Genomic DNA, 121,896 nt, shown 5'->3' with positions numbered 1-121,896 from the left:
TCAGTGTCACAAGCATCTCTGTTGATTTTCTTCAATTAAACATGCAGTAGTCTAGTGTTTTATGTCCACCTCTGAGTTTTTAAAGTCTTATCAAGAATGGTGCAGACAGCACGACGCCTGGCTTGCCAGCAGCTGTCTGTTCACTGAGCCAGAAATCAAGCGGTGCCCCCGGACACCAACTGCAGAGCTCCCCAAAGAGTGGAGCCACAACTGGCCCGCTGAGCTGGGGATGTGACTCAACAGCTCATAGGCGCATTTGCAATAAGCTCCAGGAAGTGCACTCATCCAAGCTAATATCTATAAGACCGTGTCATGTGATTGATTTCTACAAAGCAGCGCTGAGGACTTCTGCCACCAAGAACAATTACTCAGAGCGTAGAATACCTGACCCTGACACCGGCCGTCATCAGTGACGAGCTGCAGCCAAGACAAAGTGATGACTGCAGCTCAAGGTCACGTCCAGCAGGGATAATTGTAGCCAAATTGTCTGCTGCAGAGGCCTGGTGCGGTCCAACCTCTGGGGCTTCTTGTTTTAATAAATAAATCTGATAACAAGTTCTCAAGGTCAGAGCAGGAAGGCTGGACTGGAATTTTAATCTCATGCCCACGCAGAAAGAAAACTTCCATTCCTTCACTTAAGGGTGAAAATATGCTTTTTAGAAACAGTGATATACAGTACTAATGTGCCTCCACAGCGGAAGCAGGTTGTTTAATTACCCTGAATATGGCCCAGTCTGCTGGAACTCAGTCTTGAAACCCAGTCGTTGAAGTGTGCTGCCATCTGCTGACAGATCTACAACACACAGAAGAAAGGTAACCTGAAAACTTTCTGCTTTTTCTGCAGTCATAACTGGGCTGTTGTGTTTTTAGAATGTATTGTAATGCAGATGGTGGCTTGTATTTATCTGTCATACATTTGGTATTTCTTAAAATATATTTACATGTTGATCTCAGGCTCAGCCTTGCTGTCTAAACAGCTGTGGTGTTTTTTATGGAGGCCCTACGCGGACAAACATCTTAACATTGTATTTTACCCTATTTCTCCACATTTATAGGAAATTTCCAGGTGTTTCACTGAGCTCATTACTCAGGCCTTATCCTCAAGTGAACAAGTATTTTTGAAGACAAAAGGGTCAACACTGGAAACACAACCCTTGTAGCCCATTTCAAAGACCTGTCTGTTAGGCCTTTCAGACCGGCAGAGCACCGTGCTGGCACCCAAGCCTAACTTTGAACCAGCTGGATGGTTTCCCTGAAAGCATTAAGGTCCTGAGAGTCAGAACAGAACAGAGCCAGAACAGTGTCTGTCTGAAAGCACTATGTGTGGAAGGCTCTTGATTTACTGACTCCAGTCTCAGTCCACTCATTGAAGCTTCCCCAGGTTCTTGAATCTGCTTTGTTTGACGATCCTCTGAACTGAGCTCATCCTTGTTGCTTGTGGACCTTTTCCCTTCCAGTCAACTTTCCATGAATATATGTTGATACAGCACTGTGAGAACACCCTGCCCTTTCAGCAATGACCTCATGAGTCTTACCCTTCTTGTGAAAGGTGCCCATGATTGCCCTCTGGATATTTAAGTCAGCAGTCTTCCCCATGATTGCAGTTGTGTACTGAACCAAAGTGAGAGAATAAAGGCTTGGAAACCTTTGCAAATTGGTCTTTACCCACAATATTCTAAGTTAAATGTTTTAGAAAGTGGATTTTTGTAAGTTCTAAGCTGAAATCAAGATTAAATCAACAAAAGTCTTAAATATATAAGTTTTTATGTAATCTAGAATAAATGAAAGTTTAACTTTCTGAAGTAAATCACACAAAATAAAAAGCAACTTTTCCATGATATTCACTTTTTTTTCACTGCACCTGTAGACAGTTACTCTCCCACTAGGTTGATGAACAGAAATGCCTGAATGGTCTACACAGGTCACTGAAAAATATCTTTACAGGGCATACAGTGCACTTTAACACATTCATTTCATGTCAACAAAGATGTTTGAGAGTGTAATGTACAGTATTTTTTGTTCAACACTGGAGGTAAAACCAGTTTTCAAAAATACTAATCCATGCGTATACTAGATCTTATGTAATTATCTTGAAATAAACACAGATTCTCCGGCAATGAGTTAATTTATGAACAAAAATTAAAATTGACGAGAACAAAACTCAAAAAAGTTGAGGAAAGAAAATCCCATAAATGTACTTATTGTGGGAAAAAAACGAGTAAACTTAAGTTTGAATGCATGTCCTCTTTGGGCTTCCAGTTTTTCTCACATAAAGTGATAAAGTGTAATTTTCCTACCTATTCAAATCAACTTTAGATGTTGTTGTGACCCCAACATTGATCAAAACGGTTTCTGTATTAACCAAACATCAAATATATATATATAAAAGTGTTCAAGTTTATTTCAGTTACTTTCAGAGAGTAGTACATATATACAAGGACAGATTGAGATTACATAAAAAGTCACCATTAAAATGCTGTCTTAGTTTTATCTCATGTGAGGCAGACATATTTGTTCCAATAAACTCCCGATCCCTCCATCAGTCTTTATGTTGAGCAGCTGCAGCAAATAACTTCATCATATCTTCCACTGTAGCTGTGGGGAAGAGAAAGTATTACAGTTATTTAATAATATGAGGAAGATGAGGAAGACTTAAGCGTGAACTTTTTGTGGTTGCTTCATTGTTTATGAAGACAACAAAGAGAAGTCCAAACTGTTTCCTGCTCTGGTGACACTGATGACCACAAAACAGTGGAGTTTGATTCAGACTAGGCATACACTGAAACATTTCAAGGCCGATCCTCTCTAAGAAATGAGTGGATTAAGGTAAAGAGTTTAATGACTCAAAACAAATAAATGTACCAAATAATAAAATTTTAGACATGCAGAGCTTTAAAATATAATTTCTATTGTAAAGGTAACATTGTTGTAACCCAGAAGGAGTACCAGAATACCACAAACATGCACCATATAGCAGAACTCCAACCTTGACTTGTATGAGTGGCAGGTCAATATATCAGACTACAGCTAAACTTACTCTATAGTCGTGCAGACTGAGCAGCAGGGGTTGAAGCAGCTAGAGCACTGTCGTGTGCAAGAGGAGCATGTTAGACGTTCACACTGAGAACATGCTGTCCTGGAGCCCTGGTTCTTCTGACACACACAGCAGCCTGCAGGAGTCACTGCTGCACCTACAGAGCAAACAACACACTGGATGAGCTTCATCAGAGCAGCTGAGATAAAGGAACAAGTGACAAGAACCATGGCAACCCTGACATCTGCTGGTAGGAAGCATGAACTGAACTCATCTTCAGCTTTTGGCCTTTGAGTGAACAGACTTCTATTGCTTTGATAAATTCTTTTATATCAAAATAACAAGGGTGTACCAGATAAAGAATCAGACTTCATAGTATTTAGCATGTTTTGGGGTTTTGGTCATAACTAAAAATGACAAGTTAACACATAATAGGCTCACGTCTTTGTGAAAATACTGTTAAAGGTAGGCACTTGCACTCCCACCTGCCAAGAACATTTCCTGTCTCGCTTGTTCACACTGAGTTTGCTCAGGTGTTATGATGCATATTATCCTTGTCTAATCATTGCCTGTTAGTTAAACCTTTTATTTTTATGGTAGACTACTTTATGAGTTTAAATTTCATCTGAAAATTCAGCTTACACCTTTTTTTTTTGGATGTCACAGATTCTCCATAAAGAACTGACTGCCCAGAATATGGACAAATCCACTTTCATTATTTATGCATTTAATTCTGGAGTCCCCAGCTTCAGGTACTTCACTGGGGGCTGAAGCTACCTGGGTCACAGTATCAGCATAATCGCTACTCCTTGTCTATCAGCAGAAGTCATTGTAGTCACATATTTGGATTCCATTGACTGCAAGTATCCACCATGAAGAGGTTTCAGTCTGTATGCTTACCGTTATAGTGCTTCCCTGAATAAAGCTGACATTCTGGGGGAAAAATGGCTGGTTTTATTTTCTCTGTCTCTCATGTTTGCTGTAGATTGGTGTTCCTCTTGTTGTAACATGTGTAGTCTTGGTCATCTTAGTCTTAAGCTTAACAAGTAGCTAAACTTTACTGCATGTGTTAAAATTTACTCTGTCTAATCAGTGGAACATTGTATGCAGACTTTATCAAAATATCCTCAGGGGTTCAGTGAACTTTTGCACAATAGGACACATCCAAGAAGTTAGGTAGTTATTTGGAACAGATACTACCTTACTGAAGATTGAAAAACAAACACATGGTATCTGATTTTTTACATTTCTTTTCTGTTATTTGACTCAGTTGAAAATACTATTCCCTGACCAAACTCACCTTGTGCAGCGTTTACTCTCGTCAGTCTCCCATCGTGTCCAATCAGTGTCTGTCCTCTCAGCAACGCCTGGCTGTAAACAGGCGTCTCCGTGGGCCGCGGGTCGACGCATCTCTCTTCCCCAGTCCAGATTTTTCCCATCACCGCTTTGGCCCCGTTAAACAGCAAGTTTTTGGTCTTTTCTGTAGAATTATAAGGGGCCTTCTCATGAATGAAGTTACACTTTATCAACCAAGCAAAACAACCAGGCTGTGAGGTCAGTGTTTACGGTCTTCAGGAGCTAGCCTGTTGTTGTTTCTCTGGTCTATCCCTGCGATAGCAGACACAGGAACCTATCTGCTACTGCTGCTCTCCTCCGTGAAGTCCAACAAATGTAATTAGACAGTCATGAAATATAGGTAAAACCGTTCTGTATACATATGTCACACCAAAAGTGAACATTTCACGTCAAAGTAAAACAATTTCTACCAACGACGGCTAGGTGCACTCGTAAGTGTGCTAAACGAGGATGCTAACATTAGCTAACACTTCAGCGAAGGGGAAAAAACTAGGAGCAGGAACTCACCGTGGATTTCTTGTCTGTATTTATCACCAAACACGCCGTAATTGTTCAGCTCATTCTGTCCTATATGTATTTTGTACTGAGAGGAGAAGGTTTGCGCAAAAGGACAAGATCGTTTCGGCATTTTTGATCATACAAAGTCTAGCAGATATCCAACAGTCCGCCACACTTGTTTGTTGCGGGAAAACTGCACGAAAGAAAGTTAGGAGCCAATGACACACATCCTTTATTGTCACGTGAAGTCTTAGAACCAATCCGAAACTGATCGAGTGTGACGTAGCCTGGGCGGCCTTCACGGAACTTCGGATTTTTCAAATTTACGAAACAGCTTGGGCTATACCATAGACATTATATACTTAAATATACGTATATTATGTCTATGGGATATACACCGTGAGAACATGTTTTTCTGGTTTCAAAAATGTAAACTAATACTGACCTTTCATTGTTATTATCAAGCTGACGACTAAAATGAATGGGAATATTTCCCCCCTTTGAAAAGTCAATCTTAAAGTTTATGGAGAATCTTACAGTTTTAAGTTTTCATATTTACCTTGACCCACAGACTGCTGTGAATGAGCACAGGGCTGCCTCAGTGAATTATACAACCATGAACTGAAAATTATCTTGCTGTGAAATTAAAGAGTTGTAAAGATGAAAGAGAAGAATGTTCTGTTGCACAAAGCAGACACGACTTGTAGGTCACATAGATGTCTTGTTTATTCAATAAAGAGGTGGAAGAAGGTAGTTTTAGGTGATGAGTAAATGCCAAATAGAGCCGTATGCTTGCGCTTCCATCCAGAGGTGAAGAAGACCTTCTAGAACATCTGGATCATGCACTCCCTGGACTTTCCAACACCAACCCACTTGACTAAAGAGAGAAAAAACAAGGAGAGAAATGTTATAGAAATATTATTAAAAATACAAAAATTAATGTTGGCTTTAGGAGTATGCCTGTCTAAAGGATATTGCGATATTCTTTACATCACTAGGATAGCTACTTTTTTTCAACATAGAGTGCACGTAAATATTGGCATAGCAATAATCAGCTAGGCCTGAAGCATGTGGACTGGCTGTAGCGTAGCTCATAAAACCTCCATGTAACCAGATGGGACATGGCTCAAACTATCAAGTTAAAATGCAAGCCAAATAAATTGTTCTGAAAACTGGATTCTGTCATTATTCGGTCAGTTAATACCATGCTGATCTGTGTCCAAGTGTTAATCTTTTCAAGTAGTTTTGTTTAAAATTGATGTAAAAACTGATGTAATGTCACAATTGACATTTGCTCCTTAAGCACGATTTATGCTTCTGCTTTGAAGCCCTGCTGTAGCCTAAGCCAGTGGTTCTCGGCTGGTCAGGCCTCAGGACCCAACATCAACTCCACAAAGAGAAACGGGGACCCAATTTCTGATATTTTTCAACCATTCTCATTTATATAATGAGAAATAGCATTGATTGGACCTCTAGCAGTACAAACATGTGAATAACTAAAGTGACTGGACAAAGCAAGTCTATTTTAAAAGAATTTCATGGATTTTTCCGGCACAAATCTTGTTTCCAGGAACACATTTGGGACGCACTGAAAAGGGCTCTGCGACCCAGTTTTGGGTACTGACCCACCAGTTGAGAACCAACGCCACAAGTCTGAATAGCCTGTCGACAGTCGACATTTAGCTCCGAAAAAATATATCTATGTGTTGAAATGACACAGAAAGCAAGCTCTGTGATTGGTCCACTGGGTAGCAATGGTGACTTGCAGTCTCTAAGCAATGATAGTGGGAGATAAACAGCTGAAGATGGCAATACAATCTGTCAAATCTACTTGCCGGCATCTGAAAATATAATTTTCCTTCTTCATGTGTCTTAGTAACTGAAGATGTGAAAAACATTTACCTGCCATCTGCCTCAGCTGACAGTGGCCATACTTTCCATCTCTGATGCCTTCTCTCTTTTCTTCTTTGCAATGATTGCAATGTAACCAACAGCTTTTCCAGATTCATCACTCCCAAACTCAACAAAATATACTTGGTTTCAGTTGCTATGTTTTCCTGTGCACTAGAAATGTGGCAACAGGACCAAGAACTGACATAAAAATCACTATTTTGAGTAGCGTTTGGATGCAGTACCACAGAGTAATGTGGACACACTAATGCATGTGTTGTTAGCAACAGCGTAGGCTGCAGACTTGATGCAGAAGCATAAACCAGGCTTAACGGTGATCGTGTTTCCTCTGTACTGTACTGACCTGAGGGACCTTTGATGTTTTATTAAATTAAATGTGTGCTGTGGTTAGCAGAAGGAGAGGCCTCAATTTTGCAATTCTACCAGTCAGATCCCCACTATGCATGTCTTAGCCTTATATTACATCATCCACTTTAATGTCTGTTCTTTTTACTCAGAGCCATTCAGGGATCGCAGTGACTGTTCAGCTCGGTAGGTCAAGATTTATAAAAGAAAGATTATAATTTTCTTTGTATAACATACTGGGGACTCCAATGTGGTTCTCTATGAAACGGATGTAGTTCTGGGCCTTGGCTGGGAGGTCGTTCCACTTCCTGGCTGCAGACGTGTCCGTTTTCCAACCAGGGAAGGTCTCATACTCAACCTCCACTTTGTGCAAAACATCCATGTTGGCTATGGTTGAAAGAAACCCATTGTTAAAAATGAGTGCTACCTTTTATCAGACAAAGAAGTTTGTTTGGGTCTTTGTCCACCCTACCTGGGAAGTGTGGAATCCTTTTTCCATTGAGTTTGTAGGCGACTCCAACTTTTATTTCATCAAGCACATCCAGGATGTCAAGTTTTGTCAAAGCAATGCTGTTGGATGATGACACGTCACACTGTTGTTTAATAGTTGTGGCTAATCATAATTCATGTAGTAGTTGTGTTTAAAATAAATGTAATCGTGTAGGATTTTATCCAAACATGAAAACCACAAAACACCCGATGATAGCCTCGAACTTCCATATTTACTCACGCGGTGAAACCATTGATCATATGAGCATATCTGACGATGACGAGATCCAACCATCCACAGCGTCTCTTCCTTCCTGTGGTCACACCAACCTCGTGACCTCTTGTCTGCAGCAGCTCTCCCACTGCCTGAAGCAGACAAGGTAGAACAGTGCTATATGTTACTCGCTTATTCTTGAACTTAATGATGTCAGGCTTCCCCAATTAAACCTAAATATATGCCCTGAGTGCCCCAGCAGAGTACAATAACACATCACATGGGCGTGAAGTGTTAACATCTTGACCTATGTCCCTATGGTCAGTTCCCGTGACAAGTAACATAACCCCAGCTCACACAGTAAATATATCCTGAACCCGCACTCTGGCCCTAAATTTATCCCTGTGAACATGTGATCTGCGTAAGAGGTAAAGAGTGTTTGAACCCGTCTCTCACAAAATTTGACAGCTGCACTCTGCATGAGAACAACCCCACCCCTCCCTCCATTCCCCTCTCCTCCATCAGGCCTTGCGTGTGTTGGCCACATGATCGCAAACAAACTACATGTAGAGCTTGATATCTCTGAGTTATGTAATATGCTGTCTGTCTAATCTTATACACTACAAAGGTCAGTAAAGCATGTGAAATCGAAGCAAGGTATTCCAAATCTTACATTGAGCTGTTCTGTAGGGAAAGCCCCGATTCCAACTCTGGTTGTGTAGGCCTTTGATACTCCAAACACATCACCGATATTCAGAGGAGGGATGCCAAGGCCAGTGCATGCTCCGCCCACAGTGCAGTTTGAAGACGTCACAAAGGGATACGTGCCTGGAAAGAATAATTTTACGTTACTTTGACGTCAACTCCTTCCCAGATCCTAAAAATAAAGAATCGGATTTCAAGTATGACATGTCACTGTTACAAATCCTACCGAAGTCAATGTCCAGGAGAGCAGCATTGGCCCCTTCAACCAGAATTTTCTTTGGAGGTCCATGAAGTGCTTCATACATGTAATAGACCCCATCTCTAACCATTGGCCGCAATCTCTCAGCATAATCCTGCATGAAACAAAGACACATAAAAATCATCCACCACTGTTTATTCATTGATAAGGGAGGGAATATTTCACCATGCAGAACAATGTGATATGTCTTGACATTATACAATATGCAAGAATAAAATATAATACAGTACTATATGACACGATGTGAAACAATACAACACCATATCATACCTTACTTACCATTAAGACACCATACAACACGATATGATACATATAATATGCCACATCAAGTCATTTTTGTGCGACATGCTACAATATTTTAAGATCAATAAATTCAATACAATAAGATACAATAGGATACAATGGAAAGTGACCTGTTATGCTCTAACAGGATGCAACAATCTCACAGGATATAAGATTCAATATAAACGACTCTCCTTGATACGACTCAACTTGATATAATGTGATTTGATAAGATACAAAGCAATAAACAGTGCTTAACAAATTTATTAGACCACCCTAACCCTAACCAAAGTAAGGTTTATGCCACAGCTGCCCTGATTTTTTTTAGATCAATACACTAAGATACAAAAGATCCAAAGAATACATTTTAATGGAACACAATTCGATATGCTGTGAATTTTATTCTATGTCATGTCCCGCCCTGCCTGCCCCACCACTCCATGATATGATTTTATAATACAATGTATTATGATACAAGACAATATAGGACCATCACATCACGTCATGTCAAGCCAAGCCACGCCACGCCACGCCACTTGGTACGATCCAATATAGTATGATACAGAACAATGTAATACCATTGTGCTGTGTCACGTCATGTCACATCATGCACGCATCATGAAAGTCACGTCACGTCATGCAGGCATCATGCAAGTCATGTCATGTCAAACCACGTCACAACACGCCACGTCACACCACGCCACGCCACGTCACGTCACGTCACGCCACATCATGCATGTTCTGTCACATAACATCATGCACGTTTCGTCACGTCAAATCATGTACATCAAATCAAGTCACGCCACATCATGCACGCATTATGTCAGTTACGTCACGTCATGCACGTCACATCGTGTCACGTCACAGCACGCTATGTCATGCCACGCCAGGTCATGTCACATCGTGCACATTTTGTCACATCAAATCAAGTCCCGCCACGTCATGTCACGTCACATCACATCACGTCATGTCATGTCATGCACGTTACGTCAAGTCATGCCATGTCACATCATGTACATCCCATCAAGTCATGCCAAGTCATGTCACGTCATATCATGCACGTCATGTCATGTAACGTCACATCACATCATGCACGTCATGTCATGTCATGTTACGTAGTGTCACTCTATGATTGGATACAATACAATGTAGTATGATACAGGAAAATGTTATATACCATTAACTGTGGTGTAAGGTATATTGCATGATAAGTACAGTTTGATTAAACTTGTGGCAAGTATTCTGATGTGATGCAATACAATATGATAGCATATGATATAAGACAGAACACAATATGAAAGGACAAGATAAAACAAGACCTGATACAATACTTCACAATCAGTACAGTATGATTTAGAGTGATGCACTGTAATATAATACCTGATACATGGTCCTCAATCTGTCAGAATTTTAAACAAACTTCAAGACTATCATCAGCCACCTAGCCATCAATGTTTACCTTGAGCTTTTTCAGTTGGTCCTCAACGTCAACTGTCAAGGATGGGTACATGGACTGATACTGGCGGACGAGGTTCTTGAATCTGAAAAAAGAAGCCTTCATGAATCATGTAACGACTGGACATCGCTGTGTGCGATTGTTTGATTCCTACCTCATAGAGAAGTCCTTAAAGTCACCAAGGAGGTCACAGACGCGTAGGCCGGTGCGGGAGGCTTTGCTGGAGTACGCCGGTCCGATGCCTTTTTTGGTTGTTCCGATGCTTTAAAGAAAGGATGGGACTTTAAAAATTCAGGTTTGTTACTTTTTGAACTTTTTTCATTTAGTTCAAACCTATCTTCTGCCCTCACTGTCTTCCCTTCCCCTTACTTCTTTCCTTCCTGTGCTTGTCTTTCAGTTTCCTGTAGGCCATCGACGACTTGGTGGAAATCAAAGACTGTGGAGAGATTCCAAACAAACCTTTAAAGGTAACATGCACACACTTTTGTGAGAAATTATTAATGATTACATGTACTGTACATACCAAGGTGAGCTCTGTCTGAGACAATTAGCCTCTTCTCCCAGCCTTTCAGACCTGAAATAAAACCCAAGTCATCCCATTTTTCCTTGATTTACACTGATGCATAATGTAAGAAGGATTTTTCTCTTTTAATGACCTTTTTTCTCATTTTTATCGCCTTCCTCAAACAAGCCAGGTAGATGTATGACCACACCATTACCTGAAGCAGAGGGAGATAAATATAAGGACACACAATCACAGATATTCTTAATGATATTGTTAACAAAGCTGCAAATAAAAGAAATTACCAATAAGTGATATGCTTTTAGGGTTGATAATTCCACTAGGGAGAAGGTGAAAGTCGTACTCCTTGCCATCCACCACCACTGTGTGTCCTGCATTGTTGCCCCCCTGGAAATCAAGCCAGGACACATTGGATGATGTTTATACCGATGATTCAAATACAGTATGATGTTAACAAACAAAATCTCCTCAGAAAATCAAGCCAAATTCTTAAGTCTAATTCTATTTGCTCCAGACAGCGATAAGCCACCACCTTCCCTATCTGCCGAGCTTCTCCAGCACCTATTTTAACAGTCTTGGCTGGTGCTGATGGATCCTCCGCTCTGTTCCCTCCTGGCTAAGACCTGGCCTTCTCACATATCAAGCCACCCTGAGAATGTGACCTCTCTCCCTCCCGGTGGGTGGGGCTCTCAAGCCTCCAGAACACAGGGTGCTACTCCTGTCAGAGGTGGAAAGTAGACACGGCAACAGTTGGCAGCTTTCAGAGTGTGTTCCACGGCTGGATTGACCTCTGATTTCTGACCAGACACTTGTGTGTTTGTGAGGCTGTTATGCAAGGGGTCATTACTGAACTGTCTGGAGTTTACTATGAATCCAAAACATTTAAAGTCATCTGAATAAGTCAGTCACAGCAACTTTAAACTAGGTTAGGAGGAAGGTACTGGATCCAACAGAGAGATAATAGTTAACATTTTGATTTACTACAACTAGAATGATAAACAGTGGCGTCACGTGCTGTTTCTGCAAAATCTTTCAATAACCGGGTTACATTCCCTTGATTCTCATGTTAGCGTTGGAAATCCGTGTCAATACACACTCAGCATTGTAACTGCACTCATCAGAAAGGTTTCCAATCATTTTCATGCAGCGTTCTGTTAAATATTCACTGGTCACAGAGGTGTAAGTGTTTTCCTCTGAACACCTGTTGCGCTCTACCAAGCTGCCACTTGTGAAGTGGGAAAATAAAGAGGGAAAAGGGCATTCAGTTATAAAACAAGGACACGCCCATCTCAATAGCCATCTGAAATCACGAATCACAACACTAACCTGACATCTGCACACGTAGTCCGCTTCGGTGGCCAGCAAATCGACGACTTTCCCTTTGCCTTCGTCTCCCCATTGCGCACCGAGCACCACCGTCACTTTGTTCCCCGCGTCATTACGCGATCGTTTCTGGCCTGTCGCGGCGGTCTGACTCATGTTTTTGTGGTCTTTGGCCGACCAGGTAAGGGACATGATGGCGGTGGCTTTAGTCCGTCCGTCTCAAGACGACTAAACTGCACCGCAAGAGCGGCATTGCCATATCTGTCACCTCAGAGCGGATGATGTCAGAGCCAGACGCGCGTAAGAGCGACGCTGCGCTCAGGCGAAGAGTCTCCAAGGCTGAGAAAATAGACTTTCTACACATCAGTCACATGATGTATAATGGCTTAGCTAACATTCAAACACATTTTAAATATACAGTACCCGTCAGCAGGGGCGTCACGAGAATTTCTGGGACCCAATGGGACAACAGATTGTGCCCTTCCAATAGCCTTCCTGTGATTTGTTACAGTGCCTGTAAAAATATTCACCTCCTTGGGTATTTTACGACACTGAAACCAGATTTGCTTCCACTGCTGCATCAGTTGTGTGAAAAACTAAAACTAAATTACATATTTATCTACTGGCCCCTTGATGATCAAACCCACAGACACACACTGCAACACCACAATAATGGGACTTTTGTTTGCTTCATAGTGCCTTTTCATGACTGTGATATCAAACACAAGAGTTGAACAGTAAAATCACTTTTATTAAAATATATTAAACATTAAAAGTTACAATCCATTAAATGCTTTTCTGATATTTCTCATTAGAGATCATCTTGTTAATATATATGTATATAAAGTTTAAATTAAGACATGTATTTAAAGCATTTTTTTTATGAATTAAACATCTTGCACCAAACACTGCATCTTTTCTTTCTGCACAAGTTAATAGAGCTCATAGCAAAAACACATTTACTGCATTTAACTGTACAAAACATAGAAAGCATATTCCACTTCTTTTTGTCTGAATCCAAAGCAATCATTATACACAAAAGCTGCAACTCATTTACATAAAGTGACATGTTAACATTCTTTCGTTGACAGTTCCAGCTTCAGATGAGTTTCCTCTTCTTGTCTTGAAAACAAATCACTGCAAAAGGAAGACTTCTGCATCCACCCCAGAGTCAAATCTTGTGTTTTCTCAATAAATAAAATAAACTTCAGTCCATCCAGTTCGGTAGCATTAACATTTTCTTTTCCCTCTTGATTTTCTTTTTCTGGAGTCACCTAGGGAGAAAAAGACTTTAATGAATGAATGGATTCGACATTTTTAAATTAAAGTCTTTAATTATTTTTTATAGGCCAGCATATTTACAGCAAGATAAATATGTTAACTTGGATTAGAATTTATTTCCATTGTGGATTCTAATGACTTGACTAAATCGGCTTTATGGTGTTACGGTTTTCTTTTCTGGTGGTAAACACGTTTTAATTAACACAGAATGAAGTTAGATCAGCAGTTTAAACAAAGGAAGCACACGAGACTGTTAGTAGGTTAACCAGTCTCATTGCAGAATGGACAGGAAAATATGGAGAGTAGAGACACAAAAGTGACAACTTTTATGAAATAACTCAGTCCACAATGACTACACAATGACTCCACAAACTGCAAGGCTGTGTAAGATCAGAACACTGTGGTGTTAGATTTTTCAAAGTGCTGATTAAATAAGATTAACTTCTTAACATCAGAGTACCTTTAGGGTTAGTTCTCTCCTCATCTGATGCACATTAGAAACACCTCAACATACATTTGGCTGAATGCTGTTAGGATTTTGGGCCTGACCACAACTGACTTGCACAAGCATTGAAGAGAGAGCAAGTGCTAAAGCTGGACAACAGAGACAAATGAAATCCAGTTAATCCAGTTAGACCAACAAATGATGTGTTATTCAGGACAAAGCTTTGACGGTGACTGAACTCATTAGGATGATGTTCCTGCTTACAGTTTTGCCATCCCACCGTTTTGACCTACCTCACTGCAACACACAGCCTTTTTTATGTCTAGTGTGTCCTTTCCCACTGTTACCTTGTGTTTCAGAATGGAGAACAGAGAATTCAAACACACTGGCCATATTGACATCCATTCAATATTCAATCAAGGGCTTCACACTGCATCCAAACTCTTTAATAAAATGCATGTCACATGCTAAATACTTAATATACACTAAAACAGCCTAAGCATAAAATATAAAATGTTAAAAGGAATAAAAACAACACAAATAAGGAGTTCCCTTTAAGACACATCAAACGACTAACATTCCCAACATTTTCTTTATTGGTGGATATGGATGGCATACCTGAATTACTCTTCTTTTTGCTTCGTCTAAAGATGCTCCCTTGTTTCTTTGGTTCAGGTCTAACTGATGGGGATATTGATTCAGAGACTGATGGCAGATCTTGGATATCTGATTCCTGCCCATCTGGGACGTCAAACCCCTCGATACCCTCACCGAGTTTGGCCACATTCCCTTTGGGGTCTGATTGTTTATGGCTGATGATGTCATCTTGCTTGCACGTTTTTACGATAATGTGTTCCTGCTTTTCTTGTCCTGCAGTCTCTGCTGAATGGCTTTTATTAATTTCACCTTTCTCTTCTTCTCTTATATTGCTTTTACTTACTTGTGTCACATTGTCTGTATTAACTGAAGGACTTTCCTTAAGTTGAACATTAACACTAATGTCTGCAGGCTCCTCAGGTATAGCCCTCTCTGGTACTGAGCTGGGCGTGCTGTCTAAGACAGCCTCTAGTAGGTCTAAATCTGAGAGGGAAGACGGGCTGATGGCGCTGGTCTCAGTTGAACCCAATGAAAAGCCGTTTGTTGTAGGATGACATGTCTGATATTCCTCTTCAGCCTGAGGCTGTGTCATATCCAGCAGTAAAATTGAAGGTTCCTGTGGGTGTTGCTTCTCCTGCAGTGATGTTGGCCTTTCCAGGGGTGCCTGTGTTGTCATGGCTGGTTTTATTGGGGGTGTGCTGGGAGGTGCAGCTGGCCCGTCTTGCACTGCACTCTCCAGCGCCAGAGGAGCCTCTTCTGAAGGGCTGATGAAGCCGTTCACTTCGCCTGCGGTGACTGGGTGACCCTCTGTCTGAGGTTTGGTGGGCGCGGAAATGGTGGCTGTTTCTGCGGCTTCTTCTTCGACAGGCTTCACACTTGATCCTGAGGGGGAGAAGGAGGTGGTAGTGATGGGGAGTTAGACATTATGTATTTAACATGGGGTGATGATTCCAATGGAGAAGCATGAATATAAAATGCTAGTGTAGCTTGCTAAAGCGAAAAGCAGTGGAATTAGCGAACAATGGAAGTGGGGTTATACTGCAACAAAGAAAAAGCCAATATGAAGTGGCAGGGCTGCGTTGTGGCTCGCAGTAAATGGCTCAGAGGCGGAGCAAATCTGCAAATGTAGGCCACAATCTCTTGTCCTTACCAGACGGGGTATCCCTATGCTTTTCACTAGAAGGGAGGCTTTCCGAATCGCACCTTGGCCTGGTCTTTCTTAAGCTGAAACCTTTCCTGATATCCGCCAGGAGGTGATCGATGATGCAGCCGTCATTCTGTGGCACAAAGCCTTTCTTGACTAGTAAAGAGGAGTAAAAAGAAGGCTTTAAATGCATGCAGTTCAACTGACATATCTTCAAGGAATTTCCAGTGTTGAAAAGAGGGCTGTTCACAGCTTACTTATTTTTCCGTTCTCTCCCTTCTGTCTCTTGGATTCTTCCTCTGCCAGCTGCTTCTTTCTCTTCTCTGCCTTGGCCGCCTGCTCTCTTCTCGTTTTGTTTTCCTGTTATCAAAGTTAGGATGTCACTCACTGCCAAGTACAAAATGTACTTAGCAATTTGTGTCTGTATCATTTGGGCTGACATCTCCAGGCTTTCCCACAGTATTATGCTTTTATGTTACAAAGATATTACTGCACTCATAACCCTACAGCTGACTTTAAAAAAACACACGGTGTCTAAAACAGCTCAACATGATAGTTTTAAACATCTAGTGTACAAAAAGCTGCAAACATTTTCAGATAGTTTTGGATCTCCCTGACCTTCAGCGCTTTAATGAAAAGTCCTCGAAAAGTCTTGATGGTTCCAAAGAGTTCCTCGAGTGACAGCTTATTTGAGTCTTCGCATAAATACACAGCTAGATCGCTCTTTTTCTTCTCAATGGCAGTGAACCTTTCAGTCAGAGCCTGACACGCCTCCACGCTTTCCTGCAGTAGACAAAAAAGGGAGAAATTTTGGGCTTTGGATCAAGCTTTCAAACAGCTCTGAGTCATAAAGCGTTGGCTTGGTTTGAAGGCAAGACAGAGTGTATCATCAGCTTACTTCAATAACTTTGGCATACTGCTCTTTAACCTCTTCAACAGAGTTGGAGACCTTCTTGGCCGTCTCGTTCAGTCGTTTTAGTAAGGCACTGGCTTCTGACTGAACAGAGTCCAGATTAACTCTGAGGACAAAGAGTAAAACCTTCACTAATGTGTCTGTTACAGTACACTGAGGGCCAATTAAAATGGCTAAAGTAGATGTTAAAGGTTTCTTTACCCTGCTGCTTTCTCACAGATCTCGATATCTTCTGGCAGATCCAGCAGTTCTGGGTGGTTAACCTCTGCTTCCTGTAAAAACAGCCACATTGTCTAATTAAGTAGGTTCATAAATGTAGAAAGGAAAACACTTAAGCAGCTGTGAGCCAGTAAGTGTACCTCCAGGATGTGATGAAGCAGTGTAATGCGGCTCTTGTTGGCTTTCGTTTCTGTAAGCTTGAGCAGAGAGCTGATCTTGAACCCCTCGGCGTTCCCTGTGTGACTTCCCTGAAAGTGGAACGATAATTAAAAATGCAAGCTCTTTCTAAATGTCAGCTTCACTAAAATAAACATGAGACTAAAGAGCATTCTCACATAGTTAAGAAAATTTCCAACGTCAAGGATGAGTCTGCAGAAACTGGGCATGAGAGTGCTCTCTCTGATGGCTGAAAAATCAGATACAAGGTGTTAAATGACAATAAATGATATACACTCACCGCCCACTTTATTTGGTACACCTGTTCAAAAGCTTGTTAAGACAAATGGCTAATAAGACAATCAACTTGATGCATTTAGGCATGTGGACATGATCAAGATGACTTGAGCATCAGAATGGGGATTTGAGTGACTTTGAACATGGCATGATTGTTGGTGCCAGACAGGCTGGTCTGAGAATTTCAGAAACTGCTGATGTCCTGGGATTTTCACCCACAACCATCTCTTGGGTTTAAGGAGAATGGTCCAAAAAAAAAGGTAACATATTCAGGGAGGTAGTTGTGTGGATGAAAATGCCTTTTTGATGTCAGAGGAGAGTGGGCAGACTGGTTTGAGATGATAGAATAGAGCACCTTTGGGATGTGGTGGAACAGGAGATGCCCATCATGGATGTGCAGCCGACAAATCTGCAGTAACTGCGTGATGCTATCATATCAATGACCTAAAATCTCTGAGGAATATTCCCTACATGTTGTTGAAACTATGCCACAAAGAATAAAAGCAGTTCTGACGGGGCTTTGACTCTGTATTAGCCAGGTGTACCTAATTAAATGGCTGGTGGGTGTATATTTTCTGCTGGATGGCATGTGAAGGCTTCACTTACACTGGCAGGCCTCTTCCACCAGCTTAACTTTAGGTTTGAGCATCTCCAACACTGAAGAAGTCTCCTCGCACAACAACATGCACTCAATCCTCAGCTGATAACTGAGGACAAACACCAGAGAAAGTCAATCAGGAGCAGAGTACGACAGCAGAGATTGGCCTTAGAATATAATGAATGCACATAATTAAACAGCACTTAGGTAAGAAAAGCTACCATGGCACTGTGAGCAGGAAGGTGTAAAAACGATCAACATTTGCCAGCTTCTCTTTTTCTCCTTGGAATGATTTCAAGTTTTCAATCTACATAAAAAACAAAAAACAAAACAGTGAGTCATGCATTCGCCATTTTCAAGTGAGTCCTTGGTGGCAGATCCGTGAGGGATAAAAGCACAAAGGAGAAGAATTTAAAGTACAAACCTCGTGCTTCTCAGGTAGGAGCTTCAGAAGCTGTTTGAGCACCTCCACATCAAACCTAGAACGGTCCCCTTTCTGAATCATGGCTACAAAGTCCTCATTTGTGCTGGACAGAGACAAGCGTTTATTAAAAGTGTGCAGGAAAGTGTTGGAAAAAAAAAAAACATTAAAATATTTAATAACTCACCATTTAAACTGCTTTAGGAATATGTTTAAATTCAAGTTTTTCTTTGGATCAATAAATGTAATCTATAAAAAAAAGAGACATATTGATTATTCAACTTTAATAATCAGGCATGCGTTTTCGGAGAGCTACAGGCTCCAAGGAGCTATGTCGAGTGTTGACCAAGCACACCTCTTTAGGCTCCTTCTTGACAGGTGCAGCTGCCCCCTTGTCTTTGTGCTCGGTCACTGGGAGACAGAACAGCTGCTCGATACTGCTGTAGTCCGGCTCCCGAGGAGGAGGCTCCTTCTGAACCGAGGCCCACATGGAGGGACCATCTGTGTGTAGGTGCAGGGAGAGAAAGAAAGCAACCTGTCATGAGCTAATATGTATCTAAAACTAATTTAAAGTAATGTTTCCTCGCTTACATCAGAGCAATTCTGCACAAATATCATCAAAAAAAGAGAAATGGTCTATTTAGTTTCCCTTTAGTAGAGCAGATCCATCAGTTATTTTTTACACATTATTTTTTTACACAGCAACTTCTGCACTCACATTACACTTTAAACATAAAATGGCCTAAAAGGGTGAGAAAATCTTGACGGATGGTGGCTAAACTTTTTAAAAAGTGATTTTACTTCATAATTTGGGAATGCATCAAAGCTGTGTTGACACTCTTCATATTAGATTCAGCCATTATAAAGAAAAATGATAGATTGTAACAATTTCAGCCTTCACAAATGTTTTATTGTCTCACCCGTTACAGCTCGGAGTTTCTGCCAGTTGAGCTTTTTCATCCTCAGGGTGGGGCATCGGCTCGTCTTTGCAGGCGCAGCATAACCAAGCACCTGACTGCTCTGAGCCATTATCATGCCTGGGGGAGGAGGAGGTGGAGGCGGCATCCCCGGTAAGGGAGGTGGTGGTGGTGGTCCGCCACCCATCCCTGGTAGGGGCGGTGGAGGTGGCGGAGGAGCCATGCCAGGAAGTGGTGGTGGAGGCGGCGGAGGAGCCATGCCAGGAAGTGGTGGTGGTGGCGGCGGCGGCGGCATCCCGGGTAACGGAGGAGGTGGCGGAGGTCCACCGAACCCTCCAGGGAGCGGTGGTGGAGGAGGTGGGGGTGGAGGAGGAGGTGGAGCTCCGCTGATGCCAGGGGGTAGGGGAGGAGGAGGGGGAGGAGGTGGAGGGGGAGGTGGAGGAGGAGAGGCACACAACGGCTTCTGAGAAGAAGTGATGATTGTGTCTGTCTTTTTATCATCCTCATAATCCAGACCAGTTTGAACAGCTTTATCCACCTTCACAAAAAAAAACACAAACAGATGAATATTTACAAATAAACCCCCCACTCAATTATTCTCTACCTCCCACAGCCACATATCAAAGTTAACTTGCAAAAAGCGCTTGCAGAGGCAATGCATGTCCAAGCTACAGCAGTTTCAATATAACAGCATGGGTGCAATTAGCCAATAGTATGCTTGGAGCAAATCAGCTTGATGTCAGCTGATGAGGGCTTGCCTGACATCTGCTGATCTTGAATATATGGCATTGCTTGACTCTGTGGCCTGCCTAAACCACCGCTATACGCTCAATTTTGCCACATTTTCATCCCTATTAAGTGGCTTTTTCTCCGGGTAAAAAACATTAAATATGGTTATCACAGCTTAACTTTACAATAGACCTTGATTTTGCTGACCTCCACAGGCCCCAGGTTTGGCAGGGCCCCAGGAAGTTCTCCACTTTATCCTCCCTTATAGGCGGCCATGACCAAATGAGACAACCCTTCAAGCTTTTGATATGTAATCACTAATCATCAACAGCATAACCTAAACAGTAGTGACGACAATACCGTTCATTACCTCTGCCAAGGAGGTTATGTGATCGGCAGGGTTTCTTAGTTTGTTAGTAACATGACTCAAAACGTTATGGATGAATTTTGATGAAAATTTTCAGGAAATGTCAGAAATGGCATAAGGAAGAGCTGACTAGATTTTGGGAGTGATCCGGATCACTGTCTGGATCCAGGAATTTTTAAAGGATTCTTTACTATTGGGAAATAGGGCTAATGGCGGAGGTCTGCGCTCTCCGAGTGCTTTTCTAGTTTCTACTGTGAGTAAAAAAATTCTTGTTGCCTTTGTTTGGAGAGAGCCTTAAAAAATCTCTTATTTGAAGGGCCACGTAGCCCTGGCACTTCACTATAACTCTCCATCTCACCAATGAGGACACCTTACACCTAGATATGAACCTGCAAAATGTAGGGCTAGGGCCAAAGTCTCACTCTTATGCAGCCATCTTTATCCTTTAGCATCCTCCTACAGTCTGTTTTGCCTGCTTTGTTTTATCTCATCTAGCACTTAAATTGCTTTCACGTGTTCAAACATTGAAAAAAAAAAAAGGCTTCATCCACCTTCATGATGAGTCCATCCAATTCATGGTGATCTGTAACACTGCTCCCTTTAGAGAACATCAGCCGCTGCATGATCTTCTCACAGGTCTCCATCTGAGCTGGAGCAAAAAAACACACAGATAAGCTGTTACTACTGAACTCCCCAGAACAAGAGCTTTCATCCTCTGTGTCAACAGCTACTTCAGTTTCATCCCTAGGATCTGTTTTCCTGAATCATCGCTCATCTTTACACATGACTCACTGAGGAGGCTATTAGCTAGCCATTAGCCTCTTCAGAGAGTTGACCCTTATTTCAGTTTCATTGTAAACTTACAGTCCTGGGCCAGCAAAGTGGCTCTGTTTGTGATAGCCTCCAGAGCCAGCCAAATATCCGAACGGCTTGGGCCAAGCACCAACATCGTCTGCAGGATGGACAGCAGCTGCAGAGAGGCTGGAGAGCTGCTCACCTACACACAGTAACACATAAATATGCACAAATTATGTGGAGTCTTCTTGCTAGCAGATTTTAGAGGGAGATTTTAGGATGAAACTTTCAAAGAAAACAACAAGGAGCACCTTGTTAAAGAGTGTAGTGAAAACCTCCAGGTGATTACTCATGTCAATGCCCCCGTACACACGCAGCAGCTCCTCCTCATCCTCAGCCATTGCTTCTTCAAAAGCTTCACATTGAATGATCAAATCTTCATCCTCCTGCTCCCTGCACACCACACATATACAGATTACAGCTGGAGACACTTTCTTTAATTTAAATGCCATTTTCACATCTTAGAAGGCAGTGATGAATCACTCACTGATTGTTGCAAATTTACCAAAGTGTTTTTCCAAAAAGGAACCTTTTTACTTGAAATGAAAATGAACTTTAAGAGTAACCTTTAAAAAAGTCTTTGGTGCATAAAAGCTCCCTTAACAGTATGATATAATCAAATGCGAGCAATGAAAGGAGGGCTCACCTTAACTTTGGCAGAATATCAAGAAGTTGGAGTCCTGTGAGACAGAAATCAAAGTCCAGAGTATCACAACAAAGCACAACTATCAGCTTTTAAGAAAGTTTATCTTGTAAGGTGACACATATCCATCCTCCACAGTCACATATGTTAGTTTTGTTTTAGAGATGGCAGGAAGTCACAGGTGAGCAATCACAGAGGAGGAGTGGCTGCACAAATGGCTGATTGCTCCAAGGTGGTGGCTGGCATTTTAGGTGATTTAGAAGGGTTTGCGTATTGTAGATGAAACTATGGCATGCTTTCAAAGTGGCATGAATCTACTAATCTTTGGGACATTTCACATTGATGCCTCATGGGAAAAATGTCACCTCTGAACTCAAAGTCCACATTTAATCCTGTTCTGATCTAGCAATGCTGGGAAAGACTCAACAGGCAACAAGAGCTGTGAACTGAAAATAAATGGATGGAAGATGGCCGACTTATCCTTCATTAGAGGTGAAAGTAATTACATTTCCCTAAAAAGAAACGACTATAGAGACTACTTATGAGAAAAATAAACAAAGAATGTGCAATGCTGGGATGCTGGTGGCCTAGTGGTTAGTTGCATAGGTGTTGGCTGAATCCCAAAGTCCACACTCACAGTCTCTTCAACTTTTGCAGAATATTCCCTGTATATGCATGCATACTTAGTGCTGCCCCATTGTGAAATCATCAAGGCACACTACAGGATTTTTAAATCTGATACAATTTTAAAACCGTGGGAAAAAAAAGGATTAATCTCCCTGTTGCTTAATTTTGAAATTCCACAATATTGTATCTAAAACTATTTGTTTTATTTTGTTTTTTTGTACTACCTTAAACTAAGGATAAATCACTTCCTTCCTGAAAAATGGAACTTTGGGTAGATCAAGAATCATGACATGAAAGAAACCACATAAAAGGAACTTATTGGTTTGCAAATGAAGGGGTGCTACATAGCAAAGGTTCAGGAGCAGGACCACACCTCAACTGTGCCTCTTCCTTCATTTCTATTAAAAAGAGCAGTGCAATGTACTTCTGGCTTTCTAATGTGACCATGCCCCCAACTGGGGGAAAACAAGCCCACAGCGGTAACAACGCAATTTTGTTGTTTTTTTTTTTTGCCTTAAACAATTAAAAAGCCATAAGGCATGTTTTGAAAGAGGTAAAGCGGACAAATGTTTGACCAGTGCTGTGTTCTTAATCACCTCAAGCTCGCTCTGACAGCAGGAGCTGTAGTCTGTCTGCCTGTTAACAGCTTTTTCAGACATTCACCAACTTATTATCCTCATTCAAGTGTTAGGATCCAACACACATAAAGTATGTGATGTTGGTGTATGACATAAATGTCCTTCATTATGTTTATTTCGCTGACCAATAACCATTAAGCTGTATGGTTCTCATATTTTGAGCTTTTAAATCCCTAATGACCCAATCTTTCCCATTTTCCCCAGAAAGGGGCGGGACTGGCACTGTTTGGATGGGTTGCTCTTATCTATGAGTTCAATCCTGCCCCTCTCATGCCCTTTTATTTTCGTATTCCCCAAATTTCATGGCACATCTTGTTTTCAGGAAATGTCATAATAGTGTGGCCTTTTACTCCTCAAGCATTCTTGGACTCTGTCTCTATCCACTTTATCCACTGTTGCAACTCAATAAAGCCAGGAAAGCCAAAAAGAAAGAAAAATGCTCATTCCTTATCCACCTGTGGATTGCTGTGTTTCTCAGAGATTTTGTCAAAGGGAGAATGAGGCCATTAGACCTATTCTTAGACAGACCCAGTGACAGAGATATTTGTAATAAAGCTCCTGCTGATGGCCTGTTTTCCCTTCTCTGCACTCACTAAAAGCACTTGAGTGGAATACTATTTACCAGGATGTGACCTCGCTCATAAGACCACACAGACTCCTCAGTAATTGTTAAATGGCAGCTGAAAAGAGAAACCTACCAATAAACTCCTTCCTCGTCTTATCTCTCTTCCTGAGGTCATCTGTCCCGAAGATGATGGCGTTGATGACACTAAGGAGTGTCACCATGTATGGAACATTATCTGTGGCCTGCATTTCATTCATGATCACGCTGAAGCGATACTGCTGTGTCTTCACACCCTGAATAAGAAATCAAAGTCAGCACAAGCATCATTACAAGACTGATTTTACTGATTTATACAACTTGTGCATACAATCCACCACTAGAGGGCATTATAAGGCAGTGTATTAACCCAGAATGATGATGTAGGGTCATGTGAGGTAAATCCTAATACAGCTTAACTTTTCAAAAACAGATGTTGAGAGTGTGACTCTGCTTGCCTTGTAGTGGTCCAGGGCGTCCAGTGCCAGGCAGTGGCCTTCTGCAGAGAACATGCTGAGGGCAGCCAGCAGCTCAAATACTTGCTTCTTCACCATGATGTTGGAAGTGTCCAAAGCTGTGGAGCACCAGGAAAAAACACATATTGAGAAATCATCTATGTCTTTTTCTCTTCAAACAAGCCTTAATCTCTTCACCCTCCCCTCCCTCGAGTAAAGACCAAAGCGCAGCGCTTTGTTTCAGTCTTTAAGGCAGCTTAATTTGAACTTTGCCTTCTATAGAATTGATGTTCTGCAGGACATAAATATGTGTTTATTTAAAATCTGATATTCAAAATAGACCGTGACAGTATGTTTTTGATGTGTGAAGCAGCCTTTCATGATTCATCTTTGCACATAAAGCTGGATACATGTCTGAAAGATGAATGTTAGCAGAGTGAGTCACAGAGAACCATTTAATCCCCTGAGTTATGACCAGTTAAATAGATATTACAAATTATGTAAAATAGCAAGGCCTCAAGTCCTTCATCTTCCTTTTGAATGCACGTTGACCTAAATATCTTGACTAAATTGTTCTGCATACTTCAAATAATTTCTTTAATTGCATGTGGAAGGAGACCCTTAGTCATAATCTTTTGATACTAAAAGAATATGCTCAACCTTGTGAGAGCTTCCGTATGTATCCCTCGTTCTCTATAATGAAGTGGATCCCTGCAGAGGAGTTCATGACCGCACGCACACAGCTGACGCAGGTGAGTTGCAGGAGGGCGTCAGCAATACGAGAGCATCCCCGCCCGGAGAGCCGGTCCAGAGCTTCCAGGAGGAGATCCAACCCGCTCAGCTCCAAGAACTGCACCATCCATGTCTGGTCGCTGCCCTCCAGGCGCCGCTTCAAGCCTGAGTAGTTGACCACAGTGGGGACCTGCAGCAGCCTGATGCACAGCTCTGGATCGGCGCTCTCCAAGTTGGCCTCCTGCTGGGTGTCTGAGTCCTGTGAGGAGCCCAAGCGGCCCCTGACAGCCGCCCACTTGTTCTTTACTTCAGATTTCCCTGACATGATGGCTGTGGAAGAAGACGGGGGTGCAGAATTTAGTCATTGTTTATGTATGCAGATCACTCTCAGCAATTAATTTTATTAAAAATCAGCTTGTTTTCGCCCACAGAAGGTGCCTGTTTGCAGAGATGCCCAATGATATTTGTCAAGTGTACAGTGTCACCATTGCTATCCAGACCACAGGAAGCAGGCCAACATGAGGCCTTATCAGACAGGAAAAAACGAGGAGAATAGGAAATGATAACTCTGCACATTTATGACAGCAGTCCAGTCATTGCCTGCTCTGCCAAACATTCCAACTTAATCCTGTTTGAAAGAGAAAAGTGACTCTTAGTCAGCTCAACTGAGCTCACAAAGCCAGGCTCAGTGGTGTCTGGACAGCACATTTAATGATAAACAATATAAGTAAAAGCGTTTTCAAGGCTATAACTCGGATAAACATTGGAAAACATGCACAAGGTACACTTATAACAAGCTTGTAGAAAGAGATTTCACAATCATCATACCAACAAATCTTACATTGACCTGAAAGCAAACATTGATCCCACAAGGACCTCAAGTTTTCTGGCGTAGCCCCAGAGCACAGTGGCCTCTTTACACCCAGCTGTCTCACCTCTAAGCTTCTAAAAACCATCCACTTCATTTCATGCAACTAGAATAAACACGTTCCCACACGCTAATAGAATCAGCAGGATAAGGGCTCAGACCAAAAAAGGGGAAAACTTTCTCCATAACTAAAAATACTTTCTCTCTGCTGTGGCATGGTTACATTAGGTGCTGTGGAATAAACGAACAGTGTAGGTTGTTCTCCTGTTGTTGATTTCCTATATACAAATGAGACATCAAAGTATGAGCATGCTCAAACAAAATGATCCCCACAAAGTGAGCCAGCCTGGAAGAATTCTGAAAGTCTTGTTTCGTTGCTGCTTCATCAGTAAACCACACACAGTTACATACAGCAAGCAAATATCTTGCATTCCTCGTCCACGCAGGGAACAGAAGTAATGGCTTGTGAAAAATCCCACAAATTGGATTTCTATTCACTCACTATAGTCAAGGTGAAGTAAAGCTTTTTTGTTTTCTCACATTTTCTGGCAGTGCATTTGTCAGCTCTGACTGCAGCGTTTCAGTCCCGCTGCCAGTGTGAGAGTGTTACCGTGGCAGCAAGCAGGCTGACAATGGCGTTTCACAATAGGCCTTCACAATACTCTTCAAAGAGCCGTGCTCATCAGCCACAAAATGGGAGGAATTCAATGCTCTCTGCACCCATATTAGCTAATGACAGAAACACCCAGTCACCATTTAATCACTGTCTGATTCAGGCGTAACATCGTATTTTCATGCTCTGAGTGAGAAGGGAACAAAAAGCTGCAAGTTGATGCATGTAATCCGGAGAATTTTCACAATCAAGAAAACTTGTTAAACAATTGGGATATATCAGAGGGCTTTTGTGAAATTGATTCATTTCCTGCAAAGTCAGAGTTATGACTAAGACATATCAAGGGAAACTGCATGAGTGGGTGAGTGTCTGTGTCATGTGGACAACCCAGCATGGCTCAGGAACTTTTCACAAGGAAGGGAAGGGCTTTCCCGAAACAGGAAACTTGGCTCGAGATAAACACACTGGTGTGACAGCTCGTGTTCCTCTTCTGCAATTTTAGTTTCATTCCTTGAGATGTTGGTTTGACCACTGGAAACCGGGTACTTTCCATGGATGCGCAAACATTTTGGCCATGGTTTGGCAATGTCAAAGATCAGGGACAAACCATTTACTAATTCTTTTGTGCACTCCCTCCAATACAAACAACTCTCACTTGCAGACCTTGTCTGCCAGCTCTCCCACATGTATCTCTAATAGCAGGCTGATTCACTGAGCACAGGACAAGCCTACTCATCTGTTCTCTGGTTCAGTCGCCCACACAGCAGCCCACTACTGTACAGCATCAACACTTATGAGCATGCAGAAACACTTGCCTGGATTGATTTCCTGTGAAGCATATGCAAAAGCTTATGCATTATAATGTTGTCTGCTAATTTCAGCAATAACTAATTAGTAAACCAACTAATAGATTTAGGGAAAAAATAGAATCTTACACTGAACAGGAACTGCACAATTTCCTCATTTTTTCCTTCCACAGAAAAATGGGATATAATGAGATGACGGATGAGGATGCATACACAAAATTAGATTTTAGCTTGTTAGCACTAAAATTATAATAATGATGATTTACAGTACAAACACGTTGACAAACTTAACATATGTTACACAGATATAAAATGCAGATTATCCATATTTTATCCCAAATCTTACAGTGTTTGCATAGGGAATATTATAATAGAGAACATCTGGTAGTCATTAAACTGGTATCCTAACCTCCTCTACTTCCCTCCCTGCTATTTAAGGGAGTAACCGACATGCCTGCAAAGTCCACAAGCACATTTTTGGAGTTGAATGTGTCTTTTTATTGTAGTTTCGTTTTCCTTTATTCCCACACCGCCTGATGCTTTTTTCAGTCTCTGTAAGATTGAGTTAACACCTGCATGGTGGCATAACTGACAGCCCACATGGGTAAGCACAGCCTTAAATCTGGAATCCACAGTTCAAGTGGATTTTGCCAGCTCTCTTTTTTTTCAAAGCAGCCTTCCTTCTCTTCATTCTGTTCAAAGCGAGAAGGTTTTCAGGGATCACTCTTTTACCATCGACAGGATGGCAGTACAAACTGTGACACCACAGTAGGTGCTATTTTCAATCTGCATTATACATGGGTTTGTTATGATCAAAGGGGACCTGAAATACCGACATTAGCGGTGAGACATCATTACTTTGCGTTGCGATTTCCCCCCACATACCAGAAGACATAACGGGACTGGTCACCTCACAGAGGCAAGTAAGAGACGGCGGGAAAAGAAAACCTTAAAGCGACACAATAATGCTAGTGAATCATCTCAGGACACTGTTGCATCAATTCAGATCATTATTATGACTGACTGAGACACCTTACCTGTTTTTATTCCATAAAAATGCACTTGGAAGAATCACGTCCGCCGCTCTGTCTCAGGATAGGGATTTCTTTTTCAAGCATCCAGACAACCTCCGATCCTGCGAAATAATAAAACATGGAGCCCTGAGAATCTCTGCACTGAATGGCAGGTCAAGCCTTGTGTAGTATGCGGATGGCACTGCTGTCTTATCGTTAAGGCTACTGGGCTTTCACTCACTTGTGTGAGACTGGCAGTGTGAAGAGAGAAACACTATCTGGTGGAAGTATCCGTCAAGCTCTTTCAGAATAAAACCTGCACATGCTGGCACAGAATCCTTAAAAACTTCACATATAGTAAACCTCTGTACAGCTATACATGTCGAATTAGAGTAGAGACACTATGATAAAAATATGCATTAAGTATGGATGCAACAAAGGTGGTGGAGAACGACGAAGTATTAAAAAGGCTGTATTTCTAAAAGGCATCAACATTTTCGTATTCCTATAATGTCAAGCAAGGATTTGTTTTATGTCAGACATATTACAACATAATATTTATCACTTTAAAATAAAAAAAAATGTTTCTAATATAAAGTTGATGTTTGGAATACAGAAGCTTTCCGTTAGAGAATGCCGTTGAGCGTTTAGCTAGCTAAACAAGCTAGCCAAAAAAACTGACTCCACAGTTTACATATCAGGAATCATAAACCGAATGTATTGCTAAATGAACACATTTCCTGTTATTGAGAATATAAACAGAACAGTTAATCGGGTAAAATGGTATTTTAAATGGTATTCCTTTCCAACATTGTCCAACAGAGAGTAGCCAACATTATTGATTTTTCTTTTAGCGTAGCCAACGTTTTAGCATAGACTAGCTCATTAGCATTAGCCTTCAGCAGCTATTTCACTAACTACAGTAACCAAAGAAAGGCCATTTATGGAGTTTAAAGTTCATACACAGACACAACCAAACATGTTATTATTGTTCAAAGCTTGTCTAACCTTGGTGTTAGGATAGTTATCACACAGAAGATGTAAGTGTCGTTGAACATTTCAGTCAAGTCATCTTAATCATATTTATGGATACGTAGATGCCGCATCTGCTAAGTTGATATCTATGTTCTTACTTGTCACCAAGCAACAGGCTACTGGAAATGGCTACTTGAGAAACAATTCAAGATTCGGTTTTTGAAAACATGCATCCAGTTTTGAACTCTAATTTCCGGTTATATATACAGTATTTAACTCTGAAGGCAGCACTGCTGCATTTCCGCCCTTATTAGGTCTGCTGTTGTCTGGCTTGAAGCTGTTTGTGATGCTGAATGCAGCCAGTGGTCGGACCCTCCTCCCACACTCCTTCTCCCCATCCCATTTGATAGATCCGACCTCGGGCGGGCAGTCTCTGTTGGAGGGAAATTAACTCGGGCTCTCTGATCATCTGGGCAATACATTCTGCCTGACACTGTTACAGAATCTATCAAACTCTTGAGTTAATTAGGTTTTCTCTGAAAGCAGAAGACAATGTAGCAAGCTTTCAGAGTGCATGAATCTGGATGCCCCTTAAAGGCTCCATACAAAGGCTACTTGAACATTTTTATCCCTAAATTACAGCTGTCAAAAGATTATTTTTTAAATTCTAATTAATCTTAGGATTTTTGTTGTAAATCACGATTAATCACACCCTTTTTAGCCCATTTTAAAAGTCAACTATTTTGCATTCAGAGCTGTTTTTGTCAAGATCAGTCTGGCTGTGATCGCAGCTCTCAGACACCTGCTCTTGCAGACCACTACTGTGAGAAGCCACATCTGTAAGGGAGGAAATATATGCTAAAACTTGAGGTAGTAAAAATGTTTTTTTTTTTTTTTTACTTGAATAAAAATAAAATAAAAAGAATGAAAACATGAAATGAAACTATGTAAAAAAAAAATTCGGTCACATGGTCACCATTTTGGCCCCCTTTTCTCACGAACAGCTTCCCGAGTTACTTCTACCTTCTCAGCCTAGAACTTTTGCTTTTCTCTAATGGCTCCTCGAACTTCTCCTTTTCTACTGGGTATCTCTGGACAGGGCTACTAGCCTTTCACCTGAACTTCCCTTTTGTTACAATGATGAAAAAATATGCACTTTTTATTCATAGTCTCCCTTTTAAATCTGGCTACATGACAAAGGTCATCAAAAAGTGCATAAAACACAGCAACAGAGCTGTATTTAAACATAACCTGAGGTAGTAGAAATTTTTTTTTTTACTTAAATAAAAATAAAATAAAGAGAATGAAAACATGAAATGAAATTCTGCATGGCTGCTAACCTTTACCTGAACTTCCCTTTTTTTTTTCAAGCACTTTTTGATCAAACTTAACACTTACACTATGTGATTAGTAAATGCTGTGCTGCACAAGCTAATTTGATTATACTTAAAGATCAATAAATGCTCTTCTGTTGCTATTCTGGCTTGAAAATGTTATTCTGGCCTCCCTTTTTGTCATCATGACTACCTGCAGCATCATTCTGTCTTCTCGTACGGTGTCTGTGAGGTCTAACTTCCTGCATACCTCCTCTCTATGAAGGGTCTAACCTGAGATACATACCTCATCTGTGACCTCAAACTAGGATCCACTTGACATTACCCAGTCATGAACTACATAAAAGCTAAATCTGCACAGTTGTCGCTACAGTTGAAAAGGACATATCTGAAATACTGTGGGAATTTATGAAAACCCGCGAAACAGGTTGCCCTCTGCATCTCGCATGACCACAGGCTGGGCCACTTGGGGATTAGTTCTGGGCCGCATATGGCCTCTAATTGAATAGGCCTGCTGTACACCTTTGACGCTTTTTCAAATCTCATAAACCAATATTTTATTTACGAAAAAATAGCTACATAGCTTACATAGCTAAGGCTAAAGCAAAAGAAGCTACATTAGCTAAGTTAGTTTATGCTTTGTTTGCCAAAGCTAACTTAGCTACATTGGCATGTGGCGATGCTACCTATGTAGCTTACCTAGCAACGATAGGATTAGCTGTTTGTTAAAGCTTGCACTGCTCAAGATAAAGCTAACAAAGCTACACTAGCTTATGTAGTAATGTCAACAATGTAGGTAGCATAGCTTCATTCACTTTAGCTAAGGCGCTGTTTTACAAAACTTCTTCCCAAACCGGGTCTATACATAATTCAGTTCAAGATTACCTTTATTCTGTTTTATTAATGAAATGTGCTTTGTCTGTTATGTTCGCAATGTGTTTATTTCGTTAACGTAACTGCCAGGCTTTGTATGAGGGGAATTGAATTTTATAAAAACATTATGAGGGCGTTTCGTCATTTCAGTCCTGACACATACACCGTCCCACAGCAGCGGTCTGCAAGAGAGGGCATCGAAGATCTGAGGTCTGCAGCCTGACCCCTCTTGTTTTTATGTGGTTTTGGATTTTATCACTGTTTCAAACTAAGGGTAGGCTAATTGGCCTGTTTTGATATATAGATCTGCTTTTATAGGTAGATTAAAGATTTTATCATGATTTAAAGGGAAATGAGACATTAAGGAGCAGTGGTAGACTTATTTTTCCATCGCCATGGCAGTGCAGGGAGACAATGATGTGGCTTAAACAGAGTGTGCTGAAATGAAGCTGCAATGAATTAATTGCAAATTAAAAAAAAATAGTGCATTAATTGTGGACTTTGACTAATCACGATTAACTCTATTAATCTAGACAGCCCTAGCCTAAATTGTTGTTAAACTTTTAATTTAGCTCATTGTTACCATAAATAAGGTAACAATGAGAGTCTCAGGCTTATCTGGCAGAAGGACTTAAGGTTGAACATCCACAGGGACTCTTGGAAAAAGATAATTTCAAATGTAGGCTGGTTTACAAGGGAAATTCAGGCGAAGTTTACACACTATAAGATACTTCATCGGTATTACTTTACGCCTGTCCGTCTCCATGAAATGGGCTTATTAGAAAATAACTTATTCTGGAAATGTAAGAAGCATGAAGGTACCTTTATACATACAATGTGGGCCTGCTCCCTAGTGTTGCCCTTTTGGAGAGAGATCATTAAAACAATTCAGCAGTGGGTGGGCGTGCCGTGCCTGAATCAGTACAACTGTGCCTTCTAGGGGATACATCATGTTTACCTAAAGCCTCAATACATGCTTTGGCCCTCGTCCTAACAGGCTTTATTTCAGCTGCTAGAGTTATCCTCCGCAACTGGAAAAGAGAATTAAGACCTGAATATAAAGACTGGGTTATGTTAATGACAGAGAATGCATCATTTGAGTTAACGATAGCCAAACTACAGCACCGTAAAGAATCATATTTGCTCGTATGGAATCGGTTTCTGTCCTTTATTGAAGGATTAAACGTGTCATAGGAATTAGGAATTAGTTTTATGAAACGTTTATGAATTTACAGGCCCAGTGGATATAAATATTTCCACTTGTTTGGTAAGTCTGTCTGTGGCCCCTGTACATTATCATTGAGCTGTTGGATTTATGAACTGTATGGTATGTATTATGTTATAGCGACAATTCTGCTCTGTTAAGTCTGTGCCCCCTTTGTGTTTTTTTTTTGTTTTGTTTTGTTTTGTTTTTTGTTTTTGTTGGGTGTGGGATATATGTTGTCTTATTGTTTGTGATATACACATCTAACTGTCTTGAAAAAAAAAAAAAAAAAAATGAAAAAAAAACTTTTAATTTGGCTGATTGAAATGTACCTCAGTAAAATACAAGTTTAAGTATATACAGTGCTTAACGAATTTATCAGACCACCCTAACCCTAACCAAAGTAAGGTTTATGCCACAGCTGCCCTAAATTAACAGCATGGGTAATTACCAAAATCATTTTTTATGTTTCTGCAATGGTTAATACACAAATATGTAGAAGCTCTTTAACCCAAATGATATTTTTAATGTTTAAATATAATTATTATTGTTATCCATGAATTTTCAAATCTACTGATTTAAAAAAAACTGAAAAAATAGTAAAACACATTAATATTTCTTGATTAATATGTCAAATTATAGTTATTTACTTGCATTCCTGAACAGCAAAAGGGGTTTTAGTGGTTGAATGTTATGCTTGATTAATTTCTGACTTCTCAGAGAAGCCCAGTGAGCCGGCTCAAACTGGATGCATTCAGTTTGAAATCCCTCATTCCATTTCTGTTCAAAATGGTAAAATGTGGAGAGCTCACTGAAAATGAAAGAGTCCACATTAAAGCACTTCATGATGCTGGATGGTCTTTAAGAAAAATATGACAGGGGGTCTATTAAATTTGTTAGGCACTGTCCTCTATGAATTGTGTAGACAAGGGGCAAACATAAATTTGTGGCCCACAATCAAAAGGCCTACAAAGCACAGAGATCATATTTCATACTGCTCATATTAATCAATACAATAAAGGCCCACAAGGGTCATGCACTGATAACCACTGTGAGTTTATTTGCATTCCTCCTAGAAGATAGGAGTTTGTTAGATGTTGTTTTTCTTAAATGTAGCTGTAATTATATGAACAATAGCGTGTGACCATTTGGCTTTGTAGAGTTTCACTTCTCCAGTCAAACAGTTAATCTATTGTTGTGCTGCTGTACGTCCCACGAGCCCAAGTTTCAGCCCCATAAGATGTGTTGTCAGTTGTAAATCTATCTCAGAGACCACTGAGAAATCAGCACTGAAGGGACTCGAGTTACAACACCAAAGCCTGTCCAGGAAAGCTGCATTTCCATCCTGTTGTAATAACAATAATGGGAACACATGACACCCATTGAAAAGCTACTGAGCAAATATTACAGCTCATTATGGATGGCCTACAACTCTTTTGTTGAGCTAGTTGAACAGGATCATAAAAAACACCACCAGAACATGTAAGTCAACTGCATCATCATGTTTTATTTAATGTCTAGTGCACACGTATGTAGAAAGGCATTTTTAAGGGCACAAATAAATGCCCAGCAGCAAAACCTTTTACTTCAGAAGCATCTTTAAGTGTGTGTATTGTGTAAGAGATTATTGGATTTATTGTAGTTGCCCTAAAAAACCGAAGGGTCATTACAAGTGAATTAATGAGATAAACACATTTAACCCTATCAGTTCACAGTAAAGTGAAATGTCAATGTTTTCATATCGTCAAGCTAATGAAAGTGAAAACGTGGCATGTTTACTCCCACAGTCTTTCTCTAATCTACCAGTTCTTAGAAAAGTAGAGCTGTACTAAGACATGTCAGGACGTGTTCCTAATTCCACATTATTATTGGATCCCTCTGCCAAATGGAAGAGCAGACACCATTGGTTATCTTGGCAGACAAGCTACTCAGTTACAGGCAGATCTGGACAAGAAAGCATAAACAATTATTCATTTTGCGCTTCAGAATTTCTCTGGAAATGTGAAAGAATGTAGACTTACGTAGTGCCATAAAGCACACCCTGAAGCTTTTGTGCAGACAGATTGCCATTGTGTATTGGTATGTATGAATCCACTATCTCAAAATATTAGAAAATTACAGAACATCAGTCCAACAAAGGAATTATAATACAGAACTGATGATCTTTTGGAAAGAATGCTCATTTATGCAGTCAGTACTTGGTTAGTTCTGTAAAAATTACTGCATCTATGCAACATGACATGGAGGCGATCAGTCTGTGGCACTGCTGGGGTGCTATGAAGCCCAGGTTGCTCTGATAGCAGCCTTCAGCTCATCTGTATTGTTCAATCTGGTGTCTCTCATCTTCCTCTTAGTAATATCCAGAGATTCTCTGTGGGGTTCAGGTCAGACTAGTTGGCTGGCTAATCAAACACGGTAACACTATGATCACCAAACCAGTTTCTGGTAGTTTTGGCTTCACTGTTGGCAGGTGCCAAAAAGTGAAAATACAATATTGTTGATACAAGTCTTTGATATTCCCAATGAGAAACGGTTCTAACATAAGCAGTTGTCTGCTTACATTTTACAGTTGATACAAGGTGTCGCAGGGTGCAAATAATCCTACCTGCAGACTTAAGCAGGATAAACCATGATTCAAATGTCAACATAGGTGAGGCTGGGCTGCCCAAAATAAAAACAAAACATGAATGCATTTGTAGTAATCCTTTTGAAACAGGGGTTATCCACTGCCCTGCTTATGGCGAAGTCATACCATATAGGCTTCTCAAGCAGATATATAACTGCTATACAGGCAGACTTTCATAAAGTCAATGTTATACTTAATGATGCTGTTACATACATTTTCCACCAGAGGGAACTCGGTACTTAGCCTGCTGCTAAAACAATGATTCATATTTTACATTTCAGTCTGTAGTTTTGTGGAGTCTCTGTTTCTAAATTCATTTTCTTTCTTAATTTCTTATGTAGGGTATATAATCACGACAATGTGAAAAACTGCTCTGATTAAAATCAATCAAGAGGAACACATTTAAGGAAAAACAACAGCACATTTAATCTCCAAAAGAATCTGAATTCAACTTGACTGTGAAAAGTTCAACCGTGAGGAAAACGTCTTGCTTGTCAAAAAGAGAATAAATTGAAAACAATACCGTGTTTGAAATCTGGAGATGAAATTGTGGAATCGTTTTTGAGACCAGTATGACTGTGGTAAGATTACAGGAAGATAATACAAGACGGCTCCTGTTATCTGATAGAGAACTTGCTAAATGGGTGCCAGCTGGTCTGCACAGACTTTTGCAAATCAGGGTAAGAAGCCGTGGTAGCCTGGTGCCGTTGTGAAGTTCTGTCTTTGTAAAAACTGACATGCAGTCTCCTCACAGATCCTAAGTGCAAACGGTTATGGAAAAAGAGGCTTGCATGCATTGCAGGTTTTGTATTTTTAGTTCCCAAAAGGCAAAACGAAGGTTCCAACAATAAATGACAAAAAATAACCACAAATAAATACATTTTATATTTTAAAATAAGAAACAAATAGTCGGAATGTTTGAATTGAACCCAAAGGCAAACTGCGGAATAAAAAACTACACTTCCCAAGTTGCGTTGTACTTCCTGGTTGAAAGTTGGTGACGTCAAAATCATACTCCCTTGAACCGGAACAACAACAAATCGGTGTTTTAGCCCAACGCTAACGTAGCGTTCACGCTTGTGATTTTTCTGTGTTAGTGTGGAAGCTAGTTGCTGGAAGAAATGTCCGGAAAGGCCAAAGACATCCTACAGATGGACCTGTATGGTTTACTCGGCATTGAAAGCTCTGCTACAACGAAAGAGGTGTGTAAATTGGCTAGCTTTAGCCGTTAGGCTAGTTAGCTTTAAAGCCAATATTGAACTGTTAACGTCAGCTACGCGTGTTCTTAAGCACCTTAAATTAATTGAATGAACCAACAAATAAAATTCTGTGCATATTTTAACTGCGTTTCCTAAGTATTGTTTTTTACTTACTAAACGGTTTGTTTAGGAGCTAGTGGTGTTTGTTTGTTTCTACAGTTTGTCCGTTTAGTAAAGTATAACGCAATCAGTCTTTTTACCTGCTAAAAGACCTTCCAGGTAGGCAAATAAGAAATTAAAGTGACCAGAATCCCAAGGTTTAAAATGTGTTAGAAACAAACAAGCGCTCTGATTGTCAAACTAAGTTGTAACACGATGAAATGGCCACTTGATGGCGACATTGCACCACTCTGGTTTAATTATGTAGTTCACAAGTAACGGCACAGGCAAAGCATTCAGAGATATATGGAGTAACTTTTTAGGACTTACACCTTGACAAATGAAGCCATCTGATATTACAGATAATAAGAAATTAAAGTCGTAGTTTTACAGAACCCATGTATATTTAATGAAAGCTTGTTGAAATGCCCATACTTAAAAACATTAGTGAAAATAGTTTTAAAGTGATACCTTTAAAAGAAAGCAGCCAAAATCACACGGAAATAAATTACATTTTGCATTAACAGTTAACTGATTTATCTAGTTTATTTTTTATGTCTGTTGATTAAATGTATTTCTACAATCCAAATTCCAAAAAAAGTTAGGGCGTTGTCTAAAATGTAAATAAAAACAGAAGGCAATGATTTACAAATCTCATAAACCCATATTTTATTCACAATAGAACATAGAAACATATCAGCTGCGTGACATTTCACTATTACATGAAAAAAATATTGTTTAATTGAACACAATCCAGAAACGGCGTCAGTGAGAGCAGGTACCTATAGACAGAGGCTATAGTCCTCAATGCAACGGTCACTTGATCACTTTATTTGCACTGTTTGGTGCATGTCTTACCCTCACTCTAGCTCCCCAGTCCTGTCTCTGTTCTGCTATCTTAAAAACAAAAAAGACCAAAAGTTATTAAATAGACTTAGGCTAAATGGAAAACTGTTCTGTGGTCAGATAAATCAAAATTAGAATATTTTTTTGGAGATCATGGATGAAGAGTCCAGGTGCAGAACTGGCATGCCTACAGTCCAGACCTTTCACCAGTAGAAAACTTTTGGAGAGTCACACTACGGAAAATCCGGCAAAGAAGACCCAGGACTGTTGAGCCGTTAGAATCCTACATCAGACAAGAATGGGACAACATTTCTCTCCCAAAACTCAAGCAGCTGGTCTTCTCACTTTCCAGATGTTAAGAGACTGTTACAAGAAGAGGGGATGCTACACAAACGTTAACATGGCCCTGCCCTTACTTTTTAAAAATGTGTTGCTGCCATTAAATTCAAAATGAGCTAATATTTTCATGAAAGGGTAAAATGTCATCGTTTCAACAACTGATATGTAGTTTGTGTTCTGTTGTGAATAAAATATGGCTTTATGAGATCTGTAAGTCATTGCGTTGTTTTTAGCGCCCCAACTTCTATGGAATTGGGATTTTAATAGGCAGATAGCCAGGTGCAGCATTATTATACTTTGAAGAGTGTGCTTGTCAAAGCTCCTGTCTGTTTGTTTTTGAAAGACATTTTTGCATGCATGATTTGCATGAATTTCCAAGCCCTCTCTGGAAAAACTCCCCAATGACCTCTTCTTTTCCCAGCCATGAGCAGATCCCCATGATGTCCTGAATCCAACCTTTTCCAATGACCACCTCTCCCCACAGTTTTCAGCAGTTTCTAAAATCCACAAACTTGATGGGAAATTAAAATTGCAGCCGAAGCGAAGGAAGAAGTTAATTTCTTAATTGAATTTCAAAGTCCTGTCTCTCTCAGAGGATTATCCCGGAGGAAATTAGCGGTTGCAGCTTTTGGGAGACTTGAGTGCTCCGTAATGCAGACGGCTGGCTCTGTGAGGTCTGCTGATGGTCGAAATGATAGTGTGTGTAGTGCACTTGAGTCTGGAGGGCCTAAAAAATCAATCAAGTGTGTGAAGACGGATGTCATCAGATAGGCTACTTATCTCAATTGTTTCAACCGCTGCTCCACCACCACTATCAGGCACGTTGTTTATCACAGAGAGAGGGGACAAGGCTCATCCCAGAGCCTGCTTATGTGGGCTCAGCCACAGCTTGTAAAACAGCACTTTGACGTAGGGGATATGCATTTTGCATCTCCTCCTGGTCCTGTTTAACAACTCATTCTTTTATCACCACTTTTGACCATCTTTGGTGATTTGCTGGCTGATAAATTCTTGGGCACTGGCATGTCAGAGTCCAGGATGTCATGACTAGTTGTCTTTAAAGAGCTTAGTGAGCCCCTGCTGAAGGCTGCCTTCAATTTAAAAAGATGAGCGCATACATATCAGCAGGGTTTGGGTAATAATAGCCTATTTGTGTGTTTTACCTACCACAGATTGGTTGGTGAAGTTCTCAACAGTCAAGACCACACAAATGGTCTGTGGTTCATTCAGCTACTTAAATTTAAGTATACTTAATCTGCTGCACTCTGTGCTCACTTCTAGACAGAAGATTTAAGCACAGGTGATTTCCTCTAACTGTAATAGTAATTTTTAAACTCATTGGTCATCACACCAGAAGCAGATGAAACCCTGAAAAAGATGTAAAACTGGACTTTTTTGCCATCCCATTAAAAATTAAAAGTAGGGTTGTATGTTGGTAAGGATCAGGCTACAGGCGGTAACATATGTACTAAAAGTCAGTCAGTGCATTTCACTGCTTTTTCTTTTAGCTCGTCTTCTGTCTGTGTTCATGCCCTTTTCGCCTCTGTCCTTCCATCTCCCTGCCGTGCCTGCGATTGTTCTCCTCCAGCTGATAATATCCTGTAAATAGCAGGGCATTGTAATTAAGGAGGATGGGCCCGTGGCAGATCAGGCAGCTAATCAGCTACACGGGACCAGTAGGGGCCCATCAGGCTGTGCTGCATTTACACCAGAACCAGTTTTGTCAACTCTAATTGGCACCAAAGACTGGCGTAATGAAATCAAGATGTGGGAGTGCAGTTAAATCTGTGGCAGGCAGGGATCAGGGAGGAACAGAGAGTCTAACCATTGGGCTACTGTTAGCCTGCTGCTGCATGATTAGGGTCTTTCCTTGATTTCCACAAACTCAGCGTGGGAAATAGCTGAGATTGCTGCCATCAGCATCCTGTTTTCTTGCAGATTTGTAATTTAAGAGACTGAAAAGCAGAACAAAACAACCAAATCTATCTGTGAGCATGTGGCACTGCACTTCTTAGCTCAGAAGTTCTTATGCCTGATTTAAGACCCGACCCTAAAAGCTTTTAGTGAACTGCACAAAGTTCAGTGCCACAGTAACAGAGTGAATTAGTCCTTTTAGGAGACGCCACTCGATCTGAGAGCTCTCATCCACACATGTGCTAACCTTTTTAAAAGTTGGCCTGCTGTGACTTCTACTTTGTAGGACCAAAGGGCTTCAGGGTCTTCCAGCATCAATTAAGGCTTGCGTGTTAGGGCATTGATGGGAGTAATCATGTATTATTTAAGAGAACAGCACTGGAGGCACAGGAGAGACAAGATATCGTGAAGGATGTGAGACGAAGTTAAAAGGAAAAGAAAGAGAATGAGGAGGAGATGGAGAAAAAAACCATGAGAGAGAGGAAAGTTGGATGATTATCTGAAATGCAGGGAAGTGTAACTTTAACTGAAGACAATGACAGCTGTTCTCAACCAGAAGTACATCAGTGTGGACAGGTTTCACTCATTTAACAGCTCAGAGGATCAGCGTTTTGCCCTGACAATGCCAAACATCTGTGGTGTTAAATACAGATGTGATGGCATGTTTACGTTGTCAGTTTACTTAAAGTGATGAAGAACATGGAGGGTAAAGTGAGTGTGAACTGAGAACTCTTAAAGCACCGTGGAAGATGATTTGTGTTTGATTTCAGTATAATTAATCGATACTTAAGTTCACTGGTAAAAACAGTAATGCTTTCTTTATGATAGTACATTTGGAGACATTTTTAATCAATTTAACAGAAAAAAACATCCCACTTTGTTTACTTGCTGTGCCACGCATTTCTGTAGGGGACCTGTAAGATGAGTTTACACTGGTCTCAGAGGTCCCCAAAACTTGCCTGTGGAGATTGTTGCTGAAAAACCACTCCAGTATTGGATTTTTGCATGTCTAGAAAGCCCCTCTGTTTCAGCCCTCCTCAGAATGAGCTGTTTCTATGTCTGTGGCTTTAAATGTAACTGAGCTGTAACTTTTCCACGTTTCTCACTCGCGAATCCATCTTGCAAAGCTCCTGTCTGAATTGTTTGGGCCCGGTTAGAAAGTGACAGGACCAATCAGCGTCGAGGGACAGTACTTTCAGGCGCTGCGGAGTCATGACATAAGCAAGCAGCAACAAGAGGCCGGTGGAATTATGGCTGAAGAGATTAGCATGGATGCTGCTAAAGCACCAGTTTTATCAGGAATTGACGGCATTTCTTTGTTAAAAGAAGAACAAGAACAGCAGTGAGTTGTTTTCTTTTCAAAACGACAACAGTCGTGTACTGACATGTCTACAGTCGCCATGGTTTGCGTTATGGAGTCCTTATGGAGTTAACTCCTTCAGGAGGGGTGCAGCTTGGTAGCGGCTACGTCACGTGTTTTGTTGCTCTGATTGGCCTGTAAAGATGTGCTTTTTTTGAGTTTTTTATTTTTCAAAGGCTCTGCCCTTTCCCAAATGCTCTCTGGCAGTGGTTTACCAGATGGATGTGTGAAACACATCCATCTGGTGTACCATGTTAGCCGAAACCCATATCATGTCGATAATATTGTGCATCCCTACTAAGAACTCAGAACGCCTCATAGGAAGTAGACTCTCTTTCCCCCATGTGTTGTCTGAGTGTTCAGGCTTCTGCTTTAGCTTGATGAGGTAGACGGACAGTTTTTTGTTGAACTGAAACCAAACCTGTTAAAAAATGAACACAAACTGCTGACTAAAAATGGAGCCCTGTTTTTGCTTGTACATCACCAGAACCCCTGTCAGTAGTAGGCACAAGCTAGGACTGTAAGCACAGACAGAAGAAGAAGAAAAAACAGGTAGTGGGAGGCTTAAAAAAAGGAAGAAGGCTTAGGCCAACTGTACGCAAATGTGTCTGGCACCATTCCTCCGCCCTGTGTCAGTCTCGATCTATAGGAGGGCTCCATGTACCACAAATCCAGACTGAATATGTCTGAATGAAGTCTCCTGTCTCAAAACCCTCTCACTGAACCTACTGAGCTATAATAAGGAAAACATCTGATGTTGACCAAGAGATGTTGACCAAGAGAAAGGACTGGTGACATTTAGGAGCTGTCTGAACCGTGATAATATCCAGAGGACTCACTTGAGGTTTTCTTTCTTTCATATAATTATGTGGGGGCCTTTCTTCTACCCTGGACAGTGGGCATCCAGCCCAATGTGTCTAAGTTGACTGTTATGGACACTCATTGGGGTTGCTGTTAAAAAATACTTGGACACTGATGGATTACACCACTCGGCTCAGTTCCCTCAGAGTCGTGTTCTGTTTTTCTCCCAGTAAAGTCAGCGTTGTATGTTTTGGCGTGTATCATTAAGATAAAATTGTGCAAAACAACACGGGGAAAAGCTGTGTATGCCAGAGGACAAGGCGTCCAACGCAAACGTTTCCCAGACATGAAGAAAGGAGCTCCCACTTTCTGTGGCCCGTAGCGTACTGGCAGAAGGGTTGATTTGTGTTGAGGGGGGTATGTGAAAACACGCAACACATTGGCACGGCTGATTAAAGCTGGTGAGAAAGTGTATGTCGGTATGTGTGTTTTTGTGTCAGCTTGGATGTATGGGGGATTTATGTGCCAAATCCTTTGCATGCAATGCATATATATGAGCATGTGTGCAGAGAGCTTCAGCGCTGCACTCCTCAGCCCCCTCTGGTCTCCACAAAGTTTCTCTTTTTTTTTGAGAGGAGCACAGATCTAATGAAAACCACCTTGTCATTAACTGGTCCCTTGAAGGACCAGTGAATGGTCAGCATTCCAAGCAGTGACCTGGAGTTAAAAAGCTATAACTAAAACCTCCTCAGACATTACAATACTCCAAAGTATTGTTTAGTTTTTTCACTTTGGTTCTCTGAACCCCCCAAAATGTTCTGGCTACCAGCCTAAAATATTAATGGCAGACTTCTCAGATCTGTTATAGACAATGGCACTCTGTTTGTGTATGTTATTGTAACATTTTATTTTAGTTTGAATAAAGATGGACTTAAACTGTGCGGCAGCTCAGGCCACATTTATCTTGCGAGCTGGCAGCAGGCCTGTTTGGAATTCTTCTGGGGTAATTCACTGTGCAGTGTGTGGTTATATTCCATTAACAACATGTCAAAAAGAACACAAAGCAGAGGATATGCTCAGGTGTTGATTTGATCCAAACACTACAATTCCTGATTCTTATTTAAATGCAGACCACATTTCACCCCCAGCACTTTCATGTCAGGCTGTTACCATTAGTGCCATTATCTCAATGGGACCATCATTTGTTATTTAGGCTTTGGTTTTCTGGGCCAAGGACGACGGGATAAAGATAATCAGTACTGAGAGTAAGAATTTAACCTTCACATAGCCAGAATATTTACTTAAGAAGATGATTAGATGTCTTTTGTCCCAATCAACATTTTCCACATTGAATAACTCTTGGGGTTTTTCTTGTTTTCATCTTAGATCAAGAAAGCTTATCGACAAAAAGCCTTGACATGCCATCCAGACAAGAACCCAGACAATCCAAAAGCAGGTGAGTAAGCCACTTGGTAAGTCTTTACCCACTATCCATTTTGAGCACTAGACCTCTGCTAGTCATACAGCAGAAATGCAGCAAGATTTATTATTTGTTAATTCAATTTCTGCATTGTTTACAGAGGAATTAGGATGAGTCATCAGATCCAGCAACCATAAACCTGCAGATCAAAAATAAATGCTCTAGTGTAGCTGTAGTGACGGCCCAGCCATTGAACTGTATAAAGCCTAACCAGCGCCTCACTCTCCCACTGCTTCTCTCGCCAGCCAAACATAACCAGCGCCACCAGAGTTTCCACACTCCTCACTTTTTACAAGACCTCCGCCAACCAGCATGTCAATAATTAGACCAGGAAATCTTAATATAGCTTTTTGTCGTGAGAGAAGCAGAAAAAAAAGGCACCTTGGACAAAAAGACTGATCACGAGGCATGTTTTTAAGTGAGGTTTCTGTGGTTTCTGGATGGTTCAGACAATTCCTGATTATGTCAGGGGAAAAAAAACTGGGAAATTGGTGGGGTTTGGGGGTTGAGAGGGATAATACAAAAGCAGGGGGTCGGTTTCCCAGAAATGGAAACCAAGTGGTTTGGAGGGCCTCAACACTTGAACCCGCACATGGACCGACTCTGTCTCTATCGCACGAGAGCAGAGAAAGTCTCACGACTTGCTGCCCCCCAAGGGGAAGTTTGTTTGCATGGAAGGGGTGACTTGAGGGTCATGAATCTTTGCTAGCTGAAGACACTGTTCCTTTGCAGCCCCCCAGTGTTGTGACACTCTGAGCTGCCCAGTGGGCATTGCAGGTCTCCCCCTGTTGGATTACATTCCATCACATTATATGTGTGTAGGTAACCTGAGTCCCTCTGCTGGCAGCGTGATCTCCAGAGCCTCCTGTTAGTGAGCACTGCCAGTACCCACAGGGAGAAACTGTATCGCTCGGTAAGGCCCCCCATAAGTGAATGATTAAGCTTGGCTAGTCCTGTGCAGTAGTGTGGCTGTTGTGTGATGGGGAACTGGATTGTGGTCTCGCTGTCTGTTGTTAAAAATATTTAAAACCGTTTGTGTCCATCTCAATCAAAAATTTAAGCAGTGTTTCTTGAGAGTTTCTGGCTTTTGCAGTAGCATTACGGTGTTGTTTTAAAATGACTTATTTTGTTGTATTTTTATTTGACTCTTGTAAAACAGGGGAAATGTACAATGTATGCTTTTATGTCTTTATTGGTATGTGCCTCTCTGTTTATGTGTGGGTTGTTATTCTATTTTATTAATACTCCAATGGAGGCAACTATACAGTGTCTATAAAAAGTCTTCACCCCCTTGGGTGTGAGGTGTGGGCTTTGACGCAACAATTCCAGAGTATTCACCTTGTTAAGTTCATATTTTTCTGCATTCATTTAACCCTCTACCTTTACAAGCCTCCCAGGGCTGGCTGCCGAGAAGCATCCCCACAGCATGATGCTGCCACGACTGTGCTTCACAGTGGGGATGGTGTGTTTTTGGTGATGCAGTGTTTGGTGTTCGCCAAACATAGCGTCTCATTTTGGTCTCATCAGACCAAGGAACTTGCTTCAACTTGACTGTGTCTCCCACATGCCTTTTGGCAAACCCTAGTGGAGATTTAATCAGAGTTTTCTTCAACAGTGACTTTCTCTTTTTCACTTTCCCATAAAGCTTTGACTGGTGAAGAACCCAGGCAACAGTTGTGTACGAAGAGTGTCTCCCATCTCAGCTGCTGAAGCTTGTAACTCCCTGATCATCAACTGGTGGCCCGAGGGCCATATCAGGCCCCTCAAAGCTTCCTATCTGGCCCCCAGAAGATCATTAAATTCAGAAAATGTGAGGAGAAAAGTAGATGTTGTGGTTTTAAGGGTTACTTTAGGCTTTAAATGTCACAGATGTTAAATCCATCCCCTAAAAATGATTGATATTGAAACCTTTTTAGCTAGAATGACTTTACATTTAATATGTTTTTACAGAAATCCACTTGCCAGCCATTATTATTTAATACATAAAAATGGGTAAAACTGGCAGAAATATTACAAAAATGGTCAGATTAAGTGGTGAAAAGGGGTTAGAGAGAGGCAAAAATGGGTGATAAGTGTCAAAATTGGTTATTGAGTGGCACAAAGGGACAAAAATTTGTAGGAAAAATAATTACAAGACGTTAAGAAGTGGCAAAGTTGGGCAAAAAGTATCAAAAAAGGGTTAAAGTATCAAAAAATGTGAAAAATAGATTAAGATTGGCAGAAATGTTGCTAAACTGGTTGGATAAAGTGGTGAGAAGGGGTTAGAGTGCCCAAAATGGGTAGAAGTGGCAAAAAGGAACATAAAGTATTAAAAAATTGGTTCAGAGTGGCAAAAATATTGCAAGTGTGGCCTGGTGAAGTTGTGAAATGGGATTAAACAGTGGTGCAAAATGGCCATAATTGGCAGGAAAGTGGGAAAAAGGGTTAAAGAGAGGAAAAAGGGGCCAAAAGCGGCAAAAGTTATCAAAAATGGGTTAAAAGTGGCAAAAAATGTTGAATAAATGGCTGAATCAAATACCAAAAAGGGAGTTATAAAATGTTATGTAAATTATGGGTTAATAGTGATGCTAAATCACAACTGGGGAAGGCCCATTCTCTGGGGTTTTTCAGTGGCCAAGTCTGTGGGCAGGCCAGTCTCCTCATGGCCTTCTGAACTATAATAGGGATAGATCTCACTGTTAATGCCTTAAAATTACGTGCATTTTGAAAAAAAAAAGTAACACAATGATGTGTTAAGTAGGCCAAAATAGGCATTTATTTTTTGTTTATTTGAAAGTCCGGCCCCCAAAGTCTCTGCCAAGACTCATTCTGGCCCTCATACAAATTTACTTGATGATCCCTGTTGTAACTCCTTCAGAGTAGTCATGGTGTCTTGGTGGCCTCTCTTACTAGTCTCCTTCTTTCACAGTCACTCAGCTTGTGAGGACGGCCTGATTAAGGCAGATATACACGTGTGTCATATTCCTTCCATTCTTGATGATGGATTTAACTGAACTCTGGGGGGATGTTCAGTACCTTGGATTTTTTTATCCACCTCCTGACTTATACTTCTCAATATAATTTTCTCTGGGTTGCTTGGAGTGTTCTTTTGTCTTCATGGTGTAATGGTAGCCAGGAATGCTGATGAATTGGTGACTGGACTTTCCAGACACAGGTGTCTTTATACTACAATAGGTTGTTTTGTTCTCTTGTGTTGTTCTAATTCAGGTGTTGGAAAAACCTTTTAGTGAATGTGCCTGGTTGTGCATGGCATAGCATGCTCTAACCATGTGAAGGACAGCGGGGTCCCAGACTCTGACACGGCGTTTTAGGGCTTGCAGGCTGAGAAGTTTGGGAGCCCCAGCTCTAATCAAAGAGAGGAACAATCGAAGAGTTTGTGGCGTATCCAATTAATGAGGAAACTCATTTTGTGAGAGTTTTATAACCTTTTTAAAGAATAACCTGTCTCAGTTTGTCTGATCCTAAAAGCAAAACTTTATCTCAAATAAATCATGCTGAGCATGAGGCCTCTTTTGGCAGAAGCAAAATGCAAATTTCACGTTTTCTTCACTCTCTGGACTCCATGTTCACCTTTTCTCCTCAACCTTTTTCATGTTTTAAATTTACAAAGTTCCGTGAGCTATTTTTGTGGAGCTATGTTTGGAAAGCCATTGTGAACAGGAAACCCAGTTTCCTGAGGCTCTAATATGAACCGCATAAAATCAAAAGTGTTCCTGTGTATTTTCAGTTGTAGGATTTCCTGCTTTCTCACTTCTCTCGTCCCCTTTTTCTTTTTTAGTGGAGCTCTTCCACCAATTGTCCCAGGCTCTTGAGGTGCTAACGGATGCTGCTGCCAAGGTACCTGTCATTAATCACTGACACACACCTACCCACTCACACACACCCACAAGCTAACTAATGCAGCTGGTGCCTTTTCGGTTTTTCAGGCTGCCTATGATAAGATTTGTGCTGCTAAGAAACAAGCAGAAGAAAGAAACAGGAAACTAGATGACAAGAGGAAGAAAATTAAGCTAGGTGAGTCACTTTAATTTTTAATTTTATGAAGTATGTACTGATTTGAATGTGTTTTTAATACTCATCTTTGTATTAAGTTAACAAAAGAAAATTAGTTGAGTGAAGAGCAGCTACAAAAGATGCTGTATTAATGTAATCAGTGTATATCTATACAGTTCAGTCTGTTAATTGAGGAATAGTCATTCAAAATTATTATATAAAAGTGAATGTACAATTGTAATGTGTCTAATGGTGTGCTTCCTTGGCAGACTTGGAGGCCAGAGAACGACTAGCAGAAACTCAGACCCAGGAGGAGGTGCAAATCACACGAACACTTGAAGAAGAGGTAAGAAAATAGAAAGTACATGAGAGATGGCATTGCACAGAACATACACCTCCAGGAGAAGATATAAACTAACTAACATAAACATTTACCCATCCTATAGGCCTCAGCTGTATATTTCTGTGCATCCAGGAAACCGTGAAGCACACACAGGTGCTTTTTTCTTTTTTTTTTTATCAAATACTCTGCTCTGATTGAGCTGAAATCCTCCAAAAACTTGGGCCAGGAACAAAGGCTTTATCTGAGAGAGGTTTTTTCTTCACTGCCCTATCAGAATGATCAGTAAACCCATTAGGTGATATTGCATGACTTTATGCACTTAGTTCAGAAAGCTAATGATAAATACAACTGGTGTTCGTGCTTCCTCTGTGAGTCATGACATGTGCTCGATGTGCTTAATGCATGTAAATATGTGGCTGTGTGCCTTTGGGGGAGGAGGAAACCAGTAGATGGCACTGTTCCATTTTCTCTCTCATCTTGAGGTCTAATTGCCTCAAATGATGGAGGAAGGTGGTGTGCACACTCTCTTGGAAGAGTGTTGTGAGGAGTGCTGTAGTGATGAATTACAGCAGGGTTTAGTATAGAGGAATGTGATCTAAGTCACTTAAAACTAGTGTTTATTATCATTTTTACTTTTATATAGGGATGTTGCTCACTCTAATTTCCCAGATGATTAAACAGAACATTAAATTCAGACTAGACTAGGTAATAAACACTCAGAGAACACTAAAAATGGAGCCTAGTTTCTTTAACACAGATAAACACAATCCAAAACCATATTGAAACAGTTCCTCACACTCCATCAACTAAGTCCTTAGCTATAAATGTGCTAATGTATGTGTTGCTCTGCAATTTAGATTATGATCGTGCCAAATCCTCTGACAAAACTATCAGCAAATTACCTGATAAATTTAAGGACTAACTAAGTCTGTGAAAAATAACTATAAAGATGTTATAGTAATGAGTTTATCTCAGATGTAATACGTCACTTTTCATACAGCTGCCCACTTATTTTTTAAACTAGATGAAAACCATGTTCAGTCATTTTTTTATTGATTTATCTTTTGTGTTTGATGGCAGTCTTTTGGGGTTGCAAAGGACTGAATATAAGCTACCAGATCTGATTAAAGTTATGAATTTACTCTTATTAATGCTAACATAGGAGTAAGATAAAGATAACTATATATACTGTGATAAAGATACATTATATGGATGCTTTCATAGCTGAAGAGTTCTGAATTTCCACTGGCATTAAGCACAAAACCTGTGGCTTCATTGAATGGCTTTCGATGGCTGAGCAGCTGCATGCAAGCCTCACATCACCAAGTCCATTGCCAATCGTTGGATGGAGTGGTGTGAAGCACACAGACATTGGACTTTGGAGCAGTGGAAACGTGAACTGTGGAGTGACAAATCACGCATCTCTGTTTGGCAGTCAGATAGCTGAGTCTGGGTTTGGCGGATGCCCGGAGAACATTACTTACCTGACTGCATTGTACCAACTGTGAAGATTGGTGGAGGAGGGATTATGGTATGGGGCTGTTTGTCAGGGTTTCGGCTAGGCCCCTTATCTCCAGTGAAGGGCAAGCTTAATGCTTCAGCATACCAAGACATTTTGGACGATGCTATACTTCCAACTTTGTAATAACAGTTTGGAGAAAGCCCTTTTTCTATACCAGCGTGACTGTGCCGCAGTGCACAAAGCGAGGACTATTGGGACATGGTTTGATGAGTTTGGTACGGAAGAACTTGACTGGACCACTCAGAGCCCTGACCTCAACCCCATCAATGGGGGGGGGGACAACTCCATATTGAAGTAGATGTATTTGAATACAATGTCATTACAGTCCTTGTTGGTACAAAGGTCAGGTGGCTGAAAACATGGGTCCATATAGTGTATGTAACCAACTTTATGTATTAGATCTATCTGTAATGGAGTCCTTTTCATAAAAGATATGTATAGATTAAATGCAATTTATTTTAAACAAAGCCTGTAATCAGTTAAATCAGTTTTAGAGCAGTTAAAAATAAGCACTAGAAATAACAATAATCGCCACTGGCCTTTTGTGACTTGCATGATGGATTACATATGACATAAAACATAGTAGAATACATTAACACACCCAGAACCTAAGCTTTTTTGTTTACAGCTTTACACAGTTGACATTAAAAATGCTTTATGTGCTTAATTTGTAAAATCAAAGAAAAAAAAAGTAGATTTTGGCCAAAAACATTGCTGTCTCATGTTTCTGGCAAATGATAGAAAAGCATCCATAAAGACCCGGGCCGTTAAGCTATATCAAAAAGGGTGTTGGTATTGATAATATTAGCTGCAGTTAATCCACTTTCAACTGGCACCCAGTGCACATAATATGTAAGATAATAACTCCATGCCTGTGCTAAATGTGGTTGCACATTGCTCTGGTCATTAAATATTTTTGTCTCCATTTTCTGGATCAAATATTTCCAGAATGTGCTGCCATCTATCCACTGTACTGGTTTACATCCAAGCAACAGAAATGTAGAGAACAGGTCTGTTAACTGGAGTGACAGTCCTGGCTTGTGATGGGCGACTGTGTTAAAACTTAGACACAACATTTAAATGACATTAAAGAACTACAACTAAGTGTGGTGAAAACTTTCATTGGTGTCAGTGTTTAATCGTTTAGTTTGCTATGCGTTATATTTTCCTTCCAGATTGCCCGTTTGAGAGAGGAAGGCTCCAGGCAGCTAGAGGAGGAACAGAGACTCATCAGAGAGCAGATCCAGAGGGAGAGAGAAGCACAGGGGCAGCAGACAGGAGGCTACACTCAGAGAAGTATGCCCACATCCAGTCCAGCTTTACCAAAACAGCCCTGTTCTGCCCGGATGAATCAGTCTGATCTAATATGAACCCTTTTATGATCCTGAAAGCCTGAGTGAACCCCTGTGTTTCCCCACCATTATGCTGTCAGTCCAACCACAGCAGCCACCAGGCCCCCCTGTGGTTCACCAAATATTATTCACATAACAATAACTGAGTGCATATTTGAATTTCTGTGCTGCTTTAAAACTCTCGAGAGGTCTATTTTAGATTGTTGTTGGGGAGATAACTTGGCAGGGTTACATGGAAATACCAAGAATCATGCATGCACATAGTTGCCCATTAAACTTGTAACCTTTTGATAATATTTTATATCAAAGACAGAAATATGAGATTTATAAATAAAGCTGGGGAATTGTTAGTATTTAAAGACAGTACTGACTCTTGGCCTAAAAGTGGAGGTCTTTAGTGGCTGCAGATCTACTCCAGCATAGTCAGCAATTTTTTTAGCTTTGCACGAAGTCAAGCCTTCAAAGCCCACCCCTGGATCAGAGTTTTGTCTGCTCATTCTCAAGGGGCACTCAGTGGATCCTCAGACTGAAGCAAGAGGCATAGTTTTACTAAGTGACAGCCAATTTCAAATCTGTACAAGTCCCATGAGTGCTGTTGCTTTTTAGCGCTACATTTTTTTCTCTCTATAAAACAATAGAGTCTTTGTTCTTCCATCTCATCTCTCCTCTCATGTTTTTTCCACAGACTCAGGAGTGGAGAGGTGTTCACAGAGCAGTGTGACCCCCAAATTAAAGGTAAGTGTCTTGGCTATAAAGGCTATTTAATTTGCAAACTGGGACCTGGATGAGCGTTGCAGTTTTTAGGAATAAGAGAAGAGCTTCTCCATTTGAGTGAAAGTGCAAGCAGAACCTCATCAGGGATTTCGATAGAATGTTAAACATTTGTAATTTATTATTCAGAGACCACATGCCCCGTCTGACCACTGAGCGTACAGGCTGTTCTAACGCCCATTCCTCAGGAGGAGGCCCGGCGTCGTCAGGAGACCTGTAACGACGCCAAGAGGAGGCTTATTATATTTTCTCCTGGAAACGACCAAGCCTGTACACATTAACAGACACTGGGGATGTTAGCTAATGTGTTTAGACATTAAATCTAGTTTTAAAATTTGATAGCCATCTAATGCAGCAATATATTCTACACTTGTGTGCTCTGTTAGAAAAACAAACAGCAGCTGTAACAGTGACTGGTGCATGTTAATGGACATGGGAACATTACTGCATAGATATATCTTTGAGGCTTTGAGCTGTATATGTGTAAAAATGAACTTCTTCCTCTTTTTCGTTCTGTTTTTAGAAAGGCTCAGAAAGGCAATATGTTAATATGTTGTAATGTTATCTCAGTGGTCAAAAGTTAAGAGGATGTCCTTGGTTTGGCTCCATTTATACATGTTTTTGTATTAATACTTTAAACACTCATGTACAATTATGTAATGAGGAGTTAAAGTTTTTTTTCCCAAACTTATGAAAAATTTAAATCTGAAATATCACACTGACACAAAAATTCAGACTCTTTAAAAAACACTTGAAATTTCGCTCAGGTGCCTCCCATTTCTCTCGATTGTTGCCACGATGTTTCTACTCCTGATTGGAGTCAACTTGTGTTGAATTTAATTGATTGGACATGATTTGGAAAGGCATACACCACTCTATAGAAGGCCTCACAATTGGCAATGAATATCAGATCACAAACAAAGCCATGGGGTCAAAGGAACTGCTTGCAGTGCTCAGAGACAGAATGGTTAACAGGCAGAGATCTGGGGAAGGCTACAAAAAGTTCTGATGCACTGAAGGTTCCCAAGAGCACAGTGGCCTCCATGATTCTCAAATAGAAGAAGTTTAGCACAACTAGAACACTTCCAAGAGCTGGTCATCCAGCCAAACTGAGCAACCAACTCAGGGAAAAAAACATAGAAGCTCGCTTATAGTTTGCAAAAAAGCACCTGAACGACTCTAAGACTGAAAGAAACAAGACTCTCTGGTCTGATGAGACCAAGTTTGATCTCTTTGGCCTCAATTCTAATGTTATGTCTGGAGGAAACCAGGCACCACTCATCACCTGCCAAATACCATCCCAACAGTGAAGCATGGTGGTGGCAACATCATGCTGTGGGGGGGGGGGGTTTCAGCAGCAGGAACTGGGAGACTGGTCAGTGTTGAGGGAAAGCTGAATGGATCAAAGTACAGAGATATCCTCAATAGAAAAATGTTCAGCAGTGCTCTGGACCTCAGACTGGGCTGAAGGTTCACCTTTTAATGACAGTGACCTTCAAAACACAGCCAGTGGCTTAGGGACAACTCTCTTGATTTGGACCCTATCAAACATCTCTAAAGAGAGAGAAAAAATGAATTTAAGAGATTGTAGCAAGGTACATAAAGACAAAACAAAACATGCAAGTGATATACATTAAAATGTATTAACCAGTGCGACTAGAATGATGATTAAAACTGCTGTTAAACTGTTAGGCTAACACATAATCCATTTGGCTGTTCACAGACAACACCATGGGATATTTTGTCATAAAATTTAGACATGTAAAAGACCAAATCACAAGGAAAATAGATGTAATGCTCTATAAAAAAGGGGGGCCAAAATCAACACAAACCAAACGTTTCACATAAGACCTTTTAACCGGGAGCAAAACCGCATTTCAATGTGTCAGAGTTGTTGGCCTGAACCATAGACATCACATTAGGCTGAAAACGTCTCATTTTGGGATTAATGGGTTAGAACATTATTATTGGGCACTGGAGACAGGCTTTTGGAGAAAGATTGTCAAATTTCAACTGTAATTATTGGTAAAGGAGTCCGAGTAGACATGCAGATTCCCAGAAATCATCTAACTTTGACAGTGAGCAGAATGCTGGAGCTGTATCAGTACTCTGTGCTCGTCATGGAAGCTGCTACTGAGTTTGAGAAGTTACACAACATCTCCTGAAAGATATATGGGAACTAACTTTAGTGATAGTCCTCCAAATAAGTACAGAAAAAAAAGCAAATGCTTTTTTTGTGAAGACTGTTCTTTAAATTGTTCTACCTGGGATTTTAAAGTTGCATTATTCACAGAGCAAAAAGGTAATTAACAAAAATTGTACAAAAACAAATGCTGATCAGAGATACAAAACATTTCAGGGAAAGAGGGTCAGTATTTCTGCCCATGAATGGTTGCTTTGGGTATTTTCCATCATATCTGTTGTTCTGTTGATACTTTGTTCTGTGCAGCTATAGTGAGTCACTGTGTATTCTTGTCCAGGGCTTGGTATGTTAATTTTGCCTTGTTAGCTATTCTGGACCCTTGTTATGAATGGAAATTGACTGCAGGTCTCACAGGTGGTGCTGAGGTGATGTTCACACAGCTTAACAATGTTTTTCTCCTGCAGTCCCATCAGGGCTAAGCCTGCATGGCATGCTTTGTCTCCCCATCAGCTGAATTTAATCAATTGTGGTCTAATCATTAGAACATTACCATGCAATTCTTCAATTCTTCAGAGTCCTCATGCATCTCTTCCTTCTCTTTTCATTACAGCTTAAGTGGAAGTGCAAGAAAGATGATGAGACAAATGGAGGCTACTCTCAAGAGATTCTTTTCAGACTTCTACAAAAGGTAATAATAATAATAATACATGTATTTATAATTATAAAGTGCTTTCAATCAAAGTGCTTCACATAGATTTAAAACATAAGTAAAGCAATTTTGCAAAATAAGATTTAAAGACATACAAAAACAATGAAAGGACATTTACCAAGTTGGTCACAGCTCTGTTTTAATTACATCAATACAAGATGCCTGCCTAACGTCTACAGGTAGGCTGTTCCACAATGTTAGTACACAAAAAAAGAAAGCCTGCTCTCCAGCGGTCTTTTTAAGAAAGCTTAGTCCCCTGGGAGTGCAAAGCACATACGTATGTGTTTGCCAGATCAGACAGGTATAATGTTGCACTGCCATTCACAATTTAATAAGTCAGCAGCAGCACCTTAAGTCTGATCTAACCTGAACAGGAAGCCAATGAAGAGAGGCAACCACTGGAGTAATGAGCTCAAATGTACTTGACCTTCTGGTCAAAACACAAGGTGCTGCTTTCTGTACCAACTGCAAACCTTAAAGACTCCTCTTTGGCAAATCTGACGGAAGGATATTGCAATAATTAAATCGAGAAGAAAGAAAAGCATGTCTTTGGAATGGATTACACAGTCACCCAGGGACAAAGTGACATGATCATACAGACAAATATGTCTAATAGGTCCAGTAATAATTATTTTTGTCTTAGCAGGGTTAAGAAGCAGGGAATATGCTGATTCCTAGCTTGAGAACAGCCAGCCAGACAGACCTCAAATTCAGTTGTGCCAAATTTACTTTGCAGGTCTACTGGCATATACAGCTGTAAATCATCTACATAACAATGAAAGGCAATTACTTACTCAAAGAGACCAAATTAGTCACAATTACTCTGATGGCCACTCAACAGTCACAGAGTTGCTCTGATAACACCTCAACAGTCACAGAGTTATTTTGATGGCCTCTCAACAGTCACTGAGTGCCAGAAAATAGGACCTTCATTAATAATAGCCCTGCTTAATTTACAATTTTCTGCGCTGTCTCTTACTGCTTAACTGTAACTTAAATCCTTGCAGAAAAATGCCTAACATCATATGCACATTTTCACTAATTAATTTATTTACTGCATTAATTACTTATTTAATCAATTTACCTTACTCAAATGATGTAAGTAATTAATCTAGACAATGTATCTCAAATACTGTAAGAAGGCTCTCTATGGTAAAATGGCTCCCCTCATATGCATGTTTGCACTTACCAACTGTCTTAAATTATATTGTCTACCCTCTGTAAATCTGCCCACATCCTAGGATATTTTCACTTCTGATCATGTCTAGTTAGCACTGCAATTATGTCGACTAAAACTACAACTAAAACTATTTGTCAATAGCCTTTTTTTCCGTGACAAAACTAGACCAAGACTAACAAAAATAGATCTGTGATGACTAAAACCGACAAAAAGTAAGTTTAGTTTTCATCAAGATGACTAAAACTAGACTAAAATTTAATATAATTTTTTATCGGACATTCAAAATCTGTGATATTTCTCCTCTGGGGGTAAATCTGTCAAAAAACAATGCCAGCATCCTTGCAACCTTTGCAGATCTTGCAACCATTCTACCAGTGTACACAGACTTTTATATACTAGATAAAATACCTAATAAGAGCTTGTACATGTTTATTTCTTAATCTTTTTTCTTTTTCTATTTTTAAAAATGTAATATTATACTCCTGTAAATTGAGAGCAAAGTAAACAGGAGTCAAATTCCTTGTTTCGTAAGAATACTTGGTCCATAAAGCTGATTCTGATTCAAATAAAGTGAAATTAACAAAGGACCCAGTATAGACACCTGTGGCACCCCATGCCTAACAGCACAGGACTCAGAGAATACATTGTCATATAATACACTTGGTGGACCTGGCCTGAGATGCTGAAATAATTATCAAGTCTGTCCAATAGTAAAAGGTAGTCCCCTGTATTCAAAGCAGAGCTTAAATATAAAAGCAATAAATGCTGACTTTGAGTTGATAGCCAATAACCATCAGATCATTCACCACCTTTGTGAGCGCTATTTCTGTGGAGTGATTTGCCCTAAAAGCTGATAGAAGTGGCTCAAAATAAACACAAATAAAAAAAGATTTGAAAGGTTTGAGACAGGCCTGTAATTATTTCTCAAGTCAGCATCCAAGGCCCAATCCCATTTCTCCCCTTAACCCTCAAGCTCAACCCTCAGTCTTAACTCGCCCCTCAACACCAAGTGTAAGGGCCATCTCATGACTTAGAAATGGGACACCCCTTAATAGCAGTTACGATTACAGACTGTAGAGGGCAGTAATGTGCCAAATTGGTGTCGTCTGTTGATTCAAATGAAGAAGAAGAATGAGAACATGTTAATATTCAACCAAATAACATGTATAAACACCAAAACCACAGACATGTTCAGCTGAAAGTCACCGTATAACACAGCCATTAGCAAACGCCAAACACCAGTTGTAGCTAGGGTGGCCATTTCCACAACACCAGAAAGGAGGACACTTTGCACAATGACCTTAGTGAAACAAGAATAATCAAAACAAATAGGACTCTAGTGTACTCCCCACTACTGTACAATTTTTTCCATGATACTGATGGTATCATAATACAATGATTCTGAGATACTCTACTCATTGAAGGACAGTTTGATCCAGGACTGCCCCTGGCCAAAGGCCCTAAGCAGACTCTGATATGAGGCTCCCCCCTATCGCCCAAACATTCTCACTGAACAATACTCAAAAGTATCTTAAAATAACTAAAGGATATATTACTACAATAATGGGAAATAGAAAGTATTTGAAATTTAGCCCGAGTTAGTAGCATATAAAAGACACAGTTCTTGGTTAGATAAATGATCAATGATTTTAATGATCATATTCCTTGTTGCAATAATAAGGATATTTATAATTTCCATCTGTCTAAAAAAGTGGTCTCTATGGGGTAATTATTTTCATCATAATATTAATCCCACTTTATTAGCTCTCAATTGGGGTCTTCTCCTCAAAATAAAAAATAATATAAACCCGATGATCTTGCCCCCCTTACACCCCTCACACACACCCCTGCACACCTCCCCTTCCCTCACACACAGCAGCTCATCCGTTTTGCTTCTTTCCCTTCCTCTCTATGTTTCTACTTCAGTGTTATCATCTTTTGTTAAATCCCCTTTAAATATACATTGTCTTTATGTATTTTCACCTGCGATCTGATTTTTAAAACAGCTGATCTGCGCGAGGAAGTTTGACAATGTCAATTAATTCCTGATCAGCACCAGTGCATGAACTTCAGAGTTTTTATCATAAATTTACAAACTAAACAATGATAGAAGTTGATGTTTGACAAGAGAGGTTGCAGAATAACAGCTAATTTATAGCTCAATTTCTTCCCCGCATTTGCTGCCATCTTTCTTCAAGTGATAACCCTTAAAGCCAAGGGAGGTCCAGGAACAGCTCAAAATTGAGGGCATTAATGCCCTCAATCTCACCCCTTAAGCTCAACTCTTGGGAGTATTGGGACAGCCCTCGCACTTTGCGAGGTTGCGCATTTTGAGACTGAGGGTTAAGATTGAGGGTTAACGGGAGAAATGGCATTCAGCCCAAGCCAGGTTTCTTTAGTAAGGGTTTATCAGTAGCACTTCTAAAGCAAAAGTTACACATCCTTGAAATCAGCAAAGTAGTCCCTGAATGTTACAAGGTACTTTTTTATATAGAAGAGCATGAAGCTCGGGTATTTAAAGGGCCATTTTAAGGCATAGAGTTTCAGTAAGGTACCACTTTCATCTGACAATATAATGATATATTCCTTGACTCTAGCATTGCCTTTCAATGTGGGTTTATAAATTAAGATATTCCAGGCAGTGAAGTGATCTTATGACTACTTTACAGGAATTTTGGATAAGGAGGATTTTTAATGTAATAAAGCTCACTAATATGTGACTAATATGGCTTAATTGGCTTTATCAATCAAAAACAGACATTCCTTTTTTCAGAAAAATTGCCAAATCAGGCTTTGTTTTTCTCTTGAAGTACAAATTAGCACAGTATATGTAAAGACTTTAATCTCATTATCCTCACTGACCCAGTGAAAGAGCTCCATGGTAACAAACCTGCAGAGTCCGACCATATTTGAGGTCTGCATGACATCAGCGCTGTAGATTGTTTTTTTCTTCCCCTTAAACAAGGCCCATTAAGTTTTGTTGCAGTGAAAGTGCTGAGGGCAATGTTGTAGTGCCCTTTTAAAGCCATGCACGCCATTGTTTGTGCCCCTCTTATACCAGGTGATTAAGCAGTGCCAAGGGAGGCATTAGGAAATGTGCTCTTCACATGCAACCCGGTACCACCTTATGCAATGATGCGTCAGAAGGGCGCATAGGTTGGCTGGAGTACAGGGCAAAAGTCAGTGACGTCAAGCCGTCTGGAAAAGGCGTTTGCATTTTCTCCTCTGCACACACTCAATTGATATGATCCCAGGCAAGAGGACTGTGTCAAAATAAACAGTGTTGTGCCTTTTTTAATTCTTAAGTAAAGAGGCACATTTCAGGAAAAAATGCTGTTTAGCTTGAGTGAGTGACAGTGAAGTAGAAATAGCCTCTGCTGTGTGGGAAAGCAAGACCAGTATGTCTCTGCATGCGTACGTGTACGACCTTGTGTACTTTGGCTGCTTAGAATAATACATCTTGGTTTCAGAAAAAAAGAAATCATGAAAATACATTTATATTTTATGAAACAGAGGCCTTTTCAGTCTCCTTTGTCACTGTTGGCTTACTTCATAGTGTCTTTAGTAATCATTCCAGGACTTTCTCGTTCCCAGAAAGCTACTTTTTCACAAGATAAGATTCTCAAAGGAATTTCCAAAAACACTCATGGCTGCTAGGCTGAGTTTCTGGCCTTTTTTTCTCTTCGTCTTTCTGGGAAAAAGACAAGGCAGTGACAGAGATGATCTTTGCCTTGCTTCTCCTTTTGGCCAACCTCTCCTCCCTGTTCTGATCCCTGGAACGGAGTTAGGCACAACCAATGCAAAAATCTTCTTTATCAAATATTGACAGTGCAAGGAGTCGCTGATCCTGTAGTGCTTCTTGTCTTACTTAAGAAGTCACAGAGGTCGCACTTTTAAACACAATATTGTTAAATACTTTTGGCAGCATCACTGGCTCGCTCCCAAACACATGAGGCCTATCATTAGAGATTACCCTTAATAACCAAACACATATTGAATCCTAGCTTTTTGTCCAGGAATCTGTTCTAGTCTCCTAAGTTTTGAGTTTTTCAGTCTACATGTGCTTTTTGTTTCCATGCTTATTGGTTGTGCTGTGAAAGGAAATACTAATTTGACTGTTCTGCATGTCTCCTCTCCTCTTTCCTCCTCTCTTCTTTTATCTCTTCCCTCCAGTACGGGGATGTTTTAAATGTGATCGTCTCCAGTAAGAAGAAAGGAAGTGCTGTGGTTGAATTTGCAACTGTAAGAGCAGCTGTAAGTACCTAAGTCTTCTCCTGTCTCTGTCCTAGTTCTTCTTACTCAACAATGAAAATCTTTCACAAAGCAGTCATTTGCATAAAACCACATTTGTTTACCACTCAAATGTCTGAGGTCACCTGCTGAGTTAGATTTGTACTAAATATGACACCTTGCATAAACTTGACAGCCTCAGGACAGTCTCTGCAACCAAACCCAATATTTTAGTCATTCTGGTGCAGAAATCTGTGTGCTGATGGGAACCATTAGACGGAAAAGCTCATTGTTCTACGCTGTCTGGATCCTCAGGCTGTTTGTCATGAGGTGGTACTTTTATGTTGCGGCTTCCTCACCGCGGCGTGTGGTTTCCGTCCAAAGAACGAGTCTGCCTGTCAACTGGGTTCTGGGCATAGGTTCTGTGGTCTCTGTCAGCCTATGTCCTTATCCAAGCCTTGCTCTGGGAGTTGGCACGGTTACAATCCACCTTTGTACTTTGTTTGCATGTGCTTTTCACATGTTTACTACACCAAAAGTCCCTCCACAAATTCTACAGATTTCAGGACAAAGAGAGTTTGTTTTCCTTATTAAATTCAGGCAGAATAGTTTTTAGACTTGTCATGCTGCTGGAGTCAAACTTTGGCTTGATACGAGTGAAAATAATGAAATATCAAGTCCCTCCTTGTTACCAGGGCACCACAGGAAGTAGTCATAGGCATAATGGGAAATTTCTTGTTTTCAAATATATTGAATTACAAGCAAACTCCTGCATTTTTGTTGTTGAAAATTTGCCAGTGGCTTTGTGCAATTTAGGCTATTATGTGCTGATTTGTATTTGTTACCTTTAAAAGTTAAATATTTTTTATCAGCAGCTATAAAACTGCCAATATCTACAACTAATGTATTGGCTGTACATATTGGAAGTATATTGTATGTCATATATCGACGTTGAATGTCTGTAAAATATACAAGTGCACTATCAGGTATAGGAGGTTACCTAAGGTGCCACACATGTCCGTTCACAAAACGAGATGCAGAGAAAGTTGTTTGCGCTGTGTGCTCATTAGTCAGGTGCCTTTCGCTGCTGTTTGTGTATCCTGTCAGTCAGTTCATTCCAGGATGACATGACAGGCATGGCAAACCTCCTTTGTTTCTGTTGGAAGTCAATCTGTGTTTTCACACAATGCTTTAATTCTGACGTTTTCCTGGGGCAGTTCCTCAGTCATTGCAGTGACTTAAAAAATTGCTTTGGCTTTTGAAAGACGTTAATATGCGATCTCCATCTCGCTCTTTGCCCCCACCTTTTATTGAAGCACACAGCTCATCATGATAAACTCTGCTCCAAAAGTATTTTGAACAGTGAGGCCAATTCCTTTATTTTGTTTATCATCAGAAAATTTCTACATACATTGGGTACAATCCCTACACTTTACGAACATGCGATTTCTACCACAGTTTAACTGATTTACCTGGCTTGGCTATAAACAAACATTAGGGTTTGATCTAAAAATATATGAGATAAGAGATCAACATTTCAGCTTTTATTTCCAGGTATTTACATCTGGATCTGATACACAACTTAGAAGATAGCTCCTTTTGTTTGAACCCAGCCATTTTTCATGTGAGCAAAAGTATTGGAACATGTGACTGACAGGTGTTTTTTGTTGCCCAGGTGTGTCCTATTACATCGATTATTCAAACGACAAATATCGCTGAATGTCTACTCTCAGTTTCAGATTTGGGTTTTGCCTGTGCAGACTGTATTTATAGTTAGAGGTGTAACCAACCTGAAAACCAGGGAGCTGTTTATGAGTGAAAAACACAAGCGATTCTGAAGCTGAGAGAAGATGGAAAATCAATCAGAGCCATTTCACAAACATTGGCCATAGCCAGTAAAACCATCAGGAATGTCCTGAAGAAGATAGAAACCACTGGTGTACTAAGAGACAGACGCCAAACGGATAAACCAAGGAAAACATCAGCAGTTGATGACAGAAACATTGTGAGAGCTGTAAAGAAAGACCCTAAAACAACTGTTAGTGACATCAGCAACAACCTCCAGAGGGCAGGAGTGAAGGCTTTACCATGTACTGTTCACAGACATCATGAACAAAAGTACAGAGGCTACACCAAAACATGCAAACCACTCATTAGCTAGAAGAACAGGAATGCCAGGCTGGAATTTGCCAAAAAGTACAGAGACTACCCTCAAACATTCTGGGACAAAGTTTTATGGACTGATGAGACAAAGATGAACCTTTACCAAAGTGATGGAAAGGCTAAAGTTTGGAGAAAGAAAAGATCTGCTCATGATCCCAAACATACAAGCTCATCTGTGAAACACAGTGGAGGGCTCATTAATCTTTATTGATGATGTAACACATGATGGCAGCAGAAATGGACTCAGAAGTCTACAGAAACATTTTGTCTGCCAATTTAAAGAAAGATGCGACCAAACTAATTGAGAAATCTTTCATCATGCAGGAAGATAATGACCCAAAACATACTGACAAAACAACAAAGGAGTTCAGGGGCAAGAAGTGGAAGATTTTAGACTGGTCAAGTCAATGTCCAGACTTGAACCATATAGAGCATTTAACCTGATAAAGGAGATTGATGGGAGTAACCCCCAAAAACAAACTGAAAGAGGCTGCGGTGAAAGCCTGGAAAAGCGTCACAAAAGAAGAATGCAAAAGTTTGGTGATGCAAAAGTTTGGTGATGCCAGTGGGTCACAGGCTTGATGCAGGTATTGCAAGCAGAGGATTTGCAACCAAACATTAAGTCTATTCACTTCGATCTATGTTAAGTCTTTCTGTTTCACCTACATAACATTCTGTACCTACCTACATAATACCTATCTACTGACCTACCTTGTACCCACCTATCTACCTACCTACCTACCTACCTTGTACCTACCTACCAATCTACCTAACTACCATGTACCTGCCTTACTACCTACCTACATACTTACCCACCTACCTTGTGCCTACCTTCCTACCTACATACATACATAAAGGCCTACTTAATCAATTTATGTAAGGACTTATCTCTGGATTATAAGAATGATACATTAACTATAAAACCAGAACTGATCTTAATCAGAGAATCGTTTTTTTAAATCCAGTCCTATTTAGATACTTGCTTTTTTATACTTAAGATCCTCAAGATAAGGGAATGAAATAATTTTGAAATGTGTAATTTGAAAGTATTGAAGCATTGAAAATTTTGAAACTATAAAAAGATCTACTGATGTATTATTTTGTTTCTAGGAGCTTGCAGTGAAGAATGAAAGTGGCCTGAGTGAAAACCCGTTGAAGATATCCTGGCTTGAGGGACAGCCCGAGGTTATCAACACATCAGCTCAACCTGGCCAGTTTGTATCCTCACAGGTACGTTGAAATTATGCTGTTGTAAACCCCTCCTCCACACTCCCAGAAGGCATTTGGGCCCTGTGTTACAAAAGCTCCCCATGTTCACAGCTTCCAACACAAATAATATTGCCTAAACAGTGTCCCAGAAAAAGAGGTAAGTAAGCCCTCTGAGGTTTTATTTTCATATCAGCGGTGCAAACGTTGCACTCCCCTCGTCTGGCCTAGAACAATGTGTTTGGTTAAATGACCTGCAGTTTATTTGCTTTGGAGTGGTGTGGCGCTGATCCGGCACCGACTCAAGGTTGCTGGTTGGCCGCTCATTAACAGGCCTGACCTGGGAGACCCCAGGAATGCCGGATTTCACAAAGCAAGAAGCAGCGTGCAATATTCCTGAGGTTTTTTGGGTGAAATGTGTTGCTCATTTTAAATTTGAAGGATGAATTTTTGTGCGAGCCAAATGCTTGGTGCGCTAAACTGGATGCTTCATTGAGGAAAAGCATCTCCCCTCTGATGTGTTGCCCATTCTGATTTGGAAATCACAGTAGTCTGTATGCAAGCTTAACTCTTTAAATTGATTTTGCACGCCCAATATTTTGTCTTCTGCTGTCAGCACACATGCGTACTCCAAAGACGCATTAAATCCTTTCCTGTCCAAGGATAATCACATTTCAGCTATTTCCACCGAGAATCCACAAAGTTTTTCTTTCTGGTCATTAGATTAGTATGAAGTCATGTTTTTCTTCCCTAGTAGTGTCCATTTACTTCTCCTATGTTGTGATCTCTACCTGTGAGGGATTACAGATCAGTAGACTCTCTGTGTCTACTTATCTGTGTCTCCAGAGCTGCTGCTGAACTGTGTTTCACCTCTAAACCTAGCGCGGAGTCTCAAGGCCCCATGTCAAGGCTAGCATGTGAGACTGCGCCTGCACACTGGGACTTGTCACACTAATCTCTTTAAATGTTATTATGGTAACCCGTCTTAGCTTACAGATATCCGAAACTGATTGCTTCATCTTTTTTTTTTTTCTCCCCCTGCCTCTGACAATGAAAACATTACTTTGGCTGGGTAATTTTCGCATTAGCCCTCAGCAAGAATATTTCCAAAAACATGACATAATGGGTTAACTGGTGTAGATATTAGTTATGTTGTCCCACATCTGGGTTGGGGTCAGTGGACCTGGCTTGAGTTAATAAGAAGCTAAAGCCTTGGAGGTCCTTTCCTATCTCTGTCTCTATCCCAAATCTTAAAATTAGATTCTTCTCCTGTCGTCTTCCTCTCAAGCGCTCCTTCATACCGGCCAGCTGCAATCACAGGGGAGCTGCTTGGGTGAGGGCTTGCTTCTTTGACCTCATCAATCCAAACATAGAGCTCAGAGTGAAAGTCTCACTACAGGGAGCTCAGACACACAGATGTATGACTTCAGCCTCAGCTTCAGCTCCAGCTCTGCTTTCTTTTTTAATCCTGAGACGATGTAAACGGCAATCAGTACGCAGGAGAAGCATCACACCTCACTGACAGCTCCTTATTTTGAAGATCAACATTTGGATTTAACCGTTCTTTGTCAGGCAATTACAGAAAAAGCATTAAGAAGCTGCAGGTCAAAAAAATAATAGGTTTAAACAAAATTAAACTAGTGTTGTTGCAATATCAGATTTTAAAAGTTAGATATGATAATGAAACTCAAATGTCTACCCATGCCTGTTTTGATAACCCTGTAACAAAAAGGAACATCCTTAGCAACCAAAATTGGTAATTTTTTTGGTTTTTAATTACCAAAAATCTCAGGCAATTCCTGCCCTTTATTTGACTGGCACAAAAACACTGGTATTACTTCATTAAATCAACTTTTTAAGGTGATATCTGCTAATGCTGATATCATGTTGATGATATTGTGCTTCTCTGCTATTGCTCATTTAAATAACAGGGATGTGATCGTTTGAGCACTTAAAGAAAAAGTATCATACAATCTTACTTTGAACACCTTTATGCATGTTGGAGTTTTGAACCCATTGCAGTGGGAGGCTGTTCCAGCTTGGGTGTGCTAGAGCTGCAATAACGGATCTGACACTGAGCACTTAACAAGGATATTCACTTCCAGTGACCACTTTGTGGTGATGCCAAAGAAAACACATGAAAACTCACCTGTTCAATATTTTGTTGCTGTGTGTTTATCAGACAAGGCCAGCAGGCTGGGGTGGCCATGCCCTGACTGAATTTTGGCAGGTACATGTGTTGATTCTTTGAAACCTTTAAAGTTTGGGTGCAGATTCAACCTTTATTACTTGAGTTACAGCAACTTTCTTGTACTAGGCAACAACTTGTGATAAGTCTTAGGGAGTTAGAGGAGTATAAATGTGCCATTTCCTGTTCCCTGTAGGTGGCTCTGTAACAGTAGGTTGTTTGCGTTCTCGTGATCCCAAATGAAACCTGGGGGTTTGGAAGTGGGGGACAGCTGTAGGAATGAATGGGAATGGAGGAAAGTTAGTACTTTAGAGCTCTAAGCTAAGAGGTTACACCTCTAAGTGGACCTCTGCACTGCAACTATAATCAGAAAATTTCTACGTACATTGGGTACAATCCCTAACCTTGCAAAGCATATGGATTCGCCTGTTTCCGTTTTTCTTACTGGCAAATCCATCTTGCAAAGCTCCCATGAACCGTTTGGGCCTGGTTAGAAAGTGACAGAACATGATGATATTTCTTTGTTAAAAGAAGAACAAAGAACAGCATTGAGTTGTTTTCTTTTCAAAAATGACTAAAGTCGTGTACTGACATCTCTAAAGTGGCCATGGTTTGCATTATGCAGCTCTCTATGGAGTATACGTAGTTTGAGACTGCGACGTCACGTGTTTTCTTTGCTCCGATTGGCCCGTAAAGATATGACAGACAGAACGTTCATCCAATCACTCTCCAAGTTTTTTTCAAAGGCTCTGCCCTTTCCCAAACACTGTGATGAGAGGTTTTCCAGATGGATGCGTGAAACATATCCATCTGGCGTGTCAGATTATACAATCCCTACACTTTACAAAAATGTGATTTCTGCCACAGTTTAACTGATTTACCTGGCTTGGAGGTGATCAGTATCACAAAGTACTCAGCTCTGCAGACCTTATAGAGCAGGGCTATTCAATTACAAATTCAACTGGGTCAAATTTTAAAATCAAGAAATGCAGCTGGGCCAGACATGTTCGGCACCCAGTAAGCAGCTGGTAATGTCAAATTTCGAACCAATAAAGATCAATTTGATAAAAAAAAAAAATGCATTTTTTGTTCATAGTCGCCCTTTTAAATTTGGCAACATGACAAAATCACATGAAAAAGTGCATAAAAATACAACAACAGATCTGTATTTAAACATAACCTGAGGTAGTATGAATGTTTTTTTTTCACTGGAATAAAAATACAATAAATAGAATAAAAAAATGAAATGAAATTCTGTAAATAATAATTTTGGTCACATCCAGGCATATCTTAAAGTTCATATCAAAATTTGCACAGTTGTAGCTACAGTTGAAAAGGATATGTTTTATACTCGGTATTTTGGGGCTACTTCTGTTAGCATTGCTAACCACGCTTTAAAACAACACAGGGCATTGTAGGTAGACTGTTGCTAGGCTTTGCAGAGTGTTGCATTCAGGGTCTGAAAAACTGTGGGAATTTATGAAAACTTATGAAACAGGTTGCCCTCTGCATCTCTGGCATGGCCATAAGCTGGGCCACTTTTGGGGGTTGATTCTGGGCCGCATGTGGCCCCTGGGCCTCTAATTGAATAGGCCTGTTCAAGAGTCTAGCATCATCTAGTCAGATGAGCTTTTACTGAGCTAAGAGGCCAGCCGAGCCCCTTTTACATATAAAAAAACTCATTTAGGCATAAACATGCTTTCAAATGAAACTGTGATATGCTATCAACCGAATAAACTTTGTGATGTAAGGGACTGAGTGATGATGTGCTGCTCACAAATGGTGTGAGCCATGGTGGCTAGCTCCCAGTCAATCCTTTGTCATCATTTAATCCACATTTAAAAGCCAAACTTTTGAAAATGAAGAGCTGTTTTGGAGCCAAACAACCAGCTCTGCTGAGTTGACCCAAATGATCCAGAGCTCTTAAAACAGATGGATTTCCTGTCACAGCTAGTGAGACTGGACAGACATCAGCTGAAGAAACACTGGTAAGATGAGTGTTTAATGAGCTGAACCACAGCAAAAGTTTACTGAACCAAACCGGACCACTTTGTAAAAAACACCTGTATATTCTACTTTCAGGACACATAAGTAGCTTAAGAATTAAGAATGCTTTTATTTTCACACTTTGAATGCTTGGTGTAGTTGTAAACTACTCAAAAGAATGGCCTTTTTGGTAGCGTTTCTCTATGCAGAAATGCCCCCAGTTGGGAACTATGCGCTGCTGTGTTATGTCATCTGCAAAGAACCTATAGCCAAATATTTTCTCGCACTATAGCTGTGTTTCCTAGAGTTTTTTGCAGGCCATTCTTATTGCCAGAAAGCCAAATTTGGTTGTGATTTTTTTAACAAGATCTTTTTGATACACTGATGTGGGGCAGCTGGAGGGCCTAGAGGAAGTTTGTTCCAGCTTGGACCATATTGATAAAACATGCCCCCAGATGTCTCACCTTTATTGGATTTTTTTATGGGTGCAAGAGGCTTTTTTTCACCTCTTAACATAAAACATATGCCGACCTAATTTCATAGATTAAATTGACTGTATTAAAATATAACCGTACATTGACTTTTTTCTGATTTTTAAAAAAATTCTAATAGGGTCTCTGCTCCGTTTGTAGACCCCTAAAACGGCAGAAGCACATTTAACATTCAGTTTGCCATCTTCTACATGAGAGTTTATCCACTCTCCTAAGTCCAGGAATGGGTTTTCTGGGAGCTGTCAGTTCAGTATGTGAATCTTATGTAAAAAGCCTTACAGATTGGAGGCCACAAATTCCCCTTGACGACACCCCTCAGGGTTTGGAGACTTTTTACATGACTAAATATGGCATGGTGCTTTAGAGTTTCATTACTCTCACAGAGAGACACTGAGGTGACCTGCTGAACCGTTGATTCTGGTTTATTCTGCTTTTTCAGAAAGCTGATATGTCATGATTAATACGGGGCCCCTGCTGCATTCACACAGTTTTTCTCACCATGGGTATTAAAAATTTCATAACGGGAAAGGGCCACGTTGTCCTCACTGTGTGGAAATGCTCCCCATGCTCCTCACATAATTCAGTCTTCTCATTTGGGAAAGGATCTAGTTTCATCTCTAGACGGTACTTGCTTGTTTCTTTACCCCTTTACATAATAAACCATCAGACTCAGAGATTGAGAAATAGCAGGTTTATAAAAGCAGTTCTGATGTCATTCTCATCAGTGCTAGCTTTTCTTTAAGTGGTTTTGTACACAGCTGTAAATCTCAAACAATCCTGAATAATCAGTTTCTCAGTGATCCTGAAGTTACACTGTAAATAGTATTTTGTGTGATATCATGACCTGTCCAGGGCTCAGACTGTACATATTAGTGCAGTGTTTAACAACATTTTAAGAAGTTAACACATTTAAATATGATTCCACATATGTGGCTGTGTTTATAGTAATGCCGAGTCAAACTAATGAATCACATCACACCTCCCAGACAGTCCTGGGTGTGGAAATGACTGTCTAAACATCCGCTTTGTCATTGCTAGACCTCAAGTTTGTCACTGTAGCTGTACCGCCAACATGAATCACAGTGTCGTGATTCATGTTTTATTGCTTAGTTCAGCTCAGCATATTCTGTGTATAAATTCAAGCCTTATTTGCCTGCTTCCTCCATTTAGAGCTGAGGAGTCATGGCATGCTTGTCACGACAAAATCCAGATGCGCTTTTCTCTGATTGTTTTTCCTGTTTGCCAGTGCTTTAAAGTGTCCTGTCATCTAAAATAGCCAGTGTCTGAAAGAGATTCACTGTTTGTGCCCATGCTGTGGGCATTATTGACCCCTCCACTTTGAATCAGGCTAATAAACCTCTTGGAGGTAAAAGCCTTAAGTAGTTAGTCATTTTATAAACCAGGGTTGCTGCAGAAAACTTAGCAGTCAACTCAGATATTGACACTCAAAAGTCTGATTGTTTTTTTTTAATCTTCCTGAAGCATCATGCCAGGAGCAAAGCAGCACTATAGCAGGCTGTAAACTCTACAAATGTAGTCATATAATAGCCCTCAGTGTCAATGGTTGACATGGTTTCCTACAAGGAGCTTTACCTTTTCCCCTTGTTTATGTTGTATTTTTATGAGTCTTGTGCATTATTGGTAATGTGCACTCCATATTGCGTATTGTTATTTGTACTTTTTACTGCCTTTTGTTAACATGTGGATCATTATTTGTTTTTATTGTTTTATTCTTATTTTTTCTGATTATTTATTTTTTTTTTGCCTTTATTTGATAGGTCAGCTGAAGAGAGATAGGATATATGGGGGTAGAGAGTGTGACAAGTGCGTTATGTACTGTAGCCTCTTCATATGGGCACCTTAGCTCAAGCATTTCAAGTTGCTCGTCCTTTTTTTTTTAAACATTTTCATTGTTAGTCATTTAAAAATTTTTAATCAGGAGGTAAAAACATTTTTGATATCTCCTGCCATAAATGCTGTAAAACAGTTTTATATACTGTAAAAACTACATTGCAGTTCAACATTATGGCTCGTACTTATGAGGAATAAAAAATCCATTATTCAGTTCTTATAAAAAGAACAAATCTGCTAATGAAAATCTGACTTTTCTTATTAATGGGAATAAAAAGGATCAGGCTGCAGAATAAGAACACTGAAAAAAGTAAAAGAGCCTGAATACTTTCCGAATGCACTGTATAGTTGTGGGTAGTAAACTGGTATCAGTACTGTCACTGGTAAAATGGATTTTTGCAACACCATCACAGGTTTTAAATGTATGTGTTGTGTTGCAGTGATATGTGACAGACAACTACTCAGTCTGCGTCATCAGCATGTTTCTCTCTCATTTCAGAACAGCCAGGTATCTAATCATACATCACTCATATGTGTCAGTGTAATTAGCATGAAGCACAGTAAACAGGTAAAACGTGTCTTCTTTCCTCTCCTACTATGATGATAACAGCAACATGGTGAGTGCTCACTTTGCAGAACATTTCTGTTGGCCTGTCCAGGGCTTTAGTAGAAGCTGGGTGCTGCACTGGATCGACTCAGTTTGCTATTAGTCCGGCACTGCAGCGATTCATCTTATCATGGGTTAACCCTCAGGCAACACTTTAATTTACTACCCTTTAAAGTCATTAAAGACAAAAATGTCCACTTCCTAAAAACTGCTATTAAAACTTAACAGGTTAATATTTTTTCTGCTTTTTTGCATAAATCTCTTAGATAACTTCAGCTGTGCTCAAAATCACCAAATGATCAATCATTTTGAGGATTTTAACCCTTGAAATGCCAGTTTGATTACTTAAAGTCAATGTTGTCAATGACCAGATAGCCAAGCCACATACAGTTTCTGATGGGAATCCAAGCAGATGCAAAAACTCATTAAGTAGGCTATTGTTTTTGTTTTCTCCACAGTGAACTCTTTGAAGTGCAGTGTGACTTGGGTAAGGCTGAGGTCGAGCTGTCGATCTGTCTAATTTAAAGACACATGAAAAAGCACATACACACATATGCACACCCACGGACACACACGCACACACACAAACCCTATCTTAAAATAGCATAATAAGCTCAATAACACACAAGCACAAAAACGATTGAAATGACCGACTTTTTCTGCATAGGCCTGTAATGGGGAAATGGCCAATTTTAGTGACAAACAGTAAAAATTACAAATTTGACAATTTTTCTCAAAAATAAACCCTAACATTACAAAATGCATGATTACATCATGAAATAGCTATGAGATCAAAAAATGTGGTTTGAATGGGAGTCAGTGGGATGTTTTTGACCACAAGTGACTCAAAAGGGTAATACATTTTCATTTACATGTCCTTAATGACTTTAATTTGTTTCGCAGTGTTCCCCTGACCTATTAGAGCAATTAAAATTTGAATTAAATATTTGCCAAGAATGAAACTTTGTTACAAAAAATTGGACCATATGCACTAACACAGCCAAAATGGTGAGCAGAGAAAGAGGAGAAATTTGCCCAAATGAACAAAAATGTCCCTTGTGATGCTTGAGGGTTAAACCACTGTTAAAATGGTATTTTTCAACTTTGTAGCTGCGTTAACTTACTGGCACCACTGCTAAGGTTAAGTTAAGTCAGTGATAAACATGCTATTTCAGTCAGGTTCTTCACAATAAATATCTGTGGTTATTTTTTTTGGAGTGTTTTCATTGCGAACGCCCACATCAAGAAAGGTGGAGTTGTCATTAGCAGCCTGACAAACCTCAGTTGGAGAGAAATGAAACTTAAGACCACTGATGCAGTTACAAAGAAGTGAACACAGAGAGACATGAAGTAGTTTTTCTGTGATCTAAGGCACATATATGACTTTAGTATGCATCACAGGTTTGTTTGAGAGGGAGAAGGAGGGTTTTAACAACTTAATATGCATTATTCAGACACATGCTCACCACATGCTTTTATTTTGAAATACAGTGATGTAGTACAAGAAAAATACCCTGATATAAATTTTAGGCCAGATCTCCCAGGCCTGTTGACACCTGTGTGAAATGGGACTTTTATTGAACCCATAGAACAAAGGACCAAACTCTTTATGAAGAAGGCACAGTGATTTATATTGGCTTTAAATGCAAACATGTTTTATCACTCTCAGATTAAACACTAAATCAGTCTCTTTGTGTGAGAGTAGTGTGGGCAGAATATCACTAAGTTATGCTCAGATACACCCATTTCTTCATGTTTCTTCATGGTTATGGATAGCTCTAGTGAGTTTTAAGTTGTCATGTAAAATCATGCACTATATTGTAAAGCATTTTATTTTATTACAACAGTGAAAACAGTAATTTTAGTACCTGACAATAAATATCTCATTAAGATCAACTCCAGTCATTGACATGACAAGATTTTTTGTTATTCTCCATGACAGCAAGTTTGGATATTTGAAAGGAGAGAAGTAGTACCAGATGGGATCGGGAAACTTCACAGCTCGGACAGTTTGTGCAGCGCAGACAAGATAATTTGTCTTCAATTACAGCCTCTTTCTTCTTACATCAGTCATGTGGCAGACACTTGTTGAGATTCAGTTTATGTGCTTCTTTGCACTGAGAGTAGAGTCATAGCAGCCAAGGGCTTGTCTGCAGTAGAAAATGTACATGTTTGAAGCATATAACAAGTGAGGATGAGTGTTTAGAAATGTGTAAACCGTTTTTGCATAAAATTCAGACTTGACTCTGTTTGCTTGTGAATAAATGACACTTTGATCATGAAGAGTCACTGCAGTAAGGTGTTAAAAAGTTACATTTATAAAAGTTTCTGATATATTAGACACAACGTATTGCAATCAGATGTTGCTCTTGTGATATGCTTCAGCAGAACATGCCAAACATCAGTAAAAGCTTAAAGATCCTGTACAATAATTCTCCAATGGAAAAAACAGACACAAACACACAAAAATCAGTCCAACCTGCCTGTTTCATTTAGATGAAGGGGTAGACAAATAATCAGCCTGACTGATTATCAAGGCAGATATTTGGCCAATTATCCCTAGTTGCATTTTATTTTATCGATAATTGATACAGTGAATTAATCTAAAAGTGCACTACTTTGGTTCCACTGCAAACTATGTCTTCTCCTCTGGCTTTATTTTCACTCTCAACAGTCTCAGCAATTGTCCTATACAACACAATCTGATTGGCTAGGTGTCACATCAGAATTAGCCAATCAACACTTAAGCTTGGGTGCCACTGACATAGTGAGTGTATGTACATTTGCCACATTAAGTACATTTTGTATGTAATAAAAATTGCACATTGTTTCCAAAAATCTGTCAGTTGCACAAAAGACTAATAATCAGTATCAGTACTGCTCAAAATATTTTGCTGCTTGTTGTGTTGGGTAGTTCAAGGCTATTGCTTACCTGAAACAGTCAGCTGTTGGTGATAGATGAGGCTCAATGCCTCTGCAGTGGCTGCTTACGGTTAAAAAGCCAAATAAATGTCTGTCCATCAGGAACAATCTCATAGGATCTACCTTCAAATGTTTACATGAACCACAAAACCACTAATTTTTGAATTTTTAAGATATTTTCTTACTTCGCCAACACACTTTTTTAAAGACATGAAATGTTTCACTGTTATTGTCACATTATATTTAAGAAAAAAAGCACTGATATCATGTTTAAAACGGGAGATGGCAAAACAGAAATAAAGCGCAGACAAACCACAAACATAGCTGTTCCTGTTTGGATGGAATAGAATCTAAATGTGTTGCTAGAAGCAGGACACTTGTGGTTCGTATATTCTGCAGCATTACCCATAGGAAACTTAGGAATTTGACTGATTCTGTGTTTGCCCCCCTGCTAAGGCACAGACTGAGAATCCATCCTCTCGAGACTTGAGGGAAGATTGTCTGCAAAAATCTCCATGCGTGCTTAAATGTAAATGCACATGTGACAGCGTACGTGAGACGCATGCATGTATTTTTCTCGTGTTGGGGGTCTGTTTGGTCAGAAGGTAGTGTTTAAACCCTCATCAGGACTTTTTGCTGCAGTAATGGATGTTTCTGGTCCTCCTCCCTCGACACCCCCTGCATATGTGGAAGTATCACGTTTCCTTTTACCACTATTCCTTCTCGTGCGCCACTCACCAGAGCATCGGACTCTGATTTGCAGCTAAGAAAACAGCCCGCTCTTGCTTCTTTTTTTTTTCCCCCTCTGAGGTCTTGGACCTGTGGCCTGGCTTGGTCCGCAGCCCAACCTGCCACTACTGGCTGGCTTTTTATTGGAAGCAGAGCTAAGTGTTTGTTTTCACTGCATTGTTGGGAATGAGAGATTGGGGGTACCTTGGTCTACCTTAGAGTGGGGCCTCTGGGATGCGTGCGGAGAAGAAATTGCCCTGTGCACACAATAGATTGGCAGGCACGCCAAGAGCCAAGACATTGCAGCTCAAGGACCTTGGATTCCAGCCGCAGCTTTTCTTTACTTAAACACAACACTCTTAAGTCTTTACAGCCGTTTCCAGTGCTGTGCTGTGTGGTTTTAAGGATTACAATAGCAAAAGACGAAAGTTAAGTCAGTTAAAATGTTCAGCTTTAAGATTAGACAGAGATCAATTATTAACTTTGACCTTGTTTTCACCTCTGTGCAGGTTTCCTTCAAGGAGAACCATCAGCCAACCACCAGCCGTTATTACACAAATGCTGTTTTAGAAACAAAAAAATCACATTTTTCTGGAAAAAGGCAGATTTTATCATCAGTCTGTTCATTGTTCTCCATAAAAGATCTGTCTCCAGGGTTCACAAAGTCAAGCCCCACTTATGGAAGATATAAGGATATTGCTTTGTCCATCCATTTCTCTTCTTTTCTGTAAGGCAAAACCTCCTTTACTTGTGAAGTTTGTCCATCACCTGGAGAACATCATCCAGGATTGAAGGGCCAAGGTCGAGGCTAAAAGAAAAGCCGCTGTCCTCGTCCTTTTGCTGCCCAGCTGCCATGTCACTCGTGTCCGTAGAGTCTCCGTCCTTGTCTGAACTCAGGCTGCCCCATCCAAACCTGTGACTCTGACTGGAAGCATTATTCCCTCTCTGGTACCCATCTTCTTTCTCCATCTCTTCCTCTCCTTCCTCGCTATCCAGGAGTGGCATCGAGCTACATTTCTTCCTCTTCTGCGAAGTGTTATTCTGGTGGCCCGCGTTCCAGTCTGGGCTCTCCGAACCTTCTGCCTCGTCCAAGTTCAGACGCGGGGGCTTTGGTGGCGGAGAGCAGGCCAGGAAGAGATTCTGCTCGCTCTGGGAGCTCTGTAGAAGCAGGCTGTGGCCCATTTTTAGGAAGGACAGGTCTCCAAAGCTGTCTGTGTGGGCATCATTGCCGATGTGTGAGATGTGGCGGAAATCAGCCAGAGGGAGGCTTATCATGTTGACAGACAGCACTTCTTTGCGCCTCCTGCTGGGCCAACGACCAGAGGAAGGCTTTCTGTACAATGATGTTCTAAGTGGCATCTTGGTAGCTCGCTTACGGTAGTTTCAAGTGTTTCTTTTTTATGAGTGAATCCTTTTGTAGCTCCTCAATTCGACAGTGACTCCTCAGGTAGTGTTGAAGCTTAAAAGCATAATGTCATCTGCAAAGAAAGAACAGAACACAATAAAGTCAATGTAAAGCAATAGAAATGTGTATTATGTAAGGGTTAATGCCCAACAAGGTATGATTATCAGGGATTTATGGACGACATGGAGGCCTGAACCATCCGACGCACAGCATCCCCCTATGAGGGCCAGGACCCCAGGTTAGGAACCAATTGTGTAAGGAACCCCTGAACATCGATAAGCCCCTTGTTTGGCCCCACCCAAAAAAATCTGAGCAACATTTTAACACATATTTTTGTGTTTAGACCAGTTTTTGATTTGTCTTTAGAAATATTTATTCCTGATAAAAATGTTCTCAAGGATAAAGTTTTAATCAACACTGCATTCTGAATCTCATCTCACTTGAAACTCAAGCAGGTCTGTGCTTGTCATGTAACTTAGCACCAGATGTGAGGATCAGGCTTCAAAAGTTGGCTTGATGTGGCTCGGCAGTCATATTTAGAGACTGCACCTGCTCTTTTTGATTTTGACTTGATGAAATTCATCTTTCCTTTAGCTGTGGGGATGTTCCGTAATGCTTCAAAGCTCTCCTCCTTGAATATTTACTTTTTTAAGCTCTGTTTGTTCTCCTAGATGCAGGTGTGGTCTGCTGCACGTCCACTTGAGGAAAAATATTAGCCTACTAAAGATTTCCTGGAACAAATGCAACAAAAACAACACAGATTCCCAAAGGGTTGTTGTTTTCCTGCGTGCAAGAAGATCTATCTCTTCACTTTTGGTTTTGGCAGATAGTGAAGTTTTTACCGTAACTTCTGTCAAATATCAGGACTATAACTTCACTTTGGAACACATGTTCATGATTTGGGGAAAAATACAAATAACAGGTTTAATTAGTTCAGTTTGCCGTGTTGTGAGAGATGCAGATACTGGCGCTGATGTTGAGAGAATAAATATGTAAAAAAAATACAGATATTATCACACTACACTGCATTACATTTTGGCCTTCTGCATTCTAAAACTTTCAAGAAAACATGTTTGGACTTAAATTATACAATAATGATTTAAATTAAAGTTAAACTCTACCCAAGAAAGGAGGCTAATATGCTTTCCGTGACCTGTAATCATTTTATGAAGTACAACAGAGCCCAGTTCATCAAAACTGGCATGCCGATTAGATAATCCACTAAGTGTCTGTGATTTTACGGTCTCACACAGCCCAAACACTTTACCCACATTAGATCTGTGTTTCGTGACTTGAAACACTCACTCTGTAAATTTGTAAGCCACTACAGCAAACAGGTTTTGTTGGCCCGTAAAGGTTTTACCGGCACTTTAGTAGCAGCGGGAGATTGGAGAGCACGGACACAACAGCATTCCTTTCCAAACATGTCAGTTTGGCCAAGGAGGAGTCCTCGGATTGCAGCCACGAGTATCGTGTTCAGGAAACACTTCAAGGCCAAGTCGAAATTAAAGAAGCCCATAAAAACACATTGGCCAAGAAACTTTTCTTAAATTATCCTCCACACAGCTGCCATAAATGATCCATCTTTGAGACAGATGAGGAATATGTCACATGAAAACTTTGGGTAAAAGTAGTCAGAGCCAGGAGTTTTTTCTTTTCCTGCAGTTTCTGTAGAAGATAAGTAACAATAGAAAAGATGAAGATTGATTATTTCTTACCTTCTTGAGCAAATACAGCAGAGCTGAATCCCACACATGCACACACGTCTCTGTCAGGAGAGTAAGCGGTGTCTACCTGCACAACCTGGCATACTCTTCCTTGACATGATCAGGCTTGTTCAGCAGTTACTGAGTAGACCTGATTGTGCAGCTTGGAAAGAGAAACAGGGTCACTTTTTTCAGTTACCAAACAAAGCCAGCTTTAACATTAAGCTACAGAATTTAACCTCCAAAATAAGGTGTCTTACCTTTGTTTTTTGCTGCTTCTTAGGCAGTTGTTTTGATCTTTTCCCTGCTTTTTCTTAGGTGCTAATCCGTCCCTGTGTCCACTCCCTGTTGCATTGTCAGCCTCTCCAGGTGTGTTGCTGGTGAAAGTCCTTTCTGTCTAAGAGATAAGCCAGGTGAGGTCAGAGTACAAGAGGCATCCAGGTGGAGGCTTTTCTTCAGTTTTTTCCCCTCAAGACTTTTCCTCAGTAATCCTTTTTTGGAAAGGTTGCCAGCCTTCATGTGATGTCATCTGATTGCAGAGTGAGATGGCCTTTTAGTCACAAGTCTTCAACAATTACCTGTACAAAAGCTGGCACAAGGCGGAAGCTTTCAATTAAAATCCTTTAATACAGAGAAAGGCTGACATGTGGGTGCCAGTGCGTTCAAGAGAGGGACTGAATGAGAGATGTTGAGGTGATTGTGTTTGATTGTGTCTAAAAGGAAGTCATAGTCAGTGAGCAAACAGGTCAGCCACCCAGAGGAGGGGGTTAACAGATCTCTAATCTCCATGTCATTGTTCCTCTGCTCTGCTGATTTCCTGATTTCCTGCTCGCTGTTGGCTTGCCTAAAGCCCCAGAGACCAGCCCACTCCACAGGCCCTTCTGCCTGACTGGAAGCCTATAGCTCCTCTATGTAATCACAGCAGCCTATCTCACACAGACATGTATGTACAGGCACGCTGGATTGCACAAGTGAGATAACTTGTTGCAATTCCAATTCTCACACCTCCGGCATGTTGTCTTTGCCTTTGGAATGCTTTGGCTGATCATTAATGGAAATTGTGTCACAACAGCAGACGTTTTTTTGTGCCTTATGGAATTTGTTTGTGTAATAATGGCTGGGTTAAGCCTTCTATTGTGCTCACACAAGCAGTAGTTTTTTACTTAGGTTGGCCATGCCCTTTTGATTGTCATATCTAACTGTGTTTAACTGGAAGTATATAAAAATCAGAGACTGTACATGAAACAAAAGCAAGCTGGGTGTGCATTCAGTGGACAAATGGTATCTTTCACTTTTCCTCCAGCCCTTTCAAATTGATCCAATAAACATTAGACGTACTGCCTGATCCTCTCTTGTTCTCCCGCTCTGCTCCCCAGTGCCAGAACAGTCTGCAAGACCAGACACAATTTCTCACGCAAATGAAATTATCATAACATTTACTCAAGGCTGAATAAGAACATTTTTGAACATTTCTCTTCTGAGAAACCCCCTTCTCCTTCCACCTAACACCACAGAGCTGCTTTCATGTTCAGTGACAATGAAAGGGAAGAGCTGGTGTTGTACAAAGTGTTTGAGAGTAACCTCATAAGACCTGCTATCTGATCGAGGCTGGGCTCACTCTCCAAGTGGTGTTGTCGTGCTACGCAGACTCCGGTCCGATACGTTTAGCCCCGGCTGGATTTGTGTCTAAGCCCATTTTCTAAGGCCTGACCATAGCGGGCAGTGTGGTTTGATGCTGCTATGCTGGGTCTGAAATCTGGGATGCTGTGTGTTTTTGTTGTTTCAGGATAAAAAGTGTTTCCAGATATTGCTTTGACTGGCGCTAGAAGCCCAAACTGAGGCTTTGGTGGATATTCTTCTGGCCCTTTGTTGTGTGTCTCCGGCTTCCGCTATATCAAGGCACTTTGAGAGCCTGCGTTTAGGCTGGATTTGGGACAAGAACAGTCTGATTCCTTAATATGAAAAACATTTTTTAAATCAAAACAAACAAAAAACATACCACACATACTTAAACCTTGTAGTTTAAAGACACAGGATTATAGCCTCAATGCCTTGCTGAAAATGGGAAAGTCCATCACTCTGTCTCTATTAGGCTTGAAAACAGTTCCTACAAGCTACCTTTTGCAACGTCCTTTCATCATTCTCTTCATTGTCGTCACTGTTTGTCTCTGCAGTTATGACTCAGTGATGACCTCTTTGAAAGCACTCCAACAGAAACTTGGCCGTCTGGCTGCTAACAGGAGAGTGCTGACTGACAGTCTGTAGCAGGACCGCCATATGACAAAGATCTGACAACAAAGTCCAGGTGTTGTGTTATACAATCCCAAGTACAGACTCATTAAAACATGACAAAGCTAACAGGAGCTTCTAATTAGCAAAATAAGGTCTCGTCAGGATACGCACAATACAGAGGTATAAGGTAGAACCTTTATGAGCTTTATACATAATTTTTTTAGACAAGACTTAAATTACACCATCATAATAGCAGGACTTAATTAAATAAAACCTCACAACAATCTCAAGAAACAGCAGTCACAGTAAATAGATTAAAAACAGACAAGAATAAAGAAAAGACAATAAGAGGCAAAATAGAATAAGAAAATACCAGGATCCTTCTTATTTAAGTAATTTTATTTATGTCACTAAGGACTTCATCATAGTGTGAGACACTTATATTTTGTAAAGAAAAAAAGACTTCCATCCATTATGTACACTGCTTATCCTGTTTGGAGTCCTGTTGGGGCTGGAGCCCATCCCAGTTGACATTCGGCAAGAGGAAGGGTACACCCTTGAACAAAGATATAACTAGTTATGCTTACATTCACACCTACGGGCAATTTAGAGTCACCAGTTTTCCTGACAAGCATGTCTTTTGACTGTCAGAGGAAGCTGGAGTACCTTTAAAGAACCTGTACATGCATGGCAAAACATGCAGGCTTCATACAGAAAGGCCCCATCAACTCTGCCCACCTCCTCTGCTTCTTCTTGTTTGGAATCAGGACTTCATAAGGTGTAGTTACAGTGCCTCTAAAAATATTCCCCCCTTGGATGTTTTATTGATTTTATAAATCAGTCATGGTCAATATGATTTGTCTTTTTTTTTTGAAAGAAGCAAGAAAAAAACCCTCTTTAACGTCAAAGTAAAAACAGATTTCTTAGATTTCTAAGTAGTATCAAGTAAACAAAAATATGTAATGTAAAATGAGTGACTGCAAAAATAATCACCCCCTTTAAAGTGACTGACCTAATTTAACAGAGGTCCAGCCAATTGGTGCTAGTAGTCACTGTTAAATCAGTATTCCTAGCTACCATTACGCCATTAAGGCAAAAGAACACCCAAGCAACTCAAAGAAAAGTTTATTAAAAAGTTTAAGTCAGGGGATGGATACAAAAAAATCCAAGGCACTAAACATTCCCTAGAGTTCAGTTTAAATCCATCATCAAAAAATGTAAGGAATATGGCACATGTGTAACTTTGCCTCAATCAGGCCATCCTCACAAAGTGAGTGACCGTGCAAGAAGGAAACTAACGAGAGAGGCAAACAAGACACCAATGACTACTCTGAAGGAGTTACAGTCATGGATGAAAATGTTGGCACCCCTGGAATTTTTCCAGAAAATACACAATTTCTTCCAGAAATTGTTGCAGTTAGAAATGTTTTTGGCATACACATGTTTATTGCCTTTATGTGCATTAGAGCAATAGAAAAAATTCGAAGAAAAAAGCCAAAATTGACATAATTTTACACAAAACTCAAAAAATGGGCCGGACAATATTGTTGGCACCCTTTTAAAACTGTGGGTAAATCATTTTATTTCCATCATGTGATGATCATTTAAGCTCACCTGTGCCAAGTAACAGGTGCTGGTAATCTAGAAATCACACCTGAAGCCAGTTAGAATTTATAAAAGTTGACTCAACCTTTATGTTGTGTACCTGTGTGTGTCACACCAAGCATGGAGAAGAGAAAGAGGAGCCAAGAACTGTCTGAGGACTTAAGCAGCAAAACTGTGGAAAAATATGAACAATCTCAAGGTTACAAGACCATCTCCAGAGATCTAGAAATTCCTTTGTCCACTGTGCGTAATATAAATAAGAAGTTTATAACCCATGGCACTGTGGCTAATCTCCCTGGACGTGGACGAAAGAGAAAAATTGACAAAAGAATGCAACGCAGGATAGTTAGAATGGTGGATAAACATCCTCAGGCAACTTCCACACAAATTCAGGCTGTCCTGCAGACTCAGGGTGCAAAAGTGTCAGTTCGAACCATACGTCGTAATCTGAATGAGATGAAGCGCTATGGCAGGAGACCGAGGAGCACCCCACTGCTGACAAAGAGACATAAAAAAGCCAGACTGGAGTTTGCAAAAATGTACCTGAGTAAGCCTCAATCCTTCTGGGAGAACATTTTGTGGACAGATGAGACTAAGGTAGAGCTTTTTGGAAAAGCACGTCATTCCACTGTTTACAGAAAACAGAATGAGGCCTACAAAGAAAAGAACACAGTACCTACAGTCAAACATGGTGGAGGTTCAAGGATGTTTTGGGGTTGTTTTGCTGCCTCTGGCACCGGGTGCCTTGACGGTCTGCAATGAATAATGAAATCCGGAGACTATCAAAAAATTTTGGGCTGCAACGTAGGACCTAGTGTCAGAAAGTTGGGTCTGCGTCAGAGGTCATGGATGTTCCAGCAGGACAATGACCCCAAACATACCTCAAAAAGCACCAAGGAATGGTTGGAGACAAAGCGCTGAAGAGTTCTGAAGTGGCCAGCAATGAGTCCAGATCTAAATCCCATTGAACACCTTTGGAGAGATCTCAAAACTGCTGTTGCAAGAAGGAACCCTTCAAATCTGAGAGACCTGGAGCAGTTTGCAAAAGAAGAGTGGTCCAGAATTCCAGTTGAGAGGTGTAAGAAGCTTGTTGATGGTTATAGGAGGCGATTGGTTTCAGTTTTTATTTCCCAAGGGTGTGCAACCAAATATTAAGTTGAGGGTGCCAACAATTTTGTCCAGCCCATTTTTTGAGTTTTGTGTAAAATTATGTCAATGTTGTCTTTTTCCTTTGGATTTTTTGTGTTGTTCCAATGCACATAAAGGCAATAAACACATGTATACCAAAACATTTGTTGATTGCAACAATTTCTGGAAGAAACGGTGTATTTTCTGGAAAAATTCCAGGGGTGCCAACATTTTCGTCCATGACTGTACAAGCTTCAGCAACTGAGATGGGAGAGACTCTGCATACAGCTGCTGCCTGGTTATTAACAAGTCAAAGCTTTATGGGAGTGTCACAAAGAGAAAGACATTACTGACGCAAACTCAGATTAAAACTTGACCAACGTTCACCAAAAGACATATGGGAGACTCAATGGTCAAGTGGAAGAAAGTTCTTTGGTCTGATAGACCAAAGTAGTGCTTTTTGGCCATCAGACAAGGCACTCAACACTGCAAATCACCACAAACTCACCACTTTGAAGCACTATGGTGGCAGCATCATGCTGTGTGGATGCTTCTCGGCAGCTGGCCCTGGCAGGTTTGTAAAGGTAGAGGGTAAAATGAAGAATGGAATGTCAAGCACTGATTGAGACCTGTCCAAACAGATTCAGTGCAGTGATTGAGGCAAAATATCAAGGGTAAAACATCCAGGGGGTAAACCCTTTTTATAGGCACCGTACTAAAGAAAACAATGGTTTACAGTTTAGTAAATACATCTTATGGAGAGCAGATTTTTAAAAATAGAATCCTTAGTTGGAAACACATAGTATGCAGCAGATGTGGGTGTCATTTTTTATTATAGTTCAGATGCTGTACTGTCAACAGTTTACTCTCTTCATTGATAATGTGAATTCAAGTGGCCTATGGTTGTTGTTTCCCCTTTCCTTTCATTCTTTACTGCCAGCTGTCTAAAAAGGTAAAACATCCTCCTCAATAAAAGCTTTGTCTACACGTAAAATGATTTTTATGCAATTTTACAAAGAAGTTTTGTGCACCCATTAAAGCTTATCCTGTAGCTCAAGCAGGATCCCATTGAAAATTTCTGTCCATAACTCCTAACATGAGTGACTGTATGTGGTCAGTGCAGGGTGGGAATGTACTGCTCTGTCTCCTGGCACACAATCATTAGTAATTATACAATCATGGCCGGGGTATTTGGATTGCTTTGAAGACTGTACATATGATGTAAACAGCAGGATACAATCCCCTAGCTGTTTGTTCTAGACACTGAATAGATAAGGAACGCTGTTAATATGGGAACATACAGTATATGCGCATATAGACAAAGCACAGACAGTTTACATTTTTTGCTTCAGAACCTTGATTTAATTTTTCTCTCTTGTCATATCGCCTGAGTTCTTTTTGACATCTCCAAGGTCCAGGCTGTATTTTTACACCAGTCCTGTGGCCTCTTTTGTTTTAATGTGAAGTCTGTTGCAATCAGAGGGCTTTTCCCGGAAGGCCAGGATGTGAAAGACATAATTTTGCTTTTACAATGAAGTATTGTTGGATATTAAAGAGGCCAAACCCCCACATCTCCCTATTCTAGGATCCCTGAGCTCATCCATCATAAAGAGAAATGCCAGGGCACAGGGAGTTCAGCTCTGAACTGCCATTTCTCTTTTCACTGTTTATTTCTTTTACTTTAACAGTTTCCAAAGGCACTCTCCCTCTCCGTCCAACAGGCTTCCTCTCTGTCCAGTACCGTGACCACGTACAACCACATGCATGTATCTCCACAAAGGCACACATGCTTATGTGGAACCTCACATCCATGCCTGCATTTTTACCCTTCAATGCTGAATCTGCAGTCTAGCACCCTATATGCTGCAACATAATTGGTGATTTAGGATTTCTGAGAAGCTAATAAGATTTCAAGAGAGACCCAGGACACGCAGCCCCGGATAAACTGGCTTAAAACCACTTGACATGCGCAATGTGAAACCATATTCAGCACATGTATGTGGATATTAACATGCAAGGAGGACTGGAGGCTGGCAGTGCTAGCACTTGTCAGTCCATTTTGCCATATTATACCTGTAACGGGTAGGATCTGTTAAATTAACCGTTTTTTTATGGCTTTTATAACCTTTAGACTGGTTGATTTGTTTGAATTTGAGTATTTAACTTCAAAATCTGTTGCCTTGGTATTTTTAAAGTGCATTTCCATGCCACGAAACTTCACCATCATATTGACACTGCAATGGTGTGGTATTTGGTGTCCCACCCTGTGACTTTGGATTGCATTTTGGCTTTCTCGAAGTGTAAGAGAGAACTGCACAGCATCTGTTCCCATCTGTCACTACCTCAAAAGATGGCACAGAAATGGGATCACCTCATCCCATCACAGGTCTTTATTGAAGGGGACTTATTATGCAGAAATCCCCTTTTCAGGCTTTTCTAACAAAAATGTATGCCCCTGGCATGTCCACAATCCCCTCAAGTACCAAAAAAATCCATCCCCCCCCCCCCTCTCTTTCTCCACCTTTCAGAAAATTTGTGTTGAAACAATCTGTTCTCAGATTTTCCCCTCGTGATGCCATGTTGGGTGTCGGCACTGTCCCCAGGTTCGGTTGGCCCTACCCACTCCTGCCCTCCTCTCCTGATCCTTCTCTCAGCTACCAGCTGTTGGCATATTCTGGGGACCTCTGAGAGAAATATTACCTTGTCTTAAAAGGGTAAAACCTTACCCCTTCAAATATCAGTTCTTAAACCAGCACAGTGAATGGGAGTCGCCATAATCCCTTGCTAATGGAGGCACTGTAATGCCTTTGCATCCTTCCATATCAAAGATATGCATGTTTTTCACAAGCTTTTAGAATCAGCTTTACATTTTTTTTTTATCGCTGATATACAAAACTTAGATGCCCCTTTGGATTTTTAACATAGTTGTATTTAAATCCAGTGGATATCTTTCCCAGTGTAGTTTCCAGGATGTCTGTAAATCCACCTTTCACATAAAGTAGTTGTCATAATCAGTGATCTGTAGATGTACTCACCAGATCTGGACACATGACCTTCGCTGTCAAATAAAAGGAGGTCTTGTCTCATTCAAAAACCAGATGTTTGCAGGGACATGTGCACGTAAAGGGTTAAACACAGGAAGTCGATTTGGGCCTTAATCTCTATGTGGTGTTTGTTCTTCACCAACAAAAACAGTATAATAGAGCAGACCTTTGGGGTTTTATGTCTGTGGCGTCTTATAATGAATGATGATTAATCCTCTTCCTCGTACTAAGCTTAGAGTTTTGTCTGCAGAGGAATTTCACCTTGGCTCCAGCGTTGCATGTGCAGCACCCCTGCACCCGCTGCCTGTTTGTTTGAGTTAGCCAGAGTTCCCGGGCACACACACACGCACACACTCCCTTATACTAGCACACAAATGATCTCTAAATAAGTGTTCGCCTCTCATAAATCACCCACTTCATAGCTCAGTGACACGCACACACACATTGAAACACACGCTGCGCCACCACACACGCTGCAGATAAATAGCTCCTTGATTAACTTCACCAGAGTGCATTAGAGGCAGAAATGTTAGCCCGGACCACAGAGCAGGCTCCCTTAAAAAGGCCATTATTCTCTTGGCGGCATCTTGGCTCAGTGAGCATCTAGTTAGAGATATCTGATGGCTAAATGGGGGGAAAATTAATCCAGTTATCAAACTCACACTGGTTCCTTCAGAGGCTGCAGGATGAATACTAGCATGATATTCCAGGTAAAGTGACAAAAATGATTTGAAAGTAGGTAAGGAAGTGATTAAATTTGCCTGGGTATTATCAGACTTTATTAGCTTAAGAAGGGTGATGAGTTTGACTTTAAGTGGCAAAAAAAGGGAAAAGCTTTTGTGTATATCAGTCTGCTGCACAAGCATGAGTTGCACATGTCTTTCTGTGTTTCTGTCTCAGTTCATTTACATTCACATTTACACCTCACATTTAGAGCTGAGGCTCCAAGCTTGGCTGGGAACTTGTTAAAAATGACAGTACCATTTATTCTTCAATTTCTATTTACCAGATAGTCCCTCAATGCTGCTTTTTTTCTGAGGGACACATGGCCAAGACAGCACATGCAGTATTTAACAGTACTTGTACTGATGCAGCATTATAGAATTACAACTAAGAGACTCTACTGTACTACAGTACTGTGCATAAGTTTCAGGCATGTAGGGCACTAAGGATTCATTATGGGGCCCTATGTGCCACAGCCCAGGACTGGAGAGTGGGGAAGGGCAGCTAGAGTCAAGCTTGACACATGTTGACACATGTTTGTTGCTTAGCAGTCAGGGTCAAGCTCAACAGCCAAGGTCAAACTCAACAACAAAGGTCAAGCTCAACAGCCAAGGTCAAGCTCAACAGCCAAGGTCAAGCTCAACAGCATCTATTTTGCCTGGGCCTTCTAACCTCTGGTAATACACACAGTGGTTTTTGGGCCCTTTGGACATCCCAGCACAACCAGGGGCTTGTGGAGATCCTACTACTCAGCCAGACAGTACCTTAGGCCAATGGTTCTCAACTGGAGGGTGAAGACCCAAATATAGGTCACAAAGCTGCTTTCAGTGGGTCATTAAGGTGTGCCTGGAAAAAATGGGCATAAAGTCCGTGATGCACAGAAGGTCTAAGCAGACAGATCCATTTTAATTGACTGTTTATTTTAGTCATTTTTTGGAGATCTAAACGTATTTTACTCTTTTTCTGGGGGACAAAGAAAACGAGAATTAATGTATTAATTTCTCAAAATATCAAGAAAACAACTAAACCTTCCTCTTTATCACGGAAACGGTATAATATACAACGTATTCGTGCGTGTCGGTTTAGGATTTCTGTAATCACATGCTTGTCCTGTCTCTTTGAGTCAAGTTTTGTTCCATATATGATACAAACTCCAGTACTCTTTGTTTACAAATATTAGTTGTTTAAAATTTTTAGAACTTTAGGTTGCACTTACTCATTCAAGAAATGGTGGTGGGTCCTGAGGCTAGACAAGTTGAGAACCACTGCCCTAGGTCATCTTACTCGCCACATCCACCCCTTACTCTACCTTAAAGCTGTGTACAGTGCTATTTGTTCAACAGATTATTTTCTCATGCCCCTGGTAATATGCAAGGACATCCAGAGCACAACTGGGGTTGTGGAAATCCTTCTTCTCATCAGATGGTGCCCTCAGGCAGTTTACTTGCCCCATCTATGCCTTACTTCAGCCTCAGTTTTTGACCTAAACATGCCTAAAACATCTGCACAGTACTGTTTGTTGATTTTAATAAGGGAGTAAGTAAAGGAAGACAAAATGAGCATCTCATTCAATAAATATTATAATGAAGTTTTGAGATGCATCCCTCTAGTAGGGGATGCATGGTATTGGATTTTTGTTTATAGCCAATATTCCCATATTTGAAAATTAGTTTTAGCTAATACCATTATGTAGTTCAAATGTAATTGTAGTCATTTATAAACAGCTTAGTGTTTAAGGATAAACACATTTTAGTCCTTAGAACACCCTTTAAAATTTAAGAAATGAGGATCTCCACAAACTCCACAAATGTAGTCATACATACTGTATGTCCGATATTTACAGCTGAGATATTGGTGGTAAATATCGGCAGCAATGTTCATATCTGATGATTTTTCTGCTATTATTTGCTGATATAGTTTTTTAAAAACACTTTCTTACCCTAAATTAAAGAATTTAAATCAAAAGACAATGAATAAACCTAGCTCCCTAACTTCACTCAAGAGCAAGAAAAAAAGGCAGCTCACTCAAATGCTTCTGAAACAAAAGAATTACCCAAAATCAAAGTATAACATACCAAAAACTAACACTAAAGGCACACTTCACAAGGCAAGACATTATCCAAGCATGTTTGGCCCCTCAAATCCAGTATATTTGACTCATGTGAGCACTCTGTACCGTGCTTTAGCAGGGCACATCACATAGCTCTGGCACGGCACTGTTACACATGCATGCACACATTACAGATGCGCAACCTGGACGTGATTTAGAATCAACAGTGTTGGAGAGGAAGAGAGTCATCTCACCACAACGAATCAAAATAAGCCAGAAAGTGAAGTTTCTGTCACTTTGTCTGCAGATTTCTCCATTGTGCTGACTGTGAGACTGCCCTTCTTGTAAACTGTGTGTGCCATATTATGACAGTTAACAGTCTCTATAAACCCACAAGACTTCACACAACAGAAAACACTCTGAAAAACACACAAAACATGAAACTACCAAAGATCTACAGGACGGACAGAGCACTCACTCACTCACACTCATTCAGAGAAACTCCAGACAATGCAGATTTAAACACTATTTATATTTACTATTATATATAGTGTGATTTACACTATTAGATTATATTTACACGATTAAGCACATGAACGGACATTTTTGATCCATAGTCCACAGACATGTAGAATCAATTTCAGAGAGGACAGACTCTGTCATTGATGATTGTTACTCTCTCACAGCAAATTCACACACAATGCAAAAAAAGTTTCAGAGTCATAAAGTTTCAACCTAATGCTCTTCCCATGTGAAATATTAAGTGTTTTAATTGCTTCATACTGATGTGATTTGTGTATTACCACCCTCCTTCAATTTAATACTCCCAAAAGGGTGATTTGACATACAGCCAACCGTAACTGGATAAACAACATGTTAACAGTGTACAGTAAATGCAAATTAACAATGGATACAATTAAAAACATTCACATAAAATTATTCAAAAGCTGCACATTTTACAATACGGTGGCATCTGTTTCTGGAGTTTCACAAACGTAATAAATAAAAAATAAATAAAAAGAAGACAAAAGATTAATTGACAATGAAAAAATAAATCACAGAAAGTCACCAGTAGCAGCAGACAAAGGAGAATATAACCATTTTAATTAATGTACATGCACTGATAGAAATATGTACTGCTGGAAAAACTCATATCCTGATCAATTATGAGATGTGAGGCTTTTCCTTTGGATTCTTTATTAAATCTCTTTGACATCTTCTTAAAGCTGACTTATAGTGCTATTTTTAGGTGTGATAATTATACCTTTGGCATTTTGCCTTCACTATTAATGTTGTGAAGCTGTAAGATAAGATAGGTAACTTGATTAATACCCATAAGTAGATTTGGTTTACAGTGAGTGAGTTAACCTCCTTTCACACAATCAACATCACAGGACAGGACAGAACATGATAAATTGACCATAGTGCTCAAACTTAAAGGGGGTTACCCCAATAAAAAAAACAAGAGAAAAGACCAGGAGGAATAAAGCAGGATAAAAGTAAGATCATATCATGGCTTTGTAAAAATGAGGTGGGTAGAAGCAACAATGTACCTCCTATGTTAAAAACACAGTAGGTTAGACAAGAGAAGAAATGTGCCATAAAAAAACAAGATCGCTGGAAGTAAAGTAAGATAAAAAGTGCAATAAGTCAATAAATAACACAAAATTTGCACTGAAATTATGCATGTAATAGGAGGGAGTCATCTTTTAAGATCAGCCCGGCTATTCTCTGTAACTGTCTGGTATACAAGGACTCTGTATACAATTAGCTGGCTGGACCATTTCACCATTAGATTTGGCTTTCTGGCTTTGTGACATGAGTTCCCAAAACATGACACCAAGCAAAAGTATAAAATAGAATCAATAAAAGAATGATAACCTGCAATGAGGGATGAAACAGTCTCTCCTCTGTGTAGGCTTTGGAGGTAATTATAGAGGTGAAAACAGGATCAGAGCCATCAGGGGGAGTGCAACACTTTGAATGTGTGCATGTCTTACTGCCTGGGTGTGTATGTGGTCTTCTACGCCTATTAACAGTTTCCACCCAAGTCTGTGTCCTCAACAAGCTAGCGCTAACACTTAGCAGCCAAGATAAAGAGGATGTCTATCAGATACAGTGCCTCAAAAAGTATTGGATGTTTTACCCTTTTATTGATGAATAAATCAACCATGGTCAATATAATTTGGCTTTTTGACCCAAAAAAAGTCTTTAATGTCAAATGAAATCAGATTTCTGCAAACTCATGCCAATTAAACAAAAACATGTAAGCTCCAAAAAGTGGCTGCATAAATATTCACTCCCTTTAAAGGTAGTGACCTAATTTAACAGAAGTCCAGCCAAATGGTGCTAGAAGTCTCACAACTAGTGAAATGGAGATCACCTGAGTTCAGTGAGTATGTCTCAAGTGATTGTAGTATAAAGACACCTGTGTCTGCAAGGTCCAGTCACTTGTTTGTCAGTATTCATGGCTACCATTACACTGTGAAGACAAAAGAACACTCCAAGCAACTCAGAGACAAGGTTATTGAAGGTGTGCCCGCACAAAGCATTAATGATTACCACTTGGTATGTAAATTCTCAAAACACATATACGTGACTTTAAAATAAATGGCATGATAGAGGTAGGTGCCATATTTGTTGGTTTCTGAACTTTTTGGACTATGAAATGCCTTTCTGTAATAATTTTTGGTCTCTTTCTTTTTCCTATTTTTTAAGAATAAAAGTTTTACCATCTAGCAGCCTTGGTCCACACTCTTCCTTCTGTGTTGCATAGTCATGTACTCATATCCTCACATTCTTACTCACTCATGCTAAAATGCTTACAGACTCACACAAACACACACTGGAATGGTGTAATGTGCAGCTGATCTGACAGTCTGTGCCAGGGGAACTCAGCGGCCACCTGTGCCGTGAGAAGCCTCCTGCTGTGTGTGGGAAGGAGTGTGAGAGAGAGCTTGTACGATACACTCCCTGACTCACAGCACTGGTGGTATTCATGATGTCATTACTGGCTTCGGGTCATACTGGGGTGTGCTGTTCAGAGGCCTAGCCATGTGCTGATGTCACATCACTAATCCTTGGCTTGTTTGTGAGTGACTGAGCGTGCTTCGGTTTTACTACCATCCTACCGCTGCGGTGGCCTTGTGCCCTCCTCTCGGGGCTTTATGCAGGGTCGGGTGTTTGTGTTCTGTGGTTTTAGTTCTCACCCTGGGCCTCAGTGTTGTTCACAATCAAGTGTTTAGTTAAAGGGTGATGCACTGGCCAAACATGTACATAATAAGTCAACACCCAAGGCAAGGAAACATCCTTAATAATGAGAAGAAATGCATCACATTACCAATAAAGCACCTGTGAATGCTCAGAATTCCCCCTCATCGTTAGCCTGCTACAGCCTGCTTGTGACCCTGCTGGTACAGAAAAGGTTAGCCTCTATCTGAGTACAGTTTTTAGATGTACTTCAGTTTTACAGCCAGTAGAGGGCACTGCAGAGTCGAGATTCATTCAGCACAGAAGAGGGAGCATTTTCAGCAGCTTTCTTGTATACTTGCTTGTGTTTGGTTTGAAGATGCAAAGACTTGTTTATTTACCTAATGGCGTTCGCGTGATATTTCAGAGTTACGTGTCAGAGAAGGGGCTTGAGCTCACATTACTGGAATGATAATAGCAGCTTTCCTCAATCCAGGGGCGGGATAGAGGAGGACGGGGGGGAGTGGGGGATAACTTCCCCCAAACCGACCCTCTCCTCTACTCTTCCTCCATCCGTACTTCCACTCTTTCTCCAAGCACATGGATGCTGGAGTCCCCGTGATGTGTTCCAGATGCCGCAGCTCAGGGAGCGCACTGACAAAAACTTACCTCTGCTCTTCCAAACGCTCACACTTGCCGTCTCTCTCATTTCTTGCTCTCTCCTGCAGAACACTGTCTTGTTAAAGAGACACTTCTTTGGCCCAGGACACTTCCTGAATATAATCATATAAAGGCTGACTTACTCTCTGGACACACGGCCAAATTTAGATGATGGTCTCTATGAGCCCATATACAAATATCCACATAAATGCACCACCCTAATCCATATTACCCCTCACTCCTGCATGTGTGGCATCTGTGGCTGCACAGATCATGACCTGTATTGAAGAAATCAAACACAAAAACACACAACTACAAAGCCGCTGTGACTACCAAGCTTAATCTCAGCCCTCATTTTTGGGGTTAAATGACCTCAGGCGGTGGAATTACCCTGTCTCAGTTGCTCTGCGGGCTGCTGTTTCATGCATGTTCACCCTCCCGTCATGCTCATGGTAAATGAGATGAGAGCATACGTCCGAGGCTGCCACTCTCTGCTGAGCGCCCACAGGCCCCGTCGTGAAAGCAAACAGACAGCAGACGGTGACAGTGGTGTCATTCGCTCCGTGTGCTGCCTTGAGTTGCTGTTGTCATGATGCAAAACACACATGTTTGACTTTTCTATGACTCCCTGCAAGTTTAATGACTCAATGAAGTTTCCTTGAATACTGATTAAAGGATGATTCCGCTAATTTTAGACATCAGGATCAGTTAACTTGAGGGGTTCTATTCATGATTTTATCCAAGCTTTGGCTTAGACTGAAAGTCTGCCTTGATGGACATGATGCATTTAAAGGGTGTATTAAAAAGAGGAAAGTAGTTGCATTATGGGTAATTAAGGATCTAGGGGGCTTGAAGCTCTATGTTTATGGAGATTTTTACTTCAAAGATGTCAAAAATAGTGCAAAATACAGATTGAAACATCCTTAAATCCCCTCCTTGGTTGCTTGTTTAATTATTGATATAAATATTATTTCTCTAAAAAGTAAATATCTTAGCCTCAGTCTGACTTTTATAAGCTAAATACTTGATTACATTCAGATTTTGACTATGTTGAATACTGAACCGCGTGCAGTCTTGGAAACACTTTCATCGTTTTATAACCCCTGTGTTGTTTTTGTTGTCTCCTTTACGCAGGGCTCTCTGACCAATGAACGGGACTACGAGAGCGTGGTGATGATGAGGATGCGGCAAGCAGCTGAGCGACAGAGACTCATAGAACAAATGCAGAGAGAAGACGAGGAGGATGCCGGCTCATAGCACAGCAGGACCCTGCTCGGTACAAACCTGCAACTATTAAATAAATCAAACTGTTTCAGGCTTTAGTTTCATAAAGCCTCCTTGGTGTTCTATTATGTTTTTATGTTTTACACTGTGGCCAAATAAATCTTTTTAACAGTTAAAACACATCTTCCACATCTGAGGCTTTAATCAGCTTGTTTTGTCTTTTTCTTAATTGAGAATGTAGGATGCCTGGAGGATAGACAGAATAGAGAAGAAGTCAGGGCTGCTGCAGGATTCAGTTATAAGTGTGTGGTTTCAGAGGTATGACTGCAGATACTCACATTTTAAGGATAAAGCAAGACTGAACTATCTACTGCCTACTTTAACAGTATTGTTCCAGATGAAAAGTGTATGAGAGTCTTAAATGTTTGCAGAGTTCCACCTTTTGCAGATAGATATAAGATGCCGGTGATTTCAGGGATTTATAATCCGTAGGAAAATAATAAATACACAGTAGTATACCAAGAACCTTTAACATATAGTACCCTAACTGCTGCACAATTTTTACTTTGCTTGCCGAACCCTGTGTGGATTTTCATATTGATAGGAATCAATGAAGCAGCACTCTAGCAAGCAACAATACCAAAACAGTCAGTGCATTTACAATCATTGTGTTAGTACGACTATAACTTGACTTTAGAAATAAACATGTTAGTCCAACTGAAATCATACTAAATCATTTCTTAAAGTTGCTCTAACACACCCGTAGACCAAGTGACTATAAAAAGTATGGAAGGTCCAGTCACTGGTAAATCAGTATTCCTGGCTACCATTACACCATGAAGTCAAAAAAACACACCAAGCAACTCAGAGAGAAGGATATTGAAAAGTTTAATTCAGGACATAGATACAAATAAAACTCCACTGTTTCAATCAGACACGATGCTATGTATGGTGGACACCAAACACTCTGAAGCACATCACCACAAACACACCATCCAGCAGTATCCTCACAGCAGCATCCTCACAGCATCCTCACAGCATAAAGGGTGAAATAAAAGCAGCAAAATATAGGAAAGCCTGGAGGACAATCTTATTCAGTCTGCAAGAGAATTACGGCTTGGGAGAAGGTTTATTTTCCAGCTACTCAATGACGCAAAGCATACAGCGAAAGCTACACAGAAATGGATTAAAGACAACGATGCTCTGGAGTCAAAGCCCAGACTGCAATTGAATAAAGACTTATTTAAGTAATAAAGAACGGATAAATCTTGAGTATTGTTGGCATAACAATGATATGAAACTTCCTCATACTGACTGAAAAGACTGCCCAACAGCAATATGTAGAGGTAGAAGAGGACTGGTTCAAGGACTGAACCCTGGGAGACTCCACACACTTGAGGAGCAAAAGGGGAGACATGATTATTCATACAGACTTTGAAATAGCAGTTCTTCTGAGGTATGATATTGATACTTTTTACCCAAAGTATAGCTTGTGTATGAAAAGAAATTTACCCATTTGACACACAAACAGTAAGTGATTTTTCACTTCTTAGGGAGGCCAGCAGGATTCAGGTCCATTATTACTAGATTAGAGGACATATCGCTATCTACTGTAGCAGAGGCAGACATACTTAAGCACCACTGTACACTTGGATGAGTAGTCAGTAGTCCAGCTTAGTTGTCTACTTCAGCCATAACAGCAACCTGACGCTACTATGCATGTAAATGTACTGGGGGATTAGGCATCAGTTATATTAATGTGCTGTTGATTACCACAGTGCAAGGTCTAATAACATGGTGCAATGTTGTATTGATTTAGTGCAAGGAGGCATACATCTTTGACAGTCTACTCTATCACAACCCATACAGGGAAAAACATTTGAAATCTCTCATTTTCATCATTCACATTTCAGAAACCTTATTAATATTTCACTTGGCATCCATGCAGACCCTGAATTCAGCCTCTATTAAAGAAAGTTGTTTATGACGAGAGTATTATTAGTGGTTACATAAGATTTAGGACTTCCAGCGAGTATTTTATGCTGAGACTAAATGCTGTTGATTTGTCCTTCCCATTTTTCTGAACAGTTTCTGAAGAACATTGTGAGTTTTTAAATCAAATTAGGCACAAACTTCCATCTGAACTCAAGATTAAAGTGTTCACAATTTTGTGGTTACATGTCAAGGTCAGTGTAACCAAACCAAGATGACCATAACTAAGGAACTTCTCACACAAATTCTAATGTGCCTTGTCTTACAAGATTAAGAGACGAAGTGATGACATTTTGTATCCAAAAGATTCCTTTCAGCATCCTGAAGTTGTGCAGGAACACTTTACTATGCCTTTTTTGATGGCATCACTCGAGAACAGAAGATGGGGTTGTTACCACACCTTATTGAAAACTAATTTCTTAACACCGTGATCACCTGTACTTTGGGGCTGTTGCACAGAGGTTCTGCTAAGGTTAAGATGTGTGAGAATCATCATTATTTTCCAGTTTGCCCCTTCTTTGCAACAACATCCGTTCTTGGAGGACTGTTTACTGTCAACACTGTCGCTTTTTGTTTTATTAGAATCAGCTTTATTGGCAAATTACAATTACACACAAGGAATTTTCCTCCGCTTTGTTTTTCTCCCAATGAATGCACACACTTAGGGACAGAGAGACAACACAACAAGTAAAACAAAGCCTATCAATGTGCAGTCAACTCAGTTTTATTTATATTTACTTGTATTGCAAATCCAAAAATTTGCTCCAGGAGACTTCACAATTTGCTGCTTCTGTCTGTGCTCAATAGATGGAGAGAAATGCAGTTGTTATCATGAACCTTTCTGGTTTGTTGAAACATAAAACTTCAAGCTAGTAAAAGGAGATTGGCCATACATGATCTGAATAGAGCGATTATGCATTTTGCATTTGTCAACTATCATCTGGTTTGCTCTGACAACTTATCCAATTTTATCAGCCAACTGGATGTCATATTAAAATTCCTCCCTGTTGTCTGCATACTTGTTCTGTTATTCTGCGAAATGAGTTGGATGATGTAGAAATCTAAACCGCAGACCTTGCAGTGTGACTACATGGAAATCAGTTCTCCCACATGATAAACCAGTAATCAGGCTGAGATAGGAGCGGCTTTAATGGGAATTCTTGTGGCCTCCTGTGATGAAAATTAAACATACTCAGAAGGCCCTCCATTAAAGAGCTTGTGGTTAAGATGATTGCACCGTTAGAGTTTGTGTACACTTTATGTAAAGCTATTTCCACCAAGTGATCCAGTCCAGTTTGGTTCGGTGTGCAATTATTATTTATTATCAAAAATTTGGAAAGGTACCAAAACTGCTGATCAATACTGTCCTACTTTTTATTGGCATCCTTCTGTTGGTGTACCAAATGTAACTACTAGACCCTAATGGGCAGAGCTAGACACTCTGCTGTCCAATAAATTGCTGAAAGAATCATCCCTTCCTGTTTAACAGCAGTAATAATGGACATATACAAAACACGGTTAAATATTCCAAGGATTTCGAGAGCAATGTCAAGGCTTTTTGTTAGTTTTATACAAATCTAATGTGCATTTTGTCTTACATTAGCTGTATTTTTCCTTGCAACTTGTAGCCTTCTTTCAAGCAGAGCTTGCGGTCTTTTTGTAATAAACAACCACATGCCAAGATGAGAAAAAACAACAAAATGCTGGATATCTTCTTTTGTTGCCATTTGTTTCCTGTGTCTCCTTCTTCTTCACTGAATTTATTGACAGGCTGCACTGCTATGATGTTACACTATAACGCAGCTGACACAGCTATTGCTATCTGTCTTTTACACCTTTCTCCCAGGTAAGGGTTTGGTTAGACAAGAGCAGGGTTTCTTGTGAAAACTACTCAGCAAAAAAAGACCGCTTAGTGGAATCACACAATATCCTACCCAGACTGTATAGGCCTAGTGCATTGGGGGGTCTGCTCTGAGGTTGTCCAAATTGGATTTGTATTTATTAGTTAAAATCAATGTAGCATACTTACTGGTTGGTTCATAAAAAGGTCTCTTACCAAGTGTTTGTAAGCCTGTTTTATGGGGATTTTATCTCTGAAGAAAAGTAAAGTTGTTCTTAGACCTTGTCCACATGGAGACAAAAACGTTATATGTCTGTTTCATTTTAAAAAAGGGTTTTCCATAAACACAGGATTGTTTCAGGAAATGTCCGCGTGATTACAGAACCACTGAAAACGACTGGAAACGCTGTATTATACTGTAAATGCCAAGCCTTTAAGTGGTGCTGTAACACTTCCACATAAATGCACCAAAAGAGAGAAGGAGATTACAGAAAACTGCCCAAAACTTTCTCCTGGTTGCCCTTCTGGTTGTTCTCCATGGTGGATTTAAGAACATCTGGTGTATGCTGTTCTTGGTGGTGGTAAAGGAGCATCAGATTTTGCTGTAAAAGCGATAGTAAGCTCAGTAGCTTCTGCAGCACGAACACAGCCCTTTAGCTGCCACTGTTGTTTTGGATTGACCCGTGCATTCTGCTTTAGTGGGTTATGCTATGTATGACATAATCGTTTTAAGAAAGATGCGGTCGGTTGTCCACGTGAAGACGAAACCGTAAGCATTTACAGATTTGTTCCCAAAATGCCGTTTCCGTGTGGATGAAACGCCGATATGACGAAAAACTTTTGGATATACTCCTGAATTCATTCCCATGTCGTTGGGCCTTAGTGAGAGTAAGGTTGTCCTCCAGTGTTTTCTTATTTCTTCTGCATTCATTTTACCCTCTACTTTTACAAGCCTTCCAGGGCCGGTTGCCAAGAAGCATCCCCACAGCATGATGCTGCCACCACCCTGCTTCACAGTGAGGATGGTGATGTGCAGTGTTTGGGGTCCGCCAAACATAGCATCATGTCTGATGACCAAAAAGCAACATTTTGTCAAATCAGATCAAAAATCTTTCTCCCACTTGGCCATGGCGTCTCCCACATGCTTTTTTTGGTGAACTTTAGTAAAGATTTAATGAGTGTCCTTCAACAGTGAATTTCTCTTTGCCACTTAAAGCATTGACAGGTGAAGAACCTGGGCAACAATTGTATGCGGAGTCTCTCCCGTCTTAGCTGCTGAAACTTGTAACTTCTTTAGGGTAGTCATAGGTGTCTTGGTGGCCTCTCTTGCTCTCTAGTCTCCTTCTTGAACGCTTAGTTTGTGAAGACGGCTGATCCAGGCAGATTTACATTAACTGTTTTTGTATCTATCTCTTGACTTATACATTTCAATAACCTGAGTTTCTTGGAGTGTTCTTTTGTCTTCATGGTGTAATGGTAGCCAGGAATACTGATTAACAGGGGACTGGAGCTTTCAGACACAGTTTTCTTCATAATACTGTCCCACTATGTGCCAGGTTACTAGTTTTAAGTTTTGTCATTTCTTAAAAGGAGAAAAAGACTATAAAAATACATATTAGTGACTGACATTGGTTTAGGTATTGAACTCTTTCATGTTAGGGAGTTGTGTTTTTTTTTTTTGGACAATTGGTTGCCAGGCAGCTAGCACAGACTCTGGGAAGTCACTTCTCCTTGCCAAGAAATGATCTGCAAACCAACCCCCGATAAAACCACATCTGGCTGAAATTTCAAAATAAATGGACATGGGAATAAAATTGATCCTTTCATCTTTACTCTCAATGCGTAAGCAATCAGCCTTTTATTTTTTTATAATCACTGACTGAAAGGCTTTCATTTTAGGAGTCCTTTATTGTGACAACAGCCAGGCCTATGAAAAGTAACAGTATGTATTAAAGGAGTGAAGCCACAGGTCCAAATTTAATCAGATAAATATGCCTTTATTTTAATTAGAGTCTTCCTCATTGTGTGAGTGTCAAGATGCTGTAAAAGGTGAGGTCTTTGTGCATCATAAAGTGGCCTGGAGGAAAAACTACACGACTGAGATTAGAGTCAACAGTACAAAAATATAAATTTCCTGATTATTAGAGTTTATGACCTAATTTTCATCTTTTTTCTTTAGCATACATTTTTCCCTTCATGTGTATTTCATGAATGGGTGACGCCAAGATTTGGCAGCATCAGTTATGCTTGTTTTGGGTCTATTTTACACATTTATAGTCTTGATGGATTATAACAGAGGCTGTACACCAGCCTAAACTTAAAACCAGTCTGTTGTTCAAAGGCTGTCTTCTGTCCATAAAACTGACCCCAGTACATTTTGTCTGAGTTAAGTTGAAATTGCTCTAAGATGTTCCACAAAATCTCTTATGTAACAGATAGAAAGATACTTGGTATTGCTTATTTATGCTTTCTGGAGTGACACGCTACATCTCTGTGACCTACATTGAGTCAGACGTTTGAGTGCCAAACTGCTGCGGTCACTCTGATTTTTGTAAGAAGGTCCTCTGCCTCTGGAATATCCATCTGTCCAAATAATCTTATTTTCCTGTCCCTCGGGGGGCCATGAAGTAATAATGAGTCTGTATTTGTGGGCCCCTGTGGCGGCGACTTTCTCTCGTCACTGTGTTATTCAGGGGCCACATGGCCGCTTCGCAACAGTCATGCGTCTCTGTGCGACTCCTCGCCCTGACTTTGTTACACAATGTCCAGCTGTGGAGTAAAGCGGTGCGGTGCGGTGTGGTGTGGTTGGAGACATCTGCTCCTCTCCTTTTGCAAAATCCCCTCTTCACATGGTTTTGTTTATGCGTAGCCGTTTTCATATCCCGGCAATGTGCAAAAAAAAAAAAAAGCCCAGGAACACACAAACTCTGTCCAAATGACAACAGAGGAAATACAATTACAGGAAACACATTCACCACCAACCCGGCCCCGAGCCCACAGTGGCTTTCACTGCATGCAAACCAGGATGGGAGGATGAGCCTGCTGCAAACTGTCCTATCAGGAGAGCCCTCAAGTCTTCATGGGATCGTCTTTGACCTTCTTTTTCTGACTTTGTCCCGAGTCTAACCTGTCAATCCAATGTGTGCAAACCCCTGTGGCTGTGATTTGGGAAGCAGCATCACCTAAGCAGCAGGGCTTTAAGTTGGCTGAGTTTCTGGTTTGTGGGTTTGTGATCCAGGCTGGCCCCAGACATGCTCTGGAAGACCTAAGGCTGTACTGAAACCACCCACAATTCTTGGCTCTCCTTTACTGTGTGCCTGCGCTGCTGCAGTACCTCATCTCACAGCATCCCTGCAAGGTGCCACAGAGCCGTGAGAGGTCAGATTAAGAGCCTGTTTGATGTTTGTTAAGTGTCTGGTTAATGGATTATTACAGGGCTGCATATATTCCATTTTGTCTATGGCAAATCCCATAGGGATTGTTTCCATTTATTAAGAAGTACACAAACAGTCCTCATCATTACATCATTTAATCATAAGCATATGATACACTTAAAAAAACATCTTCGGAGCTGTAAGTACAAACTTACCAAACATAGTGGTTTATTTACTCAGACAGAAAACAGGGGGAACTGGGTGAGGCTTTATATACATTCATGCTTTTCATTAAATTCTACCACTGATTGATTATTAGAAAAACTGGCCCTAATTCCCCACAATTGTCCTGAAAGTAAACAGCAAGCAATATCTGCAAAGTGTCAGGAAAATCTCCGGAATGAAGTCTGGTATTCCCTGAAGCTGCTCAGAGTAATCTGAAACCTCAAATATGGGATAATCTCAACCATAGAACTTAACTTGCTGTTGATGACATGCTGATTTTTGTCATCAAGGAAAGATCAGAAAACCAAAGATTAAACTAAGTTTATAATCACAATTTATTTATCTTCTTCATGGCCTCTGGAGGTATTTTAATGCAGTCGACATTCACCTCAGGACCCATCACTCGACCTCTTTGTGGAGGCACCACACCAGTGTCTGTCCCACCCCCGTCATCGCCAGCATGCGGAAGCCGATCTTCTCCAGCTTGTCCAACACCATGCGTGGAGGGTCGTCCACATGGTACTCAGAACTACAAAAGCATAAACACAAAGTCATTCTCCTTTTCCACACATGTTGGACTTTTCCTTCTTTTCGTAAACTTTGCAAGGAAAGGAGAATTCTGTTAATTGTTCTGGTGCTTGTTCACTTCCCTTCCAACACCTTGGTCCGTTTCCCAGCAGCATTTGAATCAGATTGCCAATGACAACACTTCCCCGATCTGTATTCCATCAGCTTGAATGGTTTATTCTAAATCTGCAAAGCAGGAGCCTTTCTCAAACACAAATCGAGAGTTTTTGTTCCCCTCCTCATCTGACCTGATCTCAGCTCTGTCGTCAATATGTACACGTTCGCTGCCAAAGTGAAAGAAACACCGGTGTTAAGTGCCTAAATATGGAAGTATGGTCACACCTGGGAGTGGATGCTACATGTGCCTGCTGAGCTCTGATTGGTAGGATGTGTGATGTGATGTTGGAAGATCTTATTGTTTTTAGATGCATGACTGACAAACTGCAACGTGATTCACTAAAATACATGTGATTGGGATAAAAAGTATTTTGATTATAGCATGCGCAAAGAGTTGTTAGATGAAACGTTTGTAAAGTTGAGCAGTGACAAAGATGATGGCTAAACACTCCAGCAAGGGGAGTGACAAAGAGGCTGATAGCAGAATTTTAGATGACGACGAGAACAATGGCAACAACCAAGACTATGATGTGACTGTGGATCTACTAGCCAAGCCTTAGTGGAAGAGGAAAATGTCTAAAGAGGAGGATATTGATGATTTCAACTCACTCCACTGATCGATGAGTTTTAAAAATGTTCAACTTTAGGGCAAAAGCAGTTCTTTACAGTTAAAGCCAAGGGTTTAAGCTTTTGAATGTTTTTTTTTCTTGTCTCTATCGGCTTCTGAAGCTGCAGAGTGAGCGTTGAAACTCTGTGCAGTTATTCAGAAAACCTTCAGGTTTTCTGGGCTTATTTTTAAAAATACTTGTGCTTTAGAGGGCGATTTTTAGGCAGCCTTAGTTCTATGGGTTAAGAGATGAAGTTTCCCAAAAAAGGTTCACATCTGGATGGAAATGTGTCATCAAGGTAGGGTTAATCCAAAACCAGTGTCAGAATGAAAATGCCTCTACTATAAAAATAAACTTTAAAAAAAGTAGGGATGCACAATATTGGATTTTTGCTGATATTTTAAAACTCATTTTGGCTGATACTGATACCGATATTTAATTACATTTTTTCCACTGTAAAAAACACCAATTCCATCCTGTAATACAAATATATTTTTTAAATATTCGTAGTCTATTTTTTTTTAGAAACTGACTAAACATTTGATTTTTATCAGAAATGAAGGATGTATTTTTTCCCCCCCAAATACAGCCATACACTAATGAAAAACTTACAGTAATGTCTTTGGGTTGCATGTGCATTAAATGCTACAAGTATTTTTAACAGTACAGCCAAAGTTATCTGCATCTTTGAGGGCAATAAATAGCAGCAAAATAACCTGCTGACACTGAGCTCCACAGTACAAAAAAGAAATAGCTTCTAAATTTAGACTGATTCTCCTCATTACTCAGCCAGTTTGCAGGACCGCTCCCTGAGATACTCCTGACAAAGTGCTTTAAATAACAGCAACAAAAAGACAGATTCTTAAATGCAAAAGATCTACCTATAGTTCAGAGCTTAAATGTGCTTTTAAATTTTTGAGACTCAAGATGAACAACAGAAATAAAACTTCAACTGAAGTAGTTCTCCTGATTCTGCTTTAAACAGCACAAACTAACTAAGCAACCAAGTTTAATGGGCATTTCACTGTAAACAGCTCTGTAACAACACAGTGAAACCCCCATCTCCAATGCAGGAGGCAGGACACCTTCATGCACAGCCAGCTGCAGTGTGTGCGCCATGCACACCTAAGTCCGTCATTGCTTTTGTCATGTTTCGCGCACTGTCACCTAGCACGACATGCTCGTTCTTTTTCTTTACTTTCCATATCCGAAACAAGTTATCAAAAGTGGCTGCAATTGCGGCTGCTGAGTGAGCACTCTTGTGCATGCAGGACAGGCTTTTTAAGAGTGAAATCCTCATCTATCCACAGAGGCTCAACATGCTAAAATAACCCCTGGTCTAAATACTTGAGTCAATTTGATATATTGTTACCTCCGCCAAGGAGGTTATGTGATCAGGTGGGTTTGTTAGTTAGTTAGTTTGTTAGCAACTTAACTCAAAAACGTTATGGACGGATTTTGATGAAATTGTCAGGAAATGTCAGAAATGGCATAAGGAAGAACTGATTAGATGTTAGGAGTGATCCAGATCACCATCTGGATCCAGGAATTTTTTAAAGGATTCTTCACTAATGGTGGAGGTCTGTGCTCTCCGAGTGCTTTTTTGTTTTTTATTTTTCATAAATGTGCAAACATTTCTAAAATTCCGTTTTCACTTCGTCACTGCGGGATACTGAGGGTAAATTAATGAGAATAAAAAATATTTAGCATAAGGCTGCAACAGAAGAAATTGAAAGAGAGAGAAGGGGTTCTGAATAGTTTCTAAATACATTGTATATCTAGCATTCTTTGATGGTCTGGAGGGAAACAGCTAAGGGAAGTGACAGCTACTGTTCAACAGACTGTGGTGTTGAAGACTGGGATTTATAATTTCCCATCTCTTTTAAGGAGCACATATTTTATGTCACCTAACAATCACAAAAAGCAGAGATGCAAGCATTGGCCACTTGTGACCTTTATACAGCACCCAGGACACAAATCCACCTCTATAAACAGCGAAGTCCAGAACTTCACCTCAGTGATGTTTACATAAATTTAGAGGACAATCATTCTCCTTACATTGCTACTAGGATAAAAGTCTAAAAAAATTAGGTAACATCAGCTAGCCAATGCTACCCACCAGGACCACCGTTAGCCATCACTTAAGTCATTGCTTTGGGGCAGTTATGGTAGTTAAAAGGCCAGGCCTGAAGCCAGCTCAGTGGAGGGAAGGGTGATTTTTTTTTTCCATAAAGAGGACCTTTTGCAGTTTCTCCCCTCATTTTTTAGAGTTTATTCTGTGCTTCCAATGACAGGCAGCTGCCCCGTGCATTGCTCCACACTTCTAAGTTCTTAATATAATCTATATTGGGAGGACAATCACTAAAGTGGTGCTTTGAACAAGATTAGGGCTTCTGTTGGTTTTAATAATTTGTTGGTTCGTTGGCACTGTGATTTAAAGGACACATTTAGGCTTCAAGGAAGTAAAGTTTTGCTCAAATTAAATTCAAGTCTATTAGCATTAATCCAGAATCTCTTCTGCTTGGGGTTTCTTCTCAGATAGAACTCTGTAAAAGAACAACCCAGGCTTACAGATGAGGACAAAATTATTAGCCCAACAATGATTTTTTAAAGTACTTTCCAAGCCCCAGCCCTTGAACCGTAGCAAAAACTACAGCCGTGCAGTGACTGAGTGAAGAAGAGACACCTACCACCTTAACATTTAGTTTTTTGTTTCTTAATGTCAACATATAAGAAAGAATACATCGGTCACTTACGGTGGAATCATGTGATCTCTAATGTGTGTTTCAAAGAAATAGACTAAAGGTAAAGCACATCAGCAAAAGTTTACAGTGCATCCCTTGCAAGTAACGTGTTCTTCCATTAATATCACCGGATGTTGTTGTACTTTTACAACTACATTTGACAGTACAGAGCTGTGAACCTCTGTATTCTTTAAAATAAGATCAGGCACACCCACAGGAGTGTTTGGGCCCCTGACAAACCCAGTGAATAGACCCTCCCCAGTTGTGATTTATTGATATACTGTATATGTCAGTGCTTGTGTGTTAGATCAGTAGCATTGGTGCTAGCATCCTGGCTGTTAAATTTTGGAGCTGTAAAGTGTGTCAAGCTGTTGCTGGGTTCTGATGTTACTATTACTTACTCTTTAACCCCTTTTCATCTCTGTTTTACCCATTTTCCCAAGTTTTTTCATTATTTTCCCACCTTATCCCATTGTAGCCACTTTTTTAACAATTTTCTCATCAATTTTTGCCTCTCTTGACCCATTTTTGCAACTTTTTAACTGATTTTCACCATTTCCCTCAAATTTTGTATCAATTTTTTGTCTTTCTTGACCTATATTTGCATCTTTTAAGTAATTTTTGCCACTTTTCCTATCTATTTTTACCTTTCTTAATCATTTTTTGCCTCTTTTCCCCCAAATATTTCATTATTTTTCCCTTAAAGCTCTCCAGTTCTCTGTACTTATTCACTGGCATCCTGAGATTTGTGCACATCATGTCTCAGCTATGAAGTCTGACATTACTTTCCAAATAATATAGTCAGTTTGCTCATGCACATCGTTATTATTAGAAAAACAGTAATTTCAGTTTAAGTTTACATTTCAACAAGTCTAAATTGTACTACAGCAACAATAAAGTTCATTTTTGTTTCTTTGATTGGAGTGGTTATTACTCTGGTTAAAAATAAAATATGGTTATCACAGCTTAACCTTACAGTGGACCAAGATTTTCCTGACTTCCATGGGCCCCAGAAAGCTCTCCCCTTTTCCCCCCCTTATGGGCGGCCTTATGTAAGATCAAGAATCAGTTCAGGGGGGGACTTAAGTACCTGATGGAGGACACCTTCAGGCAAACCATGCTTACAGTCCATCAGCTGAGACCCCTCTTAGAGGTACAGTTAAGCTAATCGCTAACCACATTCACCTCCACTCACTACAATAACTGATGTCCTGTTTTTAATACTCACAAGTTGTTCCCCAGCATGGTTGTTTTCCTCGCTCCCAGGTAATTCATGACAGCTGGATCAGAGTATTCATCTCCCACATTAGTTGGACCGTTCTCCTGTGACAAAAGGTAAAGTACCTTAACCATACAGTGAACTGTCTCGGATTGGCTGACAATAAAACTTTCAGCTATCATCATGTGCAGCTTTGACTGTCACTAACTTCACCTGCAGCCATGTGGCAGGTGCAGATCATAATCTCTGCAGCCTATAAATAGATCATCCATTCAGACTATTTAGCATTATGTAGCTCAGTAGATTGAACATGCGCATTAAGAGGCCGTCAACTGTGCAACATGTGTTTTTAATTTAAGGCCCCATGGTTAAAAAAGGAGTGAAACAACAAACGGTGCTTGCTCTGCTTGAAGCTTTGAGTGTTTGTTGTTGATCATGCAGAATATTACAAGCCACTGCACAAGTCTAATCTACCAGTGACGAGTCTGATTGATGTGTAATATGCGTCTGTGTTGTTCTGCCAAATAAAACAGTCCCTAAATCTGCAGCGCGAGCGCGCCTATGCTAAAAGCATGACACTAGGAAATGTAGAGATGCAGGATACACACCAGCCGGATCTGCGTACTGATGAACATGTAAGGCATCCCTGCTCCCCTGGCGACAGCCCCGCTATTCCTCTGGGAATGACCGAGGAGGTTTCCTCTCAGACGCGACAGCTCCCCTCTTCCAACTCGCGCTTCTTGCTGACAGCTCCGCGCGGAATGCGGAAACACCCACCACGGCGGACCAATCACAGCTCCGCTCTCTGCATCTGTGTGCAGTGCTGCCCGGTGCACGGAGTGTTGCTCAACTGATGTGATCAGTAGTTTGTTGACATGAGAAATGTTGGCAAATGCGCCTGTACCAGAGGAAATGTTTTTTGATTCACAGTTCAAAGGAACAGATTATCATTGGGTTTAATCTCCAAGCCCTGTTTATTTTCATCAGAATTACACCCTCTGAGAGCACAAAACTCTGTAAATCATCATTCTGCAGATGGGAGAGGAGTGTTTTCACCTGAAATAAGTAAAGTAAAGAAGCATGCGATTTCATTCATCCCACACATTAGAATCATAAACAGCTCACTCTCTCGGCCCATTAGTTCACATAGATTCAGTTCTGAAAAACACACCAGCTTAAAAAAAAAAAAAAAAAAAATCAAACTTGCATGTATAACATCGAACCCACACTGTTTGGAGCAGCAATTTCCTCTTCTGAGATTTATTAATTTCCTCCTCGCCGCAACAATAATAAATTTGGATCAGACTTGTGAAAGCGAGGGAAATGAAAGACACCAACTAAAGGCAAACAACAATGGACTGATAAAATCAGCAATATGAGTGCAATGTCCCTCTGATGCGTAGGCTTAGCATGTCAGGTTGATTTAAAGCCGGATCTCAGCTGAATATAGTGACGACAGGCTGACATGAATCATACCAAATCAGAGCTCATTCAGACACGCTCTGTACCACAATGAATGCTGAACACTTAACCCAGGGGAGGTTTGTGGAAATTCTTTTATGTCTTGTTGATACAACTTGAAGTTTTTATTTTATTATTGTGTCATACATACAATCCACATTTGCTGACATGGCACGATAAATTCAATCAATTCAGGATTGGAGTGCATAGTCGGTCTATTCATTGTCATGGAAAAGAAGACGAGGCTCATTAAACAGTTTCTTGTCTTCTTTTTTAGGCATTTGAGTCCAAATTTGCTATATCAAACTTAAACAGACATTCCAGTTTTTGCTCATCAGATTTTTTGACAAGCTATTTCATTAAATAGTAAGTGTTTCTGATCATAATATTTACAGCGTAAAAAGAAAAGGAACTCAATCTCACTGCATCCAAATACACATAATCTCGGTTTTCTCCTTGAATATTTTAAAGGATCTTTGATTTCTAGATGATAAAAAGTGCCTATAAAAAGTATTGACCCCTTAGATGTTTTACCCTTTTATTAATTTTATAAATCAACCACGGTAAATATAATTGGCCTTTACTGACAAAAATGAAAATGAATTAAGAATATGTAAGGTAAAATAAGTGACTGCAGAAATATTAACCCCCTTTAAAGCGAGCGACCTACTACAGCCAGTTTGTGCTTGTAGTCTCACAATTAGTGAAATGGGGATCACATGAGTGCAGTGAATGTGTCTCAACAGATTGTAGTCTAAAGACACCTGTGTCTGGAAAGTCAAGCCACTGGTTCATCAGTGAACTACCATTACACCATGAAAACAAAAGAACACCCCAAGCAGCTCAGAGAGAAGGATATTGAAAAGTATAAGCCAAGGGATGGATACAAAAAAAGGTCCAAGGCTTTGAACATCCCCCAGAGTTCAGGTAAATCTGTCATCAAGAAATGGACGGATTATGGCACATGTGTAAATCCGCCTAGATCAGGCCGTCCTCACAAACTGAGTGACCGTGCAAGAAGGAGACAAGTGAGAGATGCCACCAAGAAACTTGTAACAAACTGGCAAAAATGGGTTTAAAAGTGGCAAAAAAATGTGGTAAATGTGGTGAAAAGTGGTGAAAAGTGGTAAAAGAGTGGCAAAAATGGGTACTTAGAGGCAGAAATGGGTTCAAAGAAACAAAGATTGGTTTAGATGGGAAAAAAGTAAAAAATGGCCAGAAAAAAACAGTGAAAGCTGTTAAAATGTGTCAAAAATTGGTTCAAAGAAGCACAAATTGGCAAAAAGTTGTAAGAATTGGTAAGAAGATGCAGAAAAGTGGTAAAAATGTGAGGCTAAAAAATTTCAAAAGGTATAAAAAATGTAGCAAAAGTTGGTGGAACAGTGGCAAACATAAGTTAAGAATGAAAAAAGTAAAAAATAGGCAGAAAAATGGTGAGAGTGGTTGAAAGTGGTTAAAATGTGTGGCTGAAGTAGTGAGATGGGAATAAAAAGTATTAAAAATCTGTAAAAGTGACAAAAAGGGGTGAAAATTTTGAATAAGAAAGTTAAAAGTGGCAAAAATGGGTGAAAACGGGGTGAAAAGTGCTTACAGAGTGGCAAAATGGAATATAAGGATATTGTCCCCAAGGGGAAATTTGTCATGGACTTAAGTGCAGTGCTGCTCACAATCAATACATTCATCATAAAAACAAACAGACAATAGACAGATAAATAAATGGTCCACATTGACCCTGAACAAGAAAAACTTGCAGGTATAGTATTGCACCTACCCTGTAATATTGCACTGGCTTCCCTGCAGTAAACAGTTATAAATGGCAAATTAAGGTAAGAAGGAAAAGAAGTAAAGGAAAAACAGCGAAAATCACTTAAGAGTGGTAGGAATGGGTTAGAGGAAGCAAAAATGAGCAAAAAGTGGCAAAAATCTATAAAAAGTTGAACAAAATTGGCAAAAATGTGCAGTTAAAGTAGCAAAAAGGTGTTAAAAAAAAGGGCAAAAACTGGTGGAAGAAGTGGCAAAAATTGGAGAAAACTGGCAAACATTGGGTAAGAATGAAAAAAAGGGTCAGAAATGGGCAGAAAAATAGTGAAAGTGGAAAAAATGTGTGGCTAAAGTAGTGACATGGGATTGAAAGTATTAAAAATCTGTAAAAGGGGCAAAAACAGGTGAAAATTTTGCATAAATGGGTTAAAAGTGGCAAAAATTGGTAAAAGAAAAAATGGATAAAAAAAGTGTTGCAGAGTGGTAAAATGGGATATAATGAACATTGGGTTAAGATGGGCAAGAAAGTTTAAAAAAATGAAAAGCAGGTAAGAGGTGGCAAAAAGGGTTCAAAGAAACAAAAATGAGAAAAAATTGGTAGAAAGTTGCAGAAAAGAGGCAAAAATGTGCAGCTAAAGCAGGTGTAAAATTAAAAGGGCAAAATTTGGGGGGAAACGGGCAAAAATTTGGCACGAAGAATGTGAGCATCAACCTAAAGATAGCTTGACACACTTTTCAGTTCCAAAATAAAGTACCTGGTAGGAAGGATGCTAGCCCCAGTGCTTCTGATAAAAAAACAAAGGCTCATTTTCTCATATCTTTATACTGAATAATCCTGACAGTAGAGACATTCATTTTTATTAATAAGGGAGAGTAGAGTCAAAACCAGATAAAAATAAGAAATTCATTTGAAATTGAGTGTCTTGCTGAAAGACACAGTGATGTGTGACTGTGGCAGCTGGGGATCAAACCCCCAACCTTCCACCTGTGAGATGACTGACTCCACTCGCTGATCCACAGTCACCCCGACACTGCCTGTATAATAATTGCACTACAAATCTTAACCAGAACACCGGATGAGCTGAAAATCTAGAACCTTTAGTACAGGCTCTTCATTTTTATGTAGAATCTGTTAGTAGAGATGAGTAGAGAGTCAGAGGGATCCAGATGAAGATTAGCTGAGTAGATTACCACTTACTGGTAATCATCATTGTCATGTAGTTTGTGTTGCTGGTCAGTGTTGAGTTTGCTTTCCTCTTTAGAAACCGGACACTTTTTGATTGAAAATCTTGTGTCATGGTTTCCAGTAGTCAACAAGACAAGTGAGCTAAATGAATGATAGAAGTTCACTTCTCTGTCCCCGTTCACCTGAGACCTACTCCAGGAAAGAAAACAGGAAAGCAGCGGGGTCACAGCCTTTCAGACCCAAAAATAAACCAGAGACCCCCTTCTTGCATCAAAAACACTCTCTCCAAACATATTCCTGCCCGAGCTACTTCCTGGAGTCCTGCGGTGTCTTCCTCTGCTGGCTCATCTGCTGCTGGTTATTGGAGGGTTAGGGTCAGCACTTCTGTGACCTGCGGTGACAGTGGAGCTCGTCCCCAGTGGGTCCACAGGAAACAGTTTGATCTTTTCATGAGGCCTTTGGCTTCACCTTCTCAGCTGAAGTGTGACGGCCTTTTGCAGGAATGCTTCTGTTCTACTAGCTGCTAGTGTTTTATAAAGAGTGTTTTACAACCCAGGAGATAAAAATGTAATCACCAAAACAGCTGTTACAACATCTCTACTATACAGCGCACTAAAACATTGAAAAATGAGGAAACTGTGGTTCTTACAAATTCTTTACTTTAATTAAAAAAAAAACTGTAGCTGTACCTTTATTGTGGGCTGCAAAAACGTCTGCTGTTTCTAGTGCTCTCCCTGTTTAAGCAGCAGGCTCAACAGTGCATACTGCTGCAGTCAGTTCTGATGGGGAGGGTACAGGAGGACCCTTATATCACTAAAATCACCCCAAACAGGGAGACTATCAGATCGAGGTTTTTCATGGATGCTGATCCGAATGAACCACCCCTCTCTATCAGAATGAAATTTCTTTCTGAATGAGCTGAGAATCTTATACCGAATGACATGTTTATATGAAGCATTTTTATTCAGATCAGGCCTTTATTCCAATTACATGTGGTCCATGTCAACATACCTGCTTATGCCAAAGAACATCTTGATGATCCCCAAGACTTCTGGGGAAATATTCTGTGGACTGATGAGACAAAAGTTGAACATAAAAACAACATCATACCAACAGTTGAACATGGTGGTGGTAGTGTGATGGTCTGGGGCTGCTTTGCTGCTTCAAGACCTGGACCACTAACTATAATTGATGGAACCATAAACTCTGAACTCTACCAGAAAATCCTGAAGGAGAATGTCGGGCCATCAGTTTGTGACCATAAGCTGTAGTGCAAGTGGGTTATGCAGCAGGACAATGATCAAAAAACACCAGCATGTCCACCTCTGGATTAGGTCAGGTCAGGGAGCACCAACCTTTGTTCTGTGCTGCTCTGGCCTCCTGATGGTCATCCTGCACTGTTGGTGACCGGTTCTTGACCTCTGAAGGGCTTAAGAAAAAAAAAGAGTGGATGAGTAGTGTTGTAGTACTACAGAACAGTCACAATTTGGAGGTCTTGGTATTGTCTCAGACTCAAGAGGACTTTTAATTGGTCTTGTCTCGGTCTCAGACTGGCCAGACTCAGGATTTTCCAACAAGATCGGTTGAGACCAGCACTGATCTGCTATTCTTTGACTTCATTAATGTGATAATAAGGAGCTGCACTTGCAAGGTGCTTTGCAAGGTCACCTCTGAACACTTATTTTAGGCCTCAAACATCTACTTTTCAGATATTTAAAATCATTGCGGACTTTTCAGTGGCTTTTGAATTCATACAAGGATTTATTTTTTAGTTAGATGAAGAAATTTGTTAAGGTTTGAGATTTCTGCATGTTGTGCTTTGAAAGAGTTGCAGACACCTTGTTTTCATCGGTCAAATTTATTAAAAGAAAGATAGAATTAAAGAGAGAATGCTCTTTATCTGTTCAACCGTGTCATGGTTTTTCAAAATAGATTTTTATGATCTTGGTCTAGTCTCAGTCTTGACCCCCAGTAGTCTCAGGCAAATCTTGGTCTCAGATAGTGTGGTCTTGAGTACAACACTATGACTGAGTCAAAGTCTGGACTTAAATTGAAATGTTGTGGCGTGACTGTAAACAGGCCGTTCATGCTTGAAAACCCTCCAATGTGGCTGAATTAAAAAAAAAAAAATCGGCAAAGAGGAGTGGGCCAAAATTCCTCCACAGTGATGTGAAAGACTCATTGCCAGTTGTCTCAAACACAGATATTGCCATCATGGGTGGCAAACCCAGTTATTAGGGTCAGGGGGAATTACTTTTTCACATAGGGCCAGGTAGACTTGAATGATTTTTTTCCCCATATTTTCAACTACCTTTCAAGTTGTATGAATCAAAGTTAATACATTAAATAAATCAAAGCTATATATCCCATCATGCTTGTGCCTCAGACATCCCACCCACATCACAAAGCTCTCTCTGATTGATGCGTCTGACGGATTCACTTGCTGTGAATATGTGTGGGTGAAACCTGCACTGCTAAAGTGATCACTTTAAATCACCGTGTGGGGACTGAATAGGAATGAAAAATACAGCAGCAGCAACAGCAGCAGACTGTGTGTGTGCGTGTGTATGGTGATTTACTGTAGGTGTATGTTGGAGGGATATTGCGATATTCAGCAGAGAGATTTAAACTGTGGGAGGGCCGAGACATCAGGCAGCTCTGATAGATTAGGTGTTAGAGTTCTGTTTAATAGTGATGAATCGCTGCATTGTTGAGTGCTGTATTTCTTTTTGAGACTTTTTATTTCTGCCTGTGTAGTCTCGCTCCCCTCGGAGAAGATACATCATTGACCTCTTTCGCTGTTTTCCAGATTACACCCAACATCTTACATAAAGTGTCTCCATACAGTAGAGATATTACCCAGCAGCCTTCACAAGGCTGAATTCTCCTTTCCTCCTCCGCTCTGTCTCTTTTTTCTCACCTTACCTCACCTCGCTGTGATAGCTGATACCACAGGCTGTAGGAATTACACAACACTTCATATCTGCATTGCAGTGAGAAATATCAAAAAGAGCTGTCATCAGGGTTAACGTTTAGTTGAGAAATGCCAGGATCTGGTTTTAGCAGCTGAAGATACTGGCAGGATTTGTTTAGAGAGGCTTTTTCTCCGTGATTAAGACAAATATCATAAAGAATGTGCAACGACACATTTTTTAAAAGCTGTATCTATTCTGTCAACGTCCTCGCTCAGTGCTTGATTTTGTGCATGGAGAATATCCCTTTGGGCTGCTGCAAATGGGGCCTATGGGGCTATTAGTAACAGGAAACAGCACGATGTCTAATCAACACAGAATGCTGATCCAAGAGTGCGTGCATGTATTGGCCGTATATCTACATTTGTTGTCCGCATTCTTCCTTGTTGTCTATGATGCTTCCGAGTGACTGTGACCACAGTAATGAGCATTTATTAAGGCTATTCATCAATGCTTGGACACAGTAAAGTAGAACAATTATCCTTCTTCCCAAATGTGCACCAGAACTGCTCAACAAACAGCTGCTTAACATAGAAGTCCTTTGCGATGATAAGTAAATTTATGACTAAAAGTCTGCGCAATTCACATTTTCAGCCTCTTTGAATTAAATCATAAAGTGTTCAGTCTGACTTTTCCTTTTTTTCTAAGATTAAAATGCCCTATGAAGAGTTTTGAACTCATTAAAAGGCTTTGAAGTATTTGGGAAATTAGGCAGGTTCACTCCAAACCGTCCATTTTAAGGGGCCCAGCCAAAGCTCATTAATTATAATTTCCTTCCTCCTATTATCAGGCCATTAACATTTTCTTTAAGACTGTTTATCACTACATGGAAATATTAAAGCTAGCTTATAGGTAGAGCAATTATCCTATTTCCTCAATGTGAATTACCCTAAAGTAATTTCTGGTAAACTGAAAAAGTGCAAAGGACTTCCATTCAAAATAGAAATGTTTAAATTTTAAGTGAATCTGTTTTTTACGTTTGGTACATTAAACTCAAAGAAATAATTAAAGTCATACAGAGCTGAAACTGTTTCCTGATCTCTGGAAAGTTTATGTGTCATAAAAACTGTAGTGTCTTTTCCTTAACTGCATAATGGCTCAGCATCTCTGCCTGCCAGTGCTTATGTTGGGTGATAGGTCAGCAATAAAATAAGGGGAGCACTAAAGCTGTGCCTTTTGACTTACCTACAAAATTTTAGTTCGTACACTTTTTTGTGGTGCTTTAACAAAGCATCACATGACCCACCTGATTTGCGAAGCTGGTTTGACCCATAGTCAAACATACGCAGCACTGTCGACTACAACTGACATAACAGCGAAACCGCGATTTCCCAGTTATGATTCCAACAGCAACATGTGACACATCTCCTGTATCATCTTGCTTGACACAAGCATGAAGAGGTGCTTTAAAAAAAGCTTACTTTAATCAGGGATTATTGAGCAGGTGTTTCATCTCATCCATGTTTCCTTGTTGGTGTGTTTCAACAAAGTCCAGTTGTTTTCCGGATCTGTCACTCCTGGTGCATTCCATTTCCCTTGAAAATCCAATGTCAGAGCTGGGAATGACGTCACACCCCAGTTGAAAGCGCTTCATTTGCCACAAGCTTGTAACTGGGGGTACTTGGGGGTTGCTCCGACTTTCTGAGTCGGAATTACAGTCCAGGGTGTATTTTTGATGATAGCAACTTGTAATTTCCAAGTTACGATATTAAATGGAATGCACCATTACTCTTAGGAGCTTGAAGCAAATTAAGTCATTTCCAGCTCTTACACCCAACCTCTGAGATCAATGGAATGCAACAGAAGTCCTTGAATGATGACTCGTGCATCATTTTGGGATTTTATAGAAAATCTGTACATTTTTATGAATTTCTCATGGCACCAGTTTTGAACCAACACACCTGAGAAGTCTTCTGAGAGGTATGAAGGACAACTGGAGCAACAGTGTGGCGTGCAAATTGAAACAGACAGACACACAGACACACTGCAATTACAGTAGTAGAATGTTTGATAATAAGTAGTGACCGACTCTATGAACTTGAACTGCATTGGATATTTCTGGGGCTTGTAAAAATCTATCAAAAACATTTTTAAGACTGGGGAGCAGGTGGCCTAGAGGTTTAAGGCGCTCCCCATGTATGCGGGTGGCCCAGGTTCGAATCTGGCCTGAGGCCCCTTACCGCATGTCTCTCCCCCACTCTTGACCCTGTTTCCAACTCTATCCACTGTCCTCCTCTATCTAATAAAGGCACAAAAATGCCCCCCAAAAACAAAACAGAATATTTTTAAGACCCAAGTATGAGCATCACTTTTCAGTCCATTAATTAAGATCTGCTCGCTCTCATTGTCAGGTTATATGTTTGGGTTTTTTTTGTCAAATTTCTGATGTTTTATAAAAATAAGCAAAATGATTACAAAACCAATGATGGAACTAAATTACGATTTATTTTATTTTAATTTTATTTATGTTATATTTTCTACAGCTGTGATTCTCAGAGAGCAGTACATATGAGATTAGAGGTACTACTTTGTCTGCAGGGGCCTTCACCAGAGCTTTAACTCAGACAGACCTTTAAATTCCAGTACTTTTTTTCTTTATGTATTGATCAAAAAATTGTGCTGTAACTCTTATTGTATCTGTTGTATTTTGGGATGATCTTTTAGGTGCTGATTGTTTTCCAGTATCTTGATTGTTTGCTCGTATCTCTGGAGGGTTCTATGTAAGGACAGGGAGCTGGATAAAAATCTGAAAGAAACAGGGTTAGAGGAATGACAACACGGATGCATACCGCTGGGACTGAGTCACATCATGGTTCCCATCAGGCCTGTGGTTATTATCATGTTTTTTATTATATGATGCAGCATGTGGTTGCTGTTTATGAACAAGTTCGGCAGAGGTAATCTGCTCAGTGTATCACTGAGGCTTCTCTACAGCAGAAATGGCCGCTCCTAGAAAAATAACTACGACAATGAGCTTGGCAAAGGCCAGGAGACAGCTTGACTTTGTTTAACACATAACAACAACAGCAGGAGTGCACAAACGCTGCCTTGAAAGTTGCATTTACAGGGAACTCTGAGAAGTATGGAAGCATGCATTGCAGCTGTATGGGACATTTTGACAGGCAGATGCTTGGTGAGGAAGCTGATTTTACAACCCCAATTTCAAATAAGTTGGGGCGCTGTGTAAAATGTTAATAGTTGGGCTTCTGCTCTTTGCTTCTAATTTTTTTTTTAAATTGAATTAAATTAAATTAAATTAAATTGACAACAGGTTAGTAATATGACTGGGCATAAAAGGAGCTGTTTATATAGGCAATGTGTCTCAGGAGTAAAGATGGGCAGAGGATCACCAATCTGTAAAGCTACTAAATATTGTGGAACAATTTCAGAAAAATGATCAAAGACTTTGCAAAGACCAGCGAGATCTCACAGTTAAAACGTGTTGAAATGGCCCTTTACTGTAATGCTGTAATTTTGGGGAAGCAGTAGCTCAGTCTGGAAGGAGTTTGGCTGGAAGTAATTGGGCTGGAGAGCAGAAGGTCAGTGGCTCTAGTCCCGGTGGGAGCAGAGCTGGACCCTGGCCCGGCAATTGGAGAGGTTCCATCATGCCTGACATTATCACAATGTTGATTCAAATACTTTTTGCTATCTGGGATGTGTCTTTGAAGGTTCTCATTCATCCAGGTCAAGGTTATCCAAATCTTTTTCAAATGGGCAGCTGGACTAACCTGACATGCCAGATGGATTTGTTTCACACATCAATCTGGTAAATTTTCCATAGACAATGTTTGGGAAAGGTCAGAGCCTTTAAATAAAAAAACTCGGAGGGTGATTGGATAAACGTTCTGTCTGTCACATCTTTATGGGCCAATCAGAGCAAGAAAATACATGATGTAGCTGCTACCGAGATGTGCCCCTAACCGGGGAGTAAACTCCATAGAGAAATGCATAATGCGAACCATGGTGACTGTTGACATGTCAGTACATTACTTTTGTTGTTTTTGAAAAGAAAACAAGTCCATGCTGTTCTTTGTTCTTGTTTTAACGAAGAAATGTCGTCAATTTCTGATAAAACTGACGCTTTTAGCAGCATCCACGATAATGTCTTCCGCCATTATTGCACTGGCCTCTTGTCGCTGCTCGCTTATGTCATGACTCCGCCGCACCTTAAAGTACTGCCCCTCGTCGCTGATTGGTCCTGTCACTTTCTAACCAGGCCCAAACTGTCCAGATGGGAGCTTTGCAAGGTGGATTTGCCAGTGAGAAACACCTTGTCACCTTGCAAACATCATCTGCTTTGCAAAGTGACAACTGGACTTGATTGAAAAGAACCTCAAGAAGCTAAATCAAGTCCAGTAGCCCTTTTGATGAAGATTTGGATAAGTCATGTGAACATGATCCAGAAATGCCGCTGTCTTCTCTGGGCCAGGACTCATTTAAAATGGACTGAGGAAAAATGGAAAACTGTTCTGTGGTCATATAAATCAAAGGTTGAAAATCATCTTGATCGTCAAAGCTTTTTCCTGTGTGCTAAAGAGGAGCGGGACCTTCCAGCTTGTTATCAGTACTCAGTCCTAAAGCCTGCAAATCTGATGGTATGGGGTTGCATTAGTGTCAATGGCACAGGCATCTGGAAACGCATGATCAGTCCTGAACAGTGTTGAGGTTTTAGAGCAACATGTGATCTCATCCAGACAATGTCTTTTTCAGGGAAGGCCATGCATATTTCAGCAAGACAGTGCTAAACCATATAGAGTGCTGAACTGGCCTTCCTGCAGTCCAGACATTTCACCAACAAAAAAAGCATTTGGCACATCATAAAACAAAAAATCCAGCAAAGAAGACCCAGGTCTGTTAAGCGGCCAGAATCTGTCAACAGACAAGAATGGGACAACATTCCTCTCCCAAGACTCCAGCAACTGGTCTCTTCACTTTCCAGATGTTTTCAGACTGTTGTTAAAAGTAGAGGTGAGGCTATACAATGGTAAACATGGCTCTGTTCTGTATTTATTTGCATTTACACACCACCCAAACTTTTTTTTTATTTTTACTGGGGTTGTTCATAGATGCATGACTTTTTCACCCTGTCACATCATTTGGTAAACACTTGCTCCCGTGGTTACTTTGCAACATACTCCCAAAACTAAGTCAATATAAGGGCAGAGTGTTTGTGATTTATTAAAGCTTTTAAACTTTTGAGGATTGTGCGTCAGCTACAGAAGCAGACGTTTCATTGTCCCAGTCTAAAGCCCGGAATGAATTTCCATTAATAAATCAGGAGCGTCCTTGAAATGAAGAGCCCGACTGTCTGCTAAATATCCGGTTTGGAAAGAAGAAGTGTGCGAGCAGAAAATCCAGATGCAGAGCGGTCGGCCTTTTAATATCGCAGCCCACAGTCAACAGCATAATCACGTGACAGAGGATAGACCTCAGGAATAAAGGAGAAAGGAGAGCGACAAGCGATGAGAGTCAACTATGTGACAATGATGTCATGGTAGTACGCGCATGATGGAGGCCATATGTCTCCCTTGTGATCCTCCCTGGTCTTCATCTTTCAAAGCGAGTCTGGACTTTTAGACTGAGAGTGATGGGAAGTACAGGTGACAGGTACAAATTATGTACAAACAATTTCCCAAACCACAGACCTCAGTGTCATATCATGAACGAGCTGTCATCGAATCATTGCAAAACAGTGCTTTGACGCATGATGGCAATAAATCCCCACCCGGCTGTGTGATTTTATTGTCTTGTTGTGACAGATAACAAGTAAATTACCGTCTTGGGTCAGAATCCATGAAGGGAATGCATCCGGAATCTGACCATTTAACACGTTTTTGGGGTTTTGAGGTACGTGGAGGCTGGCGTGACTATCGTGAGTAACTTAGTGGAAATTGTGGGATTGTTATGCTTCTTCAAGATGATAGATGAAGCTGAGGGCAGAGAGTCACATTCTTAAATGTACTGTGGTCGGGTCGGTTGCTATGTTCCCAGACCAATAGCTCACTGACACTTATCTAATTCATAATTTGTTGCTTTATTATGAGCTACAGCTAAAGCTAAAGGTCACAGGGGAGACACGGACACCCACATCGCTACGCTTATACCCCGCATGCATTTATATTTGCATTTTCACCCTATTTCTCTGTCTGTCTCCGTCTCATACTGCATTAAATCGAGTGGGAGGTTGAGAAATGAGGCTTAACATGTAATCCAGGCCGCCCTTTCTTATCTCTGCTTGTTCTCTTCTTCAGTTTCACTCTTCCTCCTGCCTCTTCCAAGAAAAGTTTGGCTTATCCACAACACTCCTTTCTTCAGCGCAGTCCAAATTGCATTCCACATAAGTCAGATTCTCCTTATCTCCTGTCAGCACTTATGTTTGTGGGTCATTTGAAGATAGTGTTGTTTATGGAGCGTTTCAGTCTGCAGTCCTGCTCTTGTGTCATCAGTACTCACACAGACAGAGAGCAATTAGCTCCTAGAACACCATTAAAAGCGCTCATGTAACTCAGTATTATGTGGAGGTTCCTCTTCGTCACTTTCGTCTGCCAACAAGCAAAGAATATACTGTATATTTGTCTTTTGTTTTGAAAAAGTTTTCAGTGAACATGGCATTGTTTCAAGAGATGTCCATGTAAGCATGAAACCTGAAAACGCTGTCATTTATAGGCTTGTAAGTGGCGCTGTAACACTGCCACGGAAATGCACCAGAAACAGAGAAGGATATTATGGAACAAGCGCACCCAAAACTTTTCTCCTGGCTGTACTTTTGGTCTCACACCACAGCAGATCTAATAAAATATGGTGTATGCTATTCTCCATGACCATTTGTTGCCAACAGTGGTAACAAACACAATCATTTAATCTGCCATTATTGTTGTTGTGGGCGGGGTTAGCGCATGCAGGTTAAGTGGGCTATGATGTAATCATTTCAGGAAAGATTCGCTTGGTTGTGTTCCCAAATAACTAATACATTAAAATACTCTAGTGGATACTCCTATACCCGTCTTTGTGTTGGCATTCCTCCTGTGGGGCGTTTCCATGCTTTCCATGTGCTTGTGTCTGTTCTCTACAAGCGCTCCAGCCTCCCCCCATAGCTTGTTAAGGTTAATTGGTGACTCTAAGGGTGCTTTCACACTAGGGGCCCGGTCCTGGATCTGAGCGCACTTGAGCTCAAAGTCCAGTTCGTTTTGGTAGTTTGAATGCAAACTAACTGCGCCCGGGCACCGGGCCTGGGCCCACATGTGGAGGTGGTCTCGGGTGCGATTCAAGTGGACGCTGGCTCAGTTCGGATGAGATGTAAATGCAATGGAGGCCGGGATACAGGACAGAGCGCCGTATCAGCTTTATGACGTAATCATAGAAGCTAAACTTCTTTCCACAGCGTGGAAAACAATCTTCGCTCAGGTCTTGACCCCAGTGGTTGCCGTGGTAGTTTCTTCTTTCTCCTCCTTGCTGGGGCTGTAAATCAGCTACGTGCATACCGCCACATGGCGTTTCAGACAGTAAATATGCAAGTGGGCCCGGGCATGGTTCGATGTTGCTAGTGTGAAAGCAAGCCAGCAGGGGGAAGGGGCAGGGGGAGGAGTAGGCCGCAGCGCGGTTTGAAACAACTGGGCCTAATGTGAAAGTGCCCTAAACTGCCCTTAGGGGTGACTGGGTGTCTCCATATGTCTGCTCTGTGATTGACTAGCAGCCAGTCCAGGGTAAACCCCGCCTCTCGCCCAGTGTTAGTTAGGATGAGCTCCCCTATGACCTTATACATGCTGCTTTTTGCTTTAGCTGTGTTTATGAGTATGTGTGAATTATATTCATCAGTAAATGTTTGAATTATTTGATACTTGTGGATAGCAACCCTAGGATATAAACTACTAAATTGCATCATTTATTTGGGTATGTGGTAAAACAATTAAATCTACTAATATTCACTGATGAGTTATTCATCAAACTCTGACAGGCTGGAGGGCCCAGATGTTCAGTATCATGTGATTGTATGTTTTACGCCCAGACACTTGGGACGACAGAGGTAAGAGGTTAGAAATTTACCAGGGGACTTTCTACATCAACACTGATACAAAATTCTGTCTACTAGCATCAAGTTAACTGGAAGTGCTTTGGATTTTTAGTGCTCGTGATATATCATAATTATTGTACATAATGATTAATATGACAGACTGTAATCAGAGTATTCAACAGTCAGCCTCAGTAGTTGAATTTCTATCTAGCTTTGTTTGACTTGAAATTGAATTAGGCCACATTATGCTCATCTTTGTAGTGTCTTTGCTTATTTTAAAGTTCTTCTTTCCTGTGCTGACACAGAATACTGAAACAATTGACAAAAATATGCACAGGGTGACCTCGGGAAGATTATTTGATAGTATTATTCTATCCTGCTGAGCGCTCCTGTGGTATTCCAGGAAAGACGAGGCCAGCACCATTGGTTCTTAGCCACAGAGGCTCCTCTTTTCCCCCCTCTCTATCCATCCTTCTATCTCTTTTATTTGAACCTTCCAGCCCTCCAGCATCCATTCTTGCCACTTTACAACCCCCACCTCTCCTCCTCCCATCGTGGCCTTCACGGGCTGCTTCCCATCTTCCCCTTCGTTTCGGTCCTCACTCCAAATTCACCAGCCTTGGGGTGAGTAGCTGCTTCTTATTCCCTGTCAGAGCGAGCCGCAACCTAATGAATCATTTCCTCTGAGATTCGGCGAGAAAATCACTTTCAGAGTTTGGCACGAGCGATGGATGCAAGTATGAAGCTCATGCGCCCTCTCCTCTCTGTGGAGGAGCCAGGCACAGTTTGACATTTCACGTGTGTATTAAACAAATCACATATGCACACAAACCAACACAGAAAGGGTCGATGTGTGCTTCTTGTTGTATTCTATCTTTCTCAGGCAGCCACTTAGGCCTCAGAAAACCAGAAACTTCATTAAAATGTTTTTTACCAAATGAGCATATGGAAATCAGATGTTATATCATCTCTTTTATCTTTCCACTTCCGTGAAAACAAAATTCAGGGGCCTTTATCTCTGTCGAAA

General features: G+C 40.4%; 6 protein-coding genes across 12 annotated transcripts; 1 reads left to right on the top strand and 5 right to left on the bottom strand.

The window, feature by feature from the left end:
* Window positions 1–2,377: 2,377 nt before the first annotated feature.
* On the bottom strand, window positions 2,378–5,090 carry siva1 (SIVA1, apoptosis-inducing factor). The gene is made up of 4 exons (XM_041812974.1): window positions 4,898–5,090; window positions 4,335–4,514; window positions 3,038–3,191; window positions 2,378–2,595 (listed from the first exon to the last, which is right to left on the bottom strand). Exons 1-4 carry the CDS (start codon window positions 5,016–5,018, stop codon window positions 2,547–2,549), a joined length of 504 nt encoding a protein of 167 aa, XP_041668908.1. The 5' UTR covers window positions 5,019–5,090; the 3' UTR covers window positions 2,378–2,546.
* Window positions 5,091–5,596: 506 nt separating this feature from the next.
* On the bottom strand, window positions 5,597–12,739 carry adss1 (adenylosuccinate synthase 1). The gene is made up of 13 exons (XM_041812810.1): window positions 12,399–12,739; window positions 11,357–11,459; window positions 11,206–11,268; window positions 11,073–11,123; window positions 10,919–10,985; window positions 10,704–10,811; window positions 10,553–10,634; window positions 8,779–8,905; window positions 8,521–8,675; window positions 7,875–7,999; window positions 7,617–7,714; window positions 7,382–7,531; window positions 5,597–5,765 (listed from the first exon to the last, which is right to left on the bottom strand). Exons 1-13 carry the CDS (start codon window positions 12,585–12,587, stop codon window positions 5,713–5,715), a joined length of 1,371 nt encoding a protein of 456 aa, XP_041668744.1. The 5' UTR covers window positions 12,588–12,739; the 3' UTR covers window positions 5,597–5,712.
* Window positions 12,740–13,125: 386 nt separating this feature from the next.
* Window positions 13,126–28,556, bottom strand: inf2 (inverted formin 2). 6 transcript variants are annotated; one of them, XM_041812650.1, is made up of 24 exons: window positions 28,355–28,556; window positions 24,959–25,360; window positions 24,302–24,417; window positions 23,941–24,100; window positions 21,981–22,014; window positions 21,586–21,727; window positions 21,344–21,476; window positions 21,031–21,128; window positions 19,387–19,921; window positions 18,822–18,967; window positions 18,654–18,715; window positions 18,470–18,572; window positions 18,267–18,352; window positions 18,054–18,154; window positions 17,330–17,400; window positions 17,135–17,242; window positions 16,977–17,047; window positions 16,761–16,881; window positions 16,481–16,645; window positions 16,120–16,222; window positions 15,869–16,018; window positions 14,740–15,600; window positions 14,415–14,468; window positions 13,126–13,669 (listed from the first exon to the last, which is right to left on the bottom strand). In XM_041812650.1, the coding sequence occupies exons 2-23, from the start codon at window positions 25,353–25,355 to the stop codon at window positions 14,416–14,418; spliced, it is 3,816 nt and encodes a 1,271-aa protein (XP_041668584.1). In that variant the 5' UTR covers window positions 25,356–25,360; window positions 28,355–28,556; the 3' UTR covers window positions 13,126–13,669; window position 14,415. The 6 variants fall into 6 exon arrangements, 5 of the variants coding, with proteins under 5 accessions (XP_041668584.1, XP_041668586.1, XP_041668585.1 ...); XM_041812651.1 differs by lacking the exon at window positions 13,126–13,669 and adding an exon at window positions 13,676–14,270; XR_005993293.1 differs by having other exon boundaries at window positions 14,137–15,600.
* Window positions 28,557–36,372: 7,816 nt separating this feature from the next.
* dnajc17 (DnaJ (Hsp40) homolog, subfamily C, member 17) lies at window positions 36,373–92,970 on the top strand. Its single transcript, XM_041813406.1, has 11 exons — window positions 36,373–36,544; window positions 43,347–43,416; window positions 47,219–47,277; window positions 47,367–47,454; window positions 47,703–47,779; window positions 50,474–50,594; window positions 51,336–51,385; window positions 54,175–54,252; window positions 59,627–59,707; window positions 62,957–63,076; window positions 92,703–92,970. Exons 1-11 carry the CDS (start codon window positions 36,464–36,466, stop codon window positions 92,823–92,825), a joined length of 948 nt encoding a protein of 315 aa, XP_041669340.1. The 5' UTR covers window positions 36,373–36,463; the 3' UTR covers window positions 92,826–92,970.
* Window positions 71,697–77,598, bottom strand: LOC121526712 (cdc42 effector protein 3). Its single transcript, XM_041813407.1, has 3 exons — window positions 77,198–77,598; window positions 76,950–77,100; window positions 71,697–75,304 (listed from the first exon to the last, which is right to left on the bottom strand). The coding sequence occupies exon 3, from the start codon at window positions 75,183–75,185 to the stop codon at window positions 74,571–74,573; it is 615 nt and encodes a 204-aa protein (XP_041669341.1). The 5' UTR covers window positions 75,186–75,304; window positions 76,950–77,100; window positions 77,198–77,598; the 3' UTR covers window positions 71,697–74,570.
* A 7,167-nt stretch (window positions 92,971–100,137) lies between the features above and the next one.
* Window positions 100,138–106,268, bottom strand: gchfr (GTP cyclohydrolase I feedback regulator). 2 transcript variants are annotated; one of them, XM_041812950.1, is made up of 3 exons: window positions 106,087–106,268; window positions 105,488–105,579; window positions 100,138–100,752 (listed from the first exon to the last, which is right to left on the bottom strand). In XM_041812950.1, the coding sequence occupies exons 1-3, from the start codon at window positions 106,120–106,122 to the stop codon at window positions 100,623–100,625; spliced, it is 258 nt and encodes an 85-aa protein (XP_041668884.1). In that variant the 5' UTR covers window positions 106,123–106,268; the 3' UTR covers window positions 100,138–100,622. The 2 variants fall into 2 exon arrangements, with proteins under 2 accessions (XP_041668884.1, XP_041668883.1); XM_041812949.1 differs by having other exon boundaries at window positions 105,488–105,582; window positions 106,087–106,263.
* Window positions 106,269–121,896: the final 15,628 nt, after the last annotated feature.

This window comes from Cheilinus undulatus, linkage group 18, assembly GCF_018320785.1.
Source record: "Cheilinus undulatus linkage group 18, ASM1832078v1, whole genome shotgun sequence".
Taxonomy (NCBI): Eukaryota; Metazoa; Chordata; class Actinopteri; order Labriformes; family Labridae; genus Cheilinus; species Cheilinus undulatus.
The sequence above is the reverse complement of the archived record's forward strand: the minus strand, read 5'-3'. Positions and strand labels throughout refer to the sequence as shown.

Bases quoted from the DNA above. Each gene is read 5' to 3' on its own strand.
- siva1 (XM_041812974.1), bottom strand. From the start codon at position 5,018: ATGCCGAAACGATCTTGTCCTTTTGCGCAAACCTTCTCCTCTCAGTAC. The intron at 3,192-4,334 runs GTGAGTTTGGTC...TTTGCTCTGTAG, and splicing joins GAGAGTAAACGCTGCACAAG to GTGCAGCAGTGACTCCTGCA. The intron at 2,596-3,037 runs GTAAGTTTAGCT...TCTTCCCCACAG, and splicing joins TCAGTCTGCACGACTATAGA to CTACAGTGGAAGATATGATG.
- adss1 (XM_041812810.1), bottom strand. From the start codon at position 12,587: ATGTCCCTTACCTGGTCGGCCAAAGACCACAAAAACATGAGTCAGACC. The intron at 8,676-8,778 runs GTAGGATTTGTA...TATTCTTTCCAG, and splicing joins TCTCCTGGACATTGACTTCG to GCACGTATCCCTTTGTGACG. The intron at 7,715-7,874 runs GTGAGTAAATAT...ATCATCCAACAG, and splicing joins ATGATCAATGGTTTCACCGC to CATTGCTTTGACAAAACTTG.
- inf2 (XM_041812649.1), bottom strand. From the start codon at position 25,355: ATGTCAGGGAAATCTGAAGTAAAGAACAAGTGGGCGGCTGTCAGGGGC. The intron at 21,728-21,980 runs GTGAGCCCTCCT...TGTGGTGTGCAG, and splicing joins GATATTCTGCCAAAGTTAAG to GGAGCAGGAGGATGAAGATT. The intron at 16,646-16,760 runs GTAAGCTGATGA...TGTCTACTGCAG, and splicing joins AGTATGCCAAAGTTATTGAA to GAAAGCGTGGAGGCGTGTCA.
- dnajc17 (XM_041813406.1), top strand. From the start codon at position 36,464: ATGTCCGGAAAGGCCAAAGACATCCTACAGATGGACCTGTATGGTTTA. The intron at 50,595-51,335 runs GTATGCCCACAT...TTTTTTCCACAG, and splicing joins AGGAGGCTACACTCAGAGAA to ACTCAGGAGTGGAGAGGTGT. The intron at 63,077-92,702 runs GTACGTTGAAAT...TCCTTTACGCAG, and splicing joins GCCAGTTTGTATCCTCACAG to GGCTCTCTGACCAATGAACG.
- LOC121526712 (XM_041813407.1), bottom strand. From the start codon at position 75,185: ATGCCACTTAGAACATCATTGTACAGAAAGCCTTCCTCTGGTCGTTGG.
- gchfr (XM_041812949.1), bottom strand. From the start codon at position 106,122: ATGCCTTACATGTTCATCAGTACGCAGATCCGGCTG. The intron at 105,583-106,086 runs GTGTGTATCCTG...CTTTTGTCACAG, and splicing joins TCAGTACGCAGATCCGGCTG to GAGAACGGTCCAACTAATGT. The intron at 100,753-105,487 runs GTGAGTATTAAA...ATGCTTTTGTAG, and splicing joins ACCATGCTGGGGAACAACTT to TTCTGAGTACCATGTGGACG.